Genomic DNA, 142,193 nt, shown 5'->3' with positions numbered 1-142,193 from the left:
CTGATGCCTTTCCCAAGATCAGCTTTCTTGGCACCCAATGCAGCTAATTCATTTCATTTTATTAAATTCCACAGACTCCCAATATTTACCGCTTGCACCAAACGCTGTGTGGAGAATCCGCACACCCAGCCTTCTTGGAGACTGTTTATGCTCTCCTAATCCTTGCCAGAGCCAGCCCCTGACCCTCACCAGCCCAAGACCCCTCTCTGGGTCTCTCAGGCTGACTTCATCACAACACTATGCATTTTCGAAAGGCATGTGGAAGGAAGGCTTGCAAAGGCTCCCCCCCCCCCCTTCCCAGGAATTTGTCCTTTCCTAGCTTAGGAGGTAGCAGGGAATGAGCTGCGGGGGGCTAGGAGTTATTCCTCAGATCAGGAGGCGGTGGGACGGATTGGCCCATATTCCACAACTCCACTCAGGCCAGGCACCAGCATGGAGCACCCTTGGGCAGATGCCAGGTTGCCCTGGGCTCCCGCATTGCCCGCTGGCACAAGACTTGACCTAGGACCCTTTCTTTGACCAGCACCCTCTGCCCTGCATCCACAGGGCTGGATTCGCCACCTCCCTTGCGATACACAGCTGTGCGTTCATTCAACGTTGCATGGCAGAGTGATGAAAATGGTGCAGGAGTCCAGATAGAAAGTCTGATTTCACCTGCAAACACCGCAGTTGGAACAGCGGGAAGTCCCTGTCTATTCGACTCCAGGAAAGGCGGCTTCGCTATACTCTTTTTGGCCCCTTACAGAAAACATTTTGGTTGAGGCAGGCCTACCCAGATATGTAAAATGTCGATATGTATTTTAATCAGTTTTTAGTGGCTTTGTTTTATTTTTGAACGTTTTACATGGCTGTTTTTATTTATAGTTTTATACTTTTCTTCTTCTTCTTCTTCTGCAAAATGCTACAAGGGATTCCTTGAACAGTGCATAAATTTTATGAATTAAATAAATAAAATCAAATAATTGTTTTGTGGGGGGATCTTACCTGGCACAGCATACCCGGAGTCGGGGGGGGGGTTATCAAAGCAGGCCCCCGCAAACCTAAAAGCAACTGAGTAAGCATCTACTAAATCAGGCACGTCCCTTTAAGAAGTCCGTTTTGGGGGCCTAATCTGGCTTTTTCGGTCGGTTTAATCCGGCCCCTGTGGCAGTTTATTTCCTGAGGTAAAATCCAAAAAAAACTCCTCAACAATAAAAAAAACCAAACCCCTCACTTCATCACATCTGGCCCTCTTTGAAAAAAGTTTGGACACCACTGTCCTAAATGGACTCAGCGCTCCTTCATATCTGAAGAACCATTTCCTTCCTAGGCAACCAGTTAAACCAGTTTCACATCAGATCAACCTGACAATTCCTGCACCGAAGGGACTGAACTAAAAGACCCTTCTCTTCCAGCTCTAGGATTCTATGACATGCAAAACATTAATGGGATTAAGTAAAAAAATCCCTCTGCGCCTCTCCCAAAATAGGAAACCCAACGGTGCTGCAGGGAAGGAGGGTAGTTCAACACTAGAGCAAGAGATTTCTGTTGGGATAATCACACTTTCACCAAATGATTGTGCCAGGAGTGCTTGGCCACCTTTACATCTATTTTTAACATATTTTTGACATATTTGGAGGTCTTTAAGCAGAGGCTTGACAACCATATGTCAGGAGTGCTCTGATGGCGTTTCCTGCTTGGCAGGGGGTTGGACTCGATGGCCCTTGTGGTCTCTTCCAACTCTATGATTCTATTTTAAATGCAGTGGTGTCAAAGTGCCCTTTGAAAGCAGTCCTCAATGATTTCCACCCCCACCATTCAGCCCGGACACTGAGTTCCAGCTTCAAGAGCCTTCTGGCGGTTCCCTCACTGCAAGAAGTGAGGTTACAGGGAACCAGGCAGAGGGCCTTCTCAGTAGTGGTGCGTGCCCTGTGGAACGCCCTCCCACCAGATGTCAAGGCAATAAACAACTACTTTACTTTTAAAAGACAACTGAAGGTGGCCCTGTTTAGGGAAGTTTTTAATGTCTGATGTATTGTTTAATGTATTGTTTTTAATATTCAGTTGGAAGCCGCCCAGAGTGCCTGGGGAAACCCAGCCAGATGGGTGAGGTATAAATAAATTATTATTATTATTATTATTATTATTATTATTATTATTATTATTATTTCCAGAGACCTGCTCAGTTCCCAGCTTCACCTAAAGAAGACATTCAGGCGAGGCCTCACCAAGCAGGGGTCAGTAACTACCGTATTTTTCGCTCTATAAGACGCACCAGACCACAAGACACACCTAGTTTTTGAAGGAGGAAAACAAGAAAAAAAATATTCTGAATCTCAGAAGCCAGAGCAGCAAGAGGGATTGCTGAGCAGTGAAAGCAGCAATCCCTCTTGCTCTTCTGGCTTATGGGATAGCTGTGCAGCCTGCATTCGCTCCATAAGACGCACACACATTTACTTTTTAGGAGGGAAAAAGTGAGTCTTATAGAGCAAAAAATACGGTACATTGGCCAGAGGGCCAGTGGGCCAAGCTCCTCCTATTCTACATAGCTACCTTCATGCAAGGGAGGCTGCAGCACTTTTTTCACCCCAGAGCTGATCTGCTGTGATGTTTACTCTGGGGGGATAGGCACAGTGTTTTGCTGGGGGGGGGGTGTCTCCAATGCGGCCAGCACTTCTCCCACAATTCTCAAATAAGAACAGCCCTGATATTAAACGGCCATTAAGTTCCACATCCTATTTCCAGTGATGGCTAAGAAGCTCACAAGACAGGCCACGAAGGTAACAGCCAGCCTTCCTCCAGATTTGTGTCCCTAACACCTTGCATTCTGAGGTAGACTGCCTCCTGGCATGGAAGTTCCATTCCTAGCTATCATAGAATCATAGAATCATAGAGTTGGAAGAGACCACAAGGGCCATCGAGTCCAACCCCCTGCCAAGCAGGAAACACCATCAGAGCACTCCTGACATATGGTTGTCAAGCCTCCGCTTAAAGACCTCCAAAGAAGGAGACTCCACCACACTCCTTGGCAGCAAACTCCACTGTCAAACAGCTCTTACTGTCAGGAAGTTCTTCCTAATGTTTAGGTGGAATCTTCTTTCTTGTAGTTTGGATCCATTGCTCCGTGTCGCTTGTCTGGAGCAGCAGAAAACAACCTTTCTCCCTCCTCTATGTGACATCCTTTTATATATTTGAACATGGCTATCATATCACCCCTTAACCTCCTCTTCTCCAGGCTAAACATGCCCAGCTCCCTTAGCCGATCCTCATAAGGCATTGTTTCCAGGCCTTTGACCATTTTGGTTGCCCTCCTCTGTACACGTTCTAGTTTGTCAGTGTCCTTCTTGAACTGTGGTGCCCAGAACTGGACACAGTATTCCAGGTGAGGTCTGACCAGCAAGAATATCATGGCTAGCAAGAATATCAGCGGAGGGCTGCTGGGACACACCAAAAGCCCACCTAACCCAGTATCCTCTTTTCCCACATTGGCCAACCAGGGAAACCAGAAGCTGGGGGTGACAGCATGAGCCCTCTCCTGTTGTCTTCCTAGCAACTGGTAGAGTGCCTACAAACATGGAGGTTCCATCAAGCTGTTGCAAGGATCGTAGGAGCTGAACTGACCAATTTTTATTTTTTTATGAATTTTTTTAATTTTAATTTTTTTAAACCTATGAAGCAAGTCCTTTTGCAAACCAAATTTATCAATTAGAATGAGTCCTACTAGATAATAATAATAATAAATGTATAAAATGTACAAGCTGTTGTTAAAACAGCAAATAAAAGATGAACTGGTGAAATCACTGATGAAGCACTGGGCAATGGATATAAGGCATAATATGGAAATGACAGCATGGGAAAGATTGTGGAATGTAGATTTGAAACTGACTATATTATATTGTTAAAAGAAAATTATATGAAAATGATGTATGGATTATATCTGACCCCTAAACCACAGAGCCTAGCACTTGCCAATCAGAAGGTTGGTTGTTCGAATCCCCGCAACGGGATGAGCTCCCGTTGTTCGGTCCCTGCTCCTGCCAACCTAGCAGTTCAAAAGCAAGTGCAAGTAGATAAATAGGTACCACTCCGGCGGGAAGGTAAACGGCGTTTCCGTGCGCTGCTCTGGTTCGCCAGAAGCGGCTTAGTCCTGCTGGCCACATGACCCGGAAGCTGTACGCCGGCTCCCTTGGCCAATAAAGCGAGATGAGTGCCGCAACCCCAGAGTCGGTCACGACTGGACCTAATGGTCAGGGGTCCCTTTACCTTTACCTTTAGTAAATTGGCAAAAATGTATAAGCCAGAATCAGATATCTGCTGGAAATGCAAAGAAAAAGAGGGTACCTTTTTCCATATGTGGTGGTCATGTAAGGTAGCAAAGGCTTTCTGGGAAATGATTTATAATGAGTTGGGGAAAATGTTGAAGATAAAGTTTGTTAAAAATCCAGAAGCTTTCCTTTTAGGAATAATTGGTTCAAAGGGACCCAAGGAGCAGGAAAAAGAAAGTTTATTTATGCTACAACAGCTGCCTCAATGATTTATGCCCAGAGATGGAAAGAAGAAACAGCTCCAGTTAAGGAGGACTGGCAACTGATGGAGTATGCAGAAATGGCAAAATTTACCAGAAGAAAAAGAAACCAAGAAGAAACACTTTTTAATTCAGAATTGGGAATATTTGTGGGCTATTTGAGGAATTATTGCAAACAACTTAAAACATTAGCAGGATTGATGTAAAAATGTGCAGTAAGGATAACTTAAGGGAAAAGGAGAATTAGTAAATAGGATTTGAATTGGATATGGAGTGATAAAAGTTATAACATAAGCAACCACAGAAGGGAGGAGGGAGGATGAAAGGAGGATTTGATACGTAAGACTGATGTGTGAAACTCCCCCCCCCCGCCCCGTTAAAATATCTGTAAAATGGAAAATAAAATTATAAAAACCCTATAAAGCAAGGATTTCCACCCCACAGCATATATTAATTATAACTATGACATTTATTACCTGCCATTTGCCTGAAGGTCTCAGGTCAGGTTACTACAACCATTTAAAATTCAGAAATAAAAACAGCCAAACATATTACATTCCCAAGAATGTGATTTTTTTGAGAATATTAAACGAGAGCCAGTGTGGCGCAGTAGTTAGAGTGTTGGGTGAAAACCTGGGAGACATGGGTTCAAATCACCCCAACTCAGCCATGATGTTAACTCTGGCTAGTCACTGCCTACTCTCAGCAGCCTGACTTACAGAATTGGTTTGTTTGTCAGACCACCTTATGGTCTGAAGCTCGACATCACAAAAACACGAAGATCATGGCCACTGGTCCCATCACCTCCTGGCAAATAGAAGGGGAAGAAATGGAGGCAGTGAGAGATTTTACTTTCTTGGGCTCCATGATCACTGCAGATGGTGACAGCAGTCACGAAATTAAAAGACGCCTGCTTCTTGGGAGAAAAGCAATGACAAACCTAGACAACATCTTAAAAAGCAGAGACATCTCCTTGCCAACAATGGTCCATATAGTTAAAGCTATGGTTTTCAAAGTAGTGATGTATGGAAGTGAAAGCTGGACCATAAAGAAGGCTGATCGCCAAAGAATTGATGCTTCAGAATTCTGGTGCTGGAGGAGACTCTTGAGAGTCCCATGGACTGCAAGAAGATCAAACGTATCCATTCTGAAGGAAATCAGGCCTGAGTGCTCACTGGAAGGACAGCTCCTGAAGCTGAGGCTCCAAGACTTTGGCCACCTCATGAGAAGAGAAGACTCCCTGGAAAAGACCCTGATGCTAGGAAAGATGGAGGGCACAAGGAGAAGGGGACGACAGAGGACGAGATGGTTGGACAGTGTTCTCAAAGCTACCAGCATGAGTTTGACCAAACTGCGGGAGGCAGTGGAAGACAGGAGTGCCTGGCGTGCTCTGGTCCATGGGATCATGAAGAGTCAGACACAACTAAACAACAAAACAACAACAACAGCGTACCCCACCTGTTCCCTCCCAAGGAGCTAAAGGTGATGTACATACTTCTCCTCTTCCTCATTTCACCGTTGTTGTTGTGAGGATAAAATGGGGAAGAAGTATGCACTCTACCCTGAGCTCCTTAGAGGAAAGATGGGGTGTAACTGTCATAAGTCAGTAAGTAAGAATAGGGCGGATCCTGAGAACATACATTTCAGGTGCCAAAGAACAAAGCAGAGGAGCAGTGGCATTCACTGGAGGCTGTACAGTCAAGGGGGCGGGGCATCTCCGTGGGGAGGGAGACCCACATCTTAGGCGTTGGGAGGAAACAGACATCTCCATCTGATGCTGAAAGGGTATCACTGTTGGCACCAGGCATGGCTGTTGGGGAAGAGCATTCTGTAAAGCAGGGGCCAGCAAACTTTTTCAGCAGGGGGCTGGTCCACTGTCCCTCAGACCTTGGGGGGGGGCAGACTATATTTGGGGGGGGATATTAATGAATTCCTATGCCCCACAAATAATCCAGCAATGCATTTTAAATAAAAGCACACATTCTACTCATGTAGATTCTACTCATCTGGCGATTGGGCCAGATCCGGCCCCCAGGCCTTAGTTTGCCTACCCATGCTGTAAAGGAACACTACAGAAAAGGGAGCCAAGCCAAGATGGAGATTGCTCTCAGAGGAGACAAAGATGTCCAATGGCTCCAGGAAGGCTCACCTGGGGGAAAGCGCTCAGCAAGGTACTGGGGTACAGCAGTATCTGGCGGCTACCTATTTAAGACTATAGAATCACAGAACCGCATAGTTGGAAGGGATCCCCAAGCGTCATCTAGAAGAGCCCTGGATCCTGCTTGTAGAATATATGGTGCTTTGAAGAAATGCAGTCTGAATTCTGAAGTACTTCAATTGGGGTGGGGGGGTGGGGGTTACTTTTTTTTTAAGACAGTGGTATCTCAGGTTACGTACGCTTTATGTTACATACGCTTCAGGTTACAGACCCTGCTAACCCAGAAATATTACCTTGGGTTAAGAACTTGGCTTCAGGATGAGAACAGAAATCGTGCTCCGGCAGTGCGGTAGCAGCAGGAGGCCCCATTAGCTAAAGTGGTACCTCAGGTTAAGAACAGTTTCAGCTTAAGAACGGACCTCCGGAACGAATTAAGTACGTAACCAGAGGTACCGCTGTATTTTAATCACTACAGTTTGAATGGAAAATAAAATAAAATAAATCCTGTAAAAACTTAAGAGCAGCTACATCTTAGAAGTGATTAGGCAGATTGGCAAAGACTTATAGGCATTATTCCTGCATGGCGGGGGGGCGGGTTGTGCTAGATGGCCTTTGGGGTCCCTTCCCCAACCATACAATTCCATGACAACGCCAGCTTCCTAGATGGAACATTGGTCCCACTCAGGATCATAGGCGGATGTCCCCCTCTCCCATTTATGGAATCATCAAGTCAGAACAGAGCAGTTCTCAACAAAGACTGAACAACATAATTCCTTTTAATGACGACTTTGGGACTGTTTTGCAAGCAATAAGATCCAAAGATGTGGTCTGTTTCCGGTGATTACTGGACTTTCTTCTTGCAGAAATGCACTAATTTTGGGGGCACTGTCTAGCATCTGCACATTACAGTGATGGTACTCCTGGCAGCTTCCTACCACATCCATTTGGCATACAGCACCCTGTTTTTTACCTGCCTTTTAAGCGAAGAACGTCACCAGGTGTTGTTTTTAGAAAGTGAAGAATATCACCAAGCCTCGTGCTAATGACAAGGCCAAGTTGGCAACACTGGTAATAAAGATCCTAAGCATTTAAAAAAAAAAAAAATTAAGAACGGATCCTCAAGGGCCATCTAGTCCAACCCCATGCAATCCAGCTAAATAATCTCTGACAGAAGGCTTTCCACCCTCCGTTTAAAAACCCCCAGCAAATGAGACTCCACAACCTTCCAAGAAGGTCCATTTCACTGTTGAATGGCTCTTACTTTCAGAAAGTTCTTCATAAGGTTTAGTCAAAATTTCCTTTCTTGTAACTTGAAGCCATTGGTTTGAGTCCAGCCCTCCATCGTCCATGTGACAGCCCTTGAGATATTTGGAGATGGATATTGTATCTCCTCTCAGGCTAAACATATCCAGCTTCTTCAATTGTTCCTCATAAAGCCTGGTTTCCAGACCCTTGATCATCATAGTTGCCCTTCTCTGCCCATCTTCCAGTTTGCCAAATATCCTTCTTAAATGGTGCTGCGGGAACAAAGAGTGAGCGCGTGCAGAGTGCCATAGACGGAGCGCAGCCTGCCTGGAATCTGGACTTGCAAATCCAACACCACTCTGGTTACAGAAACACACAATAGATTTTGTCTGCAAGAAGTTTTTGGCATGGATTTTTGAGCAACGGGCAAGGAAAAACCAGATATACTCTGATCAGAAAAGTTTGGCAGAAAGAAAGAAAGAAAGAAAGACCAGTGATTTTTTCCCCCAATGAGTAAAAAATGCAGATTTCTTTAAAAATAATAATGATAAAATCCCTGTGGATTACAGTTCCCGGTTTAGCAAATGAAAACAGCAAATTATGTCAAAAGAACTGGCAAAGAGTTGTCTTGGATGGCCCTGTGATTAAGTGGAAGAATATGTAAATGTACGTGGCAGTTGCCATGGTTACTACATGAATTACTGCTAGTGCTCGGCAGTTTTAAAAAAAGGAGAAGCAGCCCCCCAGAAGGGTCAAGATTTGCATTCTCAATGATGCTTCTGGGCTCCTCAAACGAGGCTGCCAAGGAGAGAGGCACCGACACCCAGAATCTCGGGAAATGGGCCAAGCCATCCTTCCCAAAAAGAACACACACACACACACTGTAAGCACCAATAAGATAAGAACGTAAGGGTCACCCGTTGGGCCAGGCCAATGGCCCATCTAGTCCAACATCCTGTCTCACAGTGGCCAACCACTAGTGGACATAGGCAGCCCTCTCCTCCATTAATTTAGCTAATTCTTTTAAAAAGCCATCCAAACTGGTGGTCACCCTGTGGGACAACAGTTTAACTCTGCACTGCATTGCATGATAAGTCTTTTCTGTCGTGAATCTTTCAACATCATAGTTCTAACATTATTGGGGGGGGGGCTCATTTCTCTGTCCCTTTTATCCCTGCCATACATAATTTGGCAAAACTTCCAACATGTTTCCCAGAGACATCTGGTTGGAAAGAGGGTGCAGGACTTGGTGGGCCTTTGTTCTTCTTAAATTCTCATTAGCCATTAGAGGAATGGAACCTCCATGCCCACACACAGTCTACCTCAGGGAGCCATATACGGGGAAGTGCTGCTGACTTTCAAGTCTACTTCGGGGTTTCCCAGAGGCATTTGTCTCTTATTAGACAGTCAGTAGAAGGACATCTTCCATGTTCCTAGAGAGTCTCCCCTCAGGAGCACAGTGTGGTGTAGTGGTTAGAGTAAATCCCACAAGCGAACAAATGGAACAAGGTACCAGTGGAGGACCATTGCCTTTGTGGCCTGTGAGTGGGCTTTGGGCAGGCACCTGTGAGAAGGAGAACACGGTGGCTTTGCTCTGATCCAGCAGGGCTCTGATTCTCCTCCCTCTGGCCTCCAAGTCCATCTGAAAGGAAGACCCTGCCGGGTGTGGCCCAGCCAGGCGCTTGGCCATCAGGAAGCCACTGACAGGGGGTCTTGACCCCAGTCCTGCACACCTCTGCCAAGGCACCGTGCCTGAGCCTGGGTGCAGCTCTGGGGGCTCATGGCCTCCCCGCCCTCCCAGCCAAACACAGGAAGGAAAGGGTCAGCAGAGGCCAGCAAGGAACCAAACCTCAGGAAGCTGACCGTGGCAGAGGGAAGGAATGCGAGCGACACATGGCCCTGAGAGGGAGCACAGCCCTTCTTGCCTTCCTCTCCCCTTACAGCTGGATAGGCATAGGACAAGAGAAAGACCAGCAGCAGTGGGCCAGTGAGCAGGACCCACAGAACACAGAGGGCAAAAACAGGCATGGAAAAAGCTTGCCCTCTGGAGGTTCTTAATTTATTTACCTGTTGCATTTATGTCCCAAGCTTTCCTCCAAGGAGCTCAAAGCAGCATACATAGTTCTCTTCTTCCCACACCATTTTAATCCTGACAACAACCCCGTGGAGTAGGTTAGGCTGAGAGTCAGCAACTGGCCTCCAAGGTCAAACCCAGTGAGTGTTGTGGCCAAGTGGGTACTTGAAACCTGGTCTCCCAATCCCAGGTCTGAGTTCAACACTCTACAGTTTCATCCTCCTTGTGGATGAAAAATGCTACAGGGAACCAGGCAGAGGGCCTTCTTGGTAGTGTGGAACACAGCCAAGTCCCTTTTCTCAAGTCAACTATCGGTGGTCCTTCAAACCCACTACTGTCAACTCTGAAAGGCAGAAGCTGTCTATGGGGTCATGCAGGGAAAAGCCTTTTGTCAGCGCACCAAACTGAGAACCCTTACACTGGAGGTGCCAGAGGCTGGACCTGGGACCTTTACACAAAAGGCTCGAAGACTGAGAAAACACACACACACACACACACACACTGCAACTGGTGGAGGGCTTTTTTTGGTTAAATTTTGCAGCACAGCAGTGATGCAATAGCAGTGGATTCACGTTGGGTTGTCCACACACAATTCTGTGTCATTAGTTGTTCTGTGTTAGAATATGCCTGCTTCCTGGAGCAGCAGTCATGAGCAGCTAGAGCAGCTTAAGTGGGACGAAAGAAAGAAAAAGGAAGAAGATTCGGGGTTGGAAAAATTGGAGTATTTCTGCAGAAAGTTATGGATACTGACCAACCCCCTAAAAGCTTTGCAGGGACAAATGAGATTGAGAACGCCCTGAGACTGTCCTGAACACAAACAATCATGAATGCACAATAATTAGGGCATCTTAACAAGCCACTTTATTTTGGATAATTTTGGGGGGGGATAGTAAGTTTAATGATAGTGTTCATCCTTATGCTGCCTTCAAACTGCTCTAATATCTATGAGTATTCTATTTTTTATTTGTTTACTTTACTGAATCTATTTTTAAAAAAAAATATTTACTGTATTTCTTTTTAAAGCCACCTTTTACAGTTCCACCCAGCGTTGTATTGCCTGCCCAGGCTGGCAAAGGTCTTGGGCAGAGAACAGTCTCCCCAGCACACCTGGTACCTGCCGCTTTTCAACAGGAGATGCCAGAGGCTGACTTTAGCGGACCTTTTCTATGCAATGCAAGCGCTGAGCTTTAAAGTTATGTATTTTGCGGGGCGCACACAATTTCCCGTGTGTGTGCGCGCGCGCGCATGTAGCCAAAGGGTAAAAGTGGTTTTTGACAGAATGATAGGCGTTCCCAACCCGTTCTGCTGTGGCTGCTGTACCCATTTCGCTCCAACCTGTAGAATTTGCATATATTTATTTATTGCGTTTAATACACATTTAAACACCGCGTGCGGCACCCGGTCCTCCAAAGGATGGTGACCCCGCCGCGGCAGCCTTCAACTTTCCACACGCTGCGAGGAGCGAGCGGATGAAAGGCGACTATAGCGCTTAACGTAGTAGTTATTTCAGATCTGTTCCCGGGGATTGGCGGGAGACGTGGGTGGCTGGTTAGTTGTGCAGAAGGCCAGCGATTCTGAGAAGGGCGCGGGGGAGAGAGAGAGAGAAGAGGATGATGATGACTGGAAACAATCTCAGTTTCCTGTTGCTGTTATTCCTTCTTCCCGCGTTTCCCCAAACTGAGGAGCCTCCCCTCCCCTCCCCAATCGCCACTCTTGTTATAAAACATGCCTACTAATAGCAGCGAAGTGCTGCATGAACTCTAAACAACCAAGAGCATCTCCGAGCCCCCAAGGACATAAAAAGACGTCTCATCCTCAGTGGCGTAGCGTGGGTTGTCAGCACCCGGGGCAAGGCAAGTAATTTGCGCCCCCTAACCCGTGAGCCTGGAAGTGAGAGCTGGACCATAAAGAAGGCTGATCGCCGAAGAATTGACGCCTTTGAATTATGGTGCTGGAGGAGACTCTTGAGAGTCCCATGGACTGCAAGAAGATCAAACGCATCCATTCTTAAGGAAATCAGACCTGAGTGCTCACTGGAAGGACAGATCGTGAAGCTGAGGCTCCAATACTTTGGCCATCTCATGAGAAGAGAAGACTCACTGGAAAAGACCCTGATGTTGGGAAAGATGGAGGCCACAAGGAGAAGGGGACGACAGAGGATGAGATGGTTAGACAGTGTTCTCGAAGCTACAAACATGAATCTGACCAAACTGCGGGTGGCAGTGGAAGACAGGAGTGCCTGGCGTGCTCTGGTCCATGGGGTCACGAAGAGTCGGACACGACTGAACGACTAAACAACAACAACAACCCGTGAGCCAGGTAGGGGCAGAGAGCTGCGAGTGCGAGCGCGCCCCCCCAGATGTTGCACCCGGTGCGGCCGGCCCCCCCTGCACCCCCCACGCTACGCCACTGCTCATCCTGCTCTCTCGAGAAACTTGAGGTTTTCAGCGCAGAGAGCCATGCGCCCGAGATTCTAAGCCGGGGTCTGAGAGCCATGGCTGGAGACATGGGCGTAGTCAAAGGGGGGCAGGGAGGGGCAGTTGCCCCAACCTTAATCAATAAAAATTCATAAAAAGACACAGCAAACTGAGGTTCTCTCCCCCCCCAACAAAAGCCCACTTGGCCTCTTGGTGACCACTGGCCAGTCGATGCCTCTCTCGACCTTGCCAACCCCTCAGGGTTGTGGTGGTGGTGAAATGAGGAGGGGGTGATTAATAATAATTGTTTCCATTGGAAAGAACTTTCATTGGCCCCCAGCTAGCAATAGGGTAGTGGGAGTGGGAGAGCGAAACTCAGACCTAAAATACCTGGACTCCAATTCCCATGATCCTCTGGCTATTGGCTGGAGTCCCATAAGCCTCCGGCAGGGTCCCCCTTTTCTATGGCAGTGGGTGAAAGGAAAGCCTTCTGAAAATGTGGAGGGCCAGCCTGTACCTGTTGAGGAAGACAATACAGTGGTACCTCAGTACTTAATTCGTTCCGGAGGTCCGTTCTTAACCCGAAACTGTTCTTAACCTGAAGCACCACTTTAGCTAGTGGGGCCTCCTGCTGCCACTGTGCTGCCGGAGCACGATTTCTGTTCCCATCCTGAAGCAAAGTTCTTCACCCGAGGTACTATTTCTGGGTTAGCAGAGTCTGTAACCTGAAGCGTCTGTAACCTGAAGCGTATGTAACCTGAGGTACCACTGTAATGTTAGATATTTCACCCTGGAGAAGACTGAGCTGTGATATGATAGTCATCTTCAAAGTTCTCAAGGGCTTCTTTTCTTCTGCTCCAGCGAATAAGACTCGAAACAAGGGCTTCAGTTGAGAAGAAATTTGATTCTGACTAAACACTAGGATTACCGTATTTTTCGTTCAGGGAACAGCGGTATGGCGGCGCTGTGCCTCCCCGCTGTCCCCCAAGCTTGTGGGGCTGGCCGATGTCTGCCCGAAGCGCGGGGCGCTCTGCTTCAGTGCGCCCCGTGCTCCGTGCAGCAGGCTGCTATTCGCAGCCTAGGGAGCCCTGCGGGAACTCCCACAGGGTTCCCCAGGCTGCAGATATCTGCCCAGCGCGAGGGGTGCTCTGCTTCAGGGCGCCCGCGCGCCGGACGGCAGGCTGCTATCCGCAGCCTAGGGAGCCCTGCGGGAACTCCCGTGGGCTCCCCAGGCTTGCTGATAGCTTCCTGAAGCCTGGAGAGTGAGAGGGGTCGGTGCGCACCAACCCCTCTCGCTCTCCAAGCTTCAGCGAAAGCCTGTATTTGCCCCATAGGATGCACACAGATTTCCCCTTCATTTTTGGAGGGGGAAAAGTGTGTCCTATAGGGCGAAAAATACGGTAACTTTCTGAGGGGGAGAGCCATTTGGCAGTAGAATGGACCACCTTGAGAGGTGGTGGGCTCTCCTCTAACAGAGGTTGTGTGGCCATCTGTTGGGGATTCTTCATCTGTGATCGCAGGGGGTTGGACTGCTTTGAGAGTACTGTACCTCCCAACTCTACAATTCTATGATTCAAGGAAGGCAGCTCTGGGCTAGGTGGAGTAATGGACAAAGTAGTTTGGGGCCTTGCGCTGTGATGTGGCTTTCCTCAAAGGCAGCTCGAGGTAGAGCTGGGAGAGTTCACATCTGAAAACACAGAAAGCTGCTGCCAGCCAGTGTAGGCAATAAAAAGTGAAATGGACCAATGGCTTTGACTCTACACAAGGCAGCTGTTCCTAAAGTGTCCACAAGGGGGAGCCTCTTAGCATTCAACAAGGTTCAGCCACTGAAACCTTGTGGGTCCTTTAAAGGTAAAGGTAAAGGACCCCTGACAGTTAAGTCCAGTCGTGGACGACTCTGGGGTTGCGGCGCTCATCTCGCTTTACTGGCCGAGGGAGCTGATGTTTGTCCGCAGACAATTTTTCTGGGTCATGTGGCCAGTATGACAAAGCCACTTCTGGCACAACGGAACGCTGACTCCAGAGCAGTGCACGGAAATGCCGTTTACCTTCCCGCCGGAGTGGTACCTATTTATCTACTTGCACTTTGAGGTGCTTTCAAACTGCTAGGTTGGCAGGAGTAGGGACCGAGCAACGGGAGCTGACCCTGTCACGGGGATTCGAACCGCTGACCTTCCGATCAGCAAGCCCAAGGCTCAGTGGCTTACCACCCATGTCCTTTACACACTTATAAATATAATATCACCAGTAGACACCTGTGGCCTGCAGGAGAACACTCTGTGTTTATCGAAGTTGCCCTTGCTAGTGGCTCAAAATTCCTACGTGGTATAAGAGATGCAAACTTACTCTCAAGGAGAGGAAAAACAGACCTTGATGCACAGCTGGGAAACGGGCCAGAGGAGGGGGAAATGTTTACGAGGAGAAGGAAACAGTGCTAATGGCTGACTCACCAGGCTGTGCGACTGGTGTACAGGGAGCACTGGACCCAGCCTTCCTCAATCAGGTGGTCCAAAGCACCCTGAGGTCCCACCGCTCCAGAGGAAGGCCATTACAGCATGTTAGCCAAAGGTTCAGCAACTCATGGCTTGTCAGCGATGGGCTCTATGTGCTCTGGATTATTTCCTTCATATTAGAGTAGCAGTGGATCCCGTGGGGAGCAGAAAAAGGTGTGCTTGGGTTAGAATGTGTTAAGATAATTATAGGATAGAAAACAGAGGAAGATGGAAAGGAATTGTTGTAACAATTGACAGAAGTGGAATACAAAAAGGGAGGTGTGAGGAGGTCGGTGAAATAAGTGAATGAAAGATAAGATATTGAAATTGTTTGAGGTGTTTTAAACTGTTTTTGTTTGGTTTTGTTAGTTTAATATGTTAGTGTTATTTAGTGTTTTTGTATTGTATTGCATTGTTCTTTTTTGTTTTTGGTTTGTTTTGTAGTGTTTAAATTGTTGGAAAAGTAATAAATATTATTTTCAAAAAGAAAGAAGAAAAAGGTGTGCTTGATCAGGGCCTGAGAGGGTCCTAGGTGAGCCAGAACTGCTTAATTTACTTTTCCACATGATCCGTCACTTTTGACACCACCTAGCAAACACAAGGCAACTGTTGCCTGACTTGAATTTTCGAACTGCCAATTTTATTCCCATTAAATTTATTCCCAGCATTTGTGTTCTTGGTTGGAGGAACCAACTGGGGAACCCCCAAGGGAAGAAGACTCAGGAGCCTGGGGAGTGGCGGGGGGGGGGGGGGACAATGACGAGTGGTCACAGGGAGAAGACTGGGATGAGGAAGTGTTAGAAGCTGAAGTGGTAACAGGGTTTAGTGAGAAGGGGCAATCTGTGGCAGAGAGAAGTCCAGAATCAGGCAGAAGTAGAAGCAGAGGGTGAGGGAGGGAGGCCAAGAGGACTTAAGCTGACTGTGGGAAGCTGAAGACTTTCAGTCTCAGCAACTGATACAAGGGGCAACACCTGCCAGAGAGGAGTTGCCGTGCTCACTAAGACTGACACTCCTGTGCAGATTGTGTTTTTGCTAATAAAGGGTTAACTCCAATTTGCATGGTGTGATTTACTGCTGGCTCACTCCTGACAGGGTTTTTTTTAAATGATGACCTGCCGTATGTGTTGTTTATTGGTGTAAAGGAGTGTTTTTTCAAGCAGTGTGCCGTGGCACCCTGGGGTGCCTTGAATGATGGTTGGGGTGCCTCTGGCAACCCTGGCCTCTGTCCCTCTTTCCTTCCCTCCCTCCTCTGATGCCTTTTCACGCCTCTGCCTCCTCAAAAGCTTGCACAGCTGTTTGTTGCACACAAGACATAACTGGTCCATATGCATAAGGTCCAGCAGCTACCACGCTCTAAGATCCACTGTCCTGTGATATCATATATGAGTTTGTATCACTGATAAAGCCCAAGACGGCAAAACAAGGCTAACATTCCAGAAATCCTTGTCTTAGTCTCTGTGAAAGGATTCTGTGGAACTGCAACAACCTTTCATGTGGACTGTTGGACTCTATGAACAGACAGGTGGAATAGACACTTTCACATATATGGAACTTATGCATAAACTGATTAGAGAATGAACTGATCCACTGGGTCTTCTACTTTTTTCACTGAACTTTATGAGCTACTTTTGTTGAAATCTACTATTCAATACATAGGGACACGGGTGGCGCTGTGGGTTAAAGCCTCAGCGCCTAGGACTTGCCAATCAAAAGGTCGGCGGTTCAAATCCCCGCGACGGGGTGCGCTCCCGCTGTTCAGTCCCAGCGCCTGCCAACCTAGCAGTTCGAAAGCACCCTCGTGTGCAAGTAGATAAATAGGGACCGCTTACTAGCGGGAAGGTAAACGGCGTTTCCGTGTGCGGCTCTGGCTCGCCAGAGCAGCGATGTCACGCTGGCCACGTGACCCGGAAGTGTCTCCGGACAGCGCTGGCCCCCGGCCTCTTGAGTGAGATGGGCGCACAACCCTAGAGTCTGTCAAGACTGGCCCGTACGGGCAGGGGTACCTTTACTATTCAATACAATGAATAGTATATATTATTTTTTCAAATGTACAGCCAGTTACATCTTGTGTGCTTATTGAATATGTTTCACGTAACCAGAGGTTTGTTGTTGTTCTGCAGCTGTTTGTTGCAGCAGCCCTGGCTACGAATTCTGCGAGTGAGTGGTGCCCCTGGGGCTGGCCACATGGGGTGCTGGTTGCCAGGAGCTGAGGCTGTCTTGGAGTAAATGAGTAAGTGGACAATGGAGTCCAGCCAGCCAGTCCACCAGCACTTGCTGTTGGGAATGGACAGACAAGTGGGAGGCCAGGCAGGCGGGCGCTGCACTGGTCTTTTTTGTGCTTGCTGTGTGCATGACCTGCCCGGTGCTGAAGGAGAGCCTTTCTGCCATGCAAACCCGGCAGTGCCTGCTTCTGCCACTGCTGCCTCCCAAGGTGCTGTCCTCACTTTCACCTTTGGCCAGTCTCCATCGGGCCACTAAGGCAGGGGGCACCCTCTTCCCAGACACCTGTGAGGCACGATGAGGAAGCACCTCTCATTGGGGCAGGGGGTGGCACTGGCGGCGCAGAGGGCTCCCAAGGAGAGGGTGTTCAAAAGAGTGAGAGGCTGCCATCTCTGCAAGCAAGGGGGGGGGGACATAACTGGGCTCCTGAGGCCCACAGAGGAGCCACAGAAAGAATTGAGTTGGTCAAGGGAGCCGTGGACTCAAAAAGGTTGGAAAACTCTACTGTAAAGAATAGAAACTGCATTTCTAAAAAGGTGAGAGATGGAGAGAGAGGAGCAAGTGATGCTATTTGGAAGAGATATTGCTGAATGGTCAGTATCCTGCTCTGACAGGGGCCAGCCAGATGGGAAACCCACAAGCAGGACCTTAGCACAAGAGCAGCCTTCTCTCCTGTGGCTTCCAGCCACTGGTATTCAGAAGCACTGCTGCCTTCCAGTTGTGAAGGCAGAGCACAGCCATCGTGGCTGGTAGCCTTCATATGCCCCCTCCTGCATGATTTCTCAAATCCTTTTTTAATCCTCTCTGAAAGCCATCCATTTTGGTGGCCATCTCTGCCCTCCTGCAGGAGTGAGTTCCAAAGTTTGTGCTGCGTGAGGAACTACCGTATTTTTCACTCCATAAGACGCACCTGACCATAAGACGCACCTAGTTTTTAGAGGAGGAAAACAAGAAAATAAATATTCCGAATGAAACAGTGGATGTATGATTTTTGTGGTTCATGCTGTGGCCACAGACATGATATGTGATTTGACAGTGAATTTGTGGTGACCCAATGCGAAAATCCTGAGGATCCATGTGGATCCTTGCTTTGTAACCATGTTTTTGCGCCATTGCGGCCCCACGAAACAGTGGATGCATGCTTTTTTTGGTGCAGGCTATTGCCATGGACATGCTATGTGATCTGATGGTAAATTTGGCTCCAGGGACCACGCATTCGCTCCATAAGACGCACAGATATTTCCTCTTACTTTTTAGGAGGGAAAAAGTGCATCTTATGGAGCAAAAAATATGTTACTTCTTTTTTCTGTCCTGGATCTTCCAATTTTCAGTTTCATTTGATGTCCATGAGTTCTAGTATTATGAGAGAGAGAAACATTTCTTTGTCCCGTCTCTCTATGCGATGCATGATTTTATCAACTTCTATAGTGTCTCCTCTTCTCCAAACTAAGTCCATACTCTGGAACCTTTCACCATAGGGAAGTCGCTCCACCCCCTCAATCATTTTGGCTGCCCTTTTCTGGAACCTTTTCCAACTCAATGACATCCTTTTTGCGGTGAGGCAACCAGAGCGGCACTCAAAAAGAGAGAGTGCAGGGAGGGGGAGCAGGGGGATAACAACAACCACCACCACCGTTTTTAAGCAAAGCTGCTTTGCTGCACTTTTTATATCTCAGGTGCCATTTCCTCTACTGCCAAGTGAAGTTCATAGCCAGATATGCAAGAGGCCTCAGTGCGAGATCATGTGTGCACAAGAGAGGATACACATTCAGTGTAACGAGGTAGCACAGCCCCAACACAAAACTCTCTGCCATAAACAGTTAGCTTCAGGCCCAGCATGATGAGTTTTGGCAAAGGTTACGGCCTACACCCCAAGCGCAAGTGGAGTTCTTCCACGCTGAAGGTAAAAAAATAATAATTTTTTAAACACTCCCATGTCGAATTCGCCTGGGTCTCCTCTCTCTCTGCCAAGGAAATGTCCTGGTAAATTCGTGCAAGATGGCTTTATGTTCTTAACACAGTCTTGATGTTTGATTGCTCAAAGGTTTTCTAAGAAACCATTAGGGTTCTGCGGGCAGCAGGGAAGGAGGGGGGGCACCAATGATTGACAAAAGCATTAAGGGTAATGCTGAACAGACGCTGCTCTGAGCAGACAGCAGACCCCTAGAGGCAGCTTCTAGGACAGCCTCTCAAGCTTTAAAAGAGGGAAATCAGCCAGCAGAGAGGCAGTGAGCCTTTCCCAGCCATGAGGCTTTGTTGGGCAAGAGAAGAGGTTTTGCAGGCAGTCTCGATTCTTGCCAAGAGGCTGAGGAATTGCCCCCTGCCAGTGGTGTAGTGTGGGTTGCCAGCACCCGGGGCCATGTGGGGGACGGGGAGGCAGACAAGAGTATGCATGCACATTCAACCACCTAATGGCATCCACATCACTCAGGTGACTGCAGCCACAAAGAAGAGTTGTTCAGTCATCTGGAGACTTCCCAGTTCTCATGGAGAAGCCGTTTTTCAGTGGGACCCAGTGACAGAAGTGCACAGCTGTATTGAGACAGCACCAAAGGTTGAAATTATGCACTCCCTAACAATTTTGCACCAGGGGGCAACTGCCCTGTGGGGCCCCCACAAACACACTACATCACTGCCTCCCCCCATGTGAAGATAAGCAAACTCCTGTTCAGAGACCCACACGCAGAGTGTGCGTTTCAGGAGAAGCTGTGCGCTTGTGTTTGAGAGATAGAATGATTCCCAGTGAGATCCACACAAGGGGGTCTGTTGGACTCAGAATCCCAGTCTAGACAGGCTTGTGGTTTGTTCCAGCAAAGCAAATCACCCCTCCTTCTAACAGCAAGCTCAGGCAGTGAGTGATGACAGCTTTGAGGCCAAAATGAGGGCAGTGAAAAACAAGAGGGTAGTATCAGCATCCGTGGGGAAAACTACAGCAGTGCTTAAAATAATAATAAAAAACAACTGGGAAGTGGCGAACAATTTGAAGAGGATTAAGCATGCTCGGAAGCCACAGTCTATTGAGAAAACTGAGGTGGAGGCCAGGAACAGAGGTTTGCATGGTTTGCTGGCTGGAACCCTGGTTAGAAGGGGAGGATACAACAAGGAAGGGCGTTTATTAGCTTCTGGTGGCAAAGAGCTAACCATTCATTGAAACTTCTTTCTGAGCCAGAGTTATCCATCCCCAATCTGTGGAACTGATTCAGAAATCCGGTTCTTTTCCTTCACACAGAAGGTGGCAAGAGTGTGAAGTTTCTAGCACCTGTGCTTGTGTGACATACAAGGAACTCTCAGAGCCCGAGAGGACAGCAAGCAGCACCTCCAGAAGGTCAGGAAGGGGCAAGAGGACCTTCTCAAACTGGGATTCAACCAGGAATATTAACAAGGTGCACTTACTACTATATGCATAGTTTTAGGCTGCGTAAGTGAAGGACCAGAGGGTTCCCCAAAACATGGGGCAGCAACTGCATTGGGATTGCCCCATAGGGAGTTGTTGACTGTGACCCTTTGCTACTGCCCCAACAGTACCAGATTCAGGGTGGTGCAGGTGGTCCCCCGCATAGGAAGCTGAGCCAAGGGGGCACAAAATAGTAGCAGTAGCAGCAGCAGCAGTTATAATAATAAATAAATAATAATAATAATAATAATAATAATAATAATAATGCCTACATTTATATGGGCACCTACTGAGAAGCTCCATTAAAAGCAACTGTACCAAACTGAATTATTGAAATAGAAATACTTTATTGTCACTTGTACAACTTCTATACAGTGAGATTACACGAGCACCCCCCACTCAGCTCTCTTAGTCTTAATTCTCCTTGTTTAATGACGCACACCCACCAAACCCGAAAGTCAGTTGCCCTGTTGTGATCTTTTCATTCAGCAGCCTAACAGCCCACGGATGGCACTGTTGGTGCAACTAATCATGCTTCTATATCTTCTGCCTGAGGGCAGGAGATCAAGAAAGTGCCGGCCAGGGTGTGAATCATCCCCGAGAATTTTCCTCACTCTCCTGAGGCAACCTTCTTCCGCTATTTCATCCAGCGGATTCACAGGACAGCCCATAATATCTTGTGCTGTATTCACCACCCTCTGTAGGCACTTGATGTCAAACCAGCGTACCACACCGTGATGCAGTATGAAAGGACATTTTCTATTGCTGACCGGTAGAAGGAGATCATCAAATGTTGATTGACATCGTTCTTCTGCAATACTCTGAGGAGATGGAGTCTCTGTTGGGCTTTCTTAACCACCTGGGTTGTATTGATTTTCCAAGTAAGGTCTTCACTGAGATAAACTCCTAGGAATTTAAAGGGAGAGACTCTCTCCACACAGCCCTCCCCGATGTACAGCGGGGCTAGTTCTCCTCTCTTCCTCCGAAAGAAAATTATCGTGGGAGTAAGAAATATTTGGGGAAGGGGTCATCAGTTTTTGTCCAAAGTCTTCCCCTGTGCCACAGGCCCACGTACCTTGGCACAGAAAGTGGGCATGGGTGATATCAGAGTTGGGCAGTGGCACAGAGTGAGAGGGAGCCCAGCAGCCACACAGGTGATTAATTCCAGGTGCATAGCATCAGTTATGCCCATGACTGAAGTTTCTGGAAGGCTGATGTGATGCCATCAAGGTTGAAGGGAAAATGTAACACCTTCAGTCCTTGCTTCTTCTTCTTTTGTCCCACCTAAGGGAACATAAAAAGCTGAGCTCTGTATAGACCAGTGTTGCCTACACTGAGTGACATTATCTTAGAATCAGTCAGAAGGCACCATGAGGAGCATCCAGCCCAACTCTCTGCAATGTAGGAATATGCAGCTGTCCCATACAGGGACTGAACCTGCAACCTTGGCATCAACAGCACCATGCGCTAACCAACGGAGCCATCCAATTAGTGCATCCACATCTCTCCAGGGTTTCAAGCAGATGCCACTGGGGATTCAACCTGGGGCCGCCTGGATGCAAAGTCAGTGTTTGACCACTGAGCTAGGAGTTGACACTTCTTGATGCAGAGGCGAATGTTTTCAGAAAAGCAAGCTTGGGGAGGGGGTACAGTCCCAAAGCATTTCAGTGAGGACAGAGGGTGCTGTGGACACAGAATGCTGTAGTGGGGTATGGCGAAGGTGTGGGGAGTGAATGGAGTAGCATGGCACGTGTGGCTGGCTGGCACCCTGGAGAGCAGCACTTCAGGCTGCAACATTCTATCACAGGTCACACCTGTATAGGCAGCAACCAATTAAGGCGCGCCAGACTGATGCATGATCACAAACGCATGGATCCTTTTGGATCCAGAAGAGGGCAGAACATGATGGGACATGCTTATGCACACTCTGCCAATGCGTGTAGGGACCAGGAATAGAACCTGCATGCAAAATGGTCACCACCTGTATATATTTATATATAAACACACACACATATATATTTACACACCTCACCGTAGCTCAGTGTTGGGCCATTTGCTTTGCATGCAGAACCTGGCTCCAGGTTCAATCCCTGGCAACTCCAGACAGGGCAGGGACAGATTTCCGCCCGAAATCCTGGAGATGCTGCTAGCCAGTGTAGACAATATTGAAACAGATGGACCAGTGGTCTCACTTGGTATAAGGCAGCTTCCAAGTGTCCATTAAAATACCCAAGGCAGTTTACAGTGGTTAATTGAAATAAACCAGGATATGGATGAGAAGCAGCAGGGCTTTTTTTCAGCCAGAACTCGCTGGAACTCAGTTCCAGCATCTCTCAAGTGGGCACCATTGCTATGTTCAGAGAACAATACAGTGGCACCTCTGCTTACGTTCACCTCCGGTTACGTATCCTTCGGGATACGTACATGGCAAACACGGAAGTATTTTTCCGGGTTTCGCCCCGCGCGCATGCACAGAAGTACTCCACATGCCATGCACATGCGCAGAAGTCCTAAACCGCGGCGCATGCATGCGCAGAAGCAGCACCTCCACTTGCAAATTCCTTAGGATCCAACCGGAGCTCCAGAATGGATCCCATTCACAACTGGAGGTAGCACTGCAATTCCTTTTGGAGCAGTTTTTTTAGTGGATCCTCTCAGTAGGCATCCATATAAATGTTGTTGTTGTTGTTGTTGTTGTTGTTGTTGTTGTTGTTGTTTTGCACCCCTTCAGCTCAGCACCCTGTGCAGAGAAACCAATCACACCACCCTAAATTCAGCACTTCAGGGTGGCAAAGGCAGAAGAATCAGCACCTGATGTTACGGAAGATGAAAAGGTCACCCACAAAATGTGCAGCACCTTCTTTGACGAGGACCGTACCTTAACCCAGCTCCATTTAATTCAGCTGGATGCAGTTTAGCCATCAGGTATACTTGGTACACACACATGGGAAGGCAATCTTCCAAGGAAATGGGTTTCAACCTACCTGGAGAAGCATTCTTGTGCTGAAGACTCAACGCTGCTGAGCCATTACAAGGAGACATTGAAAGCAGCAAGTGTCCTAGCACAAGAGGGGGGTGGGGAGAGAAACAGGGCAAGAGGGACCAGAAGTACCTAATGAAAGCTTTTGCCCTCCAGGTACCCACCAGATGGTTCAGACTATGTTGGCCAAGGCTGATTTGAGCTGTAGTCCAATACATCTGAAGGGAACTCAAGATGCCAAGGTTTTGACAAGTGAGCTCAGTTTGAAAACCAGGAAAGGAAAATTCAGTAAAAAGTAATTTTAAAAGAAGACTTTAAAAAAAATAGCCAACCCCAGAGTCCAAAGAAGTATAAACTGTACATGACCATTTGCTTTTGGGATTTAACAGCTCAAACACTTATAAATCTTTCCCAAAGACAGGACTCTTATTGAAAAAGCAGTCCCGTTGGCAGCAGAACCAGAAGGATCTAAACAAACAAAATTATACGGACACCCACCTGGCAGATTCTTTTAAGGGTATCTGGCTGTTTCAAAAACATTTGCATGTTGTATAGTCTGATTTGTAAACATGTCTGTAATTACCTGTTTTTTATTTATGTTTTCTTGATGTGGCGCTGATCTGTGTATACTTTGTTGACCTATGATCAAGGCAATTAAATATACTCTAACAATATTTCTGTAATTGATATGCCTCACATAAAGAAGTGATGCTATGTCAAACACTGGAAACCAGCCTTCCCCAACTGGGTGCCCTCCAGATGTGGAGGCTGGAGCTGGCTGGCTGCTCAAAACATCTTCCTTAAGTATAACCAATTGCATCCTGAGCCAATGGGGGATTTTCTCGGAATTGTTTAAGGGATGTTATTCCATACTTAGAACTTTCTTGCACTTTTACTTTTCAGAAACAAAACCTACACAGACAAGAAAATGCATTAGGCAACCACACCATTTGAAGTTTATTATCCTTAATGACTACCAAATACAGAGGGTGTTCAAAATACACCAGGAAAGAGCTATTTACAGCCATTAAGAATTCAGGTGTTGTTTTGAAGGAGGCAAGATAGCCAGTTTAAAAATCAAAGAAGGACAACTTGCTTCCATATTTGGACGTCTGCAACTCGCCTTCAGTTGGTGGGTTTGGTTGTGGTCTTTGCCTAGAATGATAGGGATTCTCAGGCAGTGGCCGGTCAGTCTTCACTTTGGTGACCTGGAAGAAAAAGAATCACATTGAAATGTACTCGGCAAACAAACCTATATCAAGGAATCCGAGTATAGAGAGGTGCCTTATTATGTACCAGAAATGGCAAAGCTGGTGCCCAGATGCTGGACTGTTATTTATTTAACTCTATAGTCACTTAGTACAAAAGTCTCTAAGTGACTTTTAAAAGCTTAAGAGCCTATAACGCCCCCAATAAGTAATGTTTCAGTAAAATCACTGCAGTAACCCAGCAGAAAAAAAGTCAACAAACTAGAAAAACAAGCCTTGTTGTCAAATGTCTGGGAGAAGAGGTAAGTCTTACCCTGGCACAGATGGGAGCCAAAACAGAAAAGACCCTCTGCCATGCTGTCATCCTCCAAAGTTTCTCTGAAGGGGCACCCAAAGCAGGGCCTCAAATAAAAACCAAAAGGTCTGGGAGAGAGGTGACCTGAAAAATATTGGGGTCCCGAGCCGTGTGTGAGGTTAAAACCAACACTTTGATTTGGGCCTAGGCTGCCTGTGCAGCTGTGTCAGAATTGGTGTTCCAAAATCAGCTCATCTTGAGCCTGGCAGCTGCACTCTACTGCAGTTTCTGAACATCTTTCAAAGGCAGCTTCACAGAAATAGCACCACAATGACCCAATCTTGAGTTTACCAAAGTAGACTACTTCAGCCAGATTAATGCAGCCCAGACAGCGTCATGGTTAGGCCACCAACCTAAGCTGGTGGAAGGCACTGTGCACCACTGAGGCCACCTGTGCCCCAAGTAACAGCAGTAGATAAAGGAAGAAGCCTGAACTATGGGCCAGGATTGAAGCTGAGAGCCTTTTGTATGCAAAGCATATATCCTACTGCTAAGGTGGAGTCCTTGGCACTCCATGGCACCCCCCCCCATGTCCTTCAGTGATTTCCCCCAACAGGAATTAGAAAGTGGTTATTCTAAGGCTCACTCTGACCTGCAGGGAACACACATGGGTGCTCCAACACATCAGATTATGGTTTAAAATAAACCATGGTTTAATGTGGGCAAGCTCCTTCCCCTCTCCTGACTGTGCTACACAGGACAGCAAACCAGCCCTAAACAAGAGAGTCTGGTTTGTTGTTATGTGCAAATTCAGGTTCCTGCAGACTTGCAGTGTGGAGGTAAACAAGCTACAAGCGGGAAGCCAAAAACAGACTTTGGTTTCTGCTTTTGGTTTGGAGACAAACTATGAGCCTGTATGAACCTGGGTTTGCACATCAGGGCAAGCTAGACTCCAGTTTCCTTCATCCCTGTATGGCACAGTCAGAAAGAGGAGATAAGAAAAGCACTTCTCTGCATTAAACCACAGCTTATTTTAAACAATGGCATTGAACACTGCTTGTGAACTGGGGTCAGAGACACAATTTGAAACCCAGAAACCAGCTACCTTGAGAGCCAAATTTTCCATCTTGGCTGAGCCAAAAACAATCCGAAGATGACTAAAGAGAGCCCCCCTGTGTGGATGCTCATCACAATTCTCTACAAGGCAAAACTGCTGAACAGGCTGGAATTTCTAGATACCGGCCTCAATGCTTGGGGAGCTAGCCCTGAGGAAAGACTGGCCAAGTTTGCAAATTCCTCCTGGGCCGAAGTGCAGGATCAGGTGACAACACTACCATTCAGATGAGAGGCAAAATGAAAAACCCCTTGCAAGGAGTGATTAGGTTAACACCCAGTACACGTAAGAAAGAGCCAGCAAACACATTCAGTTACCTTTGACAGCTGTCCCAGATCAGGTCTCACCCAGCCCAACTTATCCAGGACACAATCATCAAAGACCTGCTGCTGCTTGCGGCATTTGCGAAGTTCTAGCAGGTTATTATAGTCAATGCAAGTCCAGTATTGGGTAAATGGCTCTGCACAATGCAGCTTAAGCTGCCTAGAAACACAAAGATGCTGCATTAATGTTTCCTGAAGTGAAAATGTAGGCAGAGTGATTCTCAAAAGGCACCTTTTTATTTTACTCACACATGGGTTTGAAGACCACAGCAAGCTATGTGTTCTCTCTGGTTACAGCTGGAGTACCACAAAACTAAGTCATAGTGAAAACAGAAGAACTCTGGCCTGTAATGCCAACTCAGACTGCAAATATTTTCTACATTCGTGCTACCATCCCCATACCATGCAAAATCCCTTTGGCAAATAAAACAAATATGTTTGTCAATCCAAAACTGAGAACAACAACAGGGTAGCATCCAATCAAAAAAAGTAAACAGTGTTAGTGTTACTGCCTTTCAGTTTTTCTACAAAACTGAAGGAAGAATAGTGGATTCATAAAACTGTATTTCAAGTTCTTACAGCATCTGATACATGACATTTTGGCAATTTAAAATCCAAGTCAGATGTGACCTATCACTGACAGGAACTTTTCAAAATTAGGAAGTTGTTCCCATCATGGAGGGGAAAGGAGCTACAGGGCACGAATGAGTCATCAATTAAAGACAAAATTGGGTAACCATTTGAACTCACTATAGAATTAGAGGGAAGTTAAAACAGAAGATATCTGAGAAGAAACGTGTGTGTGTGTGCATGTTTTAAAGAACACAGCAGTTGTCACAGGCACGATAATTGCCCTAGCAGATTGTAAAAGAAATCTGGATTCAGATCCCTTGCCTTGGATGAACCTGTGTGTCTTTCAGGGTCACTTCAGAGATATGATTTTCCTACAGAGTTAATCTTGGAGCTGGAGAAGCAAGTAGGTTATGAAAAAAGAATAGTTAAAACAGCATCATGTCATTTGCTTATTTTGACATAAGCAAAATTACTTACTCATTTACCGGTTACATTTATACCCTGCCTTTCCCTTAAAAAAATCTGTAGGTACCTAACAGCAACAACATTCACAAGATAATTTAACCAATGTCTAATAAGACATGAGCAAAATTTGCTGTAGGGGAAGAGATTCAGTTTTCTTTTGCAATATGAACCTGCAAAGCCTTTGGGAGGCGGGATCTCAAATACTAAAAATGTATTTCTGGCCAAAGGAAGAAGGCAAAATTACTAGAAGGGCATGGGAGTAGTTTTATTTATTTGAAGGATTTTCTTTAGCCCTGCCCTTCAGGCAAAAATAAGCCCCCAAAGATCAGTAATAATAGATGGGCCTTTGGTCCGATTCACCAAGACTCTACAAATGGCATACCTGAAGAAGTCCATTGCGCACTTGTTCACTTCCTTGCCTTCCTTTAAACATTTCCGTGGGTCCTTCTCTTCCCAGCGGCAAAGCATGAACTCCTTGTTGGGCTTGTCACACTGCGAGCCATAATGATGAGCTGCTGCTTTCAGTACGGCTGAGGTTACATTTACCTGAGGAGCAAGCCAGGGAGTTAGCAACAGGCTGAGGGTGTGTGTCTGGGAATGCATAGGACTCTTACAAGCTCCACGAGAGGCAATTGAATGAAGAATAGCCAAACTGCAGGCATGCATTCTCCTTCTCATATACGTAAAATGGGAGTAAGGTCCTGCACTCACAAGAATGCCAAGGGGCAGCACACAATGAAATTTGTGTACTATACACAAACATTACAACACAATATATTTCATTTATTTAACAGAATTTGTATACCACTTAACTGTAAATAAAACCTCAACATGGTTTGCAAAGAATATGAAATATGGATTGAAGTTGTCCATAAAAGTTGAACGCAAAACAGGTTTTTTAAAAGCAAGACATCAATAAAAACAACCAGTTGAATATATTAAATATGTATGTTGCAAACTAAGATTAGATATTAAATTACGTATCAGCTTTACATCTCTGGGTACGCTTGCCTAAACAAAGAAATTTCAGCAGGTGTAGAAGAGAGCACAGTGAAAGTTCTAGCTTAGTCAAGGCACAGGGAGTTCCAGAGTGTAGGAGCTACCACAAGATAATTAATTAAAAAACAGATTTTTTAAATGATATATAGAAGTAATAACAGGAAATTTTTTATGTAGGATGATACTAATTATTAAGACAATGAGAATCTTTTAATCTTTTTACTTCAAATGATTCCAATACTGGGCGAAGCAGGTTGTCTCAAGATATGGCAAACAGAAATTTCCAAGTTCCTGTGGGAAGGGAAGAAACCTAGGATTAAACACCTGATCTTAATAGACATAAAAGAGAGAGGAGGCTTTTCTCTACCCGACCTAAAACTTTACTGCGAGGCAGCCTGTTTCACCTGGCTAAAAGATTGGTGCACGTTGCAGGATCCGGACCTCCTGGACCTGGAAGGTTTTGACAACCGTTGGGGATGGCACGCCTACCTGATATATGGAAAAGCAAAAATTCATAAAAAATTTACCAACCATATAATAACAAGGTTACTCTTTGCTGTATGGGAAAAATATAAAGACCTGATGGAGCCTAAAGTCCTGTGGTGGACTTCTCCAATAGAAGCCATAGCAGTAAAACGGAAAAATACTCAGGAAAGCTGGCCAACATATAAAACACTTCTAAAAAATGAAGATAACCAAATAAAATTTAAAAACTTTGTGGTTTTTTTAATAAATATTTTATTAAGTTTTACATGAAAAGTAAAAACAACATACAATAAACAACAAACAAAACAGAAAAAAGTACACAGTTACACAAACATAAAACACCAAAACAAAAATAAAAACAATTTTATCTTCATAGTAGCCTTGCGTTAACTTATTTCTCCGACTTCCCCAAACCTCCCTTCCCTGTATTCCAAATCATACAATTAAACAACAAATCCCTTCCCTCTGTCTTGTCGAAATTCTTGTCTTAATTTAAATATTCTAATTTAACTTATTCAATACTTATAGCTTAAAATATTGAATCTTTTAATTTTTAAGATTTTTAACCAATAACCTTTTACATTCAATCTGATGTCGTTCTAACATTCATTAATCTTGTAGTATTTCTGTAAATAGTCTTTAAACTTCCTCCAATCTTCTTTCACCATCTCTTCTCCCTGGTCTCTGATTCTGCCAGTCATTTCTGCCAATTCCATATAGTCGATAACTTTCATCTGCCATTCTTCCAGCGTGGGTAATTCTTGTGCCTTCCAATACTGTGTGATGAGTGTTCTTGCTGCTGTTGTAGCGTACATAAAAAATGTCCTGTCCTTCACGTGAACCTGTTGGTTGACCATGCCCAGGAGAAAGGCCTCTGGTTTCTTCGGAAATGTGTATTTAAACACTTTTTTCAGTTCATTATAAATCATCTCCCAGAATGTCTTAATCCTTGGGCACGTCCACCAAAGGTGGAAAAATGTACCTTCAGTTTCTTTACATTTCCAGCATTTATTATCGGGCAAATGATAAATTTTTGCTAGCTTGACTGGTGTCATGTACCATCTGTATATCATTTTCATAATATTCTCTCTTAAGGCATTACATGCCGTAAATTTCATACCAGTGGTCCATAACTGTTCCCAGTCAGCTAGCATTATATTGTGACCAACATCTTGTGCCCACTTAATCATTGCTGATTTCACTTCTTCATCCTGTGTATTCCATTTCAGCAGCAAGTTATACATTCTTGACAATATCTTAGTTTTGGGTTCTAGCAGTTCTGTTTCCAATTTTGATTTTTCCACCTGGAAGCCAATTTTCCTGCCCAATTTATAAGCCTCCATTATCTGATGATAATGAAGCCAATCACGGACTTTGCCTTTTAGTTTGTCAAAACTCTGCAGTTTTAATTTATCCCCCTCTTGCTCTAAAATCTCCCAATATTTTGGCCAATTGGCCTCCATATTGAGTCTTTTTAGAGCTTTTGCTTCCATTGGTGACAGCCACCTCGGGGTTTTGTTTTCGAGTAAATCTTTATACCTAGTCCACACATTAAACAGTGCTTTCCTGACAATTAAAATTAAAAAAAACTTTGAGGAAATAAGAGAACACATCTCAGACTGGTTCCAATACCATCAGTTATTCAATAACCATGGCCCAATGGGAAAATTTATGGAAGATCAATTGGAAATTCACAAACTGTTACACGATTAAAGAGAACTTTCAAAAAATGCAACATCGATGGTATCTAACACCATGGAAACTTTCAAAAATGTATAAAAATGTGTCAAGTAATTGTTGGAGATGCGGAGACTCAGGAGCATTCTACCATATGTGGTGGATATGTAGGAAAACACAGGTATTCTGGGAGAGTATCCATGCAGAAATGCAGAAAATGCTAAAGATGTCTTTCAATAAAAAACCAGAGGCCTACCTCCTGGGAATAACAGATTTGGATGTTCCACAAAAGAGGAAGGGTATCTTTTGATATGCGATGGCGGCAGCAAGAGTTTTGATCGCAGCAAAATGGAAGAGTAATGAAATCCCCTCTATACAAGATTGGATCCAAAAGCTGACAGAATATGCCAAATTAGATGGTTTATCAGAAAAAATAAATAATAAATCAAAAAAGGAATTTGTTTCAAAATGGGAGGTTTTTAAAGAATATCTGAAAAATAAATATAGTAGTTTAAATTCTGTTGCAGCATTTGAGCAACTTCAGTAATAGTTGCAAGGTAGACATATGAAATTAGTTTTATTAAGAATAAGTTTAATTATGATAAAAGTGTGTATTGGCAATGAGTAATATGAATTTGAAATATGGAATAGATGGGAGGTTGGGTCTTTAGTGTTAAGACCAATAGATGTTTTAATGTTTGCTAAGAAAATTATGTGTCTATGGTTATTCTTGTGTGAAATTTGGTATTTGTGTTTTTTTTCTTTTTTCTTGTTGTATCAATAAAAAACTTTATTAAAACAAAAAAAATAAAAAAGAGAATCTGAACGTTCACTTTTAAACATTTTGTGAGAATAAGGGTTAGTATGAATGTGGTAGGAGGGAAAAGATACACATATATGTGTAATATCAAGGTATTTAACGAGTGGAGTATATAATCCCCCCAGGGGCTTATGATAAGCAATACAATACTCTTAATAAATCATACCCCTCTCTACACAAATGTTTTGCACAAGATTGTACATCTTATTGATTAACAATGACATCAGCGGCCAAAGTAGCGGGAGGAGAGAAGATTGTCAATCAAGAATATGTAATTTGAATTAAAAAACAAAAGCCAGTTGACAGCAAGGTAGGAGTTTTCATACAATAGAACCCTTCACAGATAAGAATCCATATTCTGCCATAGAAATCTACGAGACCCTTTGTTGTCCCTCTGAAAATTATTATTGCATTTTTATACAGTAAACTTGCAGTTGACACAGGAGTTGAATCCAGGGATTTTTGCGCCTAAAGCCAAAATTGTGTATAGTCAAAGCACACTAGGTTGAATGGTGGGTGGGGTTGCCAAAGTCTTTTTTCCTGGATTCCCACCCCTTTTCCGTCCCCCTTTTATTTTGTTTTTATCACTTTTTTGACAATCATTGCAGGGGTTGAACTAGATGGCCTTTGGGTTCCTTCCAACTCGTAAGATTCTATGATTCAATGAAGCACATAAAGCTGAATGTGCTCAAGTTAAATGTAAATTGTGGGCTCGCTGTACCTTTTCCTCTGAGGAGCTCAAGGTGGTCCCCCCCGCCCCCAATTATATCCTCACAACAACCCTGTAAGATAGGTCGGGTTGGGAGATGGCTGCTGGCCCCAAAGGTCACCCAGTGAACTTCACGGCTCAGTGCGGATTTGAACCACACACACTCAGCCATGAGGCTTGGGGCTAGTCCTTGGGAGAGCCAGCATGGGACAGCGGTTCGTGTCGGAGTAGGACCTGGGAGAGGACCAGGGTTCGAATCCCTGCTCTGCCATGACGCTCACTGGGTGACCTTGAGGGTCAGAGGCTGCCACTCAACCTGGCCTACCCCACAGGGTGGTTGCTGTGGCCAGAAAGCTGTCTGCGGACAAACGCCGGCTCCCTCGGCCTGGAAAGTGAGATGAGCGCTGCGCCCCACAGTCGCCTTTGGCTGGACTTAACCGCCCAGGGGATCCTTTACTGTTTACGTTACCTGTGGGGATCAAAGGAGGAGGTGAGAACCACGTACACCAACCTTCAGGGGGAAAAGCGGGGTACAAATGCCATAAATAAATAAATAAATAAATGGCAACACCTGCTGCAAAGGGTTTGAATTCCCGTCCTCCTTGAGGGCTTTTATTTAGAAGAGATATTTACTTAGCTTTCATCTATTTTATTTAGAATGGGTGGAATGGCCAAAAACTAGCCCAAAGGGGGGGGGCACGAGTCACTTTGGGGTTGGTGTATGTGTACGTTCGTGAAATGAATTTCCTCTTACATTTTGGTTCTTAAATAGGGGGGGGGAGGGGGAGGAAGCCCTTTAACAGCGAGGGGAGGGGAAAGAGGGGAGAGTCGACCCCGCCTGCAAACTGGGGGGAGGGGGCTACCTCACAGGGTTGCTGTTGTGGTGTAGCCTTATTGCAATGCAACGCAATTCACTGTATTGGGCTTGAAAGACGCCTTCTTTTGCTGCCGGCTAGCTGAGGAAAGCCAAAATTCATTCGCCTTTCAGTGGATGGACCCAGAGACCGGGACTAAAACACAGTACACGTGGACACGACTCCCACAAGGGTTTAAAAATTCGCCCGCACTTTTCGGGCTGGCTTTAGCCACAGACCTAGCTAGCTTCCCCACCTCCCCCGACCGCGTTCTTCTTCGGTATGTAGATGACCTTGTAATTGCAGGTAAAGATGAAGACACGTGTCTGCAAGAGACCAAAGACCACCTGAATCACCTGGCAGCAGCTGGCTACCGGGTGTCTAAGGCCAAAGCCCAAATCTGCCAGCCAATTGCCAAGTCTACCTTGAATTTGACATGTCACACCAGCAGCGTAATTTAATAATTGGGGGGGGGTGTATGGAGAAAACCGCGTATGACTCCTCATGGAGCTCAAAGGGCGAGACAGAAACGTAACGAACAGGGGACCGAGGGGGGAGAGGGGAAACTGAGGTGGGGGTCCCCCTCATACATTTGTGAGGGGCGGGATCAATACCACCTCTTCCCCTCCCCCCCCCGCGCCATTTCTCACGCTCACCTCATCCACTGCTAGCTCCTCCAGCGCGGGCACCTCCAGCGTAGGCATAGCGTATCCCGACCAGGTCTTCTCCCCTTGGACTCTCCTTCGCCTCACGAACCAGGCCAGACGCCAAGGCAGAAACTGCGCATGCGCTCCCTCGCCGGCCGAGGGCACGTTATATCTGAGATTCGCGCATGCGCCTAACAACCGCCACCTGCTTCCCATAACCGTCACTCTTCTCAGTCTGTATATGTATGCGAATAGGAGGAGGATTTGGGCATGCGCATTTAGCCTTCCCGCCTCAGAAGGAGGGACCCAGAGGGCGTGGCTAAAAGAGCTCCTTCTCGCGGAGGTTTGATCCGCTTGCCGCTCTTCTCGCTCCTCACCCCGCCCGCCTGCCCGGCGGCTCGTTGCTGTGGCAACCGCAGTTTGCCGGGGCCTGCGCTCCAAAAAGCCGGCCCGGGCCTACCTGAGCGCGGGTGGCCGGGCATGGAGTACACCGGCAGCTACTACCGAGGGGAGCGCGTCAACGGCAGGTCGGGAGGGAGGCAGGGCGGGCGAGGAAGCGGGGCGCAAGGTGGGGGCCTTCTCCCCACCCCCACTCGAGAAATGACTCCCGTGTTGGGGGGGGAACACTACGTGTGAAGGGTTTTTTTCGCGTGTCCATGCTAAAAAAAGTACTATATGCGAACGGTTTTTCCTGTGTGTTAAAAAAACCAACAACTACATTTGAACGGTTTCCCCGCCTGTGTTTGTTTTAAAAACAAGAAGTGAACGGGTTTTTCCCCTGTGTCCGTGTTAAAAACAACATGTGAGCGGACCACCTCCCCCATGACCGTCTTAAAAAAACCTGTCTGAACGGGTTCCCGTGTCTCTTAAGCAAAATACCTTACGTGAATGAGCCCCCCTCCTGTGCTAATCAAAATTTTACATACATGTAAACGGTTTCATCCTGTTTTTAAAATGCCATGTGTGAACGATATCCCGTATTAGTCATTCTCAGAGTAGACCCATTGATATCCATGCATTCCCATAGATAACTTTTCTGAGTATGACTAATACTAGTTTCACTCAAAAAATGGCAGTTATTTTAACGACATCAGTGGGTCTACTCTGAGTATGACTGAGTTAGATATCACCCAATATTATTTATTCTTCTGTGACAGTTGGTTTCAACTGCTCAGACTTCTTGCTGCTGCTTCTTTTATTTTTTATTTACTGTTTTATGATGATCTCCCCCCCACTTTTTTTTTAAAAAAAGCTGAAAATCACTCTGGATGTTTTGATAGAAAAGTGGTGCAGAATGAACAATCTTATTACCCCCCCCCCCTTAGGTGTGCATGTTGGGACTCCTAATCTAAACAGTCTGAACCCTTTGTTGGTTGTGTTAAATTGTATTCTCCCTGTGGACTTTTCTGCAGGTTGGAGGGCAAGGGCTCTTACACCCTCCCAACAGAAACGAAGTATGTAGGTGAAATGAAAGATGGGATGTTTCACGGCAAAGGTGTTTTGCACTTCCCTGGAGGAAGCAAATATGAAGGGACTTGGGAAAATGGAATATCTATAGAGGTATACAGCACATACATGTACATCTGAAGCACTCTTCCCTATCGTGGTGCCCCTCAGCCTCAGTCACCACCAGAGGAGCCAACTCCTAGGGGCCAAGGTCCCTTTGCCTCCCCCCCCCAAAAAAATGTTGGAGGCCTCCCCCAAATTGATGGGCATTTCCATTCAAACAGTATGCATGTGCCACATCATGTGATCAGTTATGTGGGACAGGGCTTACCTGCCCCCCCATATTTTATTCAATTTGGACCCCTGGCCACCACAGCTGGGGTTGATGGGTGCTGCTGGTCAAAACAACTTCATTGGTTCCTCAGACTGGGGAAGGCAACCCTGCCTTTCAACTGGGATCCATTTCAGAGGCCATACTGCAGCTGCTCCTCTCTTCAGAGGCTAGGCCAGCATCCATTTGCTGGTTTGTTTTAATTTGCTGTTTTATTATGTTATTTCAAGCTCCCATTTCTATTATTTTTATTGCCTTCCCCTCACCCTAAGGCCCAGGGGTAGGCACTAAAATAAATACTAAAAGCAATTTAAAACAACTTCTAATCAATCTGATCCGATCCGGGAGGTATACTCTAACATTCCTAGGTACCTGTATCAGCACCCCATTACCCTTGAGAGCAAAACAGAGTCTCCATGTTCTCTGGTGTGTTCATAGACCATCCGCTGTTTGTGGGCTTCCCAGTGGCATCTGGTTGATCACAGTGGGGAAGCAACATGCTCTGTTCTTTATCCAACAGAGCTGTCCTTAACCCCAAACTTTCCATTGCAGGGGAAATATACTTTTGCAGATGGACTGGAGTATGAAGACAACAAATGGCATTATTGTGATGGCTATGACAGAAGGTTTTATACAGAAATCTGCAGAGGCCTGAAGCCAGCAGGTACTGCCTTGTTTAAGCTTTTTGATGTAACAGACCAACTGCATTAATTGAGAGGGACTACTTTCTAAGAAGAAGCAGCCTCAATAAGTGGGCCTTGGGCCACTTCAGGCCCACCCCCCAACCTGCTGGGGTTGGCAGCAGCTAACCAAATAAATAGCTGCTGCTTCCTTCCTCTCCGTTGCTATTTGCTCCCATACCTGGTTCCACTGCCCATCTTGGCTGCTGTCACCTACTGCTGTGTTTTCATTGGCTATTGTGCCCTGATCCCACAGATCTGATGCCTAGGTGGGATGCAGAGGGTTTTTCTTCAGTATTAAAATGAATGCATAGCCTTTGCTCACAAGGCATGTACATGGGAGTCCCTTGAAGCTTTGGATCAAGATGATATCATATCCCCCAATATAATTATGATTATTTATTGGCTATTCTCCTTAAAGACCTGGATACTTTAAGTGACTTCTTCATATGCTGATATCAGCCTGTTTTCAATTTTAAGGCATTTCCCAGCTTACAAACCTGGATCCTCCTCGGGTCATCCCAGCAGGCTGCTATGACTGTGGTGACGGCTTCTATAACCCAAAAACCAGAGTGGTTGTTGATTACCACCACCGGTTTCTGAGGAATGCAGGTATGGCTTTGTCAATCAGATCAGCAATACAATATTTGTGTGCTTACTGTGTACTTCTAATGGTCTAGTTATTGAATCCTAAACCTTCACCATCAGATGCAATTTCAGTTACAAGGATTCAGGACTTGCAACAAAGATGTCAGCTATGGAAATGGGGGAGGGGGTGACCTTGGGAGCATGCAATATGTAATTTGGGGTTAAATTATTTCTTTCTTAGAAATTTAGAGGAAATTGCAAAATAGAATTCTGCCATTTTATGAACAGATCATGTGTGCAGGAATATCAGTAGAAGGCAAGGCTGGCCCAAAACATTTTGGCACCTGATGCAAACCCCCCCACCAGGGAAGAAGGGGTGAGTGAGGATCTGCATCAGGAACAAGGCGATCAGCCTTATCTGGCAGTTGAGATGGGAATCACAGGCTGTTGCAGGGCAGAAAGGGGCCTGCCCAGAGTCACGCTTGGCAGGTGCAAAGTCCAGGAGACCCCAGAGGGCAGCTCCCACCATTTCTTCCCTAGGGGTGGGAGGAGACCAACAGCGTCTCCTGTTCACTGGGCTGCTGCAGAGGCAGCATTGAAGACGGGTGTGCTGCTAAGGAGGTAGCAGATCCGGCCTGCAAGGAGTGTGTGGTAGCAGGTGATGTGTTCCTTGAAGGCCGGATCTGCTGCACCTATGGGTCCTGACACCCAAGGCAGTTGCCCCACCTTGCCTCGTGAGTGAGCTGGCCCTGGTGGAAGGCTCATACAAGAACAAGCCAAATTTGAGAAACTAATAATGAAATATAAAAGGCATATAAAAGCAAATATATATATATATCAGTTAAATTTGATACAGAGTAAAGAGCAGGTAAAGGAACATATGGTTTGTTGGACGTTTGAGCACATGGGTTTTATGACAGCCGGCTCTACATCTCTTCTTGTTAGACCAATGTGTCTTAGGTTGCACTGTACTTTACAGCTTCCTGCTGCTCCTCACACTTCTTTCTTGAACTTCAAGATAAGAGGTCAGGCTGGAACTACAAAGACATGGCGGCCATGTCTTCCTGTAGTCTAGTTGGTTAGGGAAGGGGAGGGAATTAGAAGTAAAAAATTATTGAAATTTTAGGATATGAAATTCCCCATCATCCTGTTCTGCTTTTATTAAATTATGTAAGAGGGCCACAACAGAAGGAATTTGTTTTGTATATGTTAACAGCATATACAGTAATTTATGCAAGTGAAGACAATCATCTATACCCCCAGTAATTGATTGGCATGAAAAAGTCTGGGAATATTCTCTTATGGCAAAATTGGCTTGTTATTTAAGGAGTAAGCAAGCACAAATACAATATTTATTTATGAAGAAACAGATAAGCTTCATTCAGTATTGCCAATCTAGAGGATACATCCCTAATACATTATTTTGTAAATCTCTTTGGGTTACCACTTATAAAGAAAACAACTAATAAGAGCAATAAATTAATAAATAATAAGTAATGTATGTTATAGTTTTTCAATCTCCTGTTCAATGTTATGGTTGAGTTTGAATTAATAATTTGGAGCGTGAGTAAAGGATTGTTTTTCTGATAAGGCTGAGGAGACGAATACTGTTAAATTTTCCAGATAAGGCATAATGGTACAGGGTAAAAAAAAAAAAGTTGTATGCAGTGTTAATATATTTAGGATTTCCTGCTATCTTTCAATTCCTTTTGAATTAGGGAACAAAACCAAGGTCTACAGTTTTAAAACACCCACACCCTTACACCCCCATAGTTTAACCATTCTGACATTTTGTCAAGCTGTAGTTTGCCACAAATCAAGAAACACTCATGGCAGGATTTTATTTTTTAACTTTTGCATCTTGCCCCCCACCAGTTGCTTAAAGGTAAAGGGACCCCTGATAATTAAGTCCAGTCGCGAACGACTCTGGGGTTGCGGCACTCATCTCGCTTTACAGGCTGAGGGAGCTGGCGTTTGTCCGCTTCCGCAGACAGTTTTTCTGGGTCATGTGGCCAGCATGACTAAGCTGCTTCTGGCACAACGGAACACCAAAACCAGAGCAGTGCACGGAAATGCCGTTTACCTTCCTGCTGTAGCGATACCTATTTATCTACTTGCACTTTGCCGTGCTTTCAAACTGCTAGGTTGGCAGGAGACCAGTTGCTTAGGAAACCGTATAAGGGGTCCCCATTATTTTCTCAACAGCCTCCCAGACGCTAGGCTTGTCTTAAAGGGTTTCCCTCAATTAGCTTCATGGCTAAGCAAAGGTTTGAGCCTGGGTCTCTACTCACTACACCACACGGCTGTTAGTGTAAGGTTACCAGACGTCCCCGTTTCCTGGGGGCAGTCCCCGGATTTACAAATCAGTCCCCATACAAAATCCTGTCATTCCTATTGAGGTTGAAAAGTGTCCCCGGATTCATTGAAAAAAATCTGGTAACCTTATCTTAGTGGCCTTTGCAGTGGGTGAGGCAGGGAGCAGGGAATAAGTGTGGAGTTTGTGGCGTAATCTCTACTTCCAGCTGCTAAGCACGAGCAGATCTAAATGGCTCCTGGTGGCACTAGCCCAAAATACTGGAATGCGGTGGCTCTGCTGATGCATATGATAAGCACACGCTTTCCAAAAACACAGGAACCTAGACAGATCAACCCAGGCGGGAACGCCTAGGAATTCCTTTTTTTTTTTTTAATCTCCGCTTTGAACTCTCCTTTGTTACACTTTATTACTATAAACTTACAACAGTATCAGCCCCCATTAAATGGCCCATTGTATATGTCCCGTTTTGCAAAGCAATTGTCTGCCGAGTGTCCAGGAGGGCCCCCAGGCTCTTTTTGCTTTGAGGACATGGGTGTGAAGATGGGATGCAGCTCAGGAGTCCATCCCTTCCTTTAAGGGCACCAACACAATTGAAAGAGCCAGAGCTTGCCTGACATCAGAGGAACTCCAGTAGCCCCAAGAGAAGTCGTTCAAGGCTCAAGGCCACAGAGGTGACAAAATAGGCGGGTAAATAGCCAGGCTGTGTGCGAAAGAAGCCAAGGAAGTGGTCGGGAGTGAGAGGGAACAGATCCAGGACTGCTTCTTTACAGGAAAGGCAGGAAAACCCCGTCAGGCTGCTGGCCAGGTCTTGGAAGCATCAAAAGCAGATGGCAGGAAACATTCAGAAACCTTTGGCAAAACCCTGGTGGGCTTGCTTAAATTATGCCGTTTTCCTAAAGAGATGGGCTCGAGATCACATCAGCTTTTTCTTAGCCTCATGCTTTCTTCCTCTTTCCTCTGCCAACTTGAGATCACAAACGTTGGGATAAGGAGACCCTGCAAAGGTGAGAAGTGAGATTCTAAAGAGGGGAAAACAAGTCCTGAATGGGTCTTCTCTGCTGCTCAGTACCATCATATATAGGTAGACAGATGGGTTTCATTATTTGCTATATTTTCGTTCTGCTTTTCAATCCATTATTGTCTCCCAAAGCAGGTCACATCACTAAAACAAAGGCAGGGAGAAGGGAAAGACAGGCCCTGCCATAAGGCTTAGAAACCAGAAAAACAAGGAAAGGCAAATGGAGAGGAGCAGGAAGCAGTTTCCCTATAGCTGCTTCTTTGGCTGATTGGCAAGGCCAGGCTTTGCTCCATTCCTTGATGTTTTTCCTGGGATGCAGCATGTGCAGCATCCCAGGTCCCTTTGCGAATGGCAGAAGCCAGAGTGTGATAGATACTTTGAGGTCACAGAGTGTTCACAAATGTTCTAACAGCTGGGGAAGAACGTTCAATATTTTGACTGCTGACCAAGCAATGCAGCTCAGCTCCTACGAGAGCCGGAGGAGGTTTGTTAGGTCAGGATGAAAAACAAAGTTGCAGAGGAATTCAGGAGAGAAGGATCTGGGTATTGGTATCAGGAAGGAGGGCAGAGTCAGAAAATTGAGAGGTTGTTTGCTTGCTGGTAGCAGGATGCAGCTAAGTGGCAATGCAGAACATTCTGGGATAGTGACCGAGGAAGCCTTGTGCTTGAGAAACGGGAGCCTGTGAAAGTGATAGGTGGAAGAATCAGAAGCTGAGGCAAAGAGGCTTTTTGGAGTGAAGAGTGTATGAGAATCTCAGAGCCTACATACCTGAAAGGCTGAAAGGAGTATGGGAAGCTGCCTCATACACGGTCAGACCACCAGTCCATCTATTGCTAACTGACTAGAAGCTGATTTCCAAGGTGCCCAGGAGGTCCCATTCCCAGCCCTACCCGAAGAGTAGCTGGGGGGCTGAACCTGGGGCCTTCTCCAGGCAAAGCTCTGCAGCTTAAATATGACCCTTCTTGTAAAAAGAGCACCTGCTGTTGCAGTGGCTCCAACCAAGGTCATTTATGAATGTCCTTCCATCATGCTACTTTCTCTCACCCTCCCATGTTAGTCCAGTTTGCACGTAACCCCAAACCGTACACCACAGGCCTTTCAGTCCCATGCATAGGCGGCACGAAGGCTGAGCCCTTGTTCCTGCCTTGCCTGCACTGGCACATGCCTCCCCTCCCTCCGGCGGCTCCTGAGAGCACACCTGTGCCTTTAGAAAGCAGAGCGTGCGAAGTGGCCCTTGAAACACAGGACAATTTAGTCATTTATATGCCAGTTGCCTTTTTTCTTCATTGCTGTTCCAAATTCAGAGGAGGTCCGACTCCTGCAAATGTGAACTCCTTTGACAGCTCTCCAGGAATGAAAAAAAGGAATGCATTAAAAAACAAAAAAATAAATATGGTTATTTAGACACTTTGCAAATGAAATACACTGGGTTTTTGATCAATCACCTCAAGTTCTTCACTGCTTATTTTTATTTGATTTTTTTTAAAAAAAATATATGCTATACTATAACTCTTACTTGCTTTTGTATATATAATCATTGTGAATTACAAGCCGTGTGAAAGATTTTAGCTCTGGGGCATTTGCCAGATGGTTGATTTTGCTTTTTTTTTCACATGACAAAAGACATAATGTTTGTGGCAGGCCCTGAGAAATTGTTGGTAATCAGTGTATTCTTCAAAGGAACGGGCGCCAGACCTGTTTGCAAGAATGTTCAGCTTTTGCAGAAATTAATTGTGAGCACTTTTAGTCTCTGCTCCTGAGCATGGAACAAAACCAAATTGTGCCAATTGTTTTGCTGGTTTTCCATCACATAGCTACGTGAGCAGAGGAGAGGTAGATGGGACGTGGGTTGTTCTTGTTTTTAACATGCTATAGTTTGCTGCCCATTTATTGATCATTTTTCTGCTTGGGCTGGGAATGTCAAAAATATTGCCATACAGTTCAATGCATAAACCTAATGCTTGGAAGCGCCACTTGGTGGTTTTGGGATGTGGGCAGCTGCTTTATTGCCCATTGCTGTGACCGGCAGTGGCTCTCTAGAGCCTCAGGCAGATAAAGGTCTCTCCCATTTCTTACTGCTGATCCTGTATTTATTTATTATTAGATTTATATCCCACCCTTTCTCCAAAGACTTCAAGGTGGCATAAACACCACACACTTCTAAGTACCCTCGCTATTTTATCCCCACAATAACCCTGTGAGGTAGCTTAGGCTGAGAGTGTGTGCCTGGCCAAGTGGGAATTCGAACCTAGTCCAGCACTCTAACCATTGTGTTACACTGGCTTTCATTGGAGATGCTGGAGATTGAACCTGGGACTACAGGTTTTGGACTACAGCTCCCAGCAGGCCCAGCCAGGTTGGGCATCTTGGACTACAAGTTTAAAGTCCAAAGCAGCTGAGGGGCACCAGTTTGGTGAAAGCTGCTGTTGAACACCCTGCATCCTGGGCCATAGTGCCCAGTCACTACATGAGAGATTAATGGCTGACCTTATAGCAATGACAAGAGCTTCAGACCTTCCACACAGAACTCCCTGCTCCAGCTGCCAGCATTTCTCCAAGGCTCAGCAGGGGTAACTTGAAACCCTTTAACCAGAAATGGAACCTTTTTTGTAATTTTTCTAAATGCAGAGCATTTTATATAAGAAACAAAGCAATATTTAAGATCACAGCCCATCTAAGCATGCTGATGAATCATCTCCTGAGTTTTAAAAAATGGCCATGGAGTTGTACCATATAAATATATGAATGCAAAAAATCTATCTACTCCTAGGATTTAAAGAAAGTTTCATTAGCAGGAAGAACTCCCTTTACTTTGTCTTGGCCCGTTGTCAGAGCTCACTGCTGAAGCAACAGTTCTCTCTAAGCTCCCGCCTTCCTGAACTGGGGGAACAGAAACCCCGTATCTGATCTCCTCTTGTCTTGCCTTAAAATACATCTTTGGGAGCTGTCTCTTGGCAACAGCCAGCAAGGGAAGGCTAGTCTCCATTGTGGGCTGAGCACCACTCCATTGCCCCAGAGGACCTTAGTGCTGCTAGTAGGCACAGACTGAAGGACAAGCTCCGTGATGAGGGCAGGCAATGCCACCTGAATAATCCTGGCACCAGCATATCAGTTCCTGATATCAGACTTAACAGTGATTTTTATTGTTAGAACCTTTTGTGAGGCACTTCTAAGAGATTCCTGGGGATAGAAAGTCAGATACAAGTATTCTAAATAAATAACAGCACCTGTAACTTTCTCTCCTGGCCATCTTTTCTACTCATCTCCTATGGCAATGTTGCTGAACTGACTCCCAACACATGTGGCCACTGAATATGCATTCAGGAGCTGATAGAAATTGTAATTCAGCAACATCTGGAAGGCCAGACGCTCCCCATCCCTGCCCTATGGGCTCATCTTCCTGGCAATACATATATTTGAGCCATTTTCAAAGCAGGCCTCCCTGGGGAGATGTGGAGGGGAGGAATTTAAGCATCTCCCCACCACACTTCCAGTGTGTATCATGGAGGTGATAGCCACCCACCATTTCCCAAAAAAAATCCATAGAGATCTCTTCGAAGCAGGCACCTTCTAGGTTAAGGGGTTCCGCAGAGGATGCTTTGTCTGAGAGCCCCCAAAATTCTGGTGCTGGTTTTATGTTTTAAATCACAAGAGTGGGGACCTGTGGGCTCCCAACCTGTTGTTGGACTCTCATCCACCCCAGTCAAGATGGCCAGTGCTCAGAATTCCACCCATTCTCTAGAACACCCATGTGCTGTTCATGAAGCAGAAACAGTGGCAAGCTTTACACACCTCCTGAAGACACATCTGTTTAAACAAGCATTCCCGGGCCTATAAAGTTCATCACATTGTTTATCAGTATTTAACTCAATGTTTTATTGATAGCTTCCTTTGTATTCCTTTGTACCTTTGGCTTTAAATGTTGTACATACATTCTTCTTTTAATTATCTTTCTGCGTTTCATGTAAACTGCTTAGGGAGTTTGCATATTAAGTGGTTTGTAAATGGTGATGATAATGTTGACGAAGATACTGGGCTGGGAACAACCTCAGCCTGACACCGTGGGGAGCAGCTGCCAATCACAGTTGACCAAGAGTCTGTCCTGGGCAAGATGGCAAGATCTGAATTCTCCCGGTTTCCGGACCTTAAAACAATTGCTGCTATGAAACCTGCAAAGGTTTAAGTTCCAATCCTCGGCTTGCCAAGAATAACAGGGAGTGTTTGGGTTTTAGCTCTCCCAGTGCAGATGCTGAGAAGATTGTGATGCATGCTGCTTTACAGCTTGTGGGCAACTGCGCCGTGTAACATTAACAAGTGTAAAAAATGTCATCCAGGCTGGGAATTTCCTTTTAATGGGCAATTTGGAATTGTATGAGTTAAATGGAAATGAGAGAGTAAAGCATTATGGGGTGAAGGTTAATTGAGTATTTTAAAGTTTCCGCTTGTCAGCCAAGTTGCAGTGGAGTATAGTGGGGGGGGGGGTTCCATGAGTAGGCATGGCACTGGGCTGGAGAAGTGTCTTCATGCTTCTCCAGTGTGAAGAAGTTTCACAGGACATTTCCCAAAATCACTATTTAAAAATGCACTATTTTGATTTTGCTTTTAAATGCTTTCTGGGACAGGGAAGTTCCTGGATTTTTACAGGTTCGTACAGATCGCATTTACCCCATTTCTCTTACAAAAGCAAGCCACAGATGGGGCCCCACCGTTTCTTAATAGTGCAAGGACCTATTTGGGCAGCCTAGGGAAGAGGTAGAGTTCTGCAGACTTCTTAATTAAGAAAAAACCCAAGTAGTGTTAAGGGGGAGGGGACATGATTGAGGTCTGTAAATTAATACGTGGGGCAGAGAAATGTATCTTTTCCATCCTTCCCCCTATAGCAGTATAGCTTAGGAAGTCACTCAGTTGAATTGATTGCCATTCAGTTCAGGAGAGACAGCCACAACAAAAGAACTTCTTCATAAAGTGCATCATTAACTTACAAACTTTACAGCCACAAGGTGTGGTAATGACCCCAAGCTTAAATGGTTTTGAAAGGGAATTTGACAGACTCATGGAGGTCTGACCACAGAATTTGGAAATGATGGCTAGATAAAACCCCCAGTTTCAGAGGCAGTGTACCACTCCAAATCAGCTCATGGACTCATAGAACTGGAAGGGAACCTGAGGGTTATCTAGTCCAATCCCCTGCAATGCAGAATCTCAACTGAAGCACCCATGACAGATAGCATCCAATCTCTGCTTAAAAACCTCCAAGGAAAAGAGAGTCCACCCCCTCCTGAGGGAGTCTGTTCCACTGTTGAACAGCTCTTAATCCATTTGTTTGGGTGTCACGCTCCAGAGTAAGAGAAAACAAACTTGCTCCATCTTACTTGACAACTCTTTAGGTATTTAAAGATGGCTACCTACCCTCAGTCTGCTCTTATTCAGGCTAAACATACCCAACTCCCTCCACCATTCCTCATAAGGCCTGAATTCCTTGATCAACTTGGTCACCCGCCTCTTCACGTGCTCCAGTTTGTCAATATCCTCTTTACATTGTGGTGCCCAGAACTGGACACAGGACTGCAGGTGTGGTCAGACTCTGACCAAGGCAGAATAGAGCAGCGCTATTACTTCCCTGGACAATATACAGTACTTCTGTTGATGTAGTCTAGAATAGCGTTAGCTTTCTTCTTCCTTTTTTCTGCATCACGTTGTGATCCTTTTCACATGTACTGATGACAAGCCAGCATTTGCAATCTTATATTTGTACAGCTAGTTCTAGATGCCTGTGCAGAATGTGGCAGTTGTCCCCGTTGAAATTCATTTTGTTAGCTTGTGCCCAGTTCTCCAGTCTGTTAAGTTCATATTGAATCCTAATTCTGTCTTCTGCGGCATTAGCTATCCCTCCCAGTACGATGTCACCTGCAAGTCGGATGAGCATCCCCTCAGTTCCTTCATCCAAGTCATTTATAAAGACACTGAGCAACAGCAGGCCCAGGACAGAACCCTGCAGCACCTGATTTGTCACTTTCTCCCAGGATGACTAGGAACCATTAGTGAGCACTATTTAGAGTCAGTCAGTCAATCATACAATCATGTCATAGATTTATATCATATATATTATTCAATCATATACCCTACAACCATAGCATATATAATAATATCATATCACAGATATTATCCTATAATGCAGTCATATATCATACTGTAAGGTAAAGGTACCCCTGACCGTTAGGTCCAGTTGCGGATGACTCTGGGGTTGCGCGCTCATCTCGCTCTATAGGCCAGGGGAGCCGGTGTTTGTCCACAGACAGCTTCCAGGTCATGTGGCTAGCAAGACTAAGCCGCTTCTGGCAAACCAGAGCAGCGCACGGAAACGCCATTTACCTTCCCTCCGGAGCGGTACCTATTTATCTACTTGCACTTTGACGTACTTTCAAACTGCTAGGTTAGCAGGATATCATACTGTACTGCAATATAACAGAATATCATACAATCATATCATATCATACATTCATATCGCACAGTCACATAATCATATCATACAAGCGATCATATACAATCATACCATATCATATCATATCATATCATGGTTCAATTATACATTTTCATTCCTAGCTTGTGAACTTCCTGGAGGATCTGGTTGGTGACTGTGGAAAGCAAGATGCTGGACTAGATGAACCTTTGGTCCTGCCTAGGAGGGCTCTTCTTATGCACGTGAGAACTGTTTCAGAGCAAGTTCTCTGCTGCAAAGATCGCCCTAGCATGGGGCCTTCTTTTTATCCCCAAGGTTAGCCTGAGCTCCTCTGGGGGCCAGAGGTCCAGGCCCAAGGGTGGAAAAGTACTGCAGGCAGCAAGCGACCAAGGTAAAAATTGAGTTTTGGATTGGCAAGGAAGTTGGAGACTGGTACCATGGTCTGTGGTGTAGGAGAGAGAATACAAGGAGATATGAACCTACCTTATTTCAAGTCAGGCCATTGATCCATCTGGCTCAGTATTGTCAATGATGAGTGGCGGCAGCTCTCCAGGGTATTAGGCAGGGGACATTTCTGCCCTACTTGCAAAATTGTGCTTTGACCATGGCTTGATTTTGGGAAACAAAACTGACCCAGAGAGAAGCTGGTGCTTGGATGCACCTTCCAGTGATTCTGGGCAGATCTTCACCTGGCCTGCTGACACCTGTCATACTTTCTGGGCTAGTGTAGAATGCCTTGGAACATCCACCATTGCTTTATCTTTTTATTGCTAAGTGTTCCTGGGTGGCCCATTTCTCCTTTCTACAGAGAGCAACTTTCTTTTGTTGCTTCACGCGCTGAAGTCCTTCCCTGCCCCCCACCCATCCCCATCTAAGGGATTTCTACTTCACCATGAACTGGGGCCACCAAAAGGGGGACAATGGAGAAAGAAAGAACTTTTAAAAGATGAAACGAGCAAGCGTGGATTTGATTCTCACCCACAATGTGGAGAGCTGCCTAATTGCGCCGGGGTGATAATTTCCAGTTGATTAAAGAGTATTTGTATTCTTTCTCTCCCCACCCCGACTCCCTACCACCACATTAAAAAAAAACCAAAAAAAAAACAAACAAACAAACCCCAGAGGAAATCACATATGAAGGTGAAGATGTGCTTTGGTGTTCGCATTAATATAACCCAACAATTGCCTTTGCAAAAAGAAAAAAAAAGTAATTACAACTTGCTGTCTGGGGAGCACTAATCAAACTCCAGGCTTTAATTCTGCTTTAAATATGGATGAAACACAACTCTCCATGCTCACCCTGGTGTTGTGGGGTTATGGAAGCCGCCGGGGATGGCACGAGGGGATCTGCGTGGTTAACAAGCAGCTGCTGCCAAGCCAGATCGGCATCTGTGATTTAAATTGTTAGCTGCACAGTCAGGTAAAGTGTAAAAAGGGTGGTCGAGAGGCTGTTAAGTCCCTGGCCGCCAATTACGAACAATCAAGGAGGAGCCTGAACATTCGCTTAGTACAATAAACCCAGTTTGTCTTGTTTCAGGGGTGACTGCTGAAGAGGCTGCAGCTGCACTGATTCAAATACCCAGCAACTACAGTGATTATCAGGCAGCCTCCTCCTTTTAGGGTGGCAGAAGTAGTATGCTCAGCCCATCTCTTTTAACTCTTTAGTTTCCAACAGGTTTGAGCCTCTTCTCATGCTGCCAGGGCCCTGCAGACCTGTGGTATCATGGTCCCAAGTCATTCAGCACAGATTTGGTCATGGATTCTCTTCCAAATACATGGGCATTGGAACTTAAAGGTGCATGTGATAATAACTTTCTGACAGTGGGAGCTGTTCGACAGTGGAACAGACTCCCCTGGAAGGTCTTGGACTCTCCTTCCTTGGAGGTTTTTAAGCAGAGGTTGGCTGGCCATCTGTCATGGATGGTTTAGTTGAGATTCCTGTCTTGCAAGGGGGTTGGACTAGATGAGCCTCAGGGTCTCTTCCAACTCTACAATTCTGTGATTCTAAGAAGAGACCCCCAAAGGCCCATTTGGTCCAGCATTCTGTTTTGCACAGTGGCTAGTCAGGTGCCTGCAGGAGGACAAAGGCACAAGCCCTACCTCGTTGACTTCCTCAGCTGGTATTCTAACTGGTACTGAACATGGACATTTTTTATAGATCCTCACCACAACTCTTGGATTGAGAGAGGCCAGACTTATCCTACCACAAGAACAGAGGAGCTTGGAAAATGCCTTGTGTTCCATCATTTTGGCTAGTCAATAACTATTCCCATTCGTGGTGACTGAAACAGCTCCCCAGGCTTTAAATGTGACACATCTTTGCCTTCCAGGTTCTACCAAATCTGAAGCATGTCTCTGGTTTGCGATACCCCACATCTTACAGATAAACACCCGTGCACACAAGCTGTCTGGAAAGCAGTTGAAAGACAAGCTTAACCTCAGTTGTGATTTGCAGCCCTTGGGTGATTGAGTAACCCAGTGTTTCTCAACCTTGGTTCCCCAGCTGTTGCTGGACTGCAGCTCCTATCATCCCTGACCACGAGTCCTGCTAGCTAGGTCTTGAGCAGAGACTTTTCCCACTCAATCTCTTCTAACTGGGAGCATCAGGTCTTATGCCTGCAAATAACGCCTTCAAGCATGGAGGCCAGAGCAGGTACCTTACTTGAAAAGAAAGCAATGCTATGTTTCACCCAACTTAATAATTGAGCCATTTTGGAGGAAGCTGTATTATACTGAGTCCAACCATTCATTCATCTTAGCTCTGTATTGTCTACAGTGACTGGTATAGCATGAGACTCTTAATCTCAGGATCGTGGATGCGAGCCCCATGTTGGGCTAAAAGTTGCCTGCATTGCAGGAATTGGACTAGATAGCCCTTGTGGTTCCTTCCAACTCCACAATTCTGTGGTTCTATGACCGGCAATGGCTTGCCAGGATTTCGGATGGAGGTCTTTCCCAGTCCTACCTGGGGATGCCAGGGATTGAACTTGGGGCTTTTGCAGGCAAAGTGGGTGCTTTGTCACTGAGGTTTTGAAGGAGGGTGGTTCAGTGGATTGATTGTTAGCAGCACCCACAGAAGCCTGGCTTCAGATCCCTGGCTCGGCTGCAAAGCTCACGGGGTGACCTTGAGCCAGTCATTCACTCCCAGCCTGGCCTTCCTCACTGGGCTGTAGGAGAGAGAAGAAATGGAGAGGCCTCTGTATGCGTAGCCCTGAGCCTTCTGGCAGGAAGGGCAGGGATGCTGACGTGGCAAATAGTGCCGTAATTTAAGACGATTCGGCTTGCTGTGGTATGGGGTTTACTTAAACAAGGGGGTATGGAGCAAGGGTTTGGATAGGGAAATGTAATCTCCAATGCCAACTTTTAAAGGGTGCATTCTGCTGGGCAATTCTGCTGATTGAGCCTGCTAAAATGAATAGGGGCTGCAAGAGAGCACCATTATTTCCATTAATTTCAACCGAACTTGCGTTTAATAACTTTTTGCCCCAAAGGTGGTTAGGATGTCAGTGTTTGGCTTAGGCTGCAGTGCTACGCATGCTTATTTGAAAACAAATCCTGTTGAAATTGATGGAACAGAAAAAAACATTTTGAGCTGAAGCGTTAGCATTGCGTTTGGCTGCAGCTGCACACAAATATGAGAATAAGGTCTGCTTATAACTGGATGAAACAAGGAATGAGGTCACACATATTGTCTCTAGCATTCTTAGAGGAGGAGGGGAAGAAAAAAACCCTGATTTCAACAAGACCTAAGTGCCAGTAGATCTGGGATGGTGGTATAATTTTATGCTAACAGTAGGGCTTTAACCTTTAATGGGTTAAACAGATCAGTCAACTAACACTTTGGTCAGTGCGGTCATCCACACTTCTACTTGACTCAGTATTTGTGTACCATTTAATTCCTGCCCACCCCCCCACCCCCCCTGGTCCAAGAGCTTTTCTTGTTATTCTGCAACTGTTCCTTGCTAAAATCTGATCTTACCCGCTGAATTGAAGCTTGGTTAAGCAAAATCTCTTTTCAGGTTTTCCGTGCATCTAAGAAGATCTGAATCACCAGGTAAGATCTGATTTTCATAAGGCACAGCTACAAAATGGCAAGAAAAGCTCTCGAACTCAGAGGAATTAATCAGTACATAGTACTATCAAAATACGGGCCAAGCAAAAGTGTGGATGAGCCCAATTAATCTGTGTGTAGCAATCCCAATTGGTGTGTTGAAGACACTAGTTTCTTTTTTGAAACCTTTCCAATTTAAAATTCTTGAATGAAAAGAATTAAAATATTCCTTCTGACAATGTGTGGTAGATCTCAGTGATTTAATCCAGTCTTTGCCAACCTGGTGTCTTCCAGGTGTTTTGGACTACAACTCTCATCAGCCCCAGCCAACATGCCTGTATAATGCTGGGGCTGATGGGACTTGTAGTCCAAAACATCTGGGGGCACCAGGTTGGTGAAAGCCAATTTAATCAAATTATCTTGCACTTGCTTGAGGATGCCAAACAAAGGCACCTGTGTCAAAATTTTGGCACTCTGCAAAATGATTTAAATTAATGAATTGAGCAGTTTAAAAAGATTATATCAAATCGACAAACCTTGTAAATGTGAGCTATTTTTACATGCCACCCAAAATACTGGTTTTGTTTTTATTGTAACAAGAGTCACAAAGGTTTGGTGAAATTGTTTTCTTCTGTGTTTTTCCTTCCTGTACCTTCAGAAGTTTCAGGGACTGTTGTGGCTCTGATCTGTGCTCATTTTTATTGCTTACCAGCATCTAACATGAACTGTTCCCCCCATATGACAGGAATACAATGAACATCTTTGATTGGAACACCTTTTAAATGCACCTTTGTCCATTTGGCAAAAAGGGGCATCCAATAAGGCAAGGAGGGCAGTCTGAATTGACTCATTATTGATGCTTCTTTTGTTTCTCACCCCCCCCACCCCACCCCCTCAGATGATGATGAACATGACTGGATTGTTAAGACCTGTCGGAAAGGTTGGGACGAGATCATTGGTTTGAAGCCAAAGGAGTAAACCTCATTAAGGAAAACAGAGAAACAGACTTCCCGTTGAAGCCTTCTGCTTCCCTGCTCAAGGACTCTGCACCTATAATTTCTCCATTAGGGTAGTTTTTTGTTACCTTTGCTAACCAAATAAGATGTAAACCCCTCACTTCATCAGTGGCATTAAGAGGAAATTGTGCAAATAATCACCCTATATTTACTATAATATTCCCACAAGGTGTGCAACCTGGTAGGCTTTTTATAGTCTATATTGTGAGCACAAAAGAATTAACTCAAAAGGCTGCCTTGCCGTCTCTCAACACCATATTATATACCGGTTGCACACCCACCCACAAGCTACAGTGGATCTTTCCTCTGCACTTGGATATTAATTGGCTGTTGTAACGGCGAGCTCAGAAGCGACGGTTTTTAATAACTGGTTTGGCAAAGGGGGAGAATGAAACCCATTTGCCACGAGCATCGGTGTTCTCAACAAAGGTGATGGGGCGGGCTGCCTTTGGAATTCTAGGGCTGCAGAAGCATTTCTGAAATAAAAGAAAAATGGAATTGCACCGTTTCCTTTGATGTAAGTGCCAGCACTTCGACTTGCGTTAACTTTATTTATTACACAAATAAGACATTTACAAAGCACAACAGTAAAAGTAGGTAACAAAACAGACATTGGTTTTACAATTTAAAAAGTGCTTTACATCCCCCCCCCCAATTTTCCCTCTCTTCTTAAATAAATATTGATCTTGACTGCCTGCTCTTTAGAAGGGTATTTTTAGCCAAGACATGCACAATTGCAACATGCTACAAACAAAACAATCTGCTTCTTTTTCAAGAAAAACTTGGCTGAGTTTCTGCAGCTGGCATCACCTTCCGAGACCTCCCTTTTATCTGGTATCACTGGTGTCCGAAGCCCCTGTTGCCCAGTTTACACCACAGTCCTAGGCACTCCTTGTTCTGGAGTGTAAAGCTAATCAAAGCAAGAAAGAGAGAAAGAAGAAGGGAGGGAGGGAGGGGACTTAGCTCTGGCTTCTGAAGAAGCCATGTCAGGTTCAACCTGCATCAGTTATGCAAATCAAGCATAATTTGCCTGATTCATTCTGGTTTTGCCAAGGAGGGGGGCGGGGAGGGCTATGCATGAAAGTCTTGCCTTCCTTACTTCCTGGGAAGCATTCCTAATATGTGCCCTGCCTTCTAATGTTCTGCCAGATATCCACATTTCTAGCCTTAAGGGCTAGAAACCTTATATATCATTTTAAAAAAAACCAAAGCTGAGTTTCATGCCCAATACCAAGTTTTGTCTTTGTATGAAGTGCATCCAGCCCCACCTAGGCCACTGTCTGTTGTTGCAGCCTTGCGTTAAAATAGGATCGCTGGCCTATCTAGTGGGGACTTAACTCACTGACTCTGGGGTAGGCAAGAAAGTACGTGACATTTTAGCACCGATGCTTCAAATTCAAGTATTTCAAAAGACTTCCAATTAATTTTAGCCCAAAAGATTTGACAGAGGAGAGGCACAGTCAGGAACAGTTTTGTAAATACCTTACAAAAGTGTAGCTGCCCATAGTCCAAGATGCCAGAGGGCTTCCAGTGATCATGTCGAGTTCCATGGGAGCAGAGGGCTTGCCTGTTCAGTTCAGTGTGACAGTCAAACAAGTGGAGCAGCTGCAGCTTACATGGAGCTTCATCTGCAAGCATCAAAGCCACTGCATGTGTATCATAACTGTTGGGTCAGGGTGAACATTGGCTTTCTTGCCCTGTAAAACTGTTTCGACAACTACAGAGTCAGCAAACTGAATGCAAAGAGCGTCTTTGCTCAGATTTGTTTGTTTGGACCCGGCATAAGACTTTTCCCAACAACATCAGTCAGTGTAAACACATTGGCTAACGAGAATCAGTGGACTAAAATAATTAGGGGATGTGTTGCATTCTCAGGACAGTCGTTTATTTTCCATAGGCATCGTTTAACTAATTATGAATTGTTTCCAGTTTTTGCACGGCAGAGCCAAGAAGATTTCTCAAGTTTAAAAAGCTGGTCCTGGCTGCTTCCTGAGATTTGCAAGGAACACAGCCTAAGGCTTCCTGCAGAGATGAGGAATAGGATTGGCGGGGGGGGGGGGGGCGGGGGGAGAGAAAGATTACAATACTCACTTTAGATATAACAGTTGACTGCAACTGTCTATTCTTCTGCACTGGGCTAGTCCTCACCTTTTAGCCGCTCGTACATAGTGTGCCTGCATGTTTTCTACTATAAGCAAAAGCAGCTTTGGGGGAGGGTCAATTTAAATTGAGAAAATGCAGGCTGTTGTGTTTTTTTAATGGGGGAAAAAAGCTTGCCCAGCACCAGACTGGCCCTGATCCAGTCTGCATCTTTGCAGTTGCTTTTACGTTTAAGAATAGTTATGGGAAATCCTAGGAAGGCCTGATGTGTGTGCCTGGTCTGCATCCATTCTTAAGATTGCAACTCTCTGCACACTTACTGGAGAGTGCAGAGCTTCTGAGGAAGGCTGCTTAGGACTGAGTTGCACAGTCAGTCTCTTCCCTCAGTTACCAAGTGCTACCACATTGAGCAATGTGTTCATGTTTGGTTTCAAAGGCGCATGAGCAGTCCTAAGTGGCAATACGCCCTCCCAGCAGAGGGGACAAAGATCTTGCGCATTCCTGCATCCCCAACAGCAGATCTGCTGCCGAGTGCAAGGCAGCCATGGAGACAGCTGCTTCAGCCATGCCCAAATAGGACTGCAGTCCTCAACCAGAAACTCAGGAACCATTCCGGAAAAGGAGGACACGTCCCTACCCCACACCCGGGCACCCTCATTTTTACCTTTAAGATGCTAGTCTGAGCTGGCCCCTGCTCCAAACTCCCACTGGTAAAAGCCTCAACCACAGAGATCAAAACCACTGAAGTGGTGGACCAACCCAGCTTGGCAACACTGCAGTGACAGGGAAACCTGTGCCTTTGCCTTTTGAGCCAGCTGCCCAGTCCTCAGGGAAGGAGGCTAAGGGAACCATCAATTCTAACTGGGAGGGGTGGTAAGTAATTGCTCATGGACTTGTTCCCAAGGAGTGGCTCTGGCACTGCATACATTTTGGATGGATGATGAAAGAGGGAGGGAAATGGATCTACAGGAGGGCAATGAATTTTTTTGACAGAGGGCTAGTTTTCACTGGCACCAGTGTATCATCCAGCAGCCATCTATTTATGGTGAAGCAGAGCTTGAGACTTTGGCGAGCTGCTGCCAATCAGAGTAAGACAGTACTGTGCTTTGTATAGGGGAGGAGATATCAAGCTGAAATTCCAGGTTTCATCATCACCATAATTATCCATTTATTTCTGTAGTATAATACACTTTAGCCAAGGCCCCCCCAAGTGGTAAACAAATCAATAGTTTTTGCAACACTAAGAATCCCAGGCACCTGTTCATTGCACAGCTGTTAAAAAGTTTGGTGCTGACACCAAGGAATAGTCAAATATTTTCTCAGTTCTGTGCTGGGACCTAGACCCTGACAACTTGATTGTGGCTCCTAGGAATTGGGAAGGTTTTGATTCCACAAACGCACACCCCCCCTGATGTTGGGTGGTGACTGGGTTGGAAGTGTGTGTGGCGCTTGGATAGAACTCTCCTGACACAGATAGCCCACGTTGGTGTTCAGAGCTGCAGACCCCCTGCCTGTCAAAGGAGTAGGTGGGCATGTTCCCTACAGGGAAGGTCAAAGACCAGGTGGTTGTAAAGCATTTGATGACAAGCATTGAAAGATACAAGTCCAAAAGCATTGAAAGAAGCAAGTCCACAGTGCATGCTGTTGAAACTCTACTGAACTGAAGTCCTTGGTTTCTTCTGCCAGGGAGATGCACTGCCTTGGAGTCTTTGAAAGCCAAACGGTTCCACAAGGGAAGTCACGGGCTCAGCGGTCATCGGGATTGTGCTGCAGAGCCATAGAGATTCAGGTGCCGGATTCGTGGAAGGGGATCAGGGTGGGTTACCACAGCATGAGGGTCTGCAGATGCTGTGGATTGGCTGGTGTGTATGATTCAGTGCCACCACCACCAAGTATCCCTGGGACGTCAGGAGGAGCAGGAGCAGTCAGTACTGGAAGAGGATGACCTGTCGGGAAAGCCATACAGAGGGACTCAGCAACACACAATTGGAGAACCCAGAGCTATGGTGGGGGCCTGTGCAACAACACAAAAGGGAAAGCTTCTCCACACCCCAGTCTACAGTGCCTCTTTCACCAACAGAGGGTCACTTTGTGCCCCTGAGCCACTCAAGACTAATAGGGACCTCCCCAATGTCACCCTGAGCCCTCTAGGCTTCTTGTCAGCAATGCCTCCCCCCACGACATCTCTTCCTCTTAAAGAAAGTGCCAAACTGGTTGAGGGCCTCCAAGTGAATATACTGTGCTGTCCAACCACTCCTCTGTTAAGCAAGTTGTGGAATAGTAGCCCAGGATGGTAGCAGGGAGATGGTTGGGAATACAGTATATATGAGATTGACTGTGCGTGGGAAAGGTGACACCACGCCAGCTTGCAGGGGGAAGCCCAGCCACAAGGCAGGAGGCAGCAGTGGCCTTGGGCAATGATGGGTTGGAGGGCAGAGCCATGTGCTTCATGCCTGCCCTTTCCCCCTCTCCTCTCCTCTCCCCTTCCCAGTACCTTGCTGCACTTAGTGTGGCAGTGCTGTCTCATCACCAGTGTTGACGAAAGCTGCAGTCTGGTAGGCTGTCAAATATAGAAGGGGTTGGAATAGATGACCCCCGGGGGTCCCTTCCAACTTACAATTCTATGAAATGTGGAAAGAAATATGCCGTGAGCCACACGTGTGTCTGTGTGTAGAGGCAACAAGAAGCAAAGCTTAGAGCTTGTTGAAGGCTGCAGGGGTGGGGTGGGGGGGTTTCAAGGTCTCTGCCCTTGGGGATTTTATGCAAGGAAGCTGATCTGCCACATTGCAGGAGGCACCAGCTGTTGGCCTCCACTTGTACTCTGCTTGCATATCTGAAAACAAAGCAAGAGTTGCAAATATTCCATAAGTCTTGGAATATTTGGTGTTGTCTCTTGGAGCTTCTCACCCCTTGGGCAAGGAAGTGAGCAGCTCAGAACAAACCACTGCTCCACCAAGCCCAGGACCTCTTATTCCAATTGACAGCCACTCTCCCAAGGCTTCAGCTAATGAGGTCCTTTCCCAGTCCTGCTACCCAATATCTTAGAGATTAAACCAGTGGCCTCCTGCATACAAAGCATAATCCCCAGCACCAAGCTATGGATTCGTCCCCATGCACAAAGAAATCGTACCAGTGGTCAGGGGTGATGGGAATTGTAGTCCCAAAACAGCTGGAGGGCCAAGTTTGGCCATCACTGCTCTAGCTAGACTGGGTGGCTATTTGCATCGGATTGTGGGAATAGCGTTGCGGAATTGTGGAGGTGGGGCAGTGGGATGGGAGGTATGGAAGCAGCACTGGTTATTGCAGAAGTGAGACCACCTTTACCTTCTCCCCCCTACTCGACAGGGGTCCTTCCATGTCAGCTTTGAGATGCACAGGAGGGGCAGCATAAGGGAGGCGGCAATGCATCTGTCCACACTGTACCTGACCTGCGAATGAGAAGGCAGCTTCGAGCCTTATTCTTTTGTGATCAGACAAAAAGCATTGCTGATGTGCCTTTGAGAATTCCGTGCCCCTTGGCTTCACAAGCGGAGGGCAAGGAGGGGAAGCCACAGGGCATGAGAAACACCAGCTACAAAAATATTGGTTTTAAGGAGAAAGCATGACGCTGTGAAGTATTCTGTTCTCGGAAGGTTGGTATCCCAATTCTCCCAAAATATTTATCTCAAATTACAGGGTGAGTCTTTTAAAGGACTCGCCCTGTATTTGTGCACCAAATAGGGTTACAGTAGCCAAACATGAGTCTCTCCAAGTGATTTTCCCCACCCACCTCAATACCTCATTCTGCTGCATGTTCCCAGTCCCAGCTGTTGCTATCTCCCCCTGCCATTGTGCACATGTGCGCCTAGCTGTCAACGTTTACCTTTTTTTAAGGGAAATCCCCTTATTCCAAATAGGATTCCTCGCAAGAAAAGGGAAAAGTTGACAGCTATGCGTGTGCAGTGCCCAAAAGACACAATGATGGTCCCGCACATGTGAGAGGTCATGAAAGGCAGGTAACAGAAGGCACCTTGAGTTGCACCTGGCTTAGTTGTGTGAGATAGGAGCAGGATTTCAGATCCCTGTGAGGAGCAACGCAAGCCTTATGGAAACCCAATAAGCAAACCGGGGGGGGGGGGATTCATCCTCATCAAAGGCACCTCCCTCCACATTTAAATTCCATCCTTTTGACAGGGTCAGTTGGTTTGTTTCATGGAGAGATTCTTGGTCACACAACACCTTGGATCACAACAATCCTCTGTACCCTTCTTCACAACTTCATCCCAGTTTATCCAGTGGAGCTCCTTACCTAGTCTAGGGGTGGGTAATCTTTTTCTCTCTCAAGATCCACACTCTCTTTGGAGTGAGCTCGGCTGGTTGAGGAGACCCTCTTTGCCAAGAGGTGTGAGAGCCATGAGTGAGAGCCAAGAGGCTCAGAGTTCTTGAAGGGCAAGGTGTGTCGGAAGAAGGAGCTACAGTACTGATACCACCATGAATGAACCTAAGAAGAGCCCCGATGGATCAGGCCAAAGGGGGCCCTTCTAGTCCGGCCTCCTGTTCTCACAGTGGCCACCCAGATGCCTATGGGAAGTCTGCAAGCAGGGCCCGAGCACACAAGTACTTTCTATCCTCCTGTGGAGGCCGAGCCAAGCCATGACGGCTTGTAATCATGGACAGTCCTCTCCTCCTCCACAAATCTGCCTGATTCACTTTTAAAGCCCTCTAAGTTAGTGGCCATCACTGCCTCCTGTGGGAGGAAAGTTCCGCAGTTGGACTATGCGCTGTGCAAAGGAGTCCTTTCTTTTATCCATCCTGAATCTTCCAGCATCTTAGAGATATTTTATGTATTAAGTACAGTGGTACCTCTGGTTGCAAACGGGATCCGTTCCGGAGGCCCATTCGCAACCTGAAAAGAACGCAACCCGCGTCTGCGGGTTGCAATTCGATGCTTCTGCGCATGCACATGATGTCATTTTGCGCATCTGCGCATGTGTGCGTGGCAAAACCCGGAAGTAACCTGTTCCGTTACTTCTGGATCACCGCGGGACACAACCTGAAAATGCGCAACCTGAAGCAAACGTAACATGAGGTATGACTGTAGTATAGATATATGGGCTAAAATAAATCAATCTGTTGAGGGTTGTGGACCATAGGCTGGCACTGGTGAGGACCTAGGGCAGGCATAGGCAAGCTCCGGCCCTCCAGATGTTTGGGACTACAATTCCCATCATCCCTGACCACTGGTCCTGATAGCTAGGGATGATGGGAGTTGTAGTCCCAAACATTTGGAGGGCCGGAGTTTGCCTATGCCTGACCTAGGGTCACTGGTGGCTGGGGTCAGAGGCCGAAGGGGACAGCTCTTCTCTCTCTCTCTCTCTCTCTCTCTCTCTCTCTCTCTCCCTCCCTCCCTCCCTCCCTCCCGCCCTCTCTCCCTTTTTCTGTACTTGCCACCCATATGAGATGAATCTGAGCGCCCTGTGAAATAAGGCCAAGGCTAACAGGGGCTGGAGGTTGCCCACTCCTAGCACCTGTGTTTAGGATTGCAGCCCTGATATTTAAGGTGTGTCACCTGCACCACCTTGCAGCATGGGTCAGTACTGACACCCCCATCATGCAAACTAGAGGATTGAGGCTAAGAGAGAGAAAAAGAGAGAGAGGGAGGTTTGTCTGGCTATTCCTGCAGTGATGAGACTTGAACCTAATGCATGCTACGTCAGCTTTCTCAGCCGCTGCGCTGTTTTTAAGCGCGGCTGTCAACACTTACTTTCTATGTAGCTGTGCAAGGTCACCATCCTTGCACGTTCAGGATTGCTGAAGGGGGAATAGTGGATGTCGTCAGGCAACACCGAAGGGATGCGGGACTGGGAGCCTCCAGATGGGGGCACCGTGTGTTGGGGCGTGTGCTTTTTATGGCGCGCTCTGCAGTTCTGAAACCATACCTGGAATGCAAGAGGCGTTTTGAGAGGGAGGCACAGCTGTGTTGATTTTGTAAAAAAAAAAAAAAAACTTGCTAGGTTTTACTCAAGAGTAAAGGTAAAGGGACCCCTGACCATTAGGTCCAGTCGCGGAGGACTCTGGGGTTGCAACGCTCATCCCGCTCTATAGGCCGAGGGAGCCGGCATACAGCTTCCGGGTCATGTGGCCAGCATGACTAAGCCGCTGCTGGTGAACCAGATCAGCTCACGGAAATGCAGTTTACCTTCCCGCCAGAGCGGTACCTATTTGACGTGCTTTCGAACTGCTAGGTTGGCAGGAGTAGGGACCGAGGAACGGGAGCTCACCCCGTCGTGGGGATCAAACCTCCGACCTTCTGATCGGCAAGCCCTAGGCTCTGTGGTTCAGACCACAGCGCCACCCGCGTCCCTAGTACTCAAGAGTAGATCTATTGAATTCAATGAACATGGCCCATTAAGTTCAGTAGGTCTGCTCTGAGTAACACTTAGTTGAATACCACTCCTGGTGCTTCTGTTTCACCCTGGTTGAGAATACATCAGAGGAAAATAGAAGCACAAAAATATATACCATTGATGGGCAAAAGAGGGGAGAAGTCAGGCTGATAGCAAAAAGGATGTCTGCAAGATGGAATCATAGATGTGTAGAGTTGGAAGGGGTCCAAAGTCAAAGTGTCATCTAGCCCAACTCCCTGGAGTGTCACATGACAGCAAGGCTACCGGAGAAAGTAACCCAAGCGGTCTGTCCCTCTCTTTCTCTGATATATCGGCTTCAGAATGGATGAGCTGGGCTCATCATCCTCTGTCACCACAGCCATTGCCAGAGTGTCTTACTACAGACCCACCTCAGGTCAATTAAACATTATTTTATGAGTAATAAATCAGACATTTTAGCATCTCATTCCTCCACCACCACCCTTTGTCTTTGTTTATTGAGTAGAGCATCCCGTGGACATTTTACAGTCTCCCCTACCTCCCCCTTCAAGCTAATTCAGAATTTTGGGAAAGCTTGCAGTACAGCTTACCTGGAATGGCATAATTCCTACTGCTGGAGAGGGTCATGTTTTTTGAATGCACCCTTGCTGTTTAAAATACATGCACATGCCCTGCATTTGGAAAGTTAGCTCTTTAGGGGGAAAGGTCCCCCCTCCCCACCATGCTAGAATCCTCTGCAGTTCTTGCCACAGGGAAGCATTAAATTATTTCCCAGTCCTGAGAGCTTGTGATTGTGATTATAAACGGCCTCGGCCCAGTATCCTTGAAGGAGCGTCTCCAACCCCATTGTTCTGCCTGGACACTGAGGTCCAGCTCCGAGGGCCTTCTGGCGGTTCCCTCACTGTGAGAAGCAAAGCTACAGGGAACCAGGCAGAGGGCCTTCTCGGTAGTGGCACCCGCCCTGTGGAACGCCCTCCCATCAGATGTCAAAGAGAAAAACAACTGCCTGACATTTAGAAGACATCTGAAGGCAGCCCTGTTCAGGGAAGTTTTTAATGTGTGACATTTTGAGGTATTTTAAATCTTTGTTGGAAGCCGCCCAGAGTGGCTGGGGAAACCCAGCCAGTTGGGTGGGGTACAAATAATTTATTATTATTATTATTATTATTATTATTATTATTATTATTATTATTAAGAAAGCACTCCATGCTTTTCCTTACCATTTGCACTAGCTCTTCCTCAAACCTAAGTTGCAAGAGGTTGGACTAGATGAGCCTTTGGGTTCCTTCCAACTCTAAGATCCTATGAAACTGCTAGCTTCCCTGTACCTTTTCCTTCCACAATCCTTTGCATGCTCTGCATGGGCCATTTCCTCCACCCCACCCTGCTCCTTTCGGTTCCCTTTACAGCATCTCGGTTTCTGGGTCATACTCTGAGACTGTCACCTCCGTGGAATGTTGGCAAACCCCCACCCCCACCCCGCCCCGCCCACAATTCAGGGAACCAAACAAAAACAGGGTCTGAGATGCCCATAGCACCTGGTTGCAAAGCTTCCGTAGGCATCCTGCGGGTTGGCGTAAGAGACCAAGGAGCTCGGCTAGATGGATCTTTTGGTCTGATGCAGACGGGTGGTTTTGGTGGCCCACAGGGCAAGTCCTTTTGGCCACCAGTGCTGCGCTCAGAGCCTCACCTGTATCACTCGCCTGCTCAGCCCTGTCATGTCTGCCAGCTTTTGAAGGGTCTGTGCATCTGGGTTGTTGTCCTGAGCGAATTGTGCTTGCATGACCTAAGAGGAGGACAATACTCAAGAGTAACCCAGGCATGTCGCCAGCATTCTCCTCGTCCTGCATCCCACTACCACTCTTGAGAGAGCCCACCCGGCTCTCTACCTGTAGCTGCTCTGCGGTGAAGGAGGTCCGGGCTCTCTTTGCTGGCTTTGGCTGGCTGTCTTGCTCAGACGGGACCGCCCCTTCCAGTGTGATGCCATTACCTGCAAGAGAACAAAGGGTGAATCTGGTGCGTATTGGCTGAACCCTGATCTTCAGCTGGTGGGTCAGGACGTACGAGTACAGGAGTTCCCAAACTTTTTCAGGCTGCTGCCCCCCTGGTTCCACAAGCTCATCCTCAGTGCCCCCCTTCTGCACCCTGCCAAAAACATTTTTCAGAACAGCCATTTGCACGATCCAAGTAAGGAGGAAAATAACACAATAAAAGTAAAAACAGTAATGATTAATTGCACATTTATTCAAAATCATTCGGCAAAATGGATGAACTTGATCCGGTGACGTCAGCTTTTCAAAGTCTGATCGTCATTTACACCCCCTGTGCCCCCTGCCACCCCCTTGCCTCTTAACACACACACACAATTGCACTAGTGGGCTGAGGCTTGATACAAAGCAGGTAGCAACAGGAGCACTACCATGGTGCAATTATATGGTGAAATGTTAAGAAATGGATCCCAAAATGCATGTTTGGGTTAAAAGTGGGTCCTGGGTCTGTAAAGCTTCAATGTACCTGGACAAAGCTATATTTGGGCACTTCTCTCAGCCTGAGCTTGTTCATGAGGACTAGGCCCTTGACTGGGAAACTTGTGCATCTTTACCAACTCCTACACTGCTAACTGTTCTGGGCACAAGTACTGGTGATCCATTGTGGTTTTATTATTTGGGTTTTTTTCCCCTTCTTATATTCTATTGCATTTATATTCTACCTTTTTCCTCCAAGGAGATTAAGGTGGTGTACATGGTCCCGACCTTCTCATTTAATCCCCACAACAACCCTGTGAGGTAGGTTGGGCTGAGACACAGTGACTGGTCCCCAAGGTCACCCAGTGACCTTGGGGAACCCTGGTTTCTCAGGACTTAGTGCAACACACTTAACCACAGCCCTAAATGGGTATATATAGATGGAATATCCACCTACCACATATTCTCACCCAAATTTGCCAGTCATCACCAGATCCTACCACCACCTAAAAGACCTAGCTTATTAGACGACCCAGTTCCTTCCCCTCCACCACCAGCACCCCGCCAGTCATTTATTTGGGCATTTCCTCCTCATATTTCCCCATCAGCAGCTACAACAGCTTTAATGAGAGAAACAGAAGTGGAGAAAGGATATCCTTGCTGCTCCGGTCTGCATGGGTGATCCTTTTCCACCCAGCGTCAGTTTGCTAATGAAAGCCAGGTCCAGCTCATTGTTGGCCCGTTTCCCAATGTTCAAGACAAGATGGCGGGTTGCCGAGAACACAGCACTCCCACATCAGCTGCTATCAAGCACAAGCTCTCCTCAACTTTTTGCTTTCTCCAGGATCCTAGTCGCTAAGCTCCTCTTTTACATCCAGCAGCTTACAATCCCTTGCAGGCTCTGTATGGTTCCCCCACCTTCACCAGTCAGATTGACCTTTCACTTTCCTCACAGAAGCTGCACTGTTGATCAACATTCCACAACTGCCCCAGCCACACATAGGATGCTCAAGAATATTCTGTGCAAAGATACCCACACAAAGAGAGAGAAAGCCACTGCTTCAGAGCCCACAGGCATAAGTCACATTGGGGGTTGTAACAACAACAACAACATTTTCATACCACCCTTTATCCAATGATCACAGGGCGGTTTACAATATAAAAACACAAAAATACACAACATAGTAACAAGCAAAAACAATACTTCTAGACACACACTGTTTAAAAGGCTATAGATTGTTTAATTAGCCAAAGGTCTGGGAGAAGAGGAATGTTTTTGCCCGGCAACTAAAAATATGTAACAAAGGAGCCAGGCAAACCTTCCTGGGGAGAGCATTCCACAAACGGGGAGCCACTGCAGAAAAGGCCCTGTTCTCATGTTGCCACCCACCAGACCTCTCATGGAGGAGGCACACAAAGAAGAGTCTCAGATGATGATCGTAGGGTCTGGGTCAGTTCATATGTGGAGAAGCAGTTCTTGAGGTATTGTGGTCCTGAGCTGTTTAAGGCTTTGTAGGTCAAAACCAGCACTTTGGATTGGGCCCGGAAACTGATTGGCAGCCAGTGCAGTCAGGACAGGATCGGCGTTCTGTGCTCAAACCACCTTGCACGGGTGAGCCCATTTATTCTGTGGCTCTTGCAGCCACCGACTCCAGGGTCACAATGGTTAATTCCTGTGTTTAGCCATATCTTCTGAGTGATGACAGGGACTCGAGTCTTAACGCAGACGGAGACTCTAGCAACTGTGGGAACCCTTCAGCAGCTTTGGTTAGGCTCCTCACCCTCCGAGATATTCAGTTTGGAGGCAAGATTTGGGATGTGATTATCTTGGCCCCAGTTGAAGGAATTTTCTTCTTTTTTAACAGTTTGACTCGTTGTTGCAGGATGATTAATGGGGCTCAGCTTCAGCAACATGTGTTTATTTTCCCTTCTCCAGAAAAGCCTCTCAACACAGGCGAAATCGCTTTGCGATTCCCAGAGGAAACGTACATGCCAAATGGAATTGCCGCTTGTGCTTTTCGTGTCCCCTCCCTGGAGCAAGCAGGAAGGCACACCCCACCCACAGCTGCCACCTGGCCTCTGCCCACCATCTGCCCTCCAAGCTGACATCTCCCTCTTCGGGGAATCAGCATCCTGAGCCACAGGAAGGGCTGGCAGGGCAGGGCAGGGCCTAGCCTATCCTGGGCCGTGATGCAGACAGCGGGAGCCACAAGCGACACCTTGAAACTGGGATGGCTTTGCTTGTCTAGAGACAGAATGCCGAAGCAGTGACTGCATCAGCTGGGACTTTGGTTAAGCCAGGCTAAAGCCCCACACAAATTCAGCCAGCGGAGGAGCAGGGAGGGGAGTGTGACGCAGGCAGGGCTTTATACAAATCTGTGGCGCAACAAAACTTGGAATCATCTTCTTCTTTGGCGATCACTCGTAGCCGAGTAAGATTGTCTTCCATAAACCCAGTTTATGAGTTCTGGTTGTCATTGTAGAGCTCGACAAAAAAAGGGGGGAAACAAAAATGATCTAGGGACCGGAAGAGGAACTCGTCACGATGACGAAAGGAAGCAACATTTGAGGCTTGTGTACAAAGTCATGCACAGGGTGGGGAAAATGGACTGAGAGGTGCATTTTGTCCCTCTCTCAGATTACTAGAAACAAGCTGGATGGCCCGTCCCGTAGAATTCTAAGTGTTGGTGCTAACTTTTAAAGCCCTAAACGGCCTCGATCCTGTATACCTGAAGGAGCATCTCTACTCCCCATCAACCAGCCCGGACACTGAGATCCAGCACCAAGGGCCTTCTGGCGGTTCCCTCGCTGCGAGAAGTGAGGTTAAAGGGAACCAGGCACAGGGCCTTCTCAGTAGTGGCACCCGCCCTGTGGAACGCCCTCGCAATAAACAAGGCAATAAACAACTATTTTACTTTTAAACAACACCTGAAGACGGCCATGTTTAGGGAAGTTTTTAATGTCTGACGCTGTATTGTTTTTAATATTTGGTTGGAAGCTGCCCAGAATGGCTGGGGAGATCCAGTCAGATGGGCGGGGTATAAATAATAAATTATTATTATTATTATTATTATTATTATTATTATTATTATGCAATGCTGGGCATTTTAGGGCAGAAAGTGCTTTTTCGCATAGCACACAGTTAAACTATGGAACTGGCTGATGGCCACACAACTTGGATTGCTTAAAAAGAGGATTAGACAAATTAGTGGGGAGACACAAGCCAGACACAAATGCATTAACCCCCCCCCCCCCGGTTGCTGCCCAGCCACTAGTATTCAGAGGCAGACTGCGTTAGGACATGGAGGCTCAATTTAGCCACCATACCTAATAATAGCCACTGGCAGATCTGTCCATGATTTCATGAATCCCCTTTTGAAGCAAAGAGGAGTTCCTTTCCAACTCCCAGATGAAATTACCCATTAGTCCTTGAGCAGGAGTAAAAGCAACCAACCAACACCCCCTCCCCCCCAATCCCCAAAACAAAACAACAATATATATTTCAAGTGGGGGGGGGTATCCCAAAGATCATTAGTGTCTAAGAAGACAGAGTTCACTAGATATGGGGGCCAGCAAAACCTTTGTCATTTCTACACCACCAGACATTTCGGGCAAAACACGGCAGAAGACAAAAAGAGGAAAAATCCAAACAGAACAGGCGCACGCACACCCCACTCCATGGCAGTGAAATGTACTGAATTTTTGCCGTTGTGCTGCTCTTAAACCACCACAAAATTCACGTGGAATGCCTCACCTTGGCCCTGTATGTGACTCTCATCATGTCTGAACCTGGCAACCTCTAAGGACAAGACGCCTGCAGCTTTGTTGCTTGCTATGGCACAGTGGCGTAGCGTGGGTTGTCAGCACCCGGGGCAAGGCAAGAAATTTGTGCCCCCTAACCTGGGGCAAGGCAAGTAATTTGCACCCCCCTGCTGCACTGTCCCTCCCCCAGATAGTCCCACGCTCTCTCTCCGCACCGCACCGCACGCCTGGCACCCTCCCCTCCACAGTGGGCGACGACCCGGCAGCTCGGATCAGATTCGCACAGCCAGCACTGCAGTGAGAGAGAGTGAGTGAGCCAGGTAGGGGCAGAGAGCTGCGAGTGCGAGCGCGCCCCCCCCCCCCGATGTTGCGCCCGGTGCGGCCGGCCCCCCCTGCACCCCCCACGCTATGCCACTGCTATGGGGCAGCCCTTGCTAGAGGAGATGGGTGAGCTGCCTGCATTTGTACAGCCACGGCCTGATACTGACCTGTGTGCCAAACCTATTTGATCCCCAAAACTCAGGGGAATGGCACCACCCTCTCATTATTTGGGTGTGTTCAAATTGATGGCTTAGAGTGCAGAGAATTTGTGTGTTCCATAGTGCTCTTTCTCCCCTCAGCTGTTCACACCAGCATGGCTTCCTTAGTGTCAGTTTCATTACTGTTCTTGTACATTCCAGCGGGGGGGGGGGTGTTGACGGGGGGGGGGATGCCTTTGCCCTTTGCAGGGGTGTTCACGCCATGGCTAGAGATCGATTAGAAGCAGCTTCAGGACTCCAGTTGGTGTGAAGGTCATTTACATAATCATAGAACTATATAGTTAGAAGGGGTCCCCCAGGGCCAGCTAGCTCAGGGGTCAGCAAACTTTTTCAGCACAGGGCCGGTCCACTGTCCCTCAGACCTTGTGGGGGGCCAGACTATATTTTGGAGAGAGAAAAAGAACCAATTCCTATGCCCCACAAATAACCCAGAGATGCATTTTAAATAAAAGGACACATTCTACTCATGTAAAAACACACTGATTCCCTGACTGTCCGCAGGCTGGATTTAGAGGGCGATTGGGCCGGATCCGGCCCCTGGGCCCTAGTTTGCCTACCCATGATCTAGCTCAGGGGTCCCCAAACTAAGGCCCGTGGGCCGGATAAGGCCTGAGGGACTCATTTATCTGATCCACGGTAACCCCACTGCCGCTGTCCACTCTTACCGGCGCTGTGTGGCTGCCCGCTTCCAGGTCAGAGGAGCACCGGAAATAGCTTGTGCGCATGCAGAAGCGTTATATGTGCATGCACAAGCATTATTTCCAGTGCACATCTGGGTCGGAGGAGGCCTGCGCACATGCCCACAAGCTATTTCCGGTGCTCCTCCGACTCAGAATGCGCCAGAAATAGCCTGTGCGCACACGTGATTCCCCGCCCTCCACACGATCGACGCTGGAGACACCGGCCCGAGGCACGGTAAGGTTGCTGACCCCTGATCTAGCTCAATCCTCTGCATGCAGGAATCACACCTAAAGAATCCATGGCAGACAGTCATCCAACCTTTGCTTAGAAACCTCCAATGAAGGAGAGTCCCCACTTTCCGAGGGAGCCTGTTCCACTCTTGAACAGCTCTAATCTTCCTACTGTTAATCAGAATCTCCTTTCCTGCTGTTTCAATCCATTGGTTCGGATCATACCCTCCAGAGCAGCAGAAAACAAGCTTGCTCCATCTTCCATGTGGCAGCCCTTCACATATTTGAGACCCAACCACATCAAATACTGTCATACCTCGCGTTACAGATGCTTCAGGTTGTGTTTTTTCAGGTTGTGGACCGCCAAAACCCAGAAGTACAAGAATGGGTTACTTTCGGGTTTCGGCAGTCACGCATGCACAGAAGTGCTAAATTGTGCTTTGTGCATGGGCAAACATGCTGAATCGCAACCCGTACATGCACAGACACACCGCTGCGGGTTGCGGACACTGCGGGTTGCGGACGTGCCTCTCGCATAGATCTCGTTCGCAACCCGAGTATCCGCTGTAGCAGCATCTCATAACAAAGTGCAGGCTACAGATGCATTTATTATAATGTTGTGTGAAGGCAGATTAAAAACCCAGTTGAGTGCCCAGTAACCAGGAGTGTGAGCAGAGCCTTACGCTTTGTTTCTTGACCTGTAAGGTAAGTCACTCAGATCCCCCTTCTGCAAACAAGAGGCTGAAGGTCAAGGGAGATCCCTGTTTGCTTGAGCACGGCCACCCAGCAAGCTTCCCTAGCCCAGAAAGCGCCTGAACCCAGGTCCAAGTCTAAGCCGCTAACAAGCCGCTGGACCACACTAGCCCAGGACACGCCACAAATGAGCGCCTCAGACGCCCACCCCCTTCCCAGCTCACTCCTGCATCTTGGTTTGATTTTGTTTTCATCTCCTCGCTTAAACCTTGTAAACAGAAACACGGATTATTTTCATTTTGAGATCTCTCCCCTTCTCTGAAATCGTTTCCATCTGCAGCCCAAGATGGCCTGTTACATACGCCTCTCCCCTCCACCCCCCAGTCTCACATTTTCTCAGAAAAGAAAAATCAGACAACTTCTTAGCACTTGGGCAAAGTTTTATCTCTTGGGAATCACACACACATTAATTTGGAGGAGGAGGAGGAGGAAAGCACCCGGGCTGAAGAGGACCACGTGGGACCCTTGTTTGAGTGCTGTTCTCTTTCCTCCTTTGTTCAAAGGCCTGAAAATCCACTGTCTTGAAGAAGGGAAATGGGGGGGGGGGGGTCCTGAGAATCCCATGTGCATTTCCCCAAAACAACTGGTCCCACACATAAGCGCGGAATCTTGTATCCAGCACAGAACCTCCTATAATAATGATTTAAGAACAAACAGAACACGGGCTCTATGTTCGTATTATCAATATGCAAAGATGATGATGCAGAATGATTGTTGGTTGTGGATATATTGATTGTTACCCGGCGATGGAGAAATACGTCACACTTTCCCCTTCATATTTGGTTTCAGAAGACCCTACATATTTCAATTTCAGAAAAGTTGACTCATTCAATGTGTATTTCACTTGCCAAGCCAATTGACTGTGCTGCCATGTGGTGGATGTTTTTGATGTACATTAAGAAACAAAGTCATGACTGGCAGGTTCCCACCAAATTTGGCTTAATTTGGTACTGATTATATACTGATATGCATTATTACTAGCCCTCTCCATTCTGCAAGAACAATAATCTTATTTTCTTGTCTTACTTTAGATTGAACCTCTTCATGTTCTACTGTCATATCCAACCATGTACTGTGGATCTATAATAGTAAGTCACCACCTGCCTCTGTGTTTTGTTGTAAAATATTTTGATTACTTAATGAAGTTCACACACACACACACACTGGAAATGACTACATAAACAGGTTCTGTGCAGCCACAGATTCACAGGCAGTTCTGCACAATCCACAAGCACACCATCTCATGTTTTCTCTTTGTTGTGAGACAATCATCTATGGATATTGTTGTCAATCACAAGGTATACCCAAGACTTGTGTGAGATGCTTTGTTGAAAAACATTGCTCTCTCGAACTAGATCATAAATGTTAAGATTTGTTAAAAGGAAGAGGCAAGGAGGTCATGGTGGTTATTTAAAACCACCGTGATAGAAGCTTGGGTGAAATGTGCACCATGGATTAAGAAAGATGGGACCAATCCAAAAGAATGCTAGAGTGGCTAAAAAGCAGTGTCAAGAAAGCTATAAAAGGCAAATGAGCTGGCTTTAGGAAGTGTGAGACTTGTCCAAATAGGAAGAAGCACATACTTTGGTGATACAAATGAACGTTGAGATAGTAAGGCAACTTCTGAGAAGTGGGAAAGCTAGAAAATCCATTGCATTGAGCACAAGTCTCTGTACATACACAGATATCAGCTGTGTGTACTTCAGATACCTTCAGATCTAGTGCCCAAGCACAGAATCCAGATCTAAAGAGTATATTGCTAAAAACAGTAAAAAATGTATGCAAATCAGAGGCAGGAGAGCATCTGGGAAGACTGTTTACAAAGATGTGAAAGGCTTACTGACAGAGAATAAGGAGTTGACAGATGAGTGAATTTACATTTATCTCCACTGTAGAAGAAGGGCAAGCAGGCTTTAGGCTTGTCAGACTTACTTTGCATTTTTCTTTACTAGAAACTCAAGATCTAGTAGAAAAGACATAGAATGAAAGAGCAGGATGCCTCGGGACATACTTTAAGCCTAGCAATTTGTTTTCAGTACTGGAACTAAACTGAGTGCACAATCCATTCACAAAAGAATCCAATCCTGGTTATGACAATTTGCTCCTTAAGGAGGATAGAGACACTTAGTTGTTGCTACACATTAAACAATTGGGAGCCAGAAACAGCTCAATTGGTACAGCATGAAACTCAATCTCAGGGTTGTGGGTTCCAGCCCCATGTTGGGCAAAAAGAATATAAGAAGAACTTGCCGGATCAGGCCACAGGGGCCCCATCTAGTCCAGCACCCTGTTCTCACAGTGGCCAAGCAGATGCCCCAGTGCAAAACCAGGACCTGAGCACAAGAGCCACACTCTTCCCCTCCTGTGGTTTCTAGCATCTGGTATTCAGAAACAGTGCTGCCTCCCACTGTAGAGGCAGAGCCAAGCCGTGGTGACTGCCAGCCATCAATAGCCCTCTCCTCATCCATTAACTTGTCCAATCCTCTTTCAAAGCCATCACTGCCTCCTGGGGTAGCAGGTTCCTTAGTTTGTGCTGCATGAAGGAGGACACTATTTTATCCTTCCTGAATCTTCAAACTGCCCACCTTCATTAGATGTCTACAGTTCTACAGTGAATAAGAGTACAGGTCCTCTTCTGGTTGGGTGACTAATTAAAGAACAGAGGAGAAGAAGAGAGGAGGGATAGATGGGTAATTCTCAGTTGCAGTGGAGGATGGCAAGCAGTGGAGTTCCCCAGAGATCAGCATGGAGTTCCAAAAGAACATCTCCACACTGAGTGGGTGGGCAAAGAAAGGGGAAAGAGTTCAATGTAAGTTCAAACAGCACAAACCCTAACTTCGCACATCATGCACCAACAGAGTCTGAGTCACTGAGGTGTCTGGGAACCTCAGTAGTGGGCTCCCCTTCATTGGAGGTTTTTAAGCAGAGGTTGGATGGACATCTGCCAGGGATTCTTGAACTGTGATTCCTGCATTGCAGGGGGTTGGACTAGATGGCCCTTAGGGTCCCTTCACAATCTGCAGTTCTATGATTCTACGGTAGCTTGATGAAAAGGTTGACTTGGTGTGTGGCAAGCAACTGTGAAACGGTGACTCCCCTCCGAGGAGCCAGTCAGAAAGGAAGTTGAAAATAAAATTTCAAATGCTGAAATATTGTGCTGTGGCTTATTTCGGAATGCCATGTTTCTGCTGCCTGTCTCAAAACAGTTTTGTAAAGCTCTCAGAGGGCAACTAAAATGGTAAAGGGGCTGGAGCCACTTTCCTATGAGGAAGGGATACCAGGACGGGGTATTTTAATTTAGCGGGGAATTGAAAGGAAGTGCATAAGAGAGGTGAATAAAATCATTAATAGTGTAGAAAGATATTCATTCCCCTTGACCTTTTATAGAGCTAGTTCAGTACAGTCATACCTCAGGTTGCAAACATGATCCTTGCGGGAGGCACGTTCACAACCCGCAGCGTTCGCAACCTGCAGCGCCGCATCTGCTCATGTGCATGACGCAACTCAGCACTACTGAGCATGTGTGTGATGTCATTGTGTGCTTCCGGGTTTGGCGTGATCCGCAACCCACAGCGTTCGTAACCTGAGGTATGACCGTATTGTCTACACCCTACAGCAGCCTTTCTCAACCTGTGGGTCCCCAGATGTTGTTGAACTACAACTCCCATCACCCCTAGATAGCAAGGCCAGATCTCAGGGATGATGGGAGTTGTAGTCCAACAACCTCTGGGGACCCACAGGTTGAGAACCGCTGCATCTACAGGTTGGCAGTGGTTATTCAGACAGGGAACTGTCAAGCCCTATCTGGAGACACCCGCTACCACCCTAAACTCAGGGGTGTCTACTGAAATGGGTTGGCCAAAAAAAACCCCAGAACACCCTAAATAAACCCACACTGTAGATAATTAACCTGTGGAAATTACTGCCACAATATTAGATTGTGGTCATTGCCTTAGATAGCTTTATAAGTGGGCCAGAGAAGTTCATGGAAGAGGTCTATCAATGGCTGCTAGCCATTGCAGGTAAACGTGCTCCAGGTACAGCACTGAAATCCAGCTGGTGGGAGGGCAATAGTAGGGAGGGTTGCAGCCTTTGTGCCCCACTTCTGGGCTTCCTGAATGCACATCTGTTTGGCCACTGTTGGAAACTTGATGGCGGACCAGATGGGCTTTTGGTCTGATGCCACAAATGGCTCTTCTGACAAGCATATAAAGATCGTGCTATGTTTATGCTGCGCTTTTAAAAGTGTGGCATGAATTAGCAGCAACCGTCCTACGGCAGGAGTAGCTGAGGCTCCAGGCATGTATCCGAATTCTGACACTTTGTGAGTTTGCAACTCAGAGCTGTTGAGAAGGATGGCTCCTCTGCAGCGTTCACCAGAGCGTCTCAGATATGCTTCCTCAGGGCTCGTGTGAAGGACTTGGAAAGCCTTGCTGCGGGTCAGGAGAGGTTGCCTGTGGTTTGCCAGAGACTGATTTGACTGGTCGCAGCGCAGGTGGGACTCACTGGTAGGCTCAGGGCCGGATTTAGGTTTGATGAGGCCCTGAGCTACTGAAGGTAATGGGGCCCTTTATATGTCCAGCTGTCCTTTGTCAACAACAAATTGTCGCTGTTTTTGGTGTTGAATATATGCTAATTTATGGACCTAATAGGTATCTAAAGCCATTTGCACATAACAAAATATGCATTTTATCAAAGTGCCGTATTTTTCACTCCATAAGACATACCTTGTTTTTAGAGGAGGAAAACAAGAAAAAAAATATTCTGAACGAAACAGTGGATGTATGATTTTTATGGTTCATGCTGTGGCCACAGACATCTGCTTTGACGGTGAGTTTGGGGTTGTTGTTGTTCAGTCGTTTAGTCGTGTCCGACTCTTCGTGGCCCCATGGACCAGAGCACGCCAGGCACTCCTGTCTTCCACTGCCTCCCGCAGTTTGGTCAAAGAGTTTAGGGTAGCCCAATGCAAAAATCCTGAGAACAGTGGGTGCGTGGTTTTTTTGGTGCAGGCTGTAGCCATGGACATGCTATGTGATCAGGTGGTGAATTTGGGGTGACGCAATGCAAAAATCCTGAGGATCCATGGGCTTTTACCTCCCCCCCCAGGCAGCCTCCTTTATTGCTAGCGTCCTTTATCTCCCACCCGATCGCTTGCCGGTCAGCTGCTTCCTTTCAACACTCCCTTTCCTCTTGTTTGCCTTAGTGTCTTTTCCTTAGCTGGAGTGGTTTTTTTGCTCCTCCTTTTCTTCTAATTTCTCTCCTCATTGCTTTAACCTTCCTGTCTCCTCTCCTTGCAAGTTCATTGTCTATACCTCCCCCCGCCCCCAGGCAGCCTCCTTTATTGCTAGCATCCCTTATCTCCCTCCCCGATCGCTTGCCCATCAGTGGCTTTGTTTCAACACCCACTTCCCTCTTTCAAAAAAACCCACATGATCTGCTTTTCACTCCTGGGCAATTTAGCTCCAGGGACCACGCATTCGCTCCATAAGATGCACAGACATTTCCCCTTACTTTTTAAGGAAGAAAAAAGTGTGTCTTATGGAGCGAAAAACACGGTAATTGTTGAACTGAAATACAGTTAAGAATAAGTATATTAATAGTGAAATAATTATTATGCTCTAACTGTATGTAGGTTTTATTTTATTTGTTTTTTGTCTCATATTTTTGAAATGTGCATCCAGGGGTTTTTTCCTTTGAATTTTTAGGGGGCCCCCAAGAGAGTGGGGCCCTAAGCTATAGCTTCTTTAGCTTATATCCGGCACTGGGTGGGCTTCAGGCACGCAGACAGCATGTAAGTGTGAGCTCCAGGGAGGAAGAAGACTTCTCCTTCCATCTCAAAAGAACACTGGCTCTGGAAGCAGATTAGAAATCCCATCTACAGTTGCAGCTGAAATTCCTCAACTCCAAATCAGGTTTCTGATCAAAATCTACAGACTTTCCACTGTCTGCAAGGAGCAAATCCCACCAAAGCCATGCAGATAGCTCTGTACAACGGATGCTTCAAGCGGTCCCCCCAAATTCTGCTGAAAATGCAACTTATAGTGAGGCTGGAGAAGCCAGGTGAAGTGGACTTTTTGGCTGAATTTCACCTGCTTTGCAATGGGAGTTGAAATTATTCAATTGCAGCTTTATTTCCAAGGGGATGTCTGTCACAGACACACGCAGTTCCTCTGGCAGTAGCAGAAGGGGGTACCAACTTTTGCCAGGCAGGTTTTCAATTGTGTGTTCCTAGTTCCAACTCGGGAATGGCTATTCACCAATCTTCTAAAACTGTCGGACTTAACCATTTCCGTATCCTTCTGCCTGCCTCTGTAGGTCAGGATGAATTGGGCTGTTGGTCCCATTTGCTTAGTATCATCTTGGCAGCGGCAGATTCCACGGAGGAAGATGCTTGCTCTCTTCCCCCTCCCTCTCCCTTGCCCTCCTTTTACAGCAGCACTCGTGATATTGCTGGTTTCCCCAAGAGCCGAGTTTGTTGGAAGGAAGCCATTCCTCCCATCTTGTCCTCTGCCTCAGATGGCAAAATGTTTTGAGCCGGGCCTTACATTGTAATCGCTCAACAAGTAGAGGGGTCAGCAGACCTTTTCAGCAGGGGGCCGGTCCACTGTCCCTCAGACCTTGTGGGGGGCCGGACTATATTTTTTGGGGGAGGAATGAATGAATTCCTATGTCCCACAAAGGACACATTCTACTCATGTAAAAACATGCTGATGTCCGTGGGCTGGATTTAGAAAGTGATTGGGCTGGATTTGGCCCCCGGACCTTGGTTTGCCTACCCATGCGGTAGAGCATGAGACTGTTAACCTCAGGGTCATGAGTTGAAACCCCACAATGGGTAACAAGATTTCGTGCATTGCCAGGGGTTGGACTAGATGACCCTTGTGGTCCCCTTCCAACTCTGCAATTCTATGATTCTATGACCCTTCCAAGGAAAACTTCCCACTAGTTACATTTTAAAAAGCTATACTAAGTCAGATCCCTGGTCCCACTAGCCCAGTATAGTCCACCTTAGCTCATCAGGGCTTCAGGCAGAAGTCTTTGGCCACATCCCAACCACACATTTAAAGCTTTCTCATACCCCTTTTACAACCATGGGGAGAACTTTCTCCAAAGAACCTTGGGAACAGTAGTTGTTAAGCGTGTTGGGAACTGTAGGTCTGTGGGGCCAGCACCCTTCCCAAAATGACAGTCCGCAAGATTCCCCATGACAGTGAGAGAGGTCTAAGAGTTACCAAATCTCCCTAGGAATTCCAGGAACTGGTCTTGAGACCTTCTGCACAAAGAACAGGTACGTTGCCCGCTAAGCTGCAAGCCTTCCTCTCTGAAAGTGGCCGGCTGGCATCTCTTTGTGACTTGGGTTTTGGAGAGCCAGTGTGGTGCAGTGGTTAGAGGGCCAGAGTCGGACCTGGGTTCAAATCCCCACTTGGCCATGAAGGACACGGGGTGTGACCTTGGAGTGAGTCGCTGCCTCTCTCAGCCTAACCTACCTTGCAGGGCTATGGTAGGGATTACATGAAGAATGCGGGAGGGGGGGGACCATGTGACCACCTTGAGACCCTTGGAAGAAAAGGGGTTGGGGGTATAAATGCAATAAATAAATAATGAATAGTAAGCGCCAAATGGAAAAATGGCAACCCTTGTCAGATACTGAATGCCATTGCATGCTGCTGCCCACCAGGTATCGCCGAGCAAGAAATAACGGAACAACAACAACAACAAAAAAAAATAGTATGCAAATATAGAGATTAAGTATTTGGTAGACTTCTGGTAAATATCTAACACGTTTCTGGAGAATATTCAACACCTAGAAACACACGGAGGCCAATTTTCGGAAGCCGACACATTTCCGCTCTGCTTAGTTATCCTTTGTGAGCTTCTTGGAGGGCATTGCATCTCGGCACTTTTCTGTCGAGAGACATCAACCAGGATAAGTCCAGGGTTGAGGGGAAGGGATCACACCTCCTCCTACCGTCTCACAGAGGGGGTAAGCAGGTATCCCGGGGGGGGGGCGTGTCCACCTACCATTCTCTGCTGCGCGCTTGAGGTTCTCGATCATGGTGTCATAGTGAATCCGGCACAGGACTTTCTCCTCCACCAGGCCAAACTCCTCTCCAGTTGACAGCTGACGTTTGCAGGAGAAGCAGGCAAAGCAGGCCAGGTGGTAAGCGTTGCCGCGGGCTCTCCTGACCCAGTCGCTGGCATAGATCTGCCTCCGGCAACGGGCGCATTTTGTACCAAACTGACTGCAAGGAGAGAGAAACACAGAGTGAAGAAGCTGGCGGTGGTTTGGGTGCCTCCTGCTCACTCTTACGGCAAAAGCTGGCGCAACTTCTCGTACAAGACCACCAACCCTAATCTCAGCCCAGCAAGTCACGCTATCTTTCAGACTCAAATGCTGAAACAGTAGCCTCAGGAAAGTGAATCCCCTGGGACAGTGAATCAAAAGCCAATGTGGTGTAGTGGTAAGAGTGCCAGACCTGGGAGACCCATAAGCACACTGGGTGTGATTTTGGGCCAGCCACTGCCTCTCAGCCTCACCTACCCCACAGGGTTGCTGTGGCCATTAAGTGAGAAGTGGGAGAACCCGACGTACGCTACCTTGAGCTCCTTTGAGAAAAAGGTGGGCTACAAATGCGACAAATAAATAAGTAAATAAATAAATGTAGCAACAAAACCTTGGTCCAACAAAGAGATATAGCACACCTGTTCCTCCAGATGACACCCACCCGGAGGAACCAGAGGGTGTAGCCAATCCTCAGAAAGCACAGTCATGCTACGTCACCTGAAACTGTTTCACTGCCATCGGGAAAGAGCATTGGGAATCATAGCTTTTTGAAATGCTACAATTCCCAAGGTTCCATGGGGTGAAAGGTGGGTAGTGTTGATGCTTAAAGCAGCTCTCATTTATACCGTAGACCAGGGAAGGGGAACATGTGGCTGCCCAGATGTTGACAAGCCACAGCTCCCATTATCCCTGATCCTTGGCCGTGCTGGTCAGGGCTGACGTTGTGAAATGAAGTCCAACAACAATGGGATACAGGTTTGCCACGGGTTGTGCATCGCTTCTTGTGACTTGCACTGGTGATCATTCTCCACTGTGCAGCAGAAATACACCTGTCCCTCCTCCCAGCCGAAACATGGCAGGAGTTCAACATTCCACTTGAGGGAACCTAACTCCTAACCTAGTGTAGACAATTGCTCCCCTTCAGTTCCATACTAAGGACTGAAAACATTCTACTGGCAGAGAAATCTACCTCCCTTTGCAAAGTAAGGGGGCATTCCACCATGACCCATCCATGTCTTGCTCATTCTTTGAGTCATCCTGGTAGCTGCCTTCTTCCTTCTTCCTTGCAGATGAACATGAGTACATAAGAAGTGCCAGCCCAGCATCCTGATCTCACAGTGGCCAACCAGATGCTGGTATGAAACCAGGGAGCAGGACCTGAGCACATGAGCCCCCTTGTTCTTCCCAGAAACTGGTATTCAGAAGCACTGCTGCCTCCAACTTTGGAAGCAGAGCATGGCCATACTGGCTTATCAATCGCCTTTTCCTCCTCCATGAATTTGTCCAATCCTCTTTTAAAGCCATCCAAGCCCTCCCTGCCTCCTGGGGCAGGGAGTTTCATGGTTTAACTCCTGCATGAAGGAGGACTTTCCTTTATCTCCCTGAACCTTCCAACATTCCATTTCATTGGATGCTCACAAGTTCTCGTGTTGTAAGAGAGGGATAAAAACTTTTCTCTATCTACTGTCTCCCTTCCATGCATAATTTTATAAACTTCTGTCATGCCACCTCTTACTTGCATTTTCTCTAAACTAAAAATTCCCAAATGCTGCAACCTATCCCCATGGGGGAATCCCCACACACACACACACGGTCATTTGGGTTGCCCTTTTCTGAATCTTTTCCAATCCTACAATATCCTTTTTGAGGTGAGGTGACCAGAACTGAACACAATATTCCAAATGTGCTCACAAAATATATTTGTATAATAGCATTATGGTATCAACAGTTTTATTTTCAATTCCTTTCCTAATAATCCCTAGCATATAATTTGTGTTTTTCATAGCTGCCACACACTGGACGGACATCTTTGTTGAGCTATCCACAGCAAGCCCATGTTCCTGGTCTATCACTACCAGTTCATATCCCATGAGCATATATGTGAACTTAAGGTAGTTTTGTACCAACGTATATCACTTTACACATTTTTACAGTGAATTGCATTTCCTGTTTTACTGCCCATTCCTTTCAGAGCTCTGTTTTATTGACCCTGAACAATTTAGTGTCATCAGTGAACTTGACCACCTTACTGCTCACACCTAACGCTAGATGGCTTATGAACATGTTAATACGCACTCCAATATTGATACTTGGGGGACTCCATGTTCTTCGATTTGCAGAAGAGAGGGAAAAGGCTTAAGGCAGTGATAACGAAACTAAGCCCTCCAGCTGTTTTGGGACTACAATTCCCATCATCCCTGACCACTGGTCCTGTTAGCTAGGGATGGTGGGAGTTGTTGTCCCAAAACAGCTGGAGGGCTGAGTTTGGCCATCACTGGCTTAAGTGGTCTATTGAGACCTCCAACCATTTTCAAGTGGTCCACAGGCAACAGAAGTTTGAGAACCACTGTAATAGATACCTGCCCTGTGAGGAGGGAGGAAGAATGGGGCAGAGGTGAGGCCTGTCTCCTCAGCATGGCCCTTGGCTCATTTGCTCCAATTATTGCAGGCTCTTTGCACCCACTTTGCACCAACAGAATTGTGCCATTCCCAGCTCTGGAATGTGGCAGTGGTGCTGAGAGCAGATTTTGGAGGTTAACTGCTTCTCCTCCTGCAGCTTTGTAGAGCTAAAGCAGTACTCAGGATATAAAGGATAAAGCCATTTAGGAGCAAAAGGACATTTGACTATCAAGCTCCTAAGAGCCAGGTCCAATGATTTTATCCAACTTTTGGCACAATCGGCTCACTCGTCTTCATATCCAACACAGAGATGGACCCCGTGCAAAACCTGAGCCAATCTCACGACCACCGTTGGCCACAAAGCAGATAAAGTGGGTCCCAGAGGACATCACCCAAGTTGGCACTGACCCCGTCCCCCATTGCTCTTATGCAGCCTGGGACAACCGAAGCAGAACTGCGTCTGAAAAACGCAAGTGAGGAGTTGTATCTGAACAATCCCAAAGCCAATTTGGAAAGAGGGGGGGAGCAGGGAAAGCGACGGAGGAACAACCAAGACTGTGCTAATTTCTTGCATATGGGGAATGCAGCAAGCTGGCTGTGAGATGCTCTGTTTGCATGGTTGTACAAACAAAGGAACGGTATTAATTAATTTTTCATTGCTGCAACAGGCTCGGGGAAAGCTTGGGTCCCCACCAGCAGCACCAGAGAGAAGAAAAAGGATTTTTGAATAGACCTGCAACACTTATCATTGTTCTACACAACCACTTTAAGTAGTGACTGAAAGTGTTTTCTGACTTACTTGGTAGATTAATTTGGGGAGGCACATTTTAATCAGGGAGGGCAGGTTTACATACATTGTTTTAACTCTAGTTTTTCTGTCCCCTGTTCCAGTAATACGTCAGACCTTTAAAAATGATATTCTTTCAATGAACAAGAGCTTTCGGAACATGCTTTTAGTAGTTAAGTTAAAACTGTATTTTTATAAGATCACCTGCCCATTGAGACAAAGAAATGTACAACTTTGTGTAGGAAAAGCAGGATGTAATAATAAAACAAAGAATAAGAAACCCTCTTTTGAAAAAATGTTTAAATTAAATTTGAGGTGTAAGTAAATACCGTAAGGACTAAATTGGTGGATGCTACAGAAGAAAGGTAATTAAAAGCAAAGTTATCAAGGCAACAAAGTAACATTTAGAATCACACATAAAACGTGAGCTGTATCAACATTTGCCTCAGCTCAGATCTGTATTGAATTCTCAGCAAGACCTGAGATCAGTTCCCTGAGCCACAGCAAGCTTCAGACACACACACTTGCAACCGTGTTCTCAGGATAGGCCTTTGGGGAAGCAGCCTGGGAGCCCCACTCTGCAGAATGAACAGCAGGCCAGTCTGGCTTGCCACACGTGGAAGAAGAGGACTGTGTCTAAGACTCTCCCGGTCTGCCCCACGGAGGACCTTAAGGTCCACAAATAGCAACACCCTAAGGTCCCAGGCCCTAAGGAAGTCAGATTAGCCTCAACCAGAGCCAGGGCCTTTTCAACACTGGTGGAGCGCTCTGTCTCATGAGACCAGGGCCCTGCGGGATCTGATTTCTTTCCTCAGGACCTGCGAGATGGAGCTGCTCCGCCTGGCCTTCGGCTTGGAATCAACCTGACCCCCCCCCCCTTCTTTTTTCCTTTCTCCTTCTGTGAAGGAACTCCTATTTGGGGACTTCCCTGGCTTTTTTCTGGCCCGCGTAGGACCAGTCTGGATAGCTGGTCTTAGTGAAGACTTGACGTTTTCATCCCCAAAAAAGTTTTTGATTTGAGTTTCCACTGAAATGAGGCTGCATTTTAATGTTGTATTTTAATCTTGTTTTTTAGTTGTATTTCAATCAATTGTTTTATATCTGGTGTTAGCCGCCCTGAGCCTGGTCTTGGTTGGGGAGGGCGGGGTATAAATAAAATTTATTATTATTATTAAGCTCAAGTCCAAAATGACCTGACTGCACAGCACTTGTGTGAAGACACAAAGGCTGCCGTGCTTGTGCAGCCAAATAAAAACCATCCGAAAAGCAACCCTGCAGTGCGTACTGTGCTCCCTACTGAACCCCAGTGGGGAGGCCTTCCTACCACCAGGTTTAAATTGCAGTCTGCATTCAGGCTTCAAATCCCAGTGGAATGTGCTTAATTTAAACCACTCATATTTAAGTCAAGTGCTGAGAGCCTCATTGCCTGTTGTGAGTGTCAGGCCTTCAAAAGGGATGGGGAATCTGTGGCCCGTCGTATGTTGTTGGACTTCCAACGACCTCAGTCAACATGTGGCTGATGGCTAGGAGTGATGGCATTTGAAGTCCTGCAACATCTGGAAGGCCACATAGCCGCCACCCCCCCCCTTAAGCACGGTCCGAAACGCATTTCATTCCCTACTGAGAAACTGACAGCAGCCCACACCACGGAAAGCATTTCTCAAGCTGAGGTGCAGGGATTTTTATGCCAGCCTACTTAACAGGACTGTGGTGCATGAATAGTCAAATCCATATAATTAAGGCATATTTTTAATCAGACGGCAACTGATGCCTCCGCCCTCATAACGCATGCCTTCAATATGAGTTTGTATTCCACTCTGCATACATGGGTGCATCTAATCTGGTCCAAACACTCCTGCCGTCACATCTATTTGTGGCTGTTTTCTAAAACATGGTGCTTTGTTCCGCGCGCGCACAGAGACTCACATTTCCCACATCTGCATTTTAAAAAGTATGTACCTAACATTGTATAGGTACATGTATCTTCCAATTCAATATTCTCCTCCTTTGCTTTCTGTGTCTGGCTAGCACAATTCATCTGTGCCCAGAATAGTCCTAAAATTAACATTTTCTCCTCTGATTACAGGCTTTCTCAGAAAGAGAAAGAGAGAGAGAGAGAGAGAGCACGCCTTTCACCTCTTTGCCAAGTTCAGTTTGTGTCTAAAGCCACAACAACCCAAGGATCTGCCTGATAGAAAGAAGGACACTGTGTTTTTTGTTTTAAAGGACAAAGTAAAAAAGCAACAGTGGCAACCTTTTAAGAACATATGAAAAGCCTCCTCAATCAGGCCTATAGTCCATTTAGTCCAACTTCCCATTCTCACAAGGACGTATCAGATGCCTATGGGAAACCAACAGGATTTGAGCGCAAGAACAGCACTCTGCCCTCCCACTGGTATTCAGAAGCATCACTGCCTCTGACCATGGAGGCAGAGCAGAGCCATCATGCCAAGTAGCTACAAGTAGCCTTCTCCTCCATGAATTTGTCTAATCCTCCTGTGGGAGTGAGTTCCATAGATTAACTATGCCCTTTACAGGTGAAAGTTCCGCAACACTGATGGGACTTGAACTTGCTTATTTTCAAGCTAACAAATAGCTTACCAGCACAAACTTTTAAATGTCTACCCAGAAGCAAGTCCTCAGGAGTTCAGTGGGGCTTATTCTCATGTAAACTTGCACCTTAATTGTGGCCCTGGTAGGTGCAAGTATGCTCTCTGCCTGCTTGTATTATCTCCATCATCAGTTGTTGTTGTTGTTGTTAATTGAATTTATATACAGTGGTACCTCAGGTTACAAACACTGCTAACCTGGAAGTAGTACCTCGGGTTAAGAACTTTGCTCCAGGATGAGGACGGAAATTGTGCGCCGGCGGCACAGCAGTAGCAGGAGGCCCCATCAGCAAAAGCACACCTCAGGTTAAGAACTGTTTCGGGTTAAGAACGGACCTCCTGAATGAATTAAGTTCGTAACCCGAGGCACCACTGTACTGCCCTATACCCGAAGGTCTCAGGGCGGTTCAACTTGGGTTCTGCTTTTCAAAAACAAAGATCCTTCCTAAGCAGCTTATTCTCATAAGATTTCAAACCCCCAAAATATGGTAAAAGAACCACCACAAAATCTCATCAACAAAATCACATAAAATTAGAAATGTTAAACACCTAAAACAAACAGAACAGCATCATTATCTATTTGTCTTTTAAATGTAACCACCAGCCTAACATCTTGAAATCTCAATTGCAGCTCCATTTTGCCCTCCGCAAATGGATGCAGCCTCCTGCATATGTCAGACCCCCTAAGATAAGGGATCTTCGAGCAAACAAAAACCACTTATAATAATGTCTTGGCTCTCTGCACATGCAAAGCACCCTAGAGAACAATAGTACCATTCACAGAAGTAAGTTCTGTTATTGTCAGTGGGGCTCAGCTTGTAGACTGGGAGGGGTACAAATAAATTATTATTATTATTATTATTATTATTATTAACTACCCACCTGCAATAGGTGGCAGCCATGATGAACCCTCTGGGACCACCAAAAAGCCTTGAGGAAAGTCAAGGTAAAAACATTTGTGGGGTTGCATGCTTTCGAGTGTTAGACTACCCATACTGGAAATAGAATTAAAATAAACTCAGAGGCCGCTTATCCCAACCCACTTCTCAGAGCAGGAACTGCAATGGAAGGTGCAGCATTGCACCATCTCTGGCAGCTGGCCACCCAGCTTCTGTTCGGATACCTCCAATGACAGAGGGCCCACTCTGCTCCCAGACAGATGGTTCCACTACAACATCTCCTTCCATCTCTCAAGGCTTCCTCATCCTCTGCTTGACTGACTGTTCTTCAGCTCTCCCCTCTGCCTCCCTTGCAGCTCTTTCAAGGAAGGGCCTTTGCTCAGTGGCAGAGCCCCTGCCTCGCATGCAGAAGGTCCCAATCCCCAATGGCATCTCCCCATGGGAATGAGGGAGAACCCTACCTGAAACCCTGGGGAGCAGCTGTTAATCAGTGCAGACAAAGCTGAGCAAGATAGACCAAGAGTGAAACAACAACAACAACAACAACAACAACAACAACAACAACAACAACAATAATAATATATTTGTACCCTGCCCATCTGGCTGAGTTTCCAATCAAGTGTTAAAAACAATACAGCATTAAATATCAAAAACTTCCCTAAACAGAGCTGCCTTCAGATGTCTTTTAAAGAGAAGAGAGCTGCTTATTTCCTTCACAGGGCGGGCACCACTACCGAGAAGGCCCTCTGTCTGGTTCCCTGTAACCTCACTTCTTGCAATGAGGGACCCGCCAGAAGGCCCTCGGCGCTGGACCTCAGTGTCCGGGCAGAACGATGGGGGTGGAGACGCTCCTTCAGATATACTGGATCGAGGCCGTTTAGGGCTTAAAAGGTCAGCACCAACACTTTGAATTGTGCTCGGAAACGTACCGGGTGCCAATACAGATCTCTCAGGACTGGTGTTATGTGGTTAAGGCAGTTTGCTGCGACTTGCTTTCCTTACCATCCCAGTCATCCGCCTAGGTGATGCTCAGTGCTCTTTCTACTTCAAATGTGGCATCTGGTAACACTGGTGGGATACCTTTTGCGTTATTGCACCCTCTTGCCATCAGACATGAATTATTTGCCTCACTTCTGCATTTTAAAACCATCTAGCAGGGAGAGATGCAAGCCATGCCCCAACACCCAGAAGGGGAATTTGCAACAAACGTTGGCTCCATTTGGGAGCCTGGCTGAGCAGGAAAGTGACAGATTAAAACTGCTTTGAAATAACTTCGCCAGTTGACAGTGGAATGCAACATTTTAAATGTCTGGGAAGCATAGAGAAAATACTAGGTTAGGTTAGATGGGGGAGGTGTATTGCTGGAAAGTAACCATCTCTTGGATTTGCTCTGATGCCAATAGTCAAGGAACAGAAAACATCTACCCCGAAGTAGGCTCATCTTCAAGTTGCCACAAGGTTGCTTTTCACCATTTTAAAAAATGTAGTTTATGCAGTTATTTGGGTGTTCAAGATAATCTATCAAGATAATAATATATTGTTATGTATAAATGTAAAAACAAAGTGTGCAGCACATTCCATGCAGCATCTTAACTCAGAAATGTGCATATTCAAACGGGGGAAATAACAAGTATTAATTCTTGCTCAGATTAATTATAAGTAGGTGTGTGTATATATATGTATATATATATATATGGCCATTAGGTCTTAGTAAGTATGTGTGTAAATAAATGAATGGTCATTTTAATTCAGTGTTTCAATTTTTAACTTATTTGATAACACAGCAAGAATTTCAAATTATAATTATGAACATAGATGCGGATCTCTCGGTTTATTGCGGGGAAAGTGAGTAGCGGCAGCCGGAGGAAATAACAGTTCCTTTGGCTGCTAAAAGTAAAAATAAATAATGGATTAAATAACTGGAAAATAAGTGCTGTGGGCTTAACTGACTTTTGTTCTGTCTTTGAAGTTTCAATCAAAGTTCCAAAAAATAGCCCCCTCTCCTGCGAATCTGATCGCGACCCTCCCTCTGCAATCTCCATTCAGAGACACCCGGCAAGAGCCTCAATCAGAGGTTGCTTCAGAAGGATGTCTTTTTCGGGGGGCGGGGCGGGTGTTTAGCGTCCAATTAATACCCCCCCAAACTTGCCAAGACCTCGATTTTGATTTACACCTTTTCTTTCGGGATGGTGAGGAGGGGACACATTTAGTCAAGATGTGGCGTGGATTTTGGTGTCCCGGAAAATGTCAGATGATGAAGGCGAAGCCCAAGACCGGAGCGGAGTTGGTGGAGCATCACCTGAATTTTTCAAACCTGCTCGACGCCCTCTGATGCGCAGTGTTTTAAAGAACAAAGGCAGGGTTTTCAACTTTTATCAAATCTCTCCGCTTCCTCTATTACAATTTTTGTATTTGTTCTCTTCAAGAGCAAATCTCTTTCCGCATACCGCTGGAATTTAAGAATGTTCCGTTTTCCGCAGCGCGATTCTCGGTGCGGTTGCTCGGGAGCAAGAACCGCTGCGCTCCATGGAGCATTTTCCCCGCTCTCCACCCCGAGAATTTGCAGCCTTACGGGCAAATCCCGCGCAGGTTTTTACTTATAGGCGACTCCCCCGTGCCCCAGTGATATTTTCTCCCAGGTAGAGGGAGTGAACCTTGCAAGATCTCAGCCTTAAGATCCTCTCTGTCTCTCATAAAATCCCTGGCCGGGACAGCGGCGCAAGTATCTAGAGATAAGGAAAGAGCCAGATTGGAACCGAGAGCCGACCTCCGCCCCGAAGAGGCTGCTCGCCCCGCAGCTCTCAGAACCAAGATCCAGCCGCGACCCTCATTTGCAAGTTCCTTTGCTGGGAGGGAGAGGGGATTCATGGTAGGCTACCCCCCACTGCGGGTGGGCAGACACTGCCCAGCCAGGCGAGGTCAGCCTCCCGAAGGCGGGCAAGCGGGGCGGCGGGAGATGCCTTGCAATGGGACTCATTTATTCAGGTTCCTTAAATCACTCCAAACATTTTAGCACCATCTTCCCGCCGCCGCCTTGGCTTGGGGAGATCTCCTAAACCATCACACGCTCCCCATTATTTTTCACCCTAGCTAGTATGAGTTTTTAAAAACTGAAAGCACTTGCGCTGCGTAACTAGCAAACCGGTCTCGCTTCGAATCCATTTCGGCTCGAAATCTTGCCACGACAGTGCTTGTTTGCAAACACAAAACCGTAACGATTCCTAGCTTCCTCTTTCTTGTTTTTCCTTCCTTTTTCCTTCTGGTTCTCCTTACCCCGTTTTCGGGCATCTTTGGTTTGCGGGGTTCTTTTCCGTTTTTTTAGTCCGGGGCAATGCTATAACCCGGGCGGTTGTCCAGTGGCGTAGATTCCAGACACGCGACAGCGGAGGGCGGTGGGGGGTGGCAAATGCCAAAGACTGAGAAGGACGTTGGGATGAAGACCCCGATCCACCCACTCGTGAGGAAGTAAGACCCAGGAAACTCGACTAGCCTTTATTTTAGGAAACGCAACTGGAAGGAGAACTTCGAAAACCCGAGAATTTGACTAGATGTTGATGTTGTATTATTAATAGTAACAGATAAGTTGCCATCGGTCCTAGTCACCCTCAGAGTAGATCCACTGATATGAATGGACTCAGCGGTTGCATTTTGAATAGAAATTCGTTGAATAAAAAATAATGGTAACAGGAAAAACAACTGCATGTAAGTTCTTCTGCTCCGCTCGAACAACTGAGACCCGTTAGCCACGTCCATTCATTTCAGTGGATATAACTACTGTGGGAACAACAATAAAACAAAACAACTATTACTACTATTATTTTCGGTAAGGAAAGGTTTAAAAATCAGGCAGCTCCGCAGCGCTGTGATTTCAGCAACGCGCTCTGCAACAGAGCTCGCCTGCTTCGTTTTTCCCCTTCTGGAAAAGGTGACCCCCAGCGCGCGCCGTCCAGGGCGCCTTGGTCCCTCGAGGAAACCTGGTGCTGCGCGGCCGCCTCAAGGCGCATTAGGAGGGCAGCGCCTGGCGAGAGGGCGACCTCTCCCCCTTTCCCGAAGCGTCTGCCCCCAGAAAGGGTTTGCCCGCCTCGGACCTCCTCGACGGCAGGCCGGGAGGGCGCTGAGGGAGAGAAGGGGGTCCCAAGCCAAGGAATGGACAAAGAAGGACTTTCTTTTAGGAGGGCCCGATTCCATGGGAAGAGCCTTCCCCTCGGGGGCTGGGGCAAGCGCCCACCCCCAGTCCCCACCTTCCGCCCGCAATCCCAGGTTCCTTTTTTGATCCAGCGCCTTCAAACCCCGGAGTTCGGATTTGCTTGGGTGGGTCCGCTTCCAGCTCCTGGAGTAAGTCACAAAATTCGCCGACCATTATTTGGAAAAAGCAATGCAAACTACAATAGTTTGCAGCGCTCCCTGGCTACCTTGAAGCGGCGCGTAAAATTCCGTTTTATTTGAAAGGCATTTGAAAGCTATCAGGTGGGCCATTGGCCTGATCCAGCGGGCACTACTTCTGCTCTTCTTATGTTTATTTGAAATATATCTCGCTTTATAGCCCGAATAGGTGTTTTTATTGTTGTTGTTATTGTTGTTGTTATTATTATTATTATTATTATTATTATTATCTCAGCAAGTGCCATCGAAGGGTTCGGGATTCAGAGCATTCTGGGCCACTCAGACAACGTCTCCCTTCCTCTATTTAGCACGGCGGGTCCCGGGCGCCGAAGCAAAGGCGCCGGCCGTTTTTCCTTTACTCCAGAAGGGCGCCCGTTTCCCTGCCGAACATCGCCCAGCCCTCCTGATCTCATTTATCCTCTCAAAAACCGTAGTATTATAAAGCAAACCCATTGTGCGGAAGGGTATGTCAGTTTGAGAAAGCGGGCTGGGGGGCAAAGGCCGTTCCAAACGCGCCACGCAACCCGTCAAATCCAAACTAGGTAAAAGCGCGCGTAGGTTGTTTTTTTATTAAACCACACATACACAAACAAAACAAAACCTCACAAAAACTATTTGAGCGGGTCCTTCTCTCAGCTACAGAAAACGGTCGAGGCAGTTGGGGGGGGGGAGGAGGAAACGAGGCGTTGTTGTCCTTTGGCCTTGGCTGGCTTCACCGCTGCAGGAGATTTCCTGCTCCGCCCCCCTCGCCCCAGAGGCCTGTCCAGTCTAGCACTGGACTGAGAGGCACCGGATCAACTTCGCTGGAAGTCTCTTCCGCAGTCCTTAGAAAGGGGGCTTCGTCCGCCGAGCAAGGGGTGGCCCTGACCCAGAGACCCGGCGCCCACCCACCCCCGCCCCTTGATTCTTCACAGCCTCCTCAGTAAATTTCTGCGAAAGGGAGAGAAACCCCGGCAACGAATCTGGACGCACCCCACCCCTAGTGCTCGCCCTCGGGGGTCAGCCAGTTCACAGAACAGCCCTGGGAAGCGCTCAGGTGCCCTAGGTATAATTCGAATCCCCCCCCCCCCACTTGCCCAGAATAATCTACCCTTATTCAATCTCTTGGAGGGGTGTCTTTCCGCTTTTATCTATTCTTAGAAAGCCCCCCCAAAAAACCCTTCAAGAAAGAGACGGATTCGGATTTAGCTGCCCCCCCCCCCTTTCTACAGGAAAGTGCAGCTGCCCGCTTCGCTCACTCCAAACTCCAAATCTCTGGCCCGGGCGGACAACGAAACACCTGGAGACAATCCGAGATAAGGCCAAAAAGTGGACGTTTCTGCCTCCGCCGTCAAAGCGCACCCGCTTCCGACCTGCAGAGTTGCCCCCCTCAGAAAAAGGATGTTGGAGGCGGGCAGCTCCAAACCAAAACCAGCGCCCGCCTCCGCTCCGGAGTTACGCCTAGTCAGGAATCCGAGCGGGACTTCGTTTTCATTACCAAATCCTAATCTTAAAGGAAGGAACTGGTTTGAGATTGGGACGCCTGTTTTAAAGTTTAAATTTTTTAAATCCGGATTAATTAATCAGGATTAAGAACCAGTATAAATTAAAATCAAGCAAATTCGGAATCCTGCCTAACTGGGTGCGCGCGCCTATATATATATATCCCACACTTTTTTGGCCAAGATTTGGTGAGCAAAGACCAGAAGACTGAACAATTTGCACCTGAGTTAATGCTTTGTTCACACGTTCAGTTCGAGTCCTTCTTTAGGTACCAGTGAATGCATCATTAGCCGCATCCCGCAAATCGAGAATGAACGCTACGGGGCAAAACACCACAAGAAACCCAAGACTCTCCCATTCTCCAAAGCTGAGATAATTTCTCTCTGAAAGCTCCAGGCCCACCTCGAGTTCTTCCCAAGTAAACTTCGCTGCGCTGCATATGAAACCATCACTTTAAAAGTGATCCAGAGCAAACCCGCCCGGGCGTACAGGAGACCTTTCCAGAACATGCTGATCCAGCAACCAGGAAATTCCAAAGCAAGCGGAATCGCTACGGATTCGCCCTCCCTCAGTCCCACAGTTCCGTCCATCCCCGCGGCCTCTTGGAACCTACCTGAAATAGTCCCTTTTGCAATAGATTTCTTTGTTCTTGACGTAGCAGGTGTGCTGCCGGCGAAGCGAGGTCCGGCACACTGAACATTCCAGGCAACGCATGTGCCAAGTGAGGTCGTTCACCTGCGAGGAGTGGGGGGGGGGGGAGGCAAAAGGGACCTGAGATGAGGGCTGAGGGGTCTGGCGGTGAAAACCCCTGTCCGTCCACTGCCTCTACCCCACAACACACCTGCCCGCCAACCATTCCCCCTCTCCGCGGCTGCCCTTTACCTGGAGCAGGTACCGGTCCACAATCTCCACGCCGCAACTGAAGCAGATGTTCTTGGCCCCCGACGGCAAGGAGGAGGAGGCGGAGGACGGTGGGGAGCAGACGGAGGGTGTGGAGGGCGTGCTGGCGCCCGAGCGCGCCTCTTCTTTATCCAGGGCGCTCGGGAGCGCTTCGCCGTCCGGCTGGGCCTGCGGAGAGCGAGAGAAAACCAAGAGGCGTTAGACGGGCGGCACAGCTCCGCGGGAGCCCGACAGCGCCCAGCAGCCCAGGGCTCCCCTGAGAGACGGAGGACCAGCCTTCTCCCTTCTCCTTCCTTCCTTCCTTCTCTTCCCTTCCTTCCCCCATTTCTCAGTCTGCTGCGCTTCGTCCTCCCCGTCGGAAGCAGGCTTACCATTCGTCAAGGCGCGCGGTGGAGACGTTCCTCGCTGCTGATGCTGCTGCTTCTGAAACTGGCGGAAAGGCTCTAGCTGCGGGGCTCCATGCCCCCCCCCCTCTATATAAGCCCGCTCCAGACAATAAACCTCAACTTTGTAGTGGCCATAGAAACGGCGTCGATCAAAAAAGAGGGAGAGGGAGAGAGAGAGAGAGGGAGAGAGAAGGGAAAGAAGAAAGGTAGAGGCGGTAGGGCTTGTTAATGGAGCAATTTGCGAGGGGGGGGGAGAGGAAAGGAAAGAAGGGGGGTGGCTTTGAAAAGCGGCTCTCGAGGTAATCGCTGCGCTCCAGGCTCGCTTTGCCTCGCCAAAGCTGCTGCTGCAGCCGCGTCCGCGTCGTCGTCCTCCCTACGCCGCCCCGAAGCGCCTGCAATTAGCGCCCATGCCCAGCCAGAAAGGCAGCGTTTTTCAATCAGCCTCGCCGTCGGGTGGGCTGCGCAATAGCAGCGCCTGCCTGCCCCTTTCCTGCTCTTCTCTCTCCCCCCCCCCCACCGCAGTCGCACTTTCTCCTCCCTCTCCCCCCGAGCACCAAAGAACTGAGACCCCCACCCGCGCTCAGCAGAAAGAGGGAGGAGGCGACCTCGACCTCCCCACCACAAACAAACCCGTGAGAAGACTCTCCTTCCTCTCCCGCTACCCGAAATTTACCACCAACATTTTCCAACCGACACTCTCGTCCACGATACGATACGATACGCCGCCTACGCCGCCGCCGCCGCCGCGGAAGCTTCCAGAGGGCATTTTATTCTATTTTATTTACTCCTAAGGAGGCCCCTTTTGCTCTCGAGGAGACCATCCTCCCCAAGGCACTTAAAGCAGAAGGAATATCTCGAAACATGCCCCCCAGGAAAAGAGATGCAGGAGATGGGGAGATAGAGTCACCTGGGAGATCAGCGAGGGGATCTCACAATCTCTCTCCCCACCCCCGCAAAAGGCAGGGAAGGGGTTAGGGTGGGGGGGTCACATCTGTCCTCCTCTATAGAAGCTGGGGAGTCAAAGACGGGGGCGGCGGGGCGGGGGGTTGCAGTTAGGCCTCTTTTATCATTGTATGCTTCTTTTTGGGGGGGGAACAATCTCTCAGTCCCCCCCATCCCAAGCGAGCCTAGGTGTCATCCAGCTCAGGTGTATGGGGGGGGTACTGGCTCCTTCTTGCTTGAGGGATTGTGGACCTGGTTCTCAAAACTACGACCCCACCCCCAAACCAGGGTGGCACGTTTTTTCTCCCCCACTTCAGGACATTCATTTGCCCCCCCCCCCCGCTCTCCTCTCTAGAGTTTGCACGGGGCACAGGAGGCCCCCCTAGTTCCCCTCCCTCCACATGCACAGAAGGGGTCCTGTCCGCTTTTTCTGCCCCTCCCCACAATGCCATGCCTCACCTCAGTCCGCGACTGCTTGCCCTCGGACTGGGGGGTGGAGGTCTCATTCTTCCAGAACATGGACGGGGGCGGGTTGTTGGGGGGCACACGAGGAGGGGAGCTCCCCTCCGCAGCGGCCGCCCAGACGTGACTCACCCGAGGCGGCTGCTGGAAACAACTTTAATGTTCCTTCTTTAAAAAAAAAAAAGAAAACTAGGGCGCTCCCCCACTCCTGTTCCTCCTTCCTTTCTTTCCTGAAGCTAGACGGGGCGGCGAGAGCAGCAGAGAAGGAGCGAGACGGACCAGGATATCCCCGCAGGGCTCGGATCTTGCACGTCGTTGAATGAAGAGGCGCGCACGGAAGAGAGTGCCTCTGAGCATGTGCAGCGTTCTTCCTTCTCTCACCATGAAGGGAGCTCGCACGGAGGAGGGCAGTGAGAGAGAGGCTGAGCCCCCTAAGTCCCCTTCTAATAATTTAGGCTCACACACAAATATAAGTGAAAGTACTAGGATGAGCTGCGTGGACCAGAAGTTCTGGCTTGGGAATGTGGAGAGGGTTAGGGGGCTAGTGGGTGGCAAAGGATTTGGAGCTATGCTTTTATTTACTATTTGATTCATTATTTTAAGTGCCAACTTGAATAAAATATTGGGGGGCCGGGCGGTGGCAAGTAAGCTAATGCTATTCTTGCATGCATCAACAGAAGTAATAGCACCACTCTATTGGTGCCTCTGTCGGACCACATCTGGAATACTGTGTGTCTAATTCTGGGCACCACCATTTAGGAAGGATGTTGACAAACTGGAAGGTGTGCAAAGGGCAACTAGGATGATCAAGAGCAGGGGTCAGCAAACCTTTTCAGCAGGGGGCCGGTCCACTGTCCCTCAGAGCTTGTGGGGGACTGGACTATTTTTTGGGGGGGGGGGAATATGAATGAATTCCTATGCCCCACAAATAACCCAGAGATGCATTTTAAATAAAAGCACACATTCTACTCATGTAAGAACATCAGACAGGCCACACAAATAACCCAGAGACAGATTTTAAATAAAAGGACAAATTCTACTCATGTAAAAACACGCTGATTCCCGGACCATCTGTGGGCCAGATTTAGAAGGCGATTGGGCCGGATCCGGCCCCCGGGCCTTAGTTTGCCTACCCATGATCAAGAGTCTAGTTGAAGGAACTGTGTATGTTTAGCCTGGAAAAGAGGAGACTGAGAGGAGAATTGATAGCCATCTTCAAATATCTCAAGGGCTGTCACATGGAAGAGGGAGCGTGCTTGTTTTCTCCTGCTCTGGAAGGTAGGACCCAAATCAATGGCTTCAAGTTACAAGAAAGGAGATTCAAATCAAACATCAGGAAAAACTTTTCCATGGTAAGAGGTGTTGGACAGTGGAACTGTCTCCCTTGGGAGGTGGTGGACTCTCCTTCCTTGGAGGTTTTCAAGCAGAGGTTGGATGCCCATCGGTCATCGAAGCATCAGTTGAGAGTCCTGTATTGGTTGGACTAGATGACCTTTGCTGGTCCCTACCAACCCTATGATTCTATAAGCCCTGCCCCACATAACTGATCAAAAGATCCAGTGCACACACACCATTTGAATGACGATGTCCATGAACTTGAGGAGGCCTGACCCCCTCAAGTATTTTATGGTGTGTGTGTGTGTGTGTGTGTGTGTGTGTGTGTGAAGTGGCCTCGGTCCATCTCTCCCTCTCACCCAACAAAGCTGAATGTTAGATGACTCAGGACAGATAAAATTAAGTCCCTCTTCGTGCAGCACAGAGTTAATCTACGGAACTCCTTCCCACAGGACTCAGTGATGGCCACCAACTGAGACCATGGCTTCAAAAGAGGGAAAGAAAAGAAGAACAGAGCAGAAGGCTATGAATGGCTACCAGCCATGATGGCTCTGCTCTGCTTCTGTGGTCAGGGGCAGTGAATGCTTCCGAATGCCAGTTTCTGGAAACCACAGGAGGGGAGAGTGCTTCTCATGCTCAAATTCTGCTCATGGGTTTACCACAGGCATCTGGTTGGCCACTGTGAGAACAGGATGCTGGCCTAGATGGGCCATTGGCCTGAACCAGCAGGCTCTTCTGATGTCCTTATGTCATCTTACGTTAACTATCATGCTCCATCATGCAAATAACATGCTAATGTTCACTAGGCAGGAATCAAATGTGTTTGGGGTTGTTTGTGTGTGCGTTACATGATGCTTTTAACCACCAAGGCATATTACATGTCCTCACCCAGGGACCGGGCCCCAAGTCCTGTGAGTATTTGCAGGGACCGGGCCCTGAGTGCTGTGAGTATTTGCAGGGACCAGGCCCTGGCCATGCTTGTTTTGGAGGAAAGAAGTACAGGCTGGCAGGGGTCAAATGAGGTGATGTGCAGTAAAGGCTGTGGAAGAAGGGGATCAAGTTCACTGAATGTACTCTGTTAAAGGAAAGTATAATGGAAATGATGTATAGATGGTATTTGTCTCCAGCAAAACTAGCAAAGATTTACCTTAACAATGATAATTGATGCTGGAAATGTACAGAAAAAGAGGGTACCTTTTATCATATGTGGTGAACCTGTCCCAAGGTGTAAGACTTCTGGGAGAAGATTTATAATGAATTGAAAAAAAAATGTTGAAATATACATTTATCAAGAAACCAGAGGCCTTTCTTCTTGGAATAATAGGTTTGGAATTGCCCAGGAAAGATGTTAAACTATTTCCGTATGCCACAACTGCTGCTCCAATTTTATTAGCTAAGAATTAGAAAACACAAGAAGTACCAACAGTGGAAGATTGGCAGATGAAGATGATGGATTCTTGGGAGGTAGCCGACCTGACCAGAAGAGTCCGCGACCAGAAGGAGGAAGACTACCAGGAAGAATGAATGAAATTTAAAGATTATTTAATTAAATATGTTAAGTTAAATTAATTGGAGATGCTAAACTAGAAAGTAAAAAAAATATATATGTTAAGTGAATAAGTTAATTTTATAAGAATACTGGTTTTGAAAACCGTTAAAATTATATACACTGAAATTCAACCAGGGGGGATACGAGGAAGTCACTTAACAATGTTACTAAGTTTGGTTTGAATACGGTTGAGATTTATGTTTGTTTGTATATTTGTTTGTTTGTTTAATTTTTTGGGGAAAACAATAAAAATTTTGAGGGGAAAAACAAAAAAGAGGTGATGTGCTGCATCTGGAGGCAAACTCAGGAGGGCTAAGGTCTGCACTTCATTCTGGGTTGTTGCCACTGCAATGTTATTTCATGCCATGCTGTAACCTGTTCCTGTTCCAGTTTGGTGCAGTTATTCTGCATCCTGGCTTCCTCTGGTCCCTGACCTGTGATGGACTTGCTCCTGACTTTGGGCCCACCAGCTAGAAGGCTACCAGCATCACTGCCCACACCTTGGTCCTAGCGTACCAGTCCTGGACTCTTGCCGCCCATGCACCAGATTATGACACAAACAGGCCCGTGGTCCTCTGAGGAGCTCCACACCATGAAGCACGTCAGACGAGGGGAGGGTTGGAGCGCAAGTGGCACAGGTCTCACTCTGAAGCCAACCAAACGCTGGTCAGAACATATAATTGTGCCTGCCGTGTGGCAGTGCACCCTCTAGCAGCCAACCAGTGGAGTTGTTTTGGTTGGTTCAGAGGTTACTGACTCCCAGCGTGGGGGAGGGACTTTTGGAGCACCTGCTGTGACCAACTTGCTATGAGCTTTCAGTCACTCTACTGCAGAGTGATCTTGACTCTGCACCAGGGGTCAGCAAGGTTTACCTCGCCTGGGCCAGTTCACTCCAGCGAATATCCCTCTGTGGGCTGGATTGCATGTGCGCAGGAGCATGCGCAGCTGCAATTTCCGGCGTCTGGATAGACATGATTTCCGGTGTCTCCGACTGTGCAGACGTGATTTCCAGCACCACGGAAGCAAGTCTCCGAGCCATGCTGCACCAGTTTAGCACAGCACACAGGGACTCGCCAAGTGGGTGGCTCGTTGGGGGGGGGGCAGCTCGTGGTCTGGTTAAATGACCTCTGTGGGCTGCTTGTGGCCCATGGGCCTTAGGTTGCCTACCTCTGCTCTACACTGTTGCAGTTGAAGTACCCAGTGCCACTATTAAAGCATAGCTTTTTTTGCGGGAAATTCCCTTTTTCCAGCGCTGTTTCCCGCTGCTTCCCGCTGCTATCCCAGATTGTTAGATATCCTGTAGACTGTCCCCGGGACAGGTGCAATACTTATTGCAAAGCACTGGAAGACACAAGAACTACACACCCGGGAAGAATGGCAGATGAAACTGATGGACTACATGGAAATGGCAGAAATGACTGGCAGAATCCGAGACCAGGGAGAAGAGTCAATGGAAGAAGATTGGAAAAAATTTAAAGTATATTTAGAGAAATATTGCAAAATTAATGAATGTTAGAAGTATATTGGAATGAAGTTATATGGTTTTAGCAGAAGGGTTATTAAGAATTATATGAATATTAAGTGCTAATGTGTTAAACTGGAAAATTGAAAGTTAAATTGTGTTAAGATAAATTATAGAACAAAAATTGAAGAAGAGGGAAAGAATTTGTTGAACTTAATAATTTGAACTAGAATACAAAAAAGGGAGGTGCGAGGAAGTCGAGGAAATAAGCTAATGAAAGATTTGGATATAAAAATTTGGATGTGTGTTTTTGTTTTTTTCTTATGTTGTATTGCTGTATTGTTTTCTTTTTCTTTTTTATTGTCGATGTACTGTTCGTTGAATTCATGTATTGTTTTTTTCACTGTTTTTTTCTTTACAATTATAAAATATCTAATAACATTTTATTAAAAAAAAAAAAAGACTGTCCCCAGGACAGGTGAGGCTGCTGATCCCTTATTTTCAAATCTGAAAGTTGACAGCTATGCTTTGAGGATATTTTGTAGAATCAGTTTCACCTTATGCAGTCAGCTGATTTGGACAAGATATTGGTAGCAATGCATGCCCCCCTTGCTCTTCTCCCTCCTGGCTTATTAAATCTAGCGGGGGGGGGGGCTATCTGGGTGGGTGGGTGGGTGTCCTCTGCAGAGAGTTCAATCTTAGTCCTGCTTCTTGATCTCTCATCTGCATTTTATACCATTGACCATGGTATCCTCTGGACTTACACTTTGGAACTCACTGCCCATTGATATCAGGCAGATGATGCCTTTGCTGTATTTGTGTGTGTGCCTGCTAAAGACATTATTATTTAAAGACTATCCAGATGTTTAAAAAGCTTGTATGAGTTTTAATTTATTTTAATCTAGTCTACTGTAGGTGTGTCCCCCCTTATAATTTATTTTTTAAATTATTTTTAATAATTATAAATAAATAAGAATAAACAAATGCACCCCACCATCGAGACCATTCCATTGTAACTATCCAGCCTCCCAAAATTTCAACACCTCTTGTGATGGTTTGACCCTTTTCTGTTTTTACAGTACAAATTCCACAAACACCCTCCATATCTCCTCAAAATCATTTCTCCTGCATATTCCCCGTCTTACCTTAATGGCACATGTTAGTTTATCGTTAATAGCTATACAGTCATACCTCAGGTTACAGACGCTTCAGGTTGCGCGTTTTTGGGTTACGGACACGTTGAAACCCAGATGTACTGGAACGGGTTATTTCTGGGGTTTGGCGATTTGCGGATGCACAAAAGCGCTGAATCGCAACCCACGCATGCGCAGACACGGCGCTGTGGGTTGCGGACGCTCTGGGTTGCGGACGTGCCTCCCGCACGGATCATGTTTGCAACCTGAGCGTCCACTGTATCCCACACCTTCTTACCATTCCTACCATTCTTCCATTTTATATTCTGCTTGCCCCTTCCACTTCCTGGCTATAATAATTCGTGCAGCTATCAATACATTTGTGAACAGGTCCTTCACAGCCTGTGAACCTTCCACCCCATCATAAACTGATACCAATGCTACCTCTGGACTTTCGGTCAGCTTTAACCCTGTAATTTCTATTATCTCCTTAAACACCTTTTGCCAAAAAAAGGTTGTGCATATTTACACCCCCACCACAAGTACTGTGGTTTTAACTTTTTTGTATGTTGTTGAAAATTATTAAATGATAATTTTATTGTTTTATCATTTCACCAAGTTTCTACTGTCATGACTAGAATCTTGTTCTTTTCGCAACAAACTCAAATTCTCAGGATGCTGAATTCTGGGACAAACCCAAAATGTCTGATGCCAGCAAAGAACCTGAAGTAATTGGCTAATGAATGAAGATGCCTGGCAAGATTTGCACATGGCCCTCAAAGTGACTTGGGTAGTCAGTGGAGTTGAGCCACCCCATCAACTGTGGACAGGGAGGAAGGAAGGGAAAGCTGGCTGTTGACTGCTCTCTTGCCCAGACTTGGCACACGTCTCTGCTTTGGGCACCAGCCCATCTGAGCCTGCCTGGCAGCATGAAAGCAAATTATCCCATCCGCCCGTCACCTTGGCCTCTTGGCAGCCGCATCCAAAGTGGGCCTGCTTAGAAATTTGATCACCTCTGTGGCGCAAGGACCTCGCTGGGGCTTCTCTGTGGAGTCAGGCCCAGGGAAGTAACATGAGAAGATGGAGCGCCAGCGATGGATAATCACCCTGATTGAGCTTGACATCCAAATTGGCCACTGCAAGGGAGAGGAAGTCATTTTGGGGGCTGCTCCAGAGGCTGATGCTGCACCAAAAACCTCAAAAACACATTAGGCTGGCAACAACAAAAGAGAAACTGAGACCCACCAGCTGCCCACCTTCCTGCATGGCTGCTTCTTTGTGCAGACAGAGTCTGGCCACCGGTCTGCCCTTGCCTCTTCTCACTTGTCATGGTGCTGCAAGATCTCAGATGGAGGTCTGCCTCTCCACTCCTGCTTCCTGATACAGTGGTACCTCGGCTTAAGAACTTAATTTGTTCTGGAGGTCCGTTCTTAACCTGAAACTGTTCTTAACCTGAGACACCACTTTAGCTAATGGGGCCTCCCGCTGCCGCCGTGCGATTTCTGTTCTCATCCTGAAGCAAAGTTCTTAACCCAAGGTACTATTTCTGGGTTAGTGGAGTCTGTAACCTGAAGCGTATATAACCCGAGGTACCACTGTACTTTTTAAATTGGAGGCCCTTGATCTCACTCCACCTTTATTTAGGTAAACGTAAAGGGACCCCTGACCATTAGGTCCAGTCGTGGCTGACTCTGGGGTTGCGGCACTCATCTCACTTTATTGGCCGAGAGAGCCAGCGTACAGCTTCTGGGTCATGTGGCCAGCATGACTAAGCCACTTCTGGTGAACCAGAGCAGCGCACGGAAATGCCATTTACCTTCCTGCTGGAGCAGTACCTATTTATCTACTTGCACTTTGACGTGCTTTTGAACTGCTAGGTGGGCAGGAGCAGGGACCGAGCAACGGGAGCTCACCCCGTCGTGGGGATTCGAACCTCTGACCTTCTGATCAGCAAGTCCTAGGCTCTGTGGTTTAACCCACAGCGCCACCCGCATCCCTGCCTTTATCTACTGAGCATTTATTTGCCGCCTTTTGGTCTTTGGGACCTCAAAGCAGGTCACAAAACAAGTTTAAAAAAACATGACATTCTCTTGCAAGTATAAGGACAGTTCCTATTTCCTCAGGTGCAATTTGGGTTTCTGGAGGTGTTCAAGGGCATTCTACCAATGGCTACAAGGTCATGGGGTAGGAATTTTGTACCCCCTTCTCCCCACCACCTGACTCGACTCTACCTAATCAGAAAGCCCCATGGGAACCCTGGGGCTTTCAAGAAGCTGTTGCACCAAAGCTCTCCTTCTCTCTGATCATTTGACATGTTGGTTAGGACTAATGGGTGTTCCCCACCCGTCATTGGGTGTCACCCCCCCCCCCCCCGTGCATGCATCAGAAACATGTGTTGAATGCAGCAAGGTCATGTTTTGCTAACAAGTATATCAGACAGATGTATGGAAGTGAGAGCTGGACCATAAAGAAGGCTGATCGCCGAAGAATTGATGCTTTTGAATTATGGTGCTGGAGGAGACTCTTGAGAGTCCCATGGACTGCAAGAAGATCCAACCTCTCCATTCTGAAGGAAATCTGCCCTGAGTGCTCACTGGAAGGACAGATCCTGAAGCTGAGGCTCCAATACTTTGGCCACCTCATGAGAAGAGAAGACTCACTGGAAAAGACCCTGATGTTGGGAAAGATGGAGGGCACAAGGAGAAGGGGACGACAGAGGACGAGATGGTTGGACAGTGTTCTCGAAGCTACAAACATGAATCTGACCAAACTGCGGGAGGCAGTGGAAGACAGAAGTGCCTGGCGTGCTCTGGTCCATGGGGTCACGAAGAGTCGGACAGGACTGAATGACTAAACAACAACAACAATATCAGACAGATTCAGCGATACGAACCAGAGCAGATATTGGCTGCATTTCCCTCTATGGAATGGCCACATGCTAAAACTAGGCATTCGGGCAGGGAGCTCCCACCCCTAACTACACTGGACAGCACAAACAGTGGTGCTTGTGTGGTGTAAATAGTATCCAGACAAAGGGGATGGACTAGATGATCCTCATGGTCCCTTCCAATTCTCCATTTCTATGATTGTAATTACTTGGCTGCTGCCGCCTCCACCACCACCAACCACGGCAACGTGACCCAATGTGGCTATAATTCATGATCACCTATCGACATAGGGAGCTGCCTTAATACTGAGCCAGACCACTAGTCCATCTCCCTCAGTACTGCCTATACCAGCTGGGCACAGTGGCTCTCCAGGGCTTCAGACTGGGAGTATTTTCCTGCCATTGGGGACTGAGCCTGGGACCTCCTGCTGATTGTCTGCCTGGTCTTATTAGCAGACGTAAAGAGGCGGTTACCAAAATGCTTCTTAAAAAAAAACATATTTGGACCTAGTCACTATGGCCAATTATTGTCTAGTCTCAAATCTTTCATTCTTGGGCAAGGTGATTGAGATGGTAGTTGCGGAACAACTCCAGGCACACCAGTATGATGTGGGATGTTTGGACCCCTTCCAGTTGGGTTTCAGGTTCACCAGTATGCGTTTGATACCCAGCTCTACCTCTCATTTAAATCAAAGACCAGTGAAGGAGATGAATGTCCTGTGTGGGTGTCTGGAGATGGTTGGGGGGCAGATGGTGGTCAATGGATTGAGGTTGAACCACAACAAGACAGAAGTACTGTTTCTGTGGGACATGGAACGGGCAGCTGTGGGGGACTCCCTGATCCTGAATGGGGTAACTGTGCCCCTGAAGGACAAGGTGTGCAGCCTGGGGATCATTTTGGAATTGCAGGTCATTTGTGTGTCCAAGGCAGCTGTTTACCAGCTCCATCTGGTACACCAGCTGAGACCCTACCTGCCCTCAGACTGTCTCACCAGAGTGGTGCATGCTCTGGCTATCTCCCGCTTGGACTACTGCAATGTGCTTTACATGGGGCTACCTTTGAAGGTGACTCGGAAACTACCACTAATCCAGAATGTGGCAGCTGGACTGGTGACTGGGAGGGGCCACAGAGACCATATATCGCTGGTCCTGAGAGATCTGCATTGGCTCCCAGTACGTTTCCGAGCACAATTCAAAGTGTTGGTGTTGACCTTTAAAGCCCTAAATGGCTTTGGCTCTGTATACCTGAAGGATCCTCTCCACCCCCATCATTCAGCCCAGACAAGAGGTGAGGTTACAGGGAGCAGAGGACCTTCTCTGTAGTCACGTCCACCCTGTGGAATGCCCTCCCATCAGATGTCAAGGAAACGAACAACTATGTGACTTTTAGTAGACATCTGAAATCAGCCCTGTATACCGAAACTTTTAATGTTTGATGTTTTACTGTGACTGATATTTTAATTTACTGGAAGCTGCCCAGAGTGGCTGGGGCAACCCAGTCTGATGGGCGGATATAACTAATATATGCCTTTGCTAATCTGGTGCCTTCCAGTTGTTTTGATCTACAACTCCTATCAGCCTCCTGTCAGCAGAGTTGATGCGTTGTAGTCCAAAACATCTGAAGCGTACCAGGTTAGCAAGATTCTCTCTTTCTCCCTCTGTGTGTGTGTGTCTCCCTCCCTCCAGCATCTTTTATGGGAAGTTGTGAAATAAAGATAACAACGATAAAAAGTTCACACCCTCCCCACACCCACCCCTTGGGTGCTGGCGTATTCAGCTTTGGAGGGAAATGAAAGTGGATGGATCTCCCTGCCTCTCTGTATGTTCCTGTTGCTCATGTGACAAAGATGCTTCATGCCTTAGAGCCAGGGTTGGTACCTGCAGCCCTCCAAGTGATGGAAGGACCACTAGCTCAGTGGTGGGACATCCATTTTGCATGACATTCAACTCTAGAATTTCCATTTAGGGCTGGGAAAGCCTCTTGCCTGAAATCCTGGAGAACTAGCTGCTGCCGGCCAGTGTAGACAAGGCCTAGTTGGATAGACAACAGATCTGCATTGATAGGAAGGCAGCCAGCAATGCTCCAGTTCTGAACTATTACAACTCCACCACCCCTGGTCATTGGCCATGCTGGCTGGAGCTGATGGCAGTTGGAGTCCAACAGCCTTAACTGGACCGAAGCCTCTCCACCACTGCCTTAGATTGGCTTGAGAGCTCAGATTTGCAAGATGCCTTTCTAAATTGTCCTAAATTGGTTGCTGCACTTAAGGCAGAGGTTCAAATGCCTGCTCAGAAGAGGGCAACCAAAATGATCCAGCAGTTGAAGCAATGCTCTTTGAGGTTACAATTTTGGGAGCTTTTTAGAGGCGGTGACTAAGAGGAGACTTGTTAGAAGTATAAAACACTGTGCATGGTAGGAAGACAGTGGCTCAAGAAGGATCCTGCTCCCCCCCCCCCAAATCATGACACTAGAACTTGTAGACATGCAATGAAGCTGAATGTATATTGGATGAGTCAGGACAGACCAAAGGAAATCCTTTTTCACACAGCATGGGCTTAAAACAATGGAATTCACTCCCACAAGATGTGAAATGGCTATCAACTTGGATGGGTTTAAAAGATTAAACAAATTCATAGAGCTATTTGTGGTTCCAAGTCATTAAGGCTATGTTCTATGTTCTACCTAGAACATAGACCCTCGTACCTACGGGACCGCCTCTCCCGGTCTTCCCCACGGAGAGCCTCAAGGTCCATAAATAACAACACCCTAGTGGTCCCAGGCCCTAAGGAAGTTAGATTGGCTTCAACCAGAGCCAGGGCCTTTTCAGCTCTGGCTCCGGCCTGGTGGAACGCTCTGCCTCATGAGACCAGGGCCCTGCAGGATCTGATTTCTTTCCGCAGGGCCTGTAAGACAGAGTTGTTCCGCCTGGCCTTTGGCTTGGAGCCAATTTGATTCCCTCCCTCCCTCTTTCTTTTTTCTTTTCCTTCTCCTCCTGCGATGAGGCTACATTTTAATATTTTAATGTTCCATTATTTTAATGTTGTATTTTACTTTTGTTTTTAAGTTGTAATCATTCATCTTGTTTTTATTATTCCTTGTAAGCCGCTCTGAGCCCGGCCTTGGCTGGGGAGGGCGGGGTATAAATAAAAATTATTATTATTATTATTATTACCTGGACTGGCCAAAAAACCACAAAGAGTACCGTATTTTTCGCTTCATAAGACACACTTTTTTCTTCCCAAAAAGTAAGGGGAAATTTCTGTGCGTTGTATGCGTGGTCCCTGGAGCCAAATTGCCCAGTGGAGAAAAGCAGATCATGTGGGGTTTTTTGAAAGAGGGAAGTGGGTGTTGAAACAAAGCTGCTAATCGGCAAGCGATCGGGAAGGAAGATAAGGGACACTAGAGATAAAGGAGGCTGCCTGGGAGGGGGGAGGTAATGACAGCTAATTTGCAAGGAGAGGAGACAGGAAGACTAAAGCAATGAGAGGAGAAATTAGAAGAAAAGGAGGAGCAAAAAACTACTCCAGCTAAGGAAAAGACCCTAAGGCAAACAAGAGGGAAGGGAGTGTTGAAAGGAAGCAGCTGATCGGCAAGCGGTCGGGAGATAAGGGACGCTAGAGATAAAGGAGGCTGCCTGGGAGGGGGGAGGTAAAAGCCCATGGATCCTCAGGATTTTTGCACTGGATCACCTCAAATTCACCATCAGATCACATAGCATGGCCATGGCTACAGCCTGCACTAAAAAAACCACCCACTATTGTATGAGGCTGCAATGGCGCAAAAATGTGGTTACAAAGCCCGGATGGATCCTTAGCATTTTTTCATTGGGCTACCCCAAACTCTTTGACCAAACTGTGGGAGGCAGTGGAAGACAGGAGTGGCTGGCGTGCTCTGGTCCATGGGGTCACGAAGAGTCGGACACGACTAACAACAATAACCCCAAACTCACTGTCAAATCAGATGTCTGTGGCCACAGCATGAACCACAAAAATCATACATCCACTGTTTTGTTCAGAATAATTTTTTTCTTGTTTTCCTCCTCTAAAAACTAGATGCGTCTTATGGTCAGGTGCGTCTTACGGAGCAAAAAATATGGCACTTCCTTTGCTTTTAGTAATGTGTGCACATTATGCTTGGCTCTGGGGTGTGAAGGCCGCTCTCTGCAAGCCCCTTTCCACCTGGCCTAGGGGGCGGGGCCCAAACTCCCCAGCTCCACTAAAGAGGCTCCTGGGAGACCAGAGGGACATCACTATACCTGACAACAAATCCCCATTATTGGATTCTTTTGCCCCATCTTTTTGTGCCTGCCAAACATCCGTGTCATGCTTATGATATTTTATTCCCTTGTTAATTATGCTGTTTTAAATGTGTGTTTTATATTTGACTTCACTTAGCAATGTTTTCTTTTGAAATGTTTTAAGATTTTTTTTGTTAACTTTATGTTAGATATGTATTCTGTAGTTAACCTCCTTTATGTTTCATCTTTAAGATAATGTTTTAGTTTTCTGTTAATTATGTTGCTTTGACTGTATACTCTATATTTGACTTTCTTCAGATTAGTTTATTGTTTGATTGATGTTTTAATATTCTGTAAACCACTTTGAGATTTTTCTTAAAAATATAAAGCGGTATAGAAATAATAATAATAATAATATGCTGTAGCAACATCTTAGAGGCAGCATTTATTCTGTGTGTGAGAGAGTACATCATTCAAGATAGTGCATGCCATCTCAATGCTTATAACCACCTACATTATATGCATGATTTAAAGGATTTTAATTTATTCATCTCAGCACTCAACGTAAACAGAGCAGCCTGACAAGGCAGCAGTAGCAAATGGGCTGGAGATTCGCCCTCGCCACTGGATGAGTTGGATGTGTGTTAGGATTCTGCAAGAGGATAGAAACTTGTGCAAAATCCTGCTTCTTGGCTATCTTAGCTGTCATCTAAAACACATTAGGTGACTTGAGATGGAAGACTTCCAGATGGAAGAAGCTTCAAGCTATAAAGGTAATCCCAGGTGACACTGAAGGGGTCAGTGGAGTGGCTGAATTTGTTTGTGTTTGTTGCGGGGGGGGGGGGAGGGCACACAACCTCAGTACCTTGTACACCTTTTGCTGTCCCCCCCCCCCCCAAGCATAGTGATACGAAGGAGTAAAATATACCAATGAGATCAGTGTGTATGATTTGGGTGTGCAGAATTGGGACCATTTAAGTTTGAAAAGGCAGAAAACGCCCACTTTTGCTGCATTCACAAGCATTTCACATTAGACTATTTTGCTTCAAAAGGTGCACTTCGAAAGTCTGCATAAAGTTTATTCCTGTACAATCATTAGAAAGTTTTGATACATACACCCAGATGAGCTGACGTCGGCAGAAAACCCAGCACAGAAATCCCACCCCATTCTTGCCAGGATTCAGGGTCGTGTCCCCAAGGTGCCAGGCACATGAGACACCCGGCTGGCTCAGCTGCGGAGGTCACAGAATTCATCCCATGTTTAGATGCTTGTCAAAGATACTGTTTTCTAGCCTACTAGCTGCATCAGGATTCTGTATCTTCAGGCTGCAGAAATACAGCAGGAGTGTGTTTGGTGTGTCTGTGAGAGAGAGTGAGAACTCCTCACACGTATATCTGGAGTCTTGATGCAGAACTAGCCAGAGGAGTAGATGCTTCAGGTTTTACTACTGAAAACAACCTTGGGTTCTTTACAGGTCTGGAGATGGTGTTGCAGTCCCCCACCATTGTCACCACTATCACCACCACCACCAACACCAGGAGAGGATTTGCTCCCATGTGCAAATGGAAGACGCAGGAGAAGGTTCTGAAAAGCCCAGGATGCCACACTCTATGGGGAGGCAATGAAGTCCCATCCAATACAGTCCGCCTTTCATCCTGGTGGACCTTTGTTAGTGCCAGAAAGGGACGTTGCCTCTGACAGCAAATCATCTCTTTGACTTCCAGGCTGCTTTGGAGTATGGGGCAATCCGTTTTTTGTCGGGCGGCTTAAAGTAGGAGTACGGCGCTGCCGGTGGGAACTCTGCATCCGGGTTCTCCGCCATCATCTTCAGCTTGGCCTCAATGGCTTTGATCTTCGTGCTGACACTGTGGAGGAAGCGAAGAGTAAATCTGGTTGAAACGCCAGCCTGTCTGTCCTGGGCCTTGATTTAAAACCAGAATCTAATGTGGATGGGGGCTTAGAGCTGGAGAATCATGTAACTGTCATCATCATTATTATTGATTCGTTTGTATCCTGCCTTCCCCCCCAAATTGGGACTCAAGGCATCTTACCCAAATTAAAAGCAACACAGATAAAATGTATAAAAGATAACAGTTAAAAAGGAATCAAGCTCTAGTAAAATTAAAACAATTAAAAAAAACCCTATTAATATACAGAGAACAAAAAGAAAACAGCACTGTTAAAGCTCTTTCCTTTAAAAAGTGTCAGATCCCAAAGGCCTGTCAGAATAAAACTGTGACGACCTGCTGGCTGAAAGCCAAGGAGGAGCCAGTCTAGCTGTCTGGGGGCTGCCACCACTGAGAAGGCCTTCTTCCGTGTGTGTCCCCCCCCCCCACCAAGCATGCCTGTGAGGGTGGTGGGGAGAAGGAGCTCTCTTGAAAATCTCAGAGCATGGACAGGCTTTATGGGACGAAACAGTCCTTCAGACAGCCTGATCCTAAGCCCTAGTGGGCTTTCATAACCAGCACAAGTACTACGCACCTCTAGGAGCTTCAGAGTTGTTTTTCTTCAACAATAGTCTTTGCAAAACTACCTGATAAGCAGCTTCTGAAGCAAAGCGAGCTCTCAAAAACCAACTGGTGTTCTGGTGCCAGAGAAGGGTGGGGTATTTAAAAAGGCAAAATGCTATATTGCAGCTAGTGCAGAACACTGTTGCCCCCCCTGCTGACAGTTACAGGGGGGTGAGAATACATTGTATCCCTGCTAATTTGTTGTTTCCAGGCCCAGTTCTGGAACTCCAGGTGCACCCTATCCATTCACCAAACGTTTTCCCCAGGGGTGACCCAGCATGCGGTCTGGGGATCTGCCGTGTATTCTGAATTTGTCTTATGAATGGAATTGCACTGCTGATTTGATGCTGTTGACCGCCATGGCATTCCCGCCCCCGCTTAAAGTTAGTGCTCCTTAAATTTTAAAAGAAGAAGAAATAATCTGAGGTGCTGTTTTGGGCATTACAAACTCTCATTCAGGAGGTGGGCCACCCTGCAGCCCTTTTCTGTAAATATGTTTTTGCTAGACTGCAGCTCCCACCACTCTTCATCGCGCTGGCTGGGGCTGATGGGAGTTGAGTCCAAAATGCCTGAAGGGTCACAGATTCACACACCCCCCCCGCCTCCACCACACAGTAATGATAAACTATTGCAATGCACCTTGTGGAAGACTTTCTGCTGAAAGGCAGCCAAAAAATATTGTAAGAATGAACCAAAACTCACACCCAGAACTTGGAAGCCCAGGGCCCAATGTAAAGCAGCCACCTGGATGCCTGCCTCATCTAGGACTATGGGGCTGGTGTAAGGTTCGAATCTCTCCTTGGCTACAAAGCTCTTTGCCTCCCAGCCTAACCTACTCCGCAGGGTTGCAGTGAGGATGAGGAGAGACAGCCAGGATCCTGAGGCACTGGATCCATAGTCCTGGATCCAAAGAGCTACCTCAGGTTCACTGGAATGGGATTTCTGATTCCACACACACACAAACCCAGTGAGTACCCTCCCCACACCCAGTCTGGTATCAGATCACCAACTCGTTTAGAAAACCCAGTGAATTTCCACAGTGAATGGCCATACAGTCGGGCGGGGGGGGGGGGGTAGTTTGCTGCTGCTGTGGAAGCAGAAGTTCACAACCCTAAAATGTATTTCATATAACTGACTTTTTATTTCTATTCTTTGTATATTATATTGTTGTTTTATTGCTATGGCCGATGCAAATAAAGATTCATTCATTCAGAAGTTCACAATGTTGCCCTATGGAACACAAGGGGGACTTGAAGCAGCAGGGTGCGCTGGCAAGTTCAGGACCAAAATAAGGACTTCTTTACATAATGTTTAAAGTGTTGATAGCTTTAAAAGGGGGTTGAATATAAACTGATGGAGGATAGGGGTTTGTCCACATACAGTATGGAACCTCCATGTTCAAGGCAGTCTACCTCTGAATAGCAGTCACTGGTATTCAACAAGAGGTTCCTGGCTTGTGGGTTTCCCAGAGGCACCTGGTTAGCTGCTGTGGGAAAGAGGCAGCTGGATATGGGTCTGATTCTGCAGGCCTCTTTTTAAGGTGCCTCCAGCTGAAGCTGCACCCCCCCCCCCCAAATGCATACAGCATGTTCCGGACATGGTAAAAGCACAATTCTCACCTCAGATTGGACTGGGTTGGCTCTGAGCTGGATGAGGGTTCCAGGCTGATGGGAAGTATCTTTTCATTCTTGTTCTGATCATATCTCTGGGCAATTGGGGGTGTTGGTGGAAAGAGAAACAGCAGATATTACTTGACAAGAAGGGAAACAGGCCCAACCCACAAACAAGCAAAGGGAATACAGGGAAATGGGAGGGGCTCCTGCTGCCTGCTCTTCTCTGAATTGGGAAGACGGTCTTCTGCTTACCTTGACCTGGGCGTGAGCCCACCGCACCACCAGCTTTTTGGAGAGGGCTAGCTTGCCGTTGAGGGACTGGATCGCCTGCTCAGCTTCCTGCAGGAGAAAAACACCTTCAAGGAATGAACCCCTTTCCCAGGGGCTTCAGATGAATATTTCTGGGCAGTTACTACTATGAGCAGCTAATGGGTAGGGCCAGGCTTTTGAGGTGGGTTTTCATTTCAAAAGGGGCTGAATTTAAGGGGACAATAGGTGCCCAGGTTTCTAAGTGGCTTGGAAATGCACCAGACTTTTAATCTTCCCAGCCGCTCTTTGTAGAAGCATCAAATTGTAAAGCTGGAATCATGGAAGTGTAGAGTTGGAAGGGACTCTGAGGATCATCTAGTTCAACCCCCTGCAATGCAGGAATATGCAGCTGCCCCATACAGGGATCAAACCTGCAACCTAGGCATTATCAGCACCACGCTCAAACCAATGGTCCTCTAGTCCAACCCCCTGCAATGCTCGGAAAGCTCCACTTAACACTTGAGTGCAGTTTGCAGAACCAGAACGGAAGGCAGTCAGGGAGTGTTTTTAAAACGACCAATGCACCATTCCAAGACACACGGCAAATCTCTCTCGCCTCTAATTTTCCCAAGGCAACCCTGCTGACAGAAATGCCAGCAACAAAAGATATAGCTCCGAGGACAGGAAAAATCGCTATACAATGAAACTCCATTTGAGAGGCAGGAACAATAAAAGAATGTCTATGGAACCCCCCCCCCAGAGGTTTGTTGGGAGTTCAGCAAAACATCTGGAGGGCACCAGGTTGGGGAAGGGTGGCCTACTACAGTCACCTGGCACAGCCAAGCCTACATCCCCACCAGAATCCTTAAAGCTGCGGAATGCTCTAAACTGAGTGATCCTCAGCTTTGGGGATGGGGATGCAGAACAGTGGCAGAGCCCTAGATTCAACCCACCTGCCTGCGTCCCTGGAGAGCCACTTTTCCTCAACAGGTGCTCTGCAGATGTGGTTGGGACCCCAACTTCCACCAGCCCCAGCCATGGATCATAATGTTGTAGTCCAGCAACACCTGGAGCAAACCATGCCGGGGAAGCCTGGAGGAGATACTTCTGAACTAGATGAGGCAATGGCCTGACTCAGGACAACCAACCTACCTGCTTGGTTTCAAAGTTCACAAAGCAGTAGCCTCTGGGCTGCCCTTCCAACACACCAGACTTGTGGAAAAGGAAGTCAAATTGCTTCACCTTGCCAAACTTCTGAAGGAGCTTGAGAAGGTGGTACCTGGAAGGAGGAGGAGGGAGAGAAGCCAAGATGATGACCTCTGTTGGCTAAGAGGGTCTGAGTGAAAGGGAAGGAGGACAAACCACTAGGCCAACTCAATTCAAGCAGATCCCAGCTTGTTGCTTGGGAATAGGAAAAAATGAAGTTGTGCCCAGTGTGTGTGTGTGTGTGTGTGACCAAGGGGATTTAATTAGTTAGTTCTATGTCCTGCTTGACTGCAGAACCTCAAAGTGGTTCAGAAAAAGAATGAAACAGTAAGATTATTAGTAAAAACAATCAAAGCATTAAAAAAAATTAAAACCAGCAATAAATGAAAAATGCATTGGCATTATAAATATATAAATATCTAAAAAGCAAGGTTTTAGCAGATACCGAAAAGAGTGAAGGTGAAGGTTATCAACAGGCAGGGAGTTCCAGAGCGTAGGTGCCTCCACACCAAAAGATCGATTTCTCACTAGCCTTATGTGCCAACTGTAAGTGCTAGTTCTTACAGACAGAGGCAGTCGAGGGTAAGGCGATGTTGCAGGTAAACTGTTCCCAAGTTATTAAGGGCTTTGTATACTGATGAGTGAGAGCTGAGGACCGTTCTAAGGATGGGGCAGTTTGCACGGTCCAAGGCTGCTGTGGCCTTCAGCTGCCAAATTCAATGCAGTGACCTTGTAGCCACACGGGTGCCAGCCAGTTCTCTGAAACCCAGTACAAGGAAGGACATTCCAGGAACTGAAGCGATCTCCCAGGCCAGGTTGCTACAGATGTGTTCCTGGAACAGGAAGGAAACGAGGGCCAACTCAGTTTGCCCTGGCCCAAGAAGACCCTAATGAAGTGGTGGAAGAAAAACAACAGCCAGGTCTTATGGTGTGGACAGGTAGTCCTCACACTTTCCTTGAGGTGGGGTGGCTGGAGGGGATATGATGGACGCAGAAAGCAAAATCTATCCAAAAAGCCCTTTTAACAAAGCCAGGAAAGTACTGGTGACTTTTTCTTCTTAGTTTAAAACTTTGGAGAGCTGCTGTTCCCAAACGTTTTGGGGCCGCTACCCTATTGGTTCCATAATCTTGTCCCCATAAAAAGCATTGTTCAGAACACGGTCCCCACCTGAAAGCACAAACACCTTTTGCCACTTGGCCGAGAGAAGCACACACCTAGCTCTCTCCTTTAGCAAGCCCTGTTGGGGTGTCTCATTTAAATGCATGTTTGTGCGGCTGTGCGTCAACCTTGATTTCATCAGGATTCACTGCGCATCTTTCCCTGCGGTGTCTTCACTGAGCACAGCTGGAAAGCAATGAAGCCTCAGGGACATCGAGCTTAAATGAAATGCCGGATTTTGCTGGGTGGGTGAGAAATGCTGAACTGAACACAGTTTAGAATACCACTGCAGTGTTCATACATGGGCAAAGTTAGCAATGCCCCTCTCCACTCTGATGTTCATTTCACAAAGGGATTTCTCAAGTTGGCAGAGACAGGGCTGTCTACATGAGAGAGGAGGAGATGGTCAGGCAACTGAATCCTGAGCACTGAAGTGGAAGCCCTGGAACCCTGGCCTAGCCAAGCAAGATGAGCCAGAAACGGAAAGAATATGAGGAGCTGTGGGTCAATGTTAGGGTCCTTCCAAAGGTTGCTGGACTCCTACCCCCATCAGCACCAACCAGCATCCTACACAAACTTACCAAGGAGCTAGCCCCACTGAACTCAGTGAAGCTTCTGAGTAGACTTGCATAGGATAAGGCTGTTAAGTACATAAACCACTGGTACTCTTGAAAGCAGTCAGGGAGCCTACAAATGTGGCATATTCACAGACAAGCCATCAAATAAGCCAAAGGATGTTCTGGGCCTGAACCCTAATAATTAATACCAGCCTGTTGTTCTTTAACCTGTTGCTTTCAGTTTTTCTGTTGTTATTGGTATTGCATAGGTGTTGGTGTTACTATAATTTTTAGCATGTGATGTTTAAGTGAAAAGTTACACACACACACACACACACAAACACTCATTGATTTATGGAGAAACTGGATGCTGGCTCTGCTTATGTCTGAGCTGAGCTGCATTTTGAGCTCTCCTTCTGCACATGGGCCTTTGCACTCTGTGGAGTTTGCTGTCCAACAGGAACTGCCTGCTACAGCAGTGTAGTTTTCTTTGCTCCTTTTAGAGAAAATATAAAAACCACCTGTTATGTTTGTGTGTGTGGCTGTATGCTGTGTAGTTTACCCAAATGTCGCACTCTAGTTCATTATTCTGAAACCACATACACACACAAACTGGAAGCTGATCACAGAGGCACTAACTAGCACTCAGTTCCCTTGAGTCACAAGGAGACAGTTTCCTGGATTCATCACCAGCCTGGAATTCTGCATTTCTCCCTCATCTTCCAGTTCTTTACTTCCAGTATTTTTGAATGCAAGGAATTATTAAAGAGGCCCAGAAAGAGTTTGCGAGCAACTGGAGAGCTGCATTGTGAAGAAGGAACAAGAAGCTGGGCTGTTGGAAATTCCTGGAGCATCTTGATGGGGTACCTGGGACGAGGCAGGGGAAGGGGAAGGTCACAGCTCTGCTGCAGGCTGCAGCCAGGTCCCCATTCCTACTTCCTGTCATCCAAGGCAAGTGTGGGACAGCCCGTCCAAACCCCGCTTCCTTTTCCGTCAGTCTTCCTCCTGGCACCCTAAGAGCTATTCAAACACTGAGTCAAGGCTTCCTCTGAACAATGCTGTCCCAAGGATACAGGGAATGGTCCTAGCCACATGCTAAAGCCATTAAGGCTGGGAATCCTGCCCCACTGGGAACCAGCAAGCTGTTGTTAAATGATGCTGTTTGCTGAGCAAAGCTTATCAGGATGGATCTCAATGCAGCAGGCAGAACTGTGGTGTAGCTGTGCCTTTTTGAAGCCCCCCCCCCCAAAAAAAAATGGACCCAGAGGCTAAAACGCAATGCTCTATCTAAAAGACAGTAGCATGCACTCCTATGTAAAAAGGGCATTTTGCAAGGGGCAAACTGTGGCATCAATGCAACCTTGGTAACAACCACAACCCTCCCAAATGGAAGTCAGTGCAGTTTAAGCAAGGTAGGCTGGGACTTTAGGTTTTTTGCAGTAGATAAGAAAAGGACTGTTGACTCACAGGAGTTTAACAAGAGCATAAACAAAAATGCCTCCACCACTTCTGAAACAGAAAAAAAACCTTAGGGGGAAAAACTGGAGTGGATTTGTGTGTGGAAGGGCTATGAGCTAAGCTCTAGTATTGAAAACAAATCCCTAATCCTGAGCATGTGTGGTCATAGACAAGAATATTGCCCCCACTTCCAAGTGCCTGTGTCCTTGTCTCCCCATGCCCCCGGCCTTCCTATTTCACCAAGCTCTGGTTAGTGGACTTCAACATGTGTGTGTGTTGGAAGAGGGGGTGGGAGGCCTTTCTTAGACCTTAGAAACTGAAACAAATATTTAGAATACTGGACAGAAGCAGGCTAGGAACAGCAACTAACATTCCACTCCAGACTGTGGTTTTGGTGCCGTTTCAGCCAAAAATGCAATGGAGTCTAACTGTCCAAAGTTCCTCCTCCTCTCTCCCCTCAACCTCTGCTATTCCCCACTTGTAAAATGGAAATAAGGATGCAGGTGATGCTGTGGTCTAAACCACTGAGCCTAGGGCTTGCCGACTGGAAGGTCGGTGGTTCGAATCCCCACGACTGGGTGAGCTCCTGTTGTTCGGTCCCAGTTCCTGCCAACCTAGCAGTTCGAAAGCATGTCAAAGTGCAAGTAGATAAATAGGTACTGCTCCGGCAGGAAGGTAAACGGCATTTCTGTGCGCTGCTCTTGGTTTCGCCAGAAGCAGCTTAGTCATGCTGGCCACATGACCTGGAAAAACTGTCTGCGGACAAACATCGGAAAATTCAACCTTAAGTTACAGATGTGTGAGATTGTTACATGTCACATGTCTGTTTACATTCTAGGACAGTTTGTTGGGAACTTCTGTTGTATATAGCTTTTGCTTTTGACTCTCTCTCTGAGGAGGCGGAAAAAGAGACGACATGTTTCTTTTGTCCTGATTTATGCTTAATAAATCCGTAGCTTGTTAGTATGTTTACACAAGCCTCACACCTCTTCTGTTTGTGCAGTATGCTCTGCTGATATATTGTGCTCAGGCTTTGAAGTCTGAGTTGCAGATTTGTGTCGCACCAGAGCTCAGGGGTTCGTCACAGCTGGAAGGGCATGATCCAGCTGGGGGTTAGCCAACTGGCATCTCAACCCCCGAAGGATGCCGACAGTAAACACAACCCACCCACCCACATAAAGCTTTTTTTAAAAGGGGGAAGACTAGGCTCTAAGTCAATGTTTCTCAGCCTTGGTCCCCAGCTGTTGTTGGACTACAGTTACCATCATCCCTAGCTAGCAGGACCAGTGGTCAGGGATGATAGGACTTGCAGTCCAACAACATCTGGGGACCCAAGGTTGAGAAAAGCTGCTCTTAGTGTTTCCTCTTAGCCGCTTGCTTTCAACATGTGAGCAGGTTTTGCTGCTGAAGGAGCACTGGCATGTCTGGAGATAGGAAACACATACATAGGCAACTTAGGAAAAGGAAATTCCGAATTCATAGAGAAGTATATCAGTGGCTGGTAATCATAAAGGCTAAATGGAACCTCTTTGTTCAGAGGCAGTCTACATCTAAATACTAATGGCCGGATGACAATAGCAGACCCTGTGGTGGATTTCCCAGGGGCATCTTGTTTGGCCGCTGAAAGCAGGTATTAGATGGACTTATGTTCTGATCCAGGAGCCAGGTTCTTCTTATGTTCTAGTGGGAGGGCATTTTCTGGATGTCCAAAGGGTCTACAAGCACCTGACAAAGGTAAGGTTTGAAGCCAAGCACCCCACCTTTTCTAAGCCCAAGCTCCCTTAACAATTCACTCAACACCGCTGACTCTGGAGCCCCAGATCTACAGAAGCTTCAAAACGTCAGATTTTACAAGGTCAGGCAAATGAACTTCAGTTCCTAGATGCTGGGGTCAGAATTTTCAGGGAAAGAAAACTGTCTTGGATGTTCCCTGCCTTGTAAGGTATATGCAAAAAACAAAACAAAACCCCCAACAAAACCTGGAATGCCTCTGTTTGGCCAAGTACAGAATCTGAAATCCATAAGGGGCAGGTCAACCAGGCCTAACATGTACTTTTCTCTTTGCACACCTCCTGGGCCTTTAATTCCCACCCCCAACTTTCCAAACAGGCCCTTCCCCAAAAGGCCCAGGCAGCCTGTCAATTGAGCAGTGCTCACAATTACTCACCCCCAAGAAGCCACAGCAATATAAACACTGGGCAAAAAATGGTAATTAATGCAAAAACTGAGAAGAGGCCAGCCAGTGCAGCGCTGAATGAGTCGCCTGAAGAGGGCATTACGTTAATGATGGACTCCACTTAGAGGTACGATTATGAGTGCTGCCGGGCTGAAAGGAACAGCACTTGGAACAAAAACCTCAAGGCACTTCCCGAAACACAAGAAGCCGGGCAAAAATTGCTTCCACAGCTGAGAGGCCCACAATATCCGGGCGATAAAACAAGAACAGCTACTTGGAATGCATAAATTGGAGATTGTTTTGTAAAGTGTGTTGCGGGGGTGGGGTGGGGAGAGGAAAGACGGCCACCAGAACCCCTGGCCCGGCACATCTAATATCCCTCTGAGCAATCAAGCTCTCCTCCCTCGGCGTTTAATTGCCCCACTTCAACTTGCTCAAATGTGTTAGCACGCAATTTAAACGCGCTAATCATTTGGAGGCCAAGGGAATGTCAAATGCACACACTTAAAACGTTCGCCGCCACCAGAAATGGGACTGGGGTGTGCACACAGCTGCGGTTATTAGAGAAGCAGCTCGAAGGAAGCCCGAAGGGGCTTGGGCCAATGGAGCTTCTCTCAAGGCGCTGTCAGCCACCGGGCCTCACAACAGTCACAAAGGTTGACCCAACTACACTTGGTAAGGCAGTTGCAGCCGTTCCTGAATCAAGTTAGCTGGATCTCAGTTGTCCATGCACTGCTAACCTTATGGCTGGATTACTGAGATGGGCTCTATGTGAGGCTACACTTGGGGTTGGTCTGGACGCTGCAGCTGGTGCAGAGCATGGCGACTAGGTTGATTGTGGGAGCAAACGACTGCCAGCATATAACACCTTGCACTCAGGATTTGCACTAGCTGCCAATTTACTGCTGGGCCAAGTTGAAGGTTTTGGTACTAGCATGCAAGCCCCTATACAGCTCAGAACCAAGTTACTCAACAGGCTGACTTACGGCTTATGCACCCAATAGTTCACTGCAGTCCGTGGGAGAGTCTCTCCTGCAAATTCCAAAGATCTCAGATACCCGCTCCACAGTAACTTGGAGCAGGGCTTTTTTAGTAGCTCCCCTGTGCTGTAGAATAGCACTCCTGTTCAAGATACAACAGGTGCACACTTTCTGGAAACAGCTGGAGACATTTTTGTTTCGACTGGTTTTCCCAGCTGGATGAATGGGTGTTTACCACCAACGTTAGTATTTTAGTCTTGTTGGTTTTGTGTTTTTAAACTGCTTTTAATTATCTTGTGTAACTTGCCTTGAGATGGCAGTTTAGAAGACAACTAATAAATTAATTATGGTGCTGGAGGAGACTCTTGAGAGTCCCATGGACTGCAAGAAGATCAAACCTATCTATTCTGAAGGAAATCAGCCCTGAGTGCTCTCTGGAAGGACAGATCCTGAAGCTGAGGCTCCAAGACTTTGGCCACCTCATGGGAAGAGAAGACTCCCTGGAAAAGACCCTGATGTTGGGAAAGATGGAGGGCACAAGGAGAAGGGGATGACAGAGGACGCGATGGTTAGACAGCGTTCTCAAAGCTACTAACATGAATTTGACCAAACTGCGGTTGGCAGTGGAAGACAGGAATACCTGATGTGGCATCCATGGATTCACGAAGAGTCAGACACAACTAAACAACTAAACAACAAATAAATTAACTGTAATGATGATGATGATGATAATCCCATAGACTCAGCCATTGGGATAACAAAGATGTAGGTAAAATTGGCACAGTCGACAGAAATTAAACAGAAAATTAAATGCTAGCAGAAGCCGAGTTCAAATAGCAGCAAAACAGAAATGATGGTGTGTTTTCTTATTTTTTTGGAGAACCCCCTTCCTTTTCTGCCACTCAAGAGCTAAATCCCAAGCCCCTCCCTTCCCTGCCCCTCACTCACTCTGTAATCTTGGGGTCGAGGTTTCCGATCCACAAACGATGTCCATCCTGCAGGGCCCCTTCGGACAGGATAGACGCATTCTCCAAGCGCAGGCTCTGCATGGGAGGCACTGCGGTCGCCATCCGCACCTGGGGAGGTGGAGAGACAACGAGGAGAGTGCGGTTGGTGGGGTGAAATTGAAAAAGGAAAAGGTTGCACACCCAGCAAGATTATCAGCATCGTGAGAAAAATCCTGCTCAGTTTTCTCTTCTCTTTCTCTTGCTGATATTTAGAGCTTCACTTCTGAATCTGCTCCCTATGCCAAGATCTAGCCCCGGGAAACATCACTGCAAACTGGGGTCTCCATATGTTTTTGAACTACAATTCCCATCATCCCTGACCACTTGTACTGCTAGCTAGGGGTGATAGGGGTTGTAGCCCGAAAACAGCTGGACTCAAGTTTGGGAAACCCTGCCCTAAACCATAGCACCACCACTTCCTAGTACCAGCAATTTGGGGATAATGATGTTGGTGATAGTTATGATAATACAGCGGACTGTTATTGTACACAGTGCTGGTATGCTGATCTTTAAAGCCTGGGTAAAGCCCTCCTGATGTCATTGAACTGCAATTGCCATCATTGCTACTAGAGCTGACAGGCTCAGAAGTCAAAAAACATCTGGAGAGTCACAGGTTGCTCATTCTTACTTTAAAGGCACCTGTAGTTTACATCCAGGTAACAAAGGCTAAACACTCCTATCCACACTTAACCTGGGAGTAAGATCCATTCAGTTTACCAGGACATTTTTCTAAATAGACATGTAGAAGATTTCACTGAAAAGGATTATCTATTTGTTTTCCTTTCCTTTGTGTTAATGTATTATGACTTGCTAGTGTTGTTTTCTTTCTTAGGTTTCAGTAATAAAATTTATTTTTAAAAAAATAAAAATTATTGCCTACGCCCACACAAATCTACTCAAATGCCCAGGTTGCCCTTGAGTCCCATCACTGGGTGCCTCTCTCTCCCTATAGAGATGCAACAGGCACAAACCAACTAACCAGAGAAGGGTCTTCTTAGCTGTGGGGAGCCCTCTGTGAAACACTCCCTCTGGAGCAGCTTGCCTGCTGCTGCGGTCTAATGCTCCGTAACGTAATATTTTTTAAAAAATCAAAAATTCAAATAAAGAAAGAAATGTCTGTTTAGCATCAGGTGAATCCTTTACTTAAGTATATCTGTTACTTGCATTGCTAGATTGGGGGAACCACGTTGATTTTATCTGTGCTCTTCTGTTATTCATTATTATTACAGTGTATCTTGGGTTAAGTACTTAATTCGTTCCGGAGGTCTGTTCTTAACCTGAAACTGTTCTTAACCTGAAGCACCACTTTAGCTAATGGGGCCTCCTGCTGTTGCCATGCTGCCAGAACACGATTTCTGTTCTCATCCTGAAGTAAAGTTCTTAAACCGAGGTACTATTTCTGGGTTAGCGGAGTCTGTAACCTGAAGCGTATGTAACCTGAAGCATATGTAACCCGAGGTACCACTGTATTTGTTAATTATGCACAGTTCTCCTTTAAGAATTATTTTGTCAGCCACCCTGGAAGTTGTCAGAGACTGAAAATGTAGAGAATGAAAGGCCTTGAATATATATAGCAGCAGGCAAAACCAGAGCTGGCAACATCACCTGCCATCCTTGTTGCCAGGGCCTCTAGCTCTAGGTAATTTTAATCTATTTAAGAATTTTAACTTCGGTATGTTTTGAATTGTAGTTGTAATTTTTTCACGATTTTCTTGTTTTCTCTTTTTATAAACCGCTTTGATGGTTTTTTAAACAATCAAGTGGTATGCAAATTTCATGAAATAAATACACACATACATAGCTTGCCAGGATCTAGCAAGACCCAACATGGATACCAGCCTTGGGCCTCATATTCCTGCCCCACTCACTCCACAAAGCAATCTTAGCAGCACCAGGCAGCTAGATGTAGTGACATTTTTAAATTTCCACAATGTGAGTGGCCTGCTGTCACTCTGAAGCACTGTGAGAAATTAAAAGGGTGGCAACCAGGAAATAAACGACCTCGGTCCAGTATATCTGAAGGAGCGTCTCCAGCCCCATCGTTCTGCCCGGACACTGAGGTCCAGTGCCGAGGGCCTTCTGGCGGTTCCCTCACTGCGAGAAGCAAAGCTACAGGGAACCAGGCAGATGGCCTTCTTGGTAGTGGCGCCCGCCCTGTGGAACGCCCTCCCACCAGATGTCAAAGAGAACAACTACCAGACTTTTAGAAGACATCTAAAAGCAGCACTGTTTAGGGAATGAAGATCATCATTGGGAATGAAGATCTACATGTGATGTGTGTCCTGGAGGTCAGATCTGCTGCTCCTGTGGATCCTGCCACCCAAGGCAGTCGCCTCACCTTTCCTCCTGGGATACCTGGCCCTAAGTGGGGGTGGGCAAAGGTGATTACTATGGATCACAGCGGTTGCATGGCCTGTAGAGTTGGAAGGTACCCCTAAGGGTCATCCAGTCGAACCCCCTGCAATGCAGTAATCTCAACTAGATCATATGTGACTGATGGCCATCCAACTTCTGCTTAAAAACCTCCAAGGAAGATTTTAATCTTGATTACAGCTGGATTTTGACCATCTGAGGAAATGAGAAGCAAGATAGAGAGAGATAGGCCGAACTCTTTAAACGGGGAGGCTGGTCTCAAAGCGAAGAGTCAGGCATTCTCTCCCTCCCTCGAAGGGCTGCTTCCAGTCAGTGCCAGCAACGCTGAGAAGCGGCCTGGCCAGGTGAACAGAAGGCCGCTTCCCAGCCTTGTCTTTCAGCTGAGAGGGGCTGCAAGGGCGGGGGGGGGGGCACGGGCGCTCCGGGGTGTCGCCTTTTTCATACACTTTATCTCCGGTTCTTTTGTGTTCGTCTCTGCCTGTGTCTCTGCGAGGCGCCCGCCGCCCAGCTCCCTCGCTGTCCGCCTAGCCTACCTCGCTGGGTTGTTGTGCGGGCGACGAGGGAGGCCCCGCGCGCCGCCTGAGGTCTTCGGCGGAAGGGCCGGTTAAAAAAAAAGCGACAAGGTCACCCTCTGGGCATGTGCAGAGTGCTGACACGCCCTGACACGACGGGCGCGGCCCCCTCGGCGTCACACTCACCGGCATCCCCTCAGCGCGACTCTCTTCCTCTCCGCTCCCCGCGCGCTCCGGCTGCGGCGTCACCGGTCCGCGCCGAGAAACGTCACGACGCTCCGTCGACGTCATCGGCGCGCGAGAGAGTGGGTGGGGGGCCTGACGTCATCGACCCGCGCCGGCGTTGCCTCTCACTTCCATCCACACCTCCGACGAGGAGACTCGCGGGTTGGCGGAGCGGCGGCGGAGGAGCGAAGCGTAGGCTTGGGAAAGGGAGGCGGTCCGAAGGGAATGCGCCGAAAGCGGGGACGGCGGCGGCGGGCTGGGCCTGCGGGAAGGGTCAGGGCTTGGCTGACATCGTATACTGACAGGAAGGGGGCGGGGCTTCTGTTTGCGGTATGTGAGGGCGGGGCTTGTTGGAAGGGCGGGGCTGATAGGCTCTGGGGCGGGGCTGGTGGGCGGGTCTTGTTTGGGGAGGCGGGGCTTAGGAGGGCAGGGGTTGGGGTTCTCCTATGGAGGTGGGACCTTGGGATTGGGACCCTTGACTGACTCATAGCTCCTGGCCATAGCTGTCAACTTTCAGATTTGAAAATAAGGGATCAGCAGCCTCAAAAATAAGTGATCAGCAGCCTCACCTGTCCTGGGGACAGTCTACAGGATAGCTAACAATCTGGGATAGCAGCGGGAAACGGCGCTGGAATAAGGGAATTTCCCACCCAAAAAAAGGGAAGGTTGACAGCTATGCTCCTGGCTATGTCAGGGTCATAAAAGCCCACCACTGCCACGATCACCGCAGAAGGGGTGACTCCAAAGGACCTCGTCCCTTTTGGAGCCACAAGGGCTCCTATTATTCCCTCCTATTATTATTATTATTATTATGTTATTATTTATTAAATTAGCATATTGCCCATCTCACAGTATCTCACAGTATTAAGATACAAAATACAAAACAAAACCAGAAAGTACGTGATAAAAACAAGTACAAGAACAAACCAACAATCCCCTCTCACACACAGAGACACATTTAAAAGGATATGGAATGTTAATCAGTCCAAGGCCTGGTTGCAGAGAAACACCTTCGCCTGGCGCCAAAAGATGTATAATGAAGGTGCCAGGTGAGTCTCCCTGAGGAGAGCATTCCACAAATGGGGAGCGACTGCAGAGAAGGCCTGTTCTCGTGTTTCCCCCCTCTGGACCTCTCATGGAGGGAGCACACGAAGAAGATCCTCAGATTATGATTGCAGGGTCTGGGTCCATTTATATGGAGAGAGGGGGCCCTTGAGATATTGCAGTCCTGAGCTATTTAAGGCTTTATAGACTAAAACCAGCACTTTGAGTTGGACCTGGAGCCTAATTGGTACCCAGTGCAGTTGGGCCAAGTGTATTATGCTGAAACTATCTTGCCCCAGTGAGCAGGCTATCCCTGCGCAGCTGAGCCATTCTATTCACCTCAACCCCAATTCTGCAGGAGATTGGATAGGGTGTAGTGCCTAAAGTGCATGTGTGAACTGTTTCATATGAAAATGTCTTCAGATACCTTCAGAGTGAGAGTCTGCAACTGGCAGGAGGCTGGCCTCTGGTGGGTGTGAGACATGGCAGAGAGCAGGTGTGCTCTAGTGTGGATAGAGCACAGTGCTGATAACGCCAAGGCTACAGGTTCGATTGCCATATGGGATAGCTGTGTATTCCTGCATTGCAGGGGGTTGGACTAGATGATCCTCAGGGTCCCTTCCAATTCTATGATTCTAGTTTCTAGACAGTGGCCAGGTGGCTTCTGTGGACTTGAGTAACACTGTTCTCATTTCTGTCAGATGCCATCTGGGATAAGTGGTTGTGGTAGATTTTGTTGGTGGACTTTAGTTGTCTGCATAATATGGGAGGGTTTTGGGGAAGGAGGCAGTGGCGTAGCGTGGATTGCCGGCGCCTGTAGCCATGCAGAGTTGGGGGTTGGTAGAAGGGAAATAGGCAGAGTACGCATGCACATTTAACTGCTTCACGGTGTCTGCATCACCCAGGAGATTGCAGTCATTTCATTGACCGGAGAGGTCACTTCGTGGTTCACATGCAGAAGCCGTTTTCAGTGGACCCCAGTGACGGAAGCATTCAGCTGTATTGCAGCAGCACCAGGTGTTGAAATTTCCTGCCCCTTGCAACTTTGTGCCCGGAGCAACCACCCAGTGGCCTCCCATGGTACGCTCCTGGAAGGGGAGAAGGAGAGAGATAGCTGTAGGAAGGTGATAGGTCGTAGTGGAAGATGGGATCAAGGTTATTTATGTCTTGTTCCTTGCCCACAGATTGGTCCCTAGTTGTTCATCTTGGGGCATCTGTACAATGCCAGCAGAAAAAAACAACACAATTTTAAACACCCAATAACTCTGAAATATCCAGCACAAAAAAACAACCAGCCCAGCACACTCATTAAACAATGGTGTAACTGAACGAAAACCCGCCTCACCTATTATTTACTTGCCTTTTAAAGAATTAATGGTTCTTTCCAGGCAGCTTTCAACAGGACATCATGGCTGGGCCTCTGAGATGCCTCTGGCAGTTGCCTCCCCTGCTGCGTTACTCCACTTTGGGGACTGCAAAGCCATCCCTGCAGGCCCCTCTGAGGGGCCTTTTGCTGCATGGCTGCCTGGATAACTGGGCCCACCCTCAGAAGGTGCAGGCCAGGCACCTCGCTACCAAGAAAGCCAAAGGTGAGAAAGAGAGTCTGTGGACCTGAACTTTCCCCAATTATGCGTTTTCTACTGATCACCCCATCCTGGTGCTTTGAGAGTGGGTGGGAGGTCCCACTACTCCCTACTCAATGGGAGTTGTGGCAGGATTGAAGCAGTTGTGTTATTGATTGATCAGTTATTGTTATTTTTTATTAGGCCTGTCGCTTGTTTGCAGAGAAGTTTCCAAGGGACTTAAAACATATTAAAAAACAGATACGTTGTAATATTGACATGTTCACGGAAAAACACGTGCAATTTGTAAAAAATGTATAGCTAAGACAGGTAAATAATGTTTTTATTCATCTTTTATGGTAAAGAACAGACATTTTGAGAAAACAATTGTTACAACAGTAAACAACAAATAATATCCTGATAAAATTACAGACTTTTCTCATGCTGTGTAATAAAGTTTCATTTGATTACTCCAAGAGATCACAACACATTTCCCCAAGAGTATTGGGTGGATTCCTGCCACAGTCTGAACAATTTATGTATTAAATAAATATCTTCCATATGTTATAAAAGGAATAGGGATTGTGTTTGCCCTTTGCCACTTGACTTTGTCATTTATCAGCCAATGCTGTTGACCATACTCTGGTATACCAAGTACCGTAGTTTTCGCCCCATAGGACACACCTAGTTTTTTTTTTGGGGGGGGGAATAAAGAAAAAATATATATTTTTCCCCCAGGTGCGGGGCTGGGGCGGGGGAAGCCTGAGCTTTCCCCGACCCCAGCCCCCAGAACAGGCTGCTATCCACAAGCCGTGGGAGAGCTGCACAAAGTCTCGCAGCTCTCCCATGGCTAGCATAGAGCTGCGCGAAGCCCGAAGCTTGGGGCGTGCTGAGCTCAGTGCGCCCCAATCTTCTGGGTGCCGGAAAGCTCTCTGCTAGCTGTGGGAGAGCTGCGTGACTTATTAGAGCTTTATAAATTGGAGGAAGCCCCTAGAGAATGAAGAGAGGTTAACAAAGAATCTTAACAGCTGATCGAAATGGTATGACTATTTAAGGTTTGGTATGTCATCTTTCTTACTTTGCAAGCAAGGGCTTGGTCGGTGTTAGGAAGCTGAGCTAGGTGGTCCCCTGGTCTGAGCTCACAAGGCAGTTCTTGTATTTTGTGAACCAGAGGTGGAGAGTGTGTGGCTCTTCAGGTGCCGCTCCCAGCACCCCAGCCAGCACAGCCAGCGGGCACAGATGATGGGAACTGGTGTTCCAGCAGTGCCCAGAGAGACACAGATGCACTACCCTTGGTTTAAGTGCACTCTTTTCTCATGCTGACTGAAGAATTCTGTGCAACCCAGGGTTTGCTACTCATCAGGAATGTTTGCTTGCACAAGCGCCAATGAAACGAACAGGAGCTGTATAAAAACACAGCTATGCTCCTGCGAGAGCTTCCGTTAGGAGTAGTAGGGGCTAACCAGGTCTGCCTCCTCCGCCTCAAGTGGCTGTTCTGTCAGGCTGTCTCAGCGGGAGAGATGGGAAGCAGAAGGTTCGTTTCATCAGCTTTGCTGGAGGCCCAGCTCCACAGGGCACCAGCCCCTGAACTCTTGTCAGCTGCTCTTTATAAGAAATGGTGCCTGATATCCCTGCCTCCCACCCACTTCCCTGTCCCTTTCATCTTTTTTAGAATGTAAGAATGCAGGGGCAGGGACTGTCTTGTTATAACTGATGGTATTTAAGCCACTTTGGGGCTCTTTTTTTGGCTGAAGAACTGGTTGCAAATACTCTAAATCTGTAGTTCTCAAAGGGTGTGGCAGGAGAGGATGGCAAGTGTGGTGGCAAGATTCAAGGAGAATCAAAGGAACATTTAAACATTCCAGTATAGTATAGTATAGTATAGTATAGTATAGTATAGTATAGTATAGTATAGTGGTACCTTGGGTTACATACGCTTCAGGTTACATACTCCGCTAACCCAGAAATAGTACCTCGGGTTTAGAACTTTGCTTCAGGATGAGAACAGAAATCATGCAGCGGCAGTGCAGGAGCAGCAGCAGGAGGCCCCATTAGCTAAATTGGTGCTTCAGGTTAAGAACAGTTTCAGGTTAAGAATTGACCTCCAGAACGAATTAAGTACTTAACCTGAGGTATAGTACAGAAATGGGGGGGGGGGAGAGTTACAACCAAAATCAGTATCTCTTAAAGAGCCTTGGCTATTCTTCTACAGATCTCCATTGACATTGTTGTGAACAGGGATTTTCAACGCTGACAAATAAAGTGGTACCTCGGGCTAAGTACTTAATTCGTTCTGGAGGTCCGTTCTTAACCTGAAACTGTTCTTAACCTGAAGCACCACTTTAGCTAATGGGGCCTTCTGCCTCCGCGCTGCCAGAGCACGATTTATGTTCTCATCCTGAAGCAAAGTTCTTAACCCAAGGTATTATTTCTGGGTTAGTGGAGTCTGTAACCTGAAGCGTACGTAACCTGAAGCATATATAACCCGAGGTACCACTGTATGAAAGGTTAGAAAAAAGAAAGGCTTCTTTGTATTGATGAGGAGACAAGATTTTGTTTGGTCTTTGTCTAATATAAATGAGATTACCCGGCAAAAGCCAAGTTACATCTCACTGTGAGTTTGTATACACACTTAAGATACATATGCAAGGTGCTTATTTATATTTTGGGAATGATTTATGTTCTTATGTAGCTGCATTGTTTTATACTTCTTGGATGTTCCACAATCATATTATAAAGTAGTTGTGTTCCATGTTATAAATCAAGCACTGCTAGGAGTTGTTCCTTTTTGTTTTCCAATGCATTTCTTACCAATATAAAATTCACTGTGGTGCAAGCAAATTTTCATTCTGAAAGTGTGGCCCAGAGGCAAAAAGTTTGAGAACCACTTCTCTGAGTAAATAAACAGCATTGCTTGTGCTTCTCCAGCTAAAGCGAAAGGCGGGGCACGTGTGAACATCAACACCTCTCTTGTTGAGGAGATCATTGGCTTGGATGAGGTGAATGAGAAAATGCGTTCTGTGGTCAAAACCCTGCAGGAGGATTTCAACAAAAACTTGAGCATCCGCACCTCGCCAGGTAAGTCACTCCCGCAGGTTTGCAGCACCTGCTCTGAAGCAGCAGCCCCCAGCTTCCACACGTTGCCATCCCAACATCTCCAGAGCTCTTCTCCAGACACAATAATTGATGGCTGCCTTGCGATTCTTAACAAAAGTGCTTTGCTTGCCCTGAGCTTGACCAGGAAGCATCTCTTCCTGCTAATAGCTTCCTGCAGGCAGTCATTGCAGAGTGGGAGATGTCAGAAGCATCTAAGCGAACCATTTGCAGATGTGATGACGAGGAGAATTGTCAGCTACCAGCGTGGCAGGAAAGGGGCAATTGCCACTAAATTAGCCTCTTGGAAATTGCCCTCAAGATGTGGGGAGGACCAGACTTATCTTGATGGACTGGCACCTTTGGCTTAAAATGGGGTTCTTCTGTAGTGAAGGACGGGGATCCCCCTTCCTACGAACTTATTTTGGTAAGCACCAATGTTTGCAGGCCGCGAGAGCAATCCTCGCCTCACTGATTTGATGGAGTTTCATAAGAAGAGCTTGGCTGAATTACAGAAAAAAATTAGTGACAGCAGTTGAGTGCAAGCACAAGACTTGGGCAAAGTGTGCAGTCCAGTGCAAAGTGTGCAGTCCAGTGCACATTCACATGAGTGCAAGTCCCACTAAATCGGGGTCGGCAAAGTTTTTGTGGCTTGGGCTGGTTCACAGCCCTGCGGACGCTGCAGTGGGCTAACTCGCAGGCGCTGTGTGCACATGCACACGTACAAAAGCTATTTCTGGCACGGAAGAGGCGTGTGCAGCTTCCCATTGGCTGCAGGAAGCTGGCCAGCATCACGGAAGGCGGTCCCTGCTCTGCTCTGCGCCGGTTTAACGCGGCGCAAGGGAGCCGACCAAGGGGGCGGCAGGGGTCCATGGGCTGGTTAAATGACCCCCATGGGCCGCTTGTGGCCCATGGGCCTTAAGTTGCCAACCCCTGCACTAAATACAAGGAAAATTGATTCTGAGTAGACATTAGCATTGTACTGTAAAATATTGGACAAGCTGCCACAAAAATTGGCACACATGTGCAGTCACACATCCTGATTTGGCTGTGTTAACGTGAATCTTCTTGAAGAGTAGCTCTTCCTGCTCAGTTTAATGTTTTGGTTTTTCTGTTCCAGCATTTCCATTTAAACATTTCCAGAGAACCAGTGGTGGTGCAGTGGTTAGAGCTTCAGACTAGAACCTGGGAGAGACAAGGGTTCAAATCCTCTCACTTGGCTGTGAAGTGACTTTGTGCCAGTCACTGCTTCTTGGCATAGCTTACCTCACAGTGTTGTTGTGGGGGTTAAATGAGGAGGGGAGCACCATGTTGTTGGGTTGAAATAAGCGACAGACAAGTAGTGGGTGTCATCTGGGAGGCACCTCCTCGAGCATGTCTCGGAGAGTCCCTTTTATTGAATATTATAGCATTGCCTCGTATGTGCTTGCTGCTGATTGATTACACGTGGTGTGTTACATGGGTTACAAGGGTTGCGTATAAGACATACAAGCCACTTTGAGGTCCTTTGGGGGAAAGGGGGGGTATATAAATGAAGTAAATAAATATACTTCATATTTATAAATATACACACCCTGTCCGTCCTTCCTTACATAAGTTTGTCTGGCTGGAAGCATTCTGGAGCAAGAATCAAAAAAGCAGATTAACAAAGGGCCAGAAGGGAAGTGTCTGAAATTGCAATATTGAGTTGTCATTCTGTGTGGGGCCCTGCCTAAAAAGAAGTTGGGCTGTTGCTAGTGGAAAGAGCTGTTGGTTGCCTGACCATTTGTCTTTATAAAAAGTGAATAACCGGTCATTCAGCAGGCAGGGTTCTATCTAGCATTAGTCGTACACAGTGTGGATCCAGTGACGTCAAGCAGCATGGCTTTACTTTCGTCCATTCGTTTCAGTGGGGCTGCTCTGAAAAGACTGTAGTTGTACACATCCCTTAGATCCACTTAACATTTTAGAGTGGTTAATTGGTTAAAACGTTGGCATTCGTGTAAATTAGTTACTTAGCCGCTGGTCTCTTTTAGCAAGGTAGGGAAGAACAGCAGCCTACCTCGCATATAAAAATGAAATAAAATGAGAAGGAGCTGGTAGTCGGACATTGGAGTGTAGAAAGTAGCTAGTCAGAAAACACTGTCTCCATCGGAACCACCCCTTCCTCAGTTTAGGGGTGGGGCTTTGGTTGCCTTCATCACACTGTTCTGCTGTTCTGCTACTGTTGGTTTATTTATAAATATATTTGCATACTGCTCTATCATTTAAAAATCATCAAAGCCATTTACAGCAACAAAAGCATAAAGCCATGCAGCAAAACACTGAAAAGGCCATAGAAACATTGTGTGTGTTGGCCTTTAGATAGCTTAGTCCAGGAGACCTCCAGCTTTGGAGACAGAACTGTGATGATGCCTCCTGCTTCCCTGGGTGGACGTGTGTGTATATGTATATGTATATGTATATGTACGTGTAAGAGTACAAACCCCCTGACTTTCACATGGTGGGAATGCAGCCTGCTGTTCAAAGGGAGGAGTCAAATAATTTCCCTGCTCCCTTTTGCCTGTCTCTCCACCCACCCATTCATATCCCATAGCCCTTGCAATTGAAAAGGTTGACCACCCAAGCATGGAACTGCATGACGTTTGGGCTGTTTCCACGCTGTCTTTGCTTCCACCAGCACCCAGATGCTGACATGGCTTTGGCGTGAATGTCCCTCTTGTTCCAGGGGCTCTGGACCACATCACTGTTGCGACCAAGGATGGGAAGTTTCCCTTAAGCCAGCTTGGGCAGATCTCCCTGAAATCCCCGCAGCTCATCCTTGTCAACATGAGCAGCTTTCCAGAGGTACGTGGACAACCCTTGATGGACTTCTGCATGGAGTGATTAAGAACTGCATGAGCCAGAAAGGAGACTAAACTAAGGTAGCTGTGAATTCACCAGGTGACCCCAGGAGCTGAAGGGGCCAGGAACAATCCCAGCATACCCAGGTAGGACTGGGAGAGTTCCTTGCCTGAAGCCTAGAAGAGCCATTGCTGCCAGTCAGTGTAGACAGCACTGAGTTAGATGGACCCATGGCCTGATTCAGCATAAGGCAGCTTCCTATGTTCTCACCCTTAGCTGAAATGAAGGCTTAAGTATAACGGCCATCGCAGCTGATATTATTCACCTTGCCTTTCCCACACTGTTGACATTTAGAGTTGTAAGCTCCTTGTGGGCAGAGCCTTCTTTTGGTGCCATGCTTTGACAACAATGAAAAACATATGAACTGCCTTGTCAGCACTGGAGCATCTCTGTAATTTTGTAAGCTTTCCTGTTCCCAAGGGTCAGAGAACCATAGGCTTGTAGAGTTGGAAGGGACCCAAAGGTTCATTTAGTCCAACCCCTGCAATGCAGGAGTCAAGGCCCCCATCCTCCATGACCCTAAAACATGCTGTGGATTCAGCAGGGACCCTATTTCTTCCCATCACCCCTTCTTTTGTCTGTTTTTCCTCCAAGAGTGAGTAATGCTGGCAGGGGCTGATGCGAGTTGTAGTCCAAAGACTCACTGGAAAAGACTGGAGGAGAGGGCTAGATGGAGCTACGATTTGACCCCGCATAAGGCAGCTTCAGGGACACGGGTAGCGCTGTGGGTTAAACCACAGAGCCTAGGGCTTGCCGATCAGAAGGTCAGCAGTTCAAATCCCTCTGATGGGGTGAGCTTCCGTTGCTCAGTCCCTGCTCCTGCCCACCTTGCAGTTCAAAAGCACATCAAAGTGCAAGTAGATAAATAGGTACCGCTGCGGCAGGAAGGTAAATGGCGTTTCCGTGCGCTGCTCTGGTTTGCCAGAAGTGGCTTAGTCATGCTGGCCACATGACCCGGAAGCTGTACGCTGGCTCCCTCGGCTAGGAAAGCGAGATGAGTGCGCAGCCCCAGAGTCGGCCACGACTGGACCTAACAGTCAGGGGTCCCTTTTCCTTTACCTTAAGGCGGCTTCAGATGTCTAGGTGGTTACTGCAAAAACTGTGGAGCTATATGGGGTGAACAGGATTTCCAGTGACCAAGTTTGACTTCAGTGCTCTTCACGATGTTTGCTTTTCCCTTGACTAACGAAACCAGAATAAATTATGCAGGCAGAAGAGGTGGGTTGCTTTTTTAAAAGAGAATGAACAAACTGACAACCTGTGTGTGAGAGAGTAGAACAGACAAAAAATCCCACTGCTTTTCAGTCAACCTGGCATCATTTTATTACATTCGCAACATCAATAGAACAGTCACAGGCTTTTGGCAACTTGTGGGATTATACCTTTGTTTAAAAACTGAAATGGCTCAGAGGTTCAAGGTAATTAAATAGACTATTGGTGCTTCTGGTGGTGGGTAGGGTTGGGCAATATATCAATATATTATCCAAAACCTGTTTGAAGTCCATATTGTTAAATCGGTTTCATAATTTTTGACCTGGCAATATATTGCAAATCGTGTGTGTGTGTTTGTTATGCAAAAATTCCGTACAGGAAAAACCATGAAACCAGCCACTGCCTCTGCATAGATCATGACGTCTGAAATAAGAATGGAGCTATCAGTATATCATGATGTTTAGCTGGTGATATATCATAATGTTGAAAACCAGATATCACCCAGCCCTGGTGGTGGATTACTGTTCTATATTGACTGTTGCTTGTAAAAATAAATGAAAACAAATAAAGGTTGTGGGGGGGGGGAGGATAATAATTTAGACAGGTTTCTTCCTTTGGCACAAATTATGCAGGGTGTAGAATACAGATTTTGAAGTTCAGTATGTAGACTGCCTGGGCACAGCACAGTGTGTGTACACGTATTTAAAAAATAGCCCCCCAAAACGCCAAAGCCGCCCCCTCCACATTGCCTGTCAAAAGGGCTGTGTGCCTTGTCTCATCCCTGCCTGCCTCCCAGCTCTGGCTGCCGATGGGGCTGGCAGCTTTCAGATCCTGCCTGAAAATCCACAGCTGTGAAAAACAGGCCTTGTGCTAATCCCCGTTATTTTCACACTTGCCTATGGTTGCAATGTGGAACGAGTTAAAATGATTTAACTCTTGCCTCTAAGCTCCTGCTGCATGAGATCTTTGGCACGCAGAGTCAGACCCTGGAATCTTTCATCTGCATTTGGCCTATGTCTTGCAAAGTCCAGAGTCTCCTTCCACCAGCATCCCCTTGGGAATTCACCTTAAAAAAAAATAAAAATCTGTATTGCCTCAAACCATCAAAATGGTTTTGGTTTTCCACTTTTGGTTTTCTTCCTCCCTTCCTTAGCTGCTGACCCCCCCTTGCCCTCCCCCCACAGCCACTTCACTGATACCTCAATTCTGGGGATGAGGGAGGGGCTGCAGTTTGCAATCCAGTTTTGATCAAAGGGGCTTGCGCTGTTGTAACTTCCTGGTTTTGCTGGTAAGCGAACTAAATGTTTCCATGTTCTGTCAAGATGGATTGCTTCCATTGATGGAGAGCTCCGGCATTTGGTAATAATTATTTGCTAATTCCCTCCGCCTTTTTTATCTCAGGGTGGTTTTTTCATTTTTGTTTTTTTGCAGAGCGCAGCTGCAGCTATCAAGGCGATCCGAGAGAGCGGAATGAACCTGAACCCGGAAGCAGATGGCCTGATCATTCGCGTGCCTGTTCCTATGTAAGCAACCACAGCAGCCGTCTCTATTGATTCGGCGACCCCAGTGGGGGAATGCGATAGCACTGGCTGGCATTCCAGGGCAACCCTAGCTTTGCACCCTGGATTTCTTTTATGGAGTTGAGGGGATTAGCTGAAGGAGTGTTTTCTATCATGTAAACCTCCCTCTGTGTTGAGGTTCTCTGGGTTCCTCACACTACCACTTGCAGCCCAAGCGACTGGAGAGAGGCCTTTCTCAGCAGCAGCACCCAGACAGGGAGATTGCTGCCAGCTCCAGATTTCAGCATGCCTTTGGGCAAGGTGGTCTCTGTGAATCCCCTTCCTCAAGGGAGTCTGCCTCTTACTTTGTTGTCCAGGACACATTGTGGTCCTCTCCCAGTTCCTTGTACAGCTGGCGCCCACCGAGCTGGCTTCGCTTCTGAACTGACCAATGCCAGCAGTGATGAGGTTTGAAAATGTATGATGGAGAGATGCTTTTCCTCCCCACCCACTCCATCACCTTGTTTCACCAAAAGTAAAGGTAAAGGGACCCCTGACCATTAGGTCCAGTCATGGCCGACTCTGGGGTTGCAGCGCTCATCTCACTTTATTGGCCGAGGGAGCCAGCATACAGCTTCCCAGTGGCCAGCATGACTAAGCCGCTTCTGGCGAACCAGAGCAGCGCACGGAAACGCCGTTTACCTTCCCGCCGGAGAGGTACCTATTTATCTACTTGCACTTTGATGTGCTTTCGAACTGCTAGGTGGGCAGGAGCAGGGACTGAGCAACGGGGGCTCACCCCATTGCGGGGATTCGAACCACCAACCTTCTGATCAGCAGGTCCTAGGCTCTGTGGTTTAACCCACAGTGCCACCCATGTCCCATAAGTTTCACCAAAAACTTGCCCATAAAAGCTGGTTGTTTATGTATTTATTTGGTTTCTGTACCACCACTCCTTCCACATTGGAGCCCTGGGCTGCATACAACATAACTAGAACAGCGTCAAAGAATGGCGATTGGCAGTATCTTCCAGACTGCCCTCTGAAACACACTTAATAATTCCAGCATCATCAATGTAATTTAACTTAGGTTCTGTTCAATATTTACAGACGAAATCTTACGGAGTCCAAAAAGCAGTCTTTTTAAAGGATTAGATTTGATTCATGGGCAATAGATTAGTGGGTGATAGACGGTAACTAAGGACCTAAGAATAGCCCTGCCGGATCAGACCAAAGGAGGCCCACCTAGCCCAGCCTCCTGTTCTCACAGTTCTCCAGCCATGGAGGCAGAGCAGAGCCACCTAAGTCTTATCCTCCATTAATTTGTGTAATCCTCATTTAAAGTCATCTAGGTCGGTGGCCATAGGAGGGAGTTTCATAGTTTCAACTACGTGCTGCATGAAGAGGTGACTTAGTGGAACTTATGTTTGCAGAACAGTCTACCTCAAAAATAAGAATCTATGGGCAAATAGCAAAGGAGAGCCATGCTGGAGCTGGCCACTTTGGAAACTGACTGCTGGGCAAGAGGGGTCTTGGCTCTGGTCCAAATTTCAGTCTCCAAATTTCCCATGGATAGTAGCCAGAGGGTAGTCTTTCATGGCCTTGGAGAAGGTGACCAGACAGGATAATGTTGGGTATTATATTAAGCATATCATACAGTGTTAGTCCTACTCTGCGTAGAACCGTTGTACTTGATGACCGTGGCTAACCTGAGTACATTAATCTTATTAATTTCTTCAATAACCGTGCCATTGTGATGTAACATCGCCAACACTTCGTTTGATCAAACTTACCTTTGTTGATATCTAACAGGAGCCTGGCTAAAGGAACTTTAAAGACTGAATCTTCCTTTTGGACACAATTTGAATGAGTTTTCTGTTTGTGGCTTCTGTGGTAGATCTTGTACATAGCTCTCTCAATTTTTGGATTATTAATATAAGATTTAGAACGTAGAATGGTTTGGAGTGTTTTGTGTGCCCCTTATGTCCTGCTTACTTCGTACTGGTCTACATTGTGATGTTTCAAGCAACTTTACTTGGCCCCGGGGGACTCACAAAAGTGGAGCCCCCAGCCCTACAGATTACACAGGCTTACATAGGGGGATCCCCTCCCCTTAGCTTTATCCATGCGTAGAAATTATGTCCCTTTCTCAGGGCAAACGCATGCCTGCGTCATCAGAGCTGGATGCCGGATTTGGTGAGAAGAACAGGTCAGCTCAGGGCTGAGTTTTTTCCTGCACAGGAGTAATTGACACATTCTTCATGCGGTCTGAGTAAGCAGAGTCGCCTATCTTAACAATACCCTTTCACACCCCCTTTTACATCTCTTCGGCTGTCTATCAAACATATAGTATAATTCCCACTACAAGGGTGACTCTTGAGTAGAACTTAGCAGGGATGCAGCCCAAAGTCCCCAAAGAACCCTTAATAAAAGCAACCTCCCCACTCGCCTTGGGTCTTCCATTTCCCTGCACATGGTAGGAAATCCAGCTTTTGGGTTCGGGCTCCGCAGCAAAGGCCTTCAGGAAAGCTCACCGTAGCAGTTTCACAGGCATGTAGCCGAGGGCTGAGGGACCTGAGCTCCCAGCTATTCTCAGCACCAGCCAGCATGGCCTGAGGTTGGGGGTGAGGACAGCTGGAGCCCCCATCAGCTTCTCTGCCCACACCTCGGGTGCAGGTAACATCAGGAGAGATCAGCCTGAAATTAGTACGGCCAAGCGCTCATGGAATGGCTGAGCATCACCATTTTTGCTTCGGCCGATAAGATCCTGCTCTGGTTTCTGCAGCTCCTCCTGCTCTCTTCTTCCTTTCTCTTCTCCCTGCCCGGTTCTCCCCTCCCCTCAACTCCCCCCCCCCCCCATGCAATCCTGAAGGAGGCTCCTATTATCCTCCTAATTGCTGAGGATTTCGACTGGGTGCACAGCAGCCTGATTGTTAACACACTCCCAGATCATCCCCTGGTTTGAATTACACAGGAGGAGGGAAGAGACCCAGGAGGAGCGGGAAGGAAGGAAGGAAGGCTTCAATGTTACTCTCCTCCTTTGTCGCAAGGCCACGCTTCTCCCTCTCTTGCCCCGTTTCCTGTCCCCAATTGCAGGGTGTTACCAGGGCTTTCCCCCCTAGAACTGGCTGAGCACCCACCCAAAGTCGTTGAAAGAAATTGATGTCTTGTGGCACACATACTGTGGAACTCCCTGCCTATTGAAACCAGGCAGGTGCCTTTGCTCCTTTCAGTGCCTGCCTGCCCAGACATGCACAATTCTGTCATGTGTTTTAAGTTTTTAGTTCATTGTTGGTTTTACCTTTTGAAAGTTTTAAGGAGTTTTTACTGATAATTTTATTGTTTTGTAAGCTGCTCTGGGTTTGTTTTTTGTTGTTGTTAAAACAAACTTGTGGTGTATACATTTTATGCTTTAAGTGAATAAAATAAGGCAGCCAGTGCCCTCCATGTGTTTGGGGCTACAGCTTCCATCAGCCCCAGCAAGTGCAGGGAAGCATAGAAATTGCCCGGAACATCTGGAGGGCCTCAGCTTCGCAAAACCTGCCATGTGAGGAACCTTGCTCTTCCTCACCTGTTGTTCTTGTCTCCACCTCTCCCATAAAACTCCCATATCTCCTAATCATGATTTTCCCTATCACTCAAGGCTTTCTCCCCCACCCCATTTTCAGGGCCAACCAGATTTGCATCTGCGTAAACATTCAGAAACCTTTCTAATCCCCTGCTCCAGTAGCCTTGTAGCAATTCGCCCACACATCTATTGAGAGTGGTTTTCCTGACATTTCCTTTTTATATTACACTTAATCTTATCGTTGCAATTTATTAATTGCCTTCTAAACCACCATCCCACAGCAGATTACACGTAAGATACTTGAAAGGATTTAAAACACAGAACCAACAAATACATTCAAAACAAGACAAAAACCCTAGATGTAAGAGGACACTCATGGTAAAGACCCATCGATCCAGCTGAGGATTTGAAAGTGCACATAGCAGGTGCCTGTTGCATCGCGACAGGTACACGATTCCACAGGGCAGGGGCAGCCACACTAAAAGCCCTGCTCCAAGTTACTGCAGAGTTGGCTGCTGAGGTCTTTGGAACTTGAAGGAGACTGCAGTGATGTCCTAGGTGCATAAGGGGTAAGCAGTCTCTCAGGTAACCTGGTCCTGAGCTGTATAGGAACCACACCATGAACTTGGCCTAGTAGCAAATTGTCAGCCAGTACAAATCCTGCAAGCAAGGACTGCGATGCTTTGAGCACCACCTTTCCCCATATGGACCAACCTGGACCCTGTGATTATCACCTGAGGTCCTTTGTGTGCCTCCTGCATGGGAATTTCTGGAGGGTGGCAACACAAGAACAGGCCTTTCCTGTGGTGGCTCCCGGCTTGTGGGATGTTACATATTTTGGGGCCATGCAGAAACATTCCTCTTCTCCCAGGCTTTTGGTTAGTTAAACAATCTATGGCCTTTAAAACTGTGGGTGGGGAGATGTTATCGTTTCTGTTTGTTACTATGTCAATGTGTTTTTGTATTACAAACCACCCTGTGATCCTCAAGACAAAGGGCGGTATGGTAATTTAATAAACAAATAAATGAAATGAGAATTGCCCCCACAATCCACCGAGCCGCCATGTTCTGTACCAGATGCAGCCTCCGGGAAAGCCCCGAGGGTAGCTGCACATGGAATACATCGCAGAAGTCCAGTGGTGAGGTTATGAGTGCATGAGCAGCTGAGGTCAGAGACACCCTTTGCTTACTGTTTGACTAGGGTCACCCGTGAGCACAGAGAGAACCTGGTCACTGTGGGAAAGCAGCTGACAAACAGAGCGAAGGAGTCCCTGCGGAGAGTTCGCTCCGAGGCCATCAGCCAGACCAGGAAGGCCAAAAGCTCCACGTCAGAGGATACCATCCGGTTGATAGAGAAACAGGTACTAGTCGGCTGATGGGCCATTTTCTAATACAGTAGTACCTTGGGTTACAGATGCTTCAGGTTACAGACACTTCAGGTTTCAGACGCTTCAGGTTACAGACTCTGCTAACCCAGAAATAGTACCTCGTGTTAAGAACTTTACCTCAGGATGAGAACAGAAATCAGGTGGCAGCAGCAGGAGGCCCCATTAGCTAAAGTGGTGCTTCAGGTTAAGAACAGTTTCAGGTTAAGAACGGACCTCCAAAACGAATTAAGTTCTTAACACAAGTTACCACTGTACAGTCATACCTCGGGATAAATATGCTTCAGGGTAAGGATTTTCGGGTTGCGCTCCGTGGCGACCCAGAAGTAACGGAGCGCGTTACTTCCGGGTTTCGCTGCTCGTGCATGCGCAGACGGTCAAAATGATGTCACGCGCATGCACGGAAGCAGCAAAACGTGACCCGCGCATGTGCAGATGCGCCGTCGCATCTTACGTTCTATTCAGGATGCGAACGGGGCTCCGGAGCAGATCCCGTTCGCATCCCAAGGTACCACTGTACTTATTTATTTACTATTATATTTAACCCTGGAACGCATCTGGACCTGCTCCCACATCGAAAGCCAGCCTGTCAGGGAGAACTCAGGAGGGGAGAGTTCTGCTTTGTACTTGAATCCTGCTTGCTTGTTTCTCACTGTGAGAACCTCTCCTCTATGAATTCGTCTAGCCCTCTTTTCAAGCCATCCAACTTGGTGGCCCATCACTGCTCCTGTGGGAGAGAGTTCCATAGTTTTAACTGTGTGCGGCATTAAAAAAAACCACTTAGGTGAAATCTACACACATATAAAAACGCTGCTAAAATGCTTTGTTTAAAAAACAGTTTTGAAAACTATATTGAATTTGTCATAGCTCACTGTCGCCATCTAGTGTCCCATTTGTGTGTTGCACTTTACAACACAGTCAAAATGTTTTATTTGCAGCTGTATAGCTGAGTCCCTACTTTCATCTGTCCTGAACTTACCAACATTCAGCTTCCTTGGATGTCCATAATGTTTTTATTTGTTTTTTTAAAGTTGCCTGCATTCACACACTTTTCTCCACCTGCAGATCCAGCAAATGGCAGAGGACACAGTAGCCGAAATGGAGAAGCTGTTGGCAGCAAAGACAAGAGAGCTGCTTGGTTAGCCTGCTTACAGGAGATTTCAAGCCATCTGTCACCAGGAGGAGTTTTCTACCCACCACTGGACTCTCACGGCCTCCTGTGTGGCTGCCGCATTTTGGCTCCAATCATGTGCGAGGCTCTTTGGATCGGGTTGACGATCATCCCTGCCGCCCTCCCTAAGACTTTGGCATTGGCCAGAAAAATTGTGTTGGCAACTTCGAGGGCAGCTGGCGCTGATGAAATTAATACGGACAAGGTTGCAGCCCCACTAAAACCTGGTTGACGTAACCACGTAGAGTGGTGGTTCTTGGCAAGAGAGAGAGCGTGTCTCATCAAAGAGGATTTTTTTCCCCCTAGGAGCAATCACATTTTGGATTGTCGTTGACTGCCTGGCCATTTTCACTCGCTTGTAAACTTTGTCAGAGTGAGAGGAGGCAGCAGAGGCCAGGCGTCTTCACGAACTCACAGGGAATCTTGTACATTAAATAAAGCACCCCAGGAGGTATGAAGTATCTCTGATGATTCTCCCCCTGCCTTTTGTCCTTGCTGGGGTTAGAATGCAGGAAAGGTTACATGCAGACTTCCATAGCAGTTCGGGGCAGGGCAGCCTGAACTGCTGGGCTGGGTCCCGTGGTTCCTGGTGGCAGTTCCCATACTGCCTCAGTTTCCTAGATGGGAAACCCGGTGCAGTTTCCACACCCCACCCTTATGGTAGAGCATGAGGCTGCATGAGCAACTTGACTTGGGTAGGCTGCTAGTTTCAGTTTCTTGAACGCCTAGCCCTCATGGCTGCAAAGTTAGTCCTATGTTGGCAACGATTGCGGGTGTCTCTGAAGGCAAGTTGGGGTGCCTGAATGAGATTGCTTATTGTAGGGTGCAAGGCTCTTCCCCAAGTGCAGCAGCGTTGAAATGAAAATGCAGAATTATTAAAATCCCATGAATATGCTTAATGTGGGCTGTAGGGAAACGTGTGGGGGTGGGGTAGGAGGGGAGAGGAGGATGGTCACATCCAGCCCCCCAAACCACAGATCTTTAAAGAGTGTGCCTTTTTGTTGCAAAGGGGGCATTAGGGTTGTAGGAAGCTATTATATCCTGAGTTGGAATGCTGCTTCATCTAGCTCAGTACTGCTTACACTGACTGGCAGTCACTCCTCAGGGTTTCAGGATGGAAGAAAGGGCTCATTTGATAAATGTAAGGCTAGCTCAAAAGGCCTGAGCTGAAAGAAATTTGCTGAGCCAAGTAAGCACTGTGGGGCATTCATTGCCTCCTTGATCCATTTATCAAAAGAGGAGGCACTTCTGGCAGGCGGCAGCAGACGTTTGAACGGATTGCAAATGTGTCTACTCAAAGTAGACCCACTGAAATTGACAGTCATGATGGATGGATAGGCCCATTAATTTTAATGGATCCTTCTTCTTTGGCGATCACTCGTAGCCTAGTAAGATTGTCTTCCATAAACACGGTTTTAACAGTCAGTCCGTAAGTGACTGTGGAGGCTAATTCTGGATCCACACGGCCTTCCACAGTGGGAACATTGGTTTCTGGGCAGGAGCTGATCATGGTGTGGATTTGCCCAGCGTGCCTTCCTCTTAGCACGTTTCTCCCTTGCGTCCTGAGTTCGAGTGTCTTCAAAGCCCATGACACCTTTGGTAAAGGCTGTTCTCCAACTGGAGCGCTCGCAGTAGAGCTTAGTTAGCTACTACCTGATATTTCTAAGCACTTTTTGAGGCTTGTATAAAGCGGGGAGGGGGCTGTCCTGCCTGGAGGTTTCTAGGGCGCAGGTGAGGTCCGCTTTGTCTGAAGGAGATGCACCTGGAGCATCAGCCAAAACTGATAAAAGGCTCCCAGTTGCTGCCTTGACCTGAGCCTCCCAAAGCGCCACAGGATCAAGGCACCCCCACGAAGCTAAAATCCTAAGCCTGCAAGGGAGCCTGCACCCAAAACCCAAGGCCTCCAAGCCTCCCTGCAGCACTTCCTGTGTCCTCTGCTAAGCCAGGTCGATCATCAGTGTGGAGAAACCCACCGGTGTCCCTAGGAACACAGGACGCTGCTTTATGCAGAGTGAGACCCATGGGGCCTCAGTTAAGAGGCAAGGGGGCGACAGGCAGTGGGGCCACTGGGGGTGCAAACGAACATCAGACTCTCATCCATTTTGTTGAACTGATTGAACCAATTTTGGTTGGATATTGAATGAATGTCTAATTGCTACTGTTTTGAATTTCATTGCGCTGTCTTCCTTGTTGGGTTGTGCAAACTGCTGTTTGATGCCTTTTTTATAAGGTAGGAGAGTCTTTTAGGCAGGGGGGGTCTTTGCAGCCCTCCCCACAGTTGCTGCCCTTGGGGGGACTGAACTTTGCTCCATGTCTGCATGCAAGGCAGATGCTTTGCCCCTGAGCTGTGACTCTTCCCTGTATCCATGAGTGCTTGGGCCCGGCTGCCGGCCTTGGGTTCAAGTGATGCCTTTGCAAAGCACCCTCTGGTCCCAGTAGAGAGAAAGTGTGTGTGTGTGGAAAGCAAGAGAGAAGTCGTGCAGGGGTGGTATGGGGAGAGAACGGAGCAGCGCGAGGGTCTGAGCCAGAGTCGAGTCCCTCCAGTGTCAAAACCCAACGCTGTACTTCAAAGGAGAGGTGATTGCTCTCCTTGTGAGCCACTGGCGGCAGAAAGAGACGGTGCAATTGCGATTGCTTTTGTGTAAAGGAGGGCTGAATCCTCTCTCTGATTGTAGGCTTTCTGGATTTGTGTCAAACAAGGCTGGTGGTGTGTCAGAGTTTAGGAGGCGCATACATCTTTCAACAGTGCGCCTTGCCTGCCGGCAGTGCGGGCAGGGGGGCGGGGGGGGGAGATGAGGGAGATGCGCCCCCATAATCGCCTGCCTTCTATATTCAGTGTTGATTAGACGCGCTTTCGGCCTGGATTGTCGGGAGGCTCAAGTGGGTTTTTTTTAATCACTACAGAAGCTCATTACAGCTTCCCAGTGACTCTTATGTCCTCCAGTTCTCCTTTCAGATTAGAGCCCATCGTCGGATGAATATTGGATGATTTCATTACATACAAATGCAATCAACAGTTTTGCATAAAATTTCTCCTCTTTTTCTCGAGTTTCAATTGACCCCGGCACCCGTGGCGGTAGGCGCAATACACATGCAAATGAGCCTGCGCTGCCGTGCGATATATATATATATATATATATATATATATATATATATATATGGAGGGGGGAGTAAGGAAAAGGGACACTCAGAAGCAAAATAAAAACCTCTGGAAAATCTTTGGGCATTGAGTGAGGAGCCAAAGGCTTCCAGCTTCTCCCCCTCCAAAAGAACACATTTTGCCTGGGAATATGCAGCTTGGCTCGCTCTTCTGAGTTAGCTAGGGCTGTTTGTGCACTGACACACCTCTTGCTTGTTTGTTTATGGCCTTTAGACCTCACCTTTATTTCTCCAAGGACCTCAATAGTTCTCAATGCTGCCTTTGAAATCCCAGTAATGTCCAGGAAATCTGGACACAGGGCAGCCCTATTCTGCATAGTAATGCGTCCCACCTTCCTTCCTTTATTGCTATTTTTGTAGTTCATGTATGCATTTTTAATATTTCATATACAGGAAGCTGCCTTATACAAAGTCAGGCGGTTGGTCTGTTCTCTAGCATTTCAGGCGGGGTTCTTTCCAGGGGTTTTTTTCAGTAACTGCTCAAGGGAATACAGAATTGGCAGTACCTGTTGTTGTTATTGTTGTTGTTCATGGTGAGTACCAGCATTTATTTTTCTAGGCGGGGAAAACACTAGTTCTCCCAACCTGGAGATGCTAAGTTGGGGTGCGTTTGGGCCTTCCGAGGCCTCCATGCAAGGCAGGTGCTCAACCACCGAGCCTCAGGCTTCCCCCTTGGCCATTTTGTAAAGGGCACAGTGGGCACAAAAAAGGCTATTTTAATAATTTGTCAGTGTGCAGCCCCACGTGCTCAGGCTAGAGGTGCTGGGGACCCAATAGGGACTTGCTTTCTTCCCCACCCTTCTCATCTTGTTTCTGTTTGTTGAATCTGGAAGATAAGTGGTTAGTGCAAGATCAGCCAGGGCAGGGTCTGTGTGTGTGTGTGTATTGATTGATTGATTGATTGATTGTATTGTTGCAGTTTCTCTCCCACCTCCAAGGAGGCTAAAGTACATGGTTCTTTCAATGACCAGCATTTTCTACATGTGGAATTGCTTGA

The 142,193-nt window shown here is 47.0% G+C and overlaps 5 protein-coding genes across 11 annotated transcripts; 2 read left to right on the top strand and 3 right to left on the bottom strand.

Annotated features, from left to right (window-relative positions):
- Positions 1-24,423: 24,423 nt before the first annotated feature.
- NDUFA8 (NADH:ubiquinone oxidoreductase subunit A8) lies at positions 24,424-33,870 on the bottom strand (the record flags this gene model as incomplete). Its single annotated transcript, XM_083423211.1, has 4 exons — positions 24,424-24,692; positions 26,419-26,584; positions 27,845-28,008; positions 33,664-33,870. 4 exons carry the CDS (start codon positions 33,868-33,870, stop codon positions 24,555-24,557), a joined length of 675 nt encoding a protein of 224 aa, XP_083279337.1. The 3' UTR covers positions 24,424-24,554.
- A 178-nt stretch (positions 33,871-34,048) lies between these two features.
- On the top strand, positions 34,049-52,070 carry MORN5 (MORN repeat containing 5). The gene is made up of 5 exons (XM_083423213.1): positions 34,049-34,181; positions 35,067-35,214; positions 35,984-36,095; positions 36,592-36,723; positions 51,445-52,070. Exons 1-5 carry the CDS (start codon positions 34,135-34,137, stop codon positions 51,522-51,524), a joined length of 519 nt encoding a protein of 172 aa, XP_083279339.1. The 5' UTR covers positions 34,049-34,134; the 3' UTR covers positions 51,525-52,070.
- A 2,735-nt stretch (positions 52,071-54,805) lies between these two features.
- On the bottom strand, positions 54,806-92,332 carry LHX6 (LIM homeobox 6). 6 transcript variants are annotated; one of them, XM_083423133.1, is made up of 10 exons: positions 91,989-92,332; positions 90,184-90,369; positions 89,915-90,036; positions 76,480-76,700; positions 61,917-62,017; positions 61,718-61,813; positions 59,406-59,580; positions 56,987-57,090; positions 56,157-56,283; positions 54,806-55,608 (listed from the first exon to the last, which is right to left on the bottom strand). In XM_083423133.1, exons 1-9 carry the CDS (start codon positions 92,046-92,048, stop codon positions 56,167-56,169), a joined length of 1,182 nt encoding a protein of 393 aa, XP_083279259.1. In that variant the 5' UTR covers positions 92,049-92,332; the 3' UTR covers positions 54,806-55,608; positions 56,157-56,166. The 6 variants fall into 6 exon arrangements, 5 of the variants coding, with proteins under 5 accessions (XP_083279259.1, XP_083279260.1, XP_083279261.1 ...); XM_083423134.1 differs by lacking the exon at positions 91,989-92,332 and adding an exon at positions 90,573-91,039; XR_014507087.1 differs by lacking the exon at positions 59,406-59,580 and having other exon boundaries at positions 91,989-92,063.
- Positions 92,333-105,633: 13,301 nt separating this feature from the next.
- RBM18 (RNA binding motif protein 18) lies at positions 105,634-120,731 on the bottom strand. Of its 2 annotated transcripts, none has more exons than XM_083423202.1 (6): positions 120,583-120,731; positions 117,453-117,580; positions 110,121-110,247; positions 108,972-109,058; positions 108,726-108,811; positions 105,634-106,461 (listed from the first exon to the last, which is right to left on the bottom strand). In XM_083423202.1, exons 1-6 carry the CDS (start codon positions 120,685-120,687, stop codon positions 106,302-106,304), a joined length of 693 nt encoding a protein of 230 aa, XP_083279328.1. In that variant the 5' UTR covers positions 120,688-120,731; the 3' UTR covers positions 105,634-106,301. The 2 variants fall into 2 exon arrangements, with proteins under 2 accessions (XP_083279328.1, XP_083279327.1); XM_083423201.1 differs by having other exon boundaries at positions 120,418-120,702.
- On the top strand, positions 120,708-138,498 carry MRRF (mitochondrial ribosome recycling factor). The gene is made up of 7 exons (XM_083423206.1): positions 120,708-120,813; positions 123,058-123,254; positions 126,156-126,305; positions 129,028-129,146; positions 131,847-131,938; positions 136,683-136,842; positions 137,932-138,498. The coding sequence occupies exons 2-7, from the start codon at positions 123,074-123,076 to the stop codon at positions 138,007-138,009; spliced, it is 780 nt and encodes a 259-aa protein (XP_083279332.1). The 5' UTR covers positions 120,708-120,813; positions 123,058-123,073; the 3' UTR covers positions 138,010-138,498.
- Positions 138,499-142,193: the final 3,695 nt, after the last annotated feature.

This window comes from Podarcis tiliguerta (genome assembly GCF_965153285.1).
Source record: "Podarcis tiliguerta genome assembly, chromosome: Z".
Classification (NCBI taxonomy): Eukaryota; Metazoa; Chordata; class Lepidosauria; order Squamata; family Lacertidae; genus Podarcis; species Podarcis tiliguerta.
The sequence above is the reverse complement of the archived record's forward strand: the minus strand, read 5'-3'. Positions and strand labels throughout refer to the sequence as shown.

Coding starts and splice junctions, on each gene's coding strand:
- MORN5 (XM_083423213.1), top strand. CDS start 34,135: ATGGAGTACACCGGCAGCTACTACCGAGGGGAGCGCGTCAACGGCAG. Junction 34,182..35,066: donor GGGGAGCGCGTCAACGGCAG/GTCGGGAGGGAG, acceptor ACTTTTCTGCAG/GTTGGAGGGCAAGGGCTCTT. Junction 36,724..51,444: donor CCGGTTTCTGAGGAATGCAG/GTATGGCTTTGT, acceptor CCACCCCCTCAG/ATGATGATGAACATGACTGG.
- RBM18 (XM_083423201.1), bottom strand. CDS start 120,687: ATGACGTCGACGGAGCGTCGTGACGTTTCTCGGCGCGGACCGGTGACG. Junction 110,248..117,452: donor CTCGACCCCAAGATTACAGA/GTGAGTGAGGGG, acceptor TCCTCCTTCCAG/GTACCACCTTCTCAAGCTCC. Junction 106,462..108,725: donor CCAACCCAGTCCAATCTGAG/GTGAGAATTGTG, acceptor CTTCCTCCACAG/TGTCAGCACGAAGATCAAAG.
- LHX6 (XM_083423133.1), bottom strand. CDS start 92,048: ATGTTCTGGAAGAATGAGACCTCCACCCCCCAGTCCGAGGGCAAGCAG. Junction 76,701..89,914: donor TGCAAAAGGGACTATTTCAG/GTAGGTTCCAAG, acceptor CTCTCCTTGCAG/TCAGTTTGGTACAAAATGCG. Junction 59,581..61,717: donor TGAGCAGGCGAGTGATACAG/GTGAGGCTCTGA, acceptor CTTGCATTCCAG/GTATGGTTTCAGAACTGCAG.
- MRRF (XM_083423206.1), top strand. CDS start 123,074: ATGGCTGGGCCTCTGAGATGCCTCTGGCAGTTGCCTCCCCTGCTGCGT. Junction 123,255..126,155: donor CGCTACCAAGAAAGCCAAAG/GTGAGAAAGAGA, acceptor GTGCTTCTCCAG/CTAAAGCGAAAGGCGGGGCA. Junction 126,306..129,027: donor GAGCATCCGCACCTCGCCAG/GTAAGTCACTCC, acceptor CTCTTGTTCCAG/GGGCTCTGGACCACATCACT.